The 109,579-nt window shown below is 37.4% G+C and overlaps 8 protein-coding genes across 8 annotated transcripts; 4 read left to right on the top strand and 4 right to left on the bottom strand.

The window, feature by feature from the left end:
- Nucleotides 1–6,158: 6,158 nt before the first annotated feature.
- Nucleotides 6,159–23,813, top strand: LOC146137962 (neuromedin-K receptor-like). The gene is made up of 9 exons (XM_083393668.1): nt 6,159–6,947; nt 8,271–8,387; nt 9,650–9,799; nt 10,886–11,093; nt 14,487–14,643; nt 16,762–16,918; nt 22,352–22,548; nt 22,895–22,948; nt 23,472–23,813. Exons 1-9 carry the CDS (start codon nt 6,885–6,887, stop codon nt 23,533–23,535), a joined length of 1,167 nt encoding a protein of 388 aa, XP_083249794.1. The 5' UTR covers nt 6,159–6,884; the 3' UTR covers nt 23,536–23,813.
- Nucleotides 23,814–26,913: 3,100 nt separating this feature from the next.
- On the bottom strand, nt 26,914–33,625 carry LOC146137961 (hemocyanin 2-c chain-like). The gene is made up of 8 exons (XM_083394175.1): nt 33,500–33,625; nt 32,856–33,014; nt 32,632–32,738; nt 31,703–31,844; nt 30,726–30,915; nt 30,084–30,213; nt 27,943–28,152; nt 26,914–27,313 (listed from the first exon to the last, which is right to left on the bottom strand). The coding sequence occupies exons 1-8, from the start codon at nt 33,576–33,578 to the stop codon at nt 26,921–26,923; spliced, it is 1,410 nt and encodes a 469-aa protein (XP_083250301.1). The 5' UTR covers nt 33,579–33,625; the 3' UTR covers nt 26,914–26,920.
- Nucleotides 33,626–45,389: 11,764 nt separating this feature from the next.
- Nucleotides 45,390–50,229, top strand: LOC146137960 (hemocyanin 2-c chain-like). Its single transcript, XM_083394491.1, has 9 exons — nt 45,390–45,438; nt 45,987–46,292; nt 46,814–46,972; nt 47,365–47,471; nt 47,851–47,992; nt 48,291–48,480; nt 49,151–49,280; nt 49,593–49,799; nt 49,888–50,229. The coding sequence occupies exons 1-9, from the start codon at nt 45,390–45,392 to the stop codon at nt 50,227–50,229; spliced, it is 1,632 nt and encodes a 543-aa protein (XP_083250617.1).
- Nucleotides 50,230–52,668: 2,439 nt separating this feature from the next.
- Nucleotides 52,669–61,287, top strand: LOC146137959 (hemocyanin type 2 unit a-like). Its single transcript, XM_083394490.1, has 9 exons — nt 52,669–52,753; nt 53,685–53,957; nt 54,475–54,633; nt 54,903–55,009; nt 55,600–55,741; nt 56,233–56,422; nt 56,714–56,843; nt 58,444–58,653; nt 59,773–61,287. Exons 1-9 carry the CDS (start codon nt 52,669–52,671, stop codon nt 60,121–60,123), a joined length of 1,647 nt encoding a protein of 548 aa, XP_083250616.1. The 3' UTR covers nt 60,124–61,287.
- LOC146137957 (polypeptide N-acetylgalactosaminyltransferase 3-like) lies at nt 61,066–79,111 on the bottom strand. Its single transcript, XM_083394489.1, has 13 exons — nt 78,657–79,111; nt 77,524–77,744; nt 76,785–76,951; nt 75,565–75,714; nt 74,478–74,604; nt 67,319–67,426; nt 65,101–65,218; nt 64,724–64,903; nt 63,955–64,110; nt 63,272–63,379; nt 62,790–62,936; nt 62,328–62,466; nt 61,066–61,208 (listed from the first exon to the last, which is right to left on the bottom strand). The coding sequence occupies exons 1-13, from the start codon at nt 78,987–78,989 to the stop codon at nt 61,066–61,068; spliced, it is 2,097 nt and encodes a 698-aa protein (XP_083250615.1). The 5' UTR covers nt 78,990–79,111.
- Nucleotides 70,595–74,363, bottom strand: LOC146137958 (polypeptide N-acetylgalactosaminyltransferase 4-like). The gene is made up of 6 exons (XM_083393717.1): nt 73,816–74,363; nt 73,062–73,250; nt 72,234–72,368; nt 71,823–71,933; nt 71,242–71,388; nt 70,595–70,729 (listed from the first exon to the last, which is right to left on the bottom strand). Exons 1-6 carry the CDS (start codon nt 73,921–73,923, stop codon nt 70,595–70,597), a joined length of 825 nt encoding a protein of 274 aa, XP_083249843.1. The 5' UTR covers nt 73,924–74,363.
- Nucleotides 79,112–94,737: 15,626 nt separating the features above from the next.
- Nucleotides 94,738–103,718, bottom strand: LOC146137956 (uncharacterized). Its single transcript, XM_083394488.1, has 12 exons — nt 103,515–103,718; nt 100,895–101,088; nt 100,327–100,785; nt 99,967–100,205; nt 99,721–99,900; nt 99,180–99,392; nt 98,350–98,441; nt 97,817–98,009; nt 97,114–97,254; nt 96,486–96,641; nt 96,060–96,192; nt 94,738–95,810 (listed from the first exon to the last, which is right to left on the bottom strand). The coding sequence occupies exons 1-12, from the start codon at nt 103,524–103,526 to the stop codon at nt 95,705–95,707; spliced, it is 2,118 nt and encodes a 705-aa protein (XP_083250614.1). The 5' UTR covers nt 103,527–103,718; the 3' UTR covers nt 94,738–95,704.
- Nucleotides 103,719–106,359: 2,641 nt separating this feature from the next.
- On the top strand, nt 106,360–107,622 carry LOC146137955 (transcription initiation factor TFIID subunit 10-like). The gene is made up of 4 exons (XM_083394106.1): nt 106,360–106,487; nt 106,660–106,724; nt 106,820–106,942; nt 107,113–107,622. The coding sequence occupies exons 1-4, from the start codon at nt 106,374–106,376 to the stop codon at nt 107,192–107,194; spliced, it is 384 nt and encodes a 127-aa protein (XP_083250232.1). The 5' UTR covers nt 106,360–106,373; the 3' UTR covers nt 107,195–107,622.
- The last annotated feature ends 1,957 nt before the right edge of the window (nt 107,623–109,579 follow it).

Here is a 109,579-nt window from a genome sequence, read left to right as displayed (position 1 = left end):
ATTTAAATTTAAGGAGACGTAACGCCTTGAAAAAACAAAACAAAGGCATATTGCTCGAGATAACAGCAGCATTTCTAGTCCAATTTAACAGAAATTGCGCTTTGCAGAGTTGTGTCACACGACACAACCTGTCATAGTACATGCACAACGACTTCGGGCTAAATTTATTCCTTAAAACTGACAAAAACATAGTAAATATAGACAACATTTTGCGCAAAGCCTCTACTATTTTGTCACATTGCCAGAACGTACGGTTAAAGGTGACGACTTTGAAATATACTGAACAAAAAGAGCAAAAAATATTTTAAAGGCTTTCGAAATGTTGATTCAATTTAAACTGGTCTAATATAGTAGTGTGCCTTTTATTTTTTCTATAGGACCTCAGTATGCCAATGCACCTTTGAAATTACAACCTACTCGCTATATCATTGATGTTCCCACGGGCCCATTAACCACTGGTGGTCTATTAGTCAAGTGTGCCTCGCCATTTTCGGTTCGGTTCATGTCCCTCACTGACTCTAGAATTTAATAATGAATTATGCCACAAAACTCATAAAACTTTAACAATTTTACGTTTTATAAGCTCTTCGCCAACCCACACAATACCTAATAAGTGCCCGGTTAAAGCAAATGCCAACTTAAAGCACCTTGCGTGATAGATCGCAGTGGTGCAAGCAAGAAGCGCATTGCAATATTAAAATGGAAATTAAATAATGGGTTTTTGGCCACTAATCAACGAATTTCCAGGTAGCTTAAACAATTGGAGGTTGTCGTCATTTACTTCAGACAGTTGCTCTAACGTAGGGCTACGGTACCATATTTTCCGCACCCAAAAAGAGGACATTTTTGCCGGCAAGTAAGACGAAAGTAGAATTGTTACGTTTGAGTTTGATGATGTTTTAGTTACAAAAAAACAGACACAAAAACAACAAATCGAATTTATTTTTCAGATTCAGCCCATGATTACTTTGCGGTTCCCTTAACTTTTGCCGATATGGAATAATAATTTTTTAACGAAATCAATTTTCAGTTTGTTGGAAAAACTTTTTTAAATCAGCAATTTAGCATGTGTCATGGCTACTGTAATTTTTGAAGTAAATACAACGTCTCGCCTAAAAGTCTTGTTAAAAGTATAAGCAACTAACTCGCAATGCGAAAAAAGAGGACATTTGGGCATTTTTGACCCTCGGAGGACGATTCACTTTTCTTGAGAAAAAAGGACGAATCCTCCTAAAAGAGGACATATGGTAAGCCTACTCTAACGGCCATAAGTATTTATCCCTCGGATTGTCGTATTGTTTACAGCTGGTGTAATATACCTTTGGAGCAGATGGAGCAGATGGAGCTCAGGTGTTCGTAACAAAACGGTTACCTATAGTAACGGGTTAAGCCCAATAGCTTATGTATGACGCGCCTGACGCAGTCATCGTTACTGATCTGTTTTTTTTTATCTGTGTATATAACTCCTAACTGCATATCTCTAAGCCGATATTGCTGGATAAACGCGCTAAACTTCTAAATTAAACTTGTGACAAATATATTACTGTTAAAAAACAGAACACATTTTTACAACTTTACAAAAAATTACCACTGGTTTAGCTACTAAATAGTAATTTTGTATTAATTAGGCGGTCCACTGCATGTAGTTTAGGTGAGCACTAACAAGTAGAATTGATCGAAACTGATTGAAATTAGTACCGTAGATGATAGAACTTTCAGATACTCGACGGTACGAGTAAAACTGTCGTACAATAATTTCTTAGCAGAGGCGACCAGGTCATGCTCCCCCAAAAAAACTATATTTTTTGCCAAAATATGTAAATGAAAACATTGTTTTCGCTTAGCGCGAAGTTCATTCATTTTCTAATATGATTTTAACGGTTTTAGGTTTTTGGCCCAAATGTACCATGATACTCTTAGACTTTACAATGTCAAATTTCTGCCAAATTATTTTATAAATGCCTTATCTAATTTATACCAATATCTTATATGTTCCAATTGTGTCACATTTCAACTTGCAATTAAAACAAATTAAAGTTAAAATGGTCGACTCAAGATGTACTTGCACATTTGTGCACGCGTACAGTCGAGAACAGCGGATGCTTTTAAGCTTGTTTTTTGTGATCACGTTATGACATATCTTTTGACTTCATTTAAAAAAATAAAGTCTGCCAATAAAAATCTAAAAGGATCCCCTGGTACTCGCTTAATTATATGTCGATTTTACTTAAAAGTAAACTTTACTCCTGGCAAACGATAAATCCTAAAAAAAACACCAAAAAGGTATTAGGCAATATGTTCTTTCGTATAGAAATTTTTGTTGGCGTTACGGCAAAAAGATGCTGTTTAATGCAATTGAAAATATTACATTTAAAATACATAAACGAAACAAATTAAAAATTGCCTGGATTATGACCTCGCCAAATATCCACGTGGTTGGATATTCGGGTAATAAAATCTGTTGGGCTTATTTCATAGCAAAAATAAAAGCAATTAGCCGATCAACTGCATTTCAATGAGAACATACCATAGAGCTTCCGGATTAGACTGCGGACTGACAAAAAAGCTCATACCAGAAAAAGTATAAGTGCCTTTTGTTGCTACCGGGTCACCTGTTCTGAATGATTATAACGCACATGGCCTTAACGCGATTACGCCAAGTGCACATAATACGATCGGGCTTTAAAATAATATCAGGTATCCAAGAAGGCAGGCAAAGTCAGATTCTGAGGCTACCGTTTTGGCAGAAGATAACTCCACCTATAATTATTACCGATTTAAAAATTTAATCAAAATAATTTATTCTGTAGCGTCATCCGATCCCGGGTCGCCAAACTGCCCTTGACATTTCGTAAAATTCTACCCACGTCACTAACCTAAATCGGCATAACGGCGGGACATTGCTTATACGCATTTCCGTCTATAATAAGCAACACTTAATTGTTTGGTAATAAGCCCGATCTCCACTGCGCATTTGCGGGCCGCCAAAATTAGGAGGAGCATTTCTAGCGTGGCAACATATAGACAACATCTTGCGATCGTTTTTGCCGGCGATCGATGGCGGGATTGCTTTGAGTTTAGTTCGCGCGAGCCCTTCGAAATTTCCGCCAGCCTGTTTTGGCGTAACTTGCGAAATCGATGTCATTAGTTGCGCGCTGCGTCGCGGTTATATATGACTGGCGGTCTACGCGCCGAATTGGCCAGTCGAGTGGGACTTACGGCAGCGCACTGCAATAAAGCCGACATTCGAGAAAGAAGCACGAACTGCAAGTATCGCTTCAGCTTTGTGCGTGATTTATTGCTAAAAGGAGCGCAATAAGACATTGTAAGGCCGCCGTCAGTTCAAGTTATACGTCTATTTGATAGATGAGAGTGCAGCTTAGTCTGTGATGCAAAGCCTGTTTTATGCCAATTATTAAGTGAACCATGATCGGAAAAGATAAAACTCGAAATTCTAACGCTTATCTAAAAACACTGTATGGTTCAAATAGCAAACAACAGTAGTTTACTGACTATAGGTTTTAATATATTAAATTGCATAGGCAGAGGTTTACAAAAATTTAATAAATAAAGCCTAAGTTAATTGGCGGCGCAAATTCTTCGCACGGTGTTCAATGAAGAGACTCCCATCCCAAGTTTAGTATGCTATTTCCCTTCTAAACTATCGAGCTCTAATTGCTAAATAGTTTAAGGCGACCGCGTCTATTCTGGGCTCTTGGGCAGAAAAAATACGAATAATGGATGAAACTCCTAGCTAATTGGCGTTTCATCGGATTTCGTGTTGACCCGCTCTATATCCGGATCGAAGTCCGCTTCGGCAATTCCGCAGGGAATAGAGCCTAACTCACTTCGAAATAGCTGCCTGCGAGCCTGTGTGACCAGGAAATGCCATGCTCATCATCGATGCAATGCTCCTTTGTTGCAAACATAGGTGATTAGACCAGCGCACCCGCATTACAAGGTTGGAGCTGTCTAAGCCACAAGACGTTTGCACTACCTTGTTCTCAGCAAAAGTAAAATTTCTCAGCAATTGTACATGCAGCGATTAAATCTTTTGTTGGCCTTTTTCCAAACCTCACAATCTATTAAAATAATGTCACCATCAAATGTAAAGTGTCGACTTTTAGTTTTGTATACTACGTTTCCATAATTACATTGTCTTAAAACATTTGTAGTAGTGAACTGCTGTCACTGCCTGAGAAAGCCTTTAATTTTTAAACAAAGCGTTTCTAATCAATAGCGGTTTGCAGCCACTCTTAATTGCTCTTGACACGACAAAGCAGCAAGAAGCATTGCGTTTAACGCTATAACGACTTTGTTAGACGCCTCTAGCTTTCACCGTCACGTGGTAAACGTTTATGACTTTTCAGTTTTTGTTCGCGCATTCGTTCGAGTCAAACCGTGAAACGCGAAACTAAAAGTATCTGCGACTTTAAACTTTTTCGTCAATGATTTGATGTGTTCACATTGGTTGATAATGTTAAATTGATGGTTGTTAAATCTTTATGGCTTGGTAATAAATTTCAAAGCCAAAAAGGTCGAGTAGATCGACAGCATCTTGATTAAGACTTGTATCATCTTCAGTTAGTGTGACTGAAAACCAAATCAAAGCTTCACTTATAAAAGGCAGGACGCAATTTATGGCTTGGATTTCTTAAGAATGGGTATTTCCATGTAGTTCTTAACTAATCTGTGATTTATATAATGTTAATATATACCCCCGCTTTGGCTAGCCCGTGGCTTTGAACTCTAACTTTTTATAGTTTATCAAAACCAGATATCTATGGTACAATTTTTTACCCCACCTTTGTTCAAATGATTATATTTTTAAGTCTTAAAATGTCTTACTTTTAGGTTTTTAAATCAGAAAACAAAATCACCTAATTAAAATCATTTAAGTCAAACGAAAAAGCCTGTTATGGGAAAACACAATTCTTGTGAAAACCGGAACATATGTATCGATTAATATTAAGAGTTATTACATTATTTTACCTTTCGATTTTAGTATATTACGCATAATATATAATGTTAGTTCTTAAAATGTTTTGTTAATATCTTTGACTGAGACGTGGGCTGCTCCAAACGAACTCCAGCCATAAGACCGGGATAAGAACGAACCAACGCCAGAATAAAACACAACTAAGGCCAAAATATGACTAATACTTAATGGTATTAGTACCGTCTAAATCGGAATAAGTCCTAAATCCGGCGAAATAAGACCTAGAACGTTAGAATCAGCCCTAAATAACAGTTTAACTAACCCCAAACCCCATCCCTAAGTACCTCATTAACTATCCCCTTATAATTTCAACACTAACCCATTTTATATCCGCACCACCAGTAACCCCAAACAGGACCAAAAATCCGGTGCCAAAACAGCGGCATCCTAATCAGACTAGGGCGTCCAAAAGCAGTTACCAAAACGTCCGATGCCAGACCGATGGCCCCCAATCTTCCCATAACCTCTACCCACAGGTTCGGGCGTTATTTTGGCGATTTAGACCTTATTCCGATGATTTTAGGACTTATTATGATGATCTTAGGCCTTATTCTGATGAATTTAGGCCTTATTCCGTCAAATTAAGGTCTTATTCAGACGATTTTGATATTATGCTGTACTGGACATTACTGCGTATTTGACAGTATAATGTCGCTGGTCTTACTAATGGTTTTATAGTTTTTTCTGCTTTAGGTTTTGTTGGTTTTTAGGTCTTATTGTGTGTTCCCGTTCCAAACGTACAATTCTTGTTTAAAAGCATCCAACACTAATTACAAAAACTAACGAAAGTTAGAAGTTAGAATAGGCTTTTCAAACCTAGAAGTTATTAAGCTGTTTTGTCTCGTTCTGGAGTGTTAATACAATACGTGCCTAAAATGTTTATGCACAAACGGTAAAACTAATGTCTGTCTTCAAATTTAATGGGTATCTTACGTTGCAAATCGCGTATTGCTTTATAAAGTGATTCGTACTTACAGTCTTTTTGTCCACAATGAAGTATGTAAAACACGCAAAGTGGGGATACGTTAGGCCGAACACTTTCCTTTGAGAGTATTTGAGAGAGAATTTAAGAAAAAACGATATGTTAAAAACTGCATGATATGCCTACCTAAGGACAAATGTATGAGTCTAGTTTTAAATCCGGTTTACAGTAAAAGGACCCATGTGTATTTGTGGAAGAATATTATATGAACTGATCAGCGGTTTGTTGCAGGCAACCGTTTTTTTTAAGTAATAGTTTGGAGAAGCGACACATTTCACATGGTTATAATCGACCTACGACAAAATACGTGCCTAGAGACAGCCTGTATTGTAATTAAATCGCATGGTTTATCTTACGACCATTTGAATGTGGCTATTCCCTCAAGGTTACGTAAACGTGAATTACGCGTCAATGAAGAATTGATGGTAAACGACCTTTTGGATTCGCCTCACCAAGAGAAATAAACCTTTAAAATGACCCATCCGGTACTTTCCACGCATTGCGCGTTAGGCGGGACAAAATAGCCAATTAAAAAAGCACTAAACGGTGCATTTTCGCGATATCCACATCTGGTAATTTACATGGGGAATTTGAATGCATGCCCCTTCATTTTTATCCGCACTGTTTCACAGTAGCAAAAAAAACTTAAAAAGAAGTGGAGCTAGATTTACTTTTACGGTGGTCAACGTAAGATGAATGTAGTTTAGGCAAGGCTAAAACACTTACAAAAATGGAGCTGTGTCCATTTGGAAGTGGTGCTTTTAACTGCCTTATTGATCGCCACGCATCGCCGCTTTGACACAAGTGCCTTCAAGTTGCGCGCGCATGCCTGATCCTAATGCATGCGACGTTAATCCGCAGGAAATGGATAGGGGAATAACCGTGCAGTAACGAATATCTGCTATGAATGCTGCCAATTCGACTCCCTGGCAATCGCCCGATCCCACCAGCGCCAATTCCAACGAGGTTTGTCACGCGCGCCTCTGATTGTTACTGGTCCCTGTGCTCGGTTAAAGCCCGAGATATTTCAATCAACAGCTATAGCGCTCTATCGCTTTCTAATTGAAATCGGTCGCGTTTATTGCTCAGGCCCACAGGGGATGTGAAGGACAATATAGGAAACATGGTCGAAAGAAGTGTGCGCAATTTGAAAAATCTTTATCAACAGTAATTGGCTGCGGCATCACCACTGGGTCATACCAACTGATTTTGTCCTACAAATATTATATTCCTTTTTTCATGAAGGAACGATCTTTTTAATAAAAGAATCGGTTCTGCTACGTTTATTGCGCAAAGTGGCGTTACTTTTCTTTAAAAGAATCAATTTTAAAACTCAATTAATTTCTGTTTGCTGTAACCGAAAAAAAAACGCATATTTTAAATGGCTATATCGGTATAACGTGTTTTATCTTTTTAATTCAGTGACTCCCAACCAGTGTGTCGCGAAACTATTTTAGGTGGGTCGCGAAGCATTTCTAAATGTTATTAATTTATATTAGATCGGGAAATTATTGCATTATCATTACGTAACATTTATGCACCAACATCACAAATACGTAATAATTAGATGTGTTGTGTTTCATTAACTATTTCAGTACGTACGCCAGTAGTAAAGATCCAGGTTTTATGTAACTTTATTTGTTCGGTCATATCTTATTGTGGGTCACACAATAAAACTAGAATTAAAAGTGGGTCGTTTACTGAAAAAAGGTTGGGAAGCAAAGCTTTAATTTGTGTTCCGTCGTTTGGCAAGTGAATTTTGAAGCACTATCTTGACGTAAGAGACCTTTGAAAGCTTTCACAAACAGAATGTCAAAACAGGTTAAGAAGTCTTGTTCCTATTGACAGTTAATAAACTGTCAATCACTCATGAAATAACAATAAAACTTCTATGTCTTCGTAGTTTTAATAGGCACTTAAAATTCAACAAAGTATCCAAAAATAGTATAATTTCGTGAAATTGCTAATCCCTATAAGGTCTTTTTTTCAAGACTTTTTACTGTTATGGCTTACAGTTATAATGTACTATATCCGCCTTGCATATACCAATAGTACAACAAATGGTGATTTTATTATGTTTTTGTTAACCTTTAGCTCTTAACTCCTCCGAACACGTAAAGTTGTACAAGTAAACAAACTACAGCTGTTTAGAAACACAATTTAATGAGGACAAAAATACAAGCTTGCACTTCTAAAAAAAACAGAATCTGTATATGTGTGCAGGAATATTACCACTTTAGTGAAATTTATAATATCATAATAACGTTTTAACTGTTTTTTCTTTGCCAGGCTTATGTGCCAAACGGGACGTTTCCTTACGACTCGCTCAACTTCAGTACAGCGTCATATCCCGGCGATGTGACGTCACAATTAAATGACGTGGAAGACGAAAATCCCTTTGAGCAGGTAATTGACATTAATCAAGATTAGAACGGTTGTTTTCATAACGATTTTCCGAGCTTAAATATACGAAACCATTTTGCGCCACATATAGACAAACCTTATATTTTTATATAATTTGTTCCCAGATAATAAATAACGTCGGTTTATAACAGGAGTTGGCAACCGTTCCGATTCGCGGCCAGGAACCAATCTTATAAAGGTCTCGGAGGGCCGAAATAACTTTCAATTCACAGTTAGTTTTTTTTAAAGCGTGTAGTTTTAAAGCCTTTTATTGCAACTTTAATTAAGAGAGGTCCTATAGGATGTTTTGCTATAGACAATTAGTCTAATTACATTGAAGAAGGCGGTAAAGCGTGGTATTTTTTTCAAAAGACGCATGAATTCGTGCGAAGCCTTGTTGCTGAAGTTTCACTGTTCAAAAGAAAATACGAGAAAGATACGATACGAGCGAAACTCTATTGTTTGCATTTACGTTGTTAAAATAGTCAGAAAATATTGGATATGACCTCGATCCCAGTTTGTTAAAGAGGAGCGGGCCGGATGATTCACATATCCGGGCTGTAGGTTGCCGACCTCTGATTTATAACTTCGTTTACAACATATAAGCGACTTCTATTTATTTAAGATAGTAAGTTGTATACTTATAAATCTCTATCAATATCGCATCAATCGACACTCTTTAAATACGGTGTGTTTTGGCGCAAATTTACTCTTTTAGTGTGCATTTCAGTCATAGTAACTCCCAGTCCATCAAACCAAGTGGTCTAACCTTTTTTTGCAAGTTTAAAATGAGCGCAAAACAACAATAAGACAAACAACAGTAACACAAGTTAAACGTTATACAGAAAAGATTACTAACCACTGTTGGAATTACTTCGGAAAAGTGATGTCGGACAGCTCAAGTTGAAAAAGACAACTTTTTTTCAGATTTCCGTTGAGCCAACTAAAAGTGTTTCAAAATTCCTGTTGTAGGCTTTTTCGTAGTTTTTCTTTTGTTAAATTCTATTGAGTTGATAAATTAAACAAAAAAAACATAAAAAATGTTAAAAAAAAATATTTTGCTTCTGTAAGTGACTTTTACATTAATATTTGGTTGGTACACACATTCCACAAGAATTTTCATTATATTAAACTATAAATAACAGAGTACAGGTTAATACTTAAGTAAAGACTTTGTGGCCCTTAGTTCGGGCTAACCGTACTAATTTAAGCCGTTCATTTCGATCTACCGCATCATTTTCGTGTCCCACGTTTAAAACTCGCAGAGCACACTGGCCGTTGCCGCTTGGTCGCTTCTTTATGGGACGATGGTGGTAGCAGCTCTGGTCGGCAACCTGGGCATCTGCTGGATCGTACTCTCTGTCAAGAAGATGCGAACTGTAACCAACTACTTCCTCGCCAGCACGGCATTCGCGGTAAGCAGCGTTGCGACCCATAATTATAATCAATCATATTATAATATATACACGCACGAAGAAATCGACGCGATTGTTAAAGCATGCTCCCCGCATTGGCTATGCAGGCTTTTGATAAGTTTGTCTTTGAGTGTGCATTTTTTTCCCTAGGAAGCCAGGTTTGAATATAAATATCAAACTTGAAATCAACTATAATGTAGCTTAATAATGAATTTCAAAGCCAAAACGTTCAAGTAAATCATTTTGATAAAATATCGAGTACATTATCTTGATAAAGACGTGTCGATACGCAATTGTATTATCATCAGTTAATGTGACCGAATATATCCAACCACCTCTTATAAAACGTGAAACGCAATTCTAATCATTCTAAGTTTCTTATCGTTCATATTAAGATACACTCAAAATAGTTGTGATAATGGCTTCAGTGCTCTTTTTGTCTTCAGTAACATTTTCTCATATGATGAGTTTTGTTGTCAAATCGACTTGGTTTTAAACAAGGCAATATTTTCAAGTCGTATAATCGGTCATGGCCATATTTTTCCATTGACTTAAAGGTCTAGGAAATCCCTCATTCTTATTCAGTGACGCCGGCAGTAATTAGTTTAGCGTTAAACTCACAATACCGCCAAGTACGAGACAGTACGGGAATCCCATATCAATTTTCATTTGGCGTAGATTTGAACATTGATTCATAACGGTAGGGTGATTACCACTTAAGGCAACATTTTCCAGATAAAAGGGGCTATTCAGCTTTTTGCATGTTTAAGGTTTGACTCTTAACTTAAATGAAAATGTTCTGTCTTCCGAGTGCTATCTATTAATTTAATGATTGCATATCAAAACTTTATTTTTTAAGGGGGTAATTCTATTACTTTTTTTCAGGAGTGCTTTTGTTTCAGTAACATCGCCAAAACGGTTACGAATCACTTGTTTAAAACATCAAAAAGTGTCAAGTTTTAGCATATTTGCGTCACCCAAAATTGGTCTCCAAAAAACGTTTACACCTCACTAACACAGTTGCGTCATTAAACAACAATGCCAACTATGTATCAAGTTGAAATAGTCTTCTGGTTTTCGGCACAGGACAGCAACGTGATCGTGTTCAACACAATTTTCAACTTCACGTTCGCGGTGCACGGCAACTGGCACTTCGGTCGCGCTTTCTGCCACTTCATCAACTTCCTGCCGGTCGGAGCCGTCTGCGCCAGCATCTCGTCCATCACCGTCATCAGCCTGGACCGCTTTATGGTCGTCATGTATCCCATGCGGCAGCGGACGTCGCGCAAGATCGGTGAGACGCCGCGTTCCGTTTGCGAAAAAACGCGTCTCGATTTACCGCAGAATTTTATGAAGTAAATGCTTTAGGTTGCAAGTGTGTTTAACTGTTTATGTTGAATGCCGAAGCGGCTCGGGTCGAAGCGTGTGTATTTGCGGGGAAAGACTGAGACCGTGTGTTTGTCTGCGTATACAGTATGCGTGTTTGTTTGTATATGTGTGCGTGCGTGTGTGTATGTGTGTATGTGTGTGTGTATGTGTGTATGTGTGAATGTGTGAATGTGTGTATGTGTGTATGTGTGTATGTGTGTGTGTTTGTGTGTGTGTGTGTGTGTGTGTGTGTGTGTGTGTGTGTGTGTGTGTGTGTGTGTGTGTGTGTATGTGTGTGTATGTTTTTGTGTGCGTGCGCGTGTATTTGTGTGTGTATGCATGTGTTTTTTTTGTGTGTATGCATGTGTTAGCTTTCTGCGTGTGAATTAGGTGTGTTTAAGTGTGTTCTAGAGATACGTCACAGGCCCAATATAATTAAATAAGTTCTCTTGTCACAAACACCAATAATATCTGGGGGCTGTGACAAATTTTCCCGGGAGTCTTCTAATATATTTTACACTTATTATTAATTTTTTTATTAACTTAAAAAACTCCTTGGATTTGACTTTTTTCTTATAAGAGGCTCACAATTGTACAACGAGACCACTTCTAAACAAATTAGAGGACCACTGGTTTAGCCATAACTACAAGGTAGTTTAAAGCAGCATCGGGGATTGACTATCGACAAACAGCAAACATTATCGGTGCGTGAATGTCTTAAAATCAACTCGACGAAACTGTTTATAGATCGCATCTATAAGCGGCTGTTATCCCTCGATCCGGATCGCGACCGTCGTAGAAAGGAAGTGTAAATAAAGACGTAGCCAAAACACGGCCATATATATCATTGGGCATTCTCTTCGATCGGCGCGTATCGATTACGTCGTTGCCGTGCAGCATCGAATAGTCGATATTGGGTCATTAAATCTGCACCCGTCAGAACTCCGCTTACAGCACGATGCCCGCTCCTTCTAAAGAGCGTTAACACCAAATAGAGCCGCTTGGTGTTTTTTATTATTATATGCACGTGGCCTGAGAATTATCTTTATACCAATCACCAACATTTAGACACGAATTATCGTAAAGTTGTTTGCAATCGTGACGTATAGTGGTGTAACGAGGCGAGCGCTAAAAATAAACTGAAAAAGTTACAGCTATACCACTTACAAACTATAACACTTGTCATAGTATGAAGGTTTATCATAGTTGTAACGACAAGTTAAACATGTCTAAGGTCATGAGTTCGAACCTAACCGGAGGCTGTTTTTCCTTGTGTATTTCTGCCGTTTAAAAACTTCTGTATCAGCCGTTTACACATTTTACGACATTTGTAAGAGTTGCTCAAAAAATATTTCATTGCCATATGCTAAAACCCCTTTCCTCTGTTATTTTCTTTTTGGTTAATTAAGTAGAGGGCAGTGCGTCGCAGTCATATTGCAAGATTGAATTTCCGTTCCCCGTATACCCAGACTGTCGATGGCTCCGTGTATGAGGATAAATACTTTTGTCGCTTAGGTCTAGCCCGGGATCGAGCGAAAACATCTGATGCACCCCGTGCCAGTCTTAGATCGATAGGCGAAGTCTAATTTGCTCATTTATCTGTCTGTCCGTTTACCGCGGAACGGTTTCCTGCAGAAATGACGGTGATTTGACCTCCAGTTGCCAAGATGTGGCAATGTGTCTCTTGCAGGGCTCTAGATTTGTTGTTGAACTCACGTTAAGCAGGTTTTACTTGAAGTAGTTATGAGGTTGGTGAATGGAAGTTAACATACACTTTCGAAAAGAGAATTTTGTTTACCGATATTATATAAAACTTGATGTAAATTTTGACTCCTTTTGGACCAGGCGAGTATACATGCGGGACTTCTCGATCTGCCGAATCGATAACTTTGACACGATTCTGCTTCAATTTGGATTATTACGCGATAATTGGCGGCGCTGTCGTATACTATGGTCCTAATTAACCTAAAATCGATCGGATTTCGGTCGATGATTGACAGCGGTAACATGTAAATTATAAAAGTTCTATTGTTAGGATAGAAACTCCTATTCGGAAATTTGTTGGCCGACTATATTCCTTTCGGGCGCTAACACAAAACTAAGGTATAGGCTATGACCATTTATAGCGGAAGTGGTCTGGTGAATAAGCCTCTTGTTTGCTTTTGTAAAAGTAAAGTTTATAAACTACTTTTTGTCAGCTCTCCTTGGGTTGGGATAAGCCATCAGTCATTTTGGGAAATGTGCACATGCGCGTCCAACGAGGTTTACGGCAAAAGTTTTCACAAAAAGCAACCTGCTAACTAAAATAAAAACTTTGGAATGTATCCTAGAGCATTAAGAAGCGGCAAATATTGATTGTATATAGGAGGCGAAAGTGTTCTAAATTTCCGGTGTCCACTTTTTAAGGGTAACATCCATCTGGTGTTTTTAATATCCATAAATTTAGGGATGGGTCTAGAGTTTTTTTTTTGGTGGCTATTAAACTTTTCAGGAATGACTTTACAAAGTTACGTCATAACGCGAAGCCAAGATACAAGTAACTGTAAGAACCATTGTGTGCCCAATTATACCACAGAAGAAAGAAGATGGAGAAGAAGATGGCGGCAGTACGTTCATGCACATAAAATTGCAATATAACTGAATTAATTTGACAGAAAGTGAAATTTGAACGGGTGTAGTACTCTAGATGTTTTCACTTCAAAAACAGTAAGCATTGCAAACATGCAGTTTGCTAAACAGATGGACCACAAATAAGTTAAATAATATTACAAAGCCTTTTTGCGTTTTTTAGGTAGAAAAAAAAATTAAATTTTTGGGCAAGGCATTATGTTCCCCTGAATCCGCCCCTCCTCACAGAGATCAGGGCTGTGAAGTCGGGCTCGGACTCGGAACTCGGTACTCGAGTAAGACTGCATCAGACTGAGTCCCGAGTCCGACGAACGAATGCGCAGTACAAATACCTGACATCGCCGCAAACTGTAAATTTTAAATGTGGAAGACATTTTCCAACCTTGTAATAAGGGTGGATGTATTATAAGACACTCCTGTGAGTGGCTGATTATCCACTTTATTTTGGTTACCTAAATGGAATACAGGCTGTAGAGTCGAACTCGCAACTCGGGAGTGAGACTCGCGTTGATTTTTTTATTGATGTCGGACTCAGGAGTTTGATTCGGATTATTTTTATATACGATTACGCATCCCTGCAAAAATACACACGTCAATATGTGAAGGAATCATTGAACATTTTACCTCCTCTTTTCCCTTAAACGTTCCCGCAACTCTTTTAAGTATTTTTAACCCAGATTTTGTTGCGCAGCGCGGATGATTATCACCGGCATTTGGGTGGTTTCCTTGCTGATCGCTTCACCCCAGGGGTTCTTCGCCACCGTGATCGACACCCAGCTGGGTGAGGGAAAGCGATTTGTTTGCTACGTCAATTTTCCCGATGGTGACTTGGGTCAGCTCAGGCTCATGTGAGTTTTTGTGTAAAAAGTGAAAAAAGGCAACGCAACGATAAAAGATGACAATCAACAACCGAGTAAAATATCGAAAACTACATAATAAACAACAAAAAACTTGAAATTACTTTGAACAAGAATTACTAATTAACCTTGAGTTTAGTTAAAAGCACAATTTATAGTTATAGGAGTGTGGATGGCAAGGCTTCCTGTTTGAAAATTGTTTTAACACAGTCTATGCTTTTTGTTTAAAATTCACCCATACATGATTGTAAAATCGTTCCGAACAAAGGGTATCAATTAAAAAATCTTTCTTCCGACTTGATTAGCACAAAAACGCATTAGGGCTCGAGCGCGCAAGCAATTCACAAATTGTAGTTTAAAATTTATCGCATTTTGCTTTCATATTTGAATTCGTTCATATTTTGAACTTATTTAGTTATTGGAGTCTGGACCAATGGTTCCCAAACTTTAACAAAAATTGTAAAACCAAATGACGATGGCAACTGTGCGCGTTTCACTGCAATAATAAAGCTCAAAAAGCAAAAGCTTTTTCTTAAAAGGGGGAATAGGCTAACTTAGTTTGCATTATTTAATCTTTACTTGTTTTGGGTTGTGTTTGAGACTACACACTGTTTTTTTGCGGGCAATCATGGATCCCAATTGGTCCGCACGCCCCACTTTGAGAACCATTTTACCAGACCGTGTATGGAACCTATCCATGTAAAATCGTATTTTGTTGGCAACGGCAGCATACAACAGCATTTTAAGTAGATGAAATAAACAACAGGATGAAGAAGAAAATTACAATCGTGAATCACGATTATTACAAAATTAACAATGGAACTTTAAGAAATCAAATCACAAAATGGGCAAGCTGAACTGGATGCGTATGAGTTAAAAAAAACCTAAGAGGCTCATTGTTCGAAAATACTTTGGGTATCAAAAAGCAGTCATCATTGCAAACAATTTTGTTTTTGTCGTTTAGGCTCAAGTTTGTGAGAATGTTAACGTTCCATTTATTACAATGAGTTTACCAAACCTGGCTGGTGATACGCAACCAAGATTTAAACTCATGTCAGTCAGTGAATATAGTTTTTTGAAGGTTGTAATTTTCCGCCTAATTGGTTAATCGATTTTAAATATTTGCCAATACACCAGGGGTTCATTTGTCCCCTACCCCAGCCATTCACTCATGAAATCTTTCCCTGATTAGTTTACACCAACGGTGTCCAACCTGCGGCCGTCGATGAATAATTGTGTGGCCGTCAACACGTATTTTAATAAACATGTGTTGGCGGCCGTGTCCGTGCTGGCATGCGCTAATGGTTGATAATTTATATATTAAATGCAGATTAGAAACGATTACGACTTTAGTGAGTGCAGTTAATTTGATCAATCTGTGCTAAAACAAGTTGATTTCATTGATTGATGTGTAACAATCGGAATTGTGATGTCACATAAAGATAAAATGGGAATTGATGATACATAACTTACGGCTGAGCAGACATGTGTTATGCAAGTTGTGAATGGAATTAGGGCAAAAACTGTGGGACAGGTTGAGCGTATTTATAGAAAACCTTGTTTAAACGAATAAGATTATGTCAGTGATTCTTAAAAAATGTTATTGAGGAAATGGAGAGAGAATACATTGAGGATAGCCAGACACAAAAAATCCCGTATTTCGTTAATAGCAAAGCCTAAAAAAGATTAAATCATAAACCACAGACAGAAGGCCCGGGGTCCCAGTCAACAAGCATGGTACACCAGCCTGGAACTGCATGCACGCCGTTTTGACGACCAGCCCTTAGCTGCGTCACGTGTCATATGAAAAAAAACACGAATTTTTTCGCGCTTCGCGCGATTAGACTGTTTTCCAGTTCTAGATTTTTGCACGAGATCGATAGCAACGACAAGTATGTTTAAGAATAATTGTTCTATGACGTCACGTTTTGACCCAATTTTCTGACGTCATCTCTAAATAAAAGTGTACCGGCGGCCGTGAGATAAATAAAGACTGTCAATGAGGCCGTCAACAGCTAAAAGGTTGGGCACCCCTGGTTTACACTCATACAAATGGACGTATATAGCTTTTCCACGAAGAGAAACCAAATGTTTTTTTTTGTTTTACAGATATCAAGTGTTTTTCATGGTGCTGACCTATTGGCTGCCTCTGATTATTCTCGCGGTGAGCTACGTTGCCATGGGACTGCGCTTACGTGGTAACAACGCCAATCAGATTGGGCACAATAATGAGTCACAGCTTCGAAGGATACAAGGAAACAAAAAGGTGACTTATAAGGATATTTTGTTAGTTTTCCGAACCATTGTTGTCTTCTCGAAAATCATATAGCGTTTTCGCTATACGTCGGACGTTCATGTGACGCTGTCGTAGGCCGTATAGGATTACGCTCACCATGAGACTGTTAAAACCCAGATCCTTATATCGGCTATCATGTCATTTTTACAAATAACTATATTTCAAAGGAAGTCGTACCGGTAAGAAGTTTTAAATTTTAGCTGTTTTACGGGTTCCTAAAATAACAAAATTTGAGACGTTTCAATGTCGATTAATATCTCTTTTTTTAAATCGCAGCCACAAGGTTTCGCCTTTTCACGTATTAGGGGCCAAACAGTTTTATTTGAACAATAAAAATAAGCCTTGAATATTAAAAAAAACATGTGATGGTTTCCCTTATGAAATACCTTGTGGTACTCTTTCTCGTTGTTGTTTGGGCTGCAAGATGTTATACGATAAAATAATGATTATTCATAACAAATTTTTAAACTGTATGAAACTGTTGCATTCATAATAATGTTAATCGTTGTTATTTGGTTTAAAAGTATTTGGCTAAAAAACACATTTAAAATGATAGTTTAATCCAATCATTTTGCCTTAGTACTTGCAAACATATGGTTCTTTATACTGCTTTTATCTTATTGGTGCAGGTGCCTCAAAAGGGCCGTTGGCCTTCTCAGGAAAACTCATGTATCAATTTTCGTGTCCAGTGACTATTGACGTCACATTAATTAGGAGCGCGCGTCATCGGTAACGTAAATCAATTTGCAATTTTTCGCTTTGATGACGACTACAGCCCATGTGTGTTGTTGTCCTAACGTCACAACGACACAAATAATTCAAAACTGATTTGAAAGATCAAAAATATTTGAAGACCAATGTTCTATATCCGTCCACCCGCGCGACCCAAACTCCCCTTTCTCCACCACGTTGAGCTTTCTGCGATCGTTAGATCGACATGTCGGCTTGCGTGCCGCCTGTCGGTTTTCCGGAAATTTATGTGAGCTCGTGGCCAATTGATCATACCAATCAGACAAATAAACGCCCACTGGACTGTACAGCAGTCGCCCTTGGCTGCGGGGTGGTTTGACGAGTGTTTGAATTAACAATTAACCTCTTGTTAGTCATGGAATTCCAGCATTTATCACATGTTTTGACAAAAACGTGACTTTAAATCATAAATTTAGCTGTTTCACAACCTAAATACGACGATGGAATCGTAAAACGACTATTTGATAAAATGAATGGGGCGGAGTTCTTCTTTTTCACAAACTTTTTTAAATTTCCTAAAGTTTCTGGTGACATCCTGCGTAATCCAAAAGACAAGTGCCTTTGTTAACTCCCTCGGAATCCTATATACCGGTTAAAACGTATGTGTTATGTTTTACTCTGACTTTGTTCGCCCTTGTTTTCGCACCTGTTGTGTAGTTAAACGTCAACATTTAATGATATATTTGGTCAGCCAAGAAGTTTGTCAATACCAGTAAGTACTTATTCAAATACCAGTAAATCTTTTTTTGTTTTGTTACCATATTAAAGGAAAATGTGAATGAAGGTGTTACAAAGGAAAAAAATGATTGTAAAGCCCCGTATTCCGTTAGTATTCGCGGTTGCCCTTTATATCAATACAGTTTAAAAAGCGAATAGTAAAACGAATTTACTAATACATATAGATCAGGTTAACTAGAGTTTAAAATTTAACATTGGATGACAAAAATATTATAGAGAATTTATTGGTGGATGTGTTTCTTACTTATGTACGGCGTTGCGAGTATTCATGGACGTTCAACGTTTTAAACTTGGTTTGTCCATTTTAACCGGGCAACTTTGTCGTTCCCGATACATGCGCAATTGTGCACTCTTAGAAACAGATTTAATCGATTTCCACGTCGGTGTACCATGCTTCCTACTTAGCCTGCTGCCAGGGTCGGATGCAAAGGTAACTAGGTCCCTTTGTTTGGTTATGTACGGTGGTCGGTGGTATTTGCGCTTTGTGAGGAAACATCGTTAGCTTATAGGCACCCTTAGCTGCTGTGCACAAATTCTATAAAAAAGCAACTCCGGCCTAATTAATCTGATTAATGCATCTTTTTGGAACTTCGTTTGAATCGAATAATGCTATGGTATCGTTATTAAAACATCTTCAACTGAATTTTTAACAAGATAAGCACAAACTGAATGCTTTTACGTTTTGGCATAAACTGATATGGATCGTTTACCTGCCGCCATACAGCTCTAAATGACTGGCCTTTAGCTGGTTTGCTAAAATTAACGTAGAAATGCCAGTTGTTTCGAGCGAATAACGTTGTGTGCTCAAAGCGTGTATATTAAATATTTAGATGATTTACTTCACACGCATATATATATCCTTTTTGCCCTAATTGTTTTTGCTTGTCTAAGTGTTACTAAATTTGGACGTTGGTTCGTTCTTCACCCAAGTACCAGATTTCACTTGTCTCCTTATGTGCTTTAAGATCTGCATTATATTTAGCCATTTTTGAACCATTTGTCCTGAAAATATTGGGGGGATGTAACACCTAGGAAATTTTTGCTTGTCAGTTTTTTAAAGTCATCAACTGATCATGGTGGAATGTATAGGAATGCAGTATGCGCAAAGTGCTTCATACAATTGTCATTCTGAAGTATGTTGGGTTATCCCTTGTTTTATTAGGCCTAAATAAGACCTAGAAGTAAATTTCAATTGAACTTCAAATCCCACTTTTTTGTTTCGCTATAGATGCGTTTCTCTATAGGCTATAGTGCGACTGTATAGTGCGACGCCGCGTGTTATGCGGTCGATTTTATTCTGGCTTGCGCTTCTATACCTATTTAATTCCACAATAGACGGTTGCTCGTGGGATTTGAACTAATTAAATACCTTTAAAGTGTATGGTGCAGTTCAGGGCCCAGCTTATTAGGCTGTAGGTCATTATTTAATTTTCACATGTCCTGATTAGGTCTTTAAGTTCGCATCTCTTAAAAGGGATTCGTCCTTCTAAAATGTCATTTTAGATAGCAGTTCCAATAAGAGACAAACGCATTTCTTAAAGCTTAATGTTAAAATGTGTAGGAAACACGTGATTTTTTAAGAGAAATATGTTTTTAATGATACTAATTTAAGCGTCTTTATTCTTTCATGACTCCAATTTAGGTGTGTATTGGGCTTAGGGTATTTTCTTGTTAATTATATTTTATAGTAAAGGTATCTCTAAAATATGATTACGCCAAGCCATTTATGGCTAAACGCCCGTTTTTGTTCTTTAATTAAAAAAAAACAAACAGAGTATCGTTTAAAGAAAAAGGATGCAAGTCACTGAAATCAAGACGCATCATACTAAAACGCAAAACAGATTTGGGGCAGATAGCGATGATTGTCATTCAGTTTTACTTTGCAATATTCATAACACAAGATTCTGCTAATTTAGCAGATTAAATTGGTATCCTGCAAGACCGATATGAATATTTCATTAACACAGCTTTCGAAAACAAGAAGCGAAACGCAAACTGAAGCGGAAATTATTTAAAGCGGTACGAACCATTTTCCCAAATCTGCTCCGCCGGGTTTCAGCCTCGTATCGCCATAGGAACGCCTTTTCACCAGGGTAATGCCGCGCACCGACATTAGGCTAATCTGCTTACCCAGGAGGCGATGCGCGCGCTTTTGGCCCGTCCCCGCTTCCGTGTTGCCCGTACTCGGCGCGCGCTAATTGGCAGGAATTTGTGCCGCAAATCGAATTGCGGTCGGGCCGGGCGCGCATTCGCGGCCCGAAATTGATACCCAAATGCGCGCGCAATATCGCTGTGACGCAATTACCTTTGTGGGTCGGGTCGTCGCAACTCGCGAAGCCGGACCGCGGCGCCCTCATCGATTTTCGCGGCTGTTTTGGTTTCGTTGTTTGTTTGTTTGCTGTTACTGGAACCTTTTCCGACTTGTTCAAGAGCGACCGGTAATTCGGTTTGTTCGCTGCTTGAACCTGCATTTAGTCACCTATTCGCCGCCGAATTCCCCCGCCTGTTCGCACAAATCCACTTTTTCCTTGGCCACAATTGACGTCGAACGGTAAATCGTTTAACAAGGCCAACAACGGACATTAGGTGTGCTTTGCTTTGTCGGATACGAGTTGTTGTTTTAAGTACCTTACCTTTACCTGCCACTTTACTCGTAGTAGTTTTTAAACGTTACAACCTGGTGGAGAATTTCGGGTAGAAAATAATTGTGCAGTGTAGAATAAATGATTTTAACTTCAAATAAGAATACTTATACAAACTCTTATAATACACAAGATGTTAAATAATATATAATAAAATGCAGCGAAGGTATTCCGGTATAATTTATCGGTTAAGGAATTAAAAAGATAATTCGCGGACCTTTTTAACGTTTTTCACAGACCCCCAGCTGTCCCCAGACCCTAATGATTCATTGCTATTCCGTCGTACGATCTATGCTCTTAAAATAATTGTTTTAAAGGTTATAGGACTACGGTAATATGGTATCACGCTACAAGGGCACACAACATATCTAATTAAAATTGTTACTGCTTTGATTGCCCTAAGTGCAAATATGCTGGCTCTGCCAACTGATAGCACAGCAGAAATTTCCGATCGATAATGCCAGTATATGCAAATGTCCACCGCTTATGAGCTAGAATCAATTCTGAAACGAAAACGAAACTTTACCCAACATGTTAAGTGCATCGGTCTTTTTTAAATCGCGAATTTATTTAAATTGTTGCCAATTTCTTACATTTTCCTTTTGACAGTCTTACATTTGACGTCCATATGTTTACTTTTATTCAGCATCGTTTGAGAAGTGAGTGTTTGTTCTTGCTTGTCGCAATTCATGGCACCCCCGCAGCATTCAAATCATAATTGCCTAACCCAATTTCGTAGCAGGACAACAACTTTTTTGTTGGTTACACCAGAACATCATCGTTTTGGTTTTGCTTATCGTTTTAAATCACCTTTTGAATAGTCTCATGTGACATAATAACGCACCTAACAATCGACTGGAAATTCAAACTGAGTGACACGTGAGACTGTTGTTTCGGTTACATCAGTAATTCTCAACGTTTTATGGTTTACGGCTACCCTAAAAAAAACAAGTAGATTTTCGTCACCCGAATTGGAATTTTCGTTGAGTTTTTTACTGAAATGTCACTATACATGGAACTGGAACAACACAATCAACTTAAAACATGTAGAAAGTGTCATTTGGTATAATGGTCTCTAATCGTACACAAATAGTTATCCCTTAGCTCACCAATAAGGCAAAAATCAGAATCTTAAAAATTCTCAAATACTTATCCGCACCCTTGAGCATTGGAAATGGCACACCAGGGCGCCGCGGCACCCCGGTTGAGAACCACTGGGTTACATAAACGCTTTCATTTCAACTTTTTTCACACTGCAATTTGAACGACACAGGCGGTGCGTATGATGATGCTGGTAGTGGTGGTGTTCGCTGTGTGTTGGTTTCCCTACCACACCTATTTCCTTGCTGGATTCTTCATGCCCGAGATCTACCAGTGGACGCAGATCCAGCAGGTCTACCTGGCAGTCTTCTGGTTGGCGATGAGCAGTGCAATGTACAATCCGATCATTTACTGTTGGGCAAGCAAGAGGTAAAAAGCTGTGCTGCCGTTTTATTGACGTTACATTTTTACTGATGTGTTGTGGTTGTAGCAGTCGTCCAATTCAAAAATTAGAGTAATGCGCCTAATTCTAATTCTAATCTAATTTGTGTACGAATTGAGTGATCCAACTTGGGTTTATTCTAATTTTTTGTACATTTTTGCTTCATTGGCACTTTCAAAACTGAAAAAAAGGTGTTTTGTCTCCCAATCATGGATTTCTTAAGTTTTTGTGCAGTTCCAAGCCTAAGTCGAAAAGGTTATCAGTATAATTGTTGTCTTTAAAATGCGATTTACTTTTAATACATTTTTTGATTTATTTTGACTTATTTTGTAGGTTTCGCGAAGAGTTTCTGCGCATTTGCGGTTCCCAGTTGAGCAGAGGCGACGTGTAAGTACGAAAATAAACGGTTTTAAAAGAAATTTTTGAAGAACTTTCGGTTTGACTTTTTACTATTATCACTTGATTATTTATTAGGACAAATTAACGTTAACTTACCTGTTATATGGAAATGTTACGGTTCCTAAAAAGTGGGATGATTTCAATTCGATAATATTCTTAAACTTACCATAACGTTTGCCCGAGCAAGAATTCTCACAAAACGTTTGTTAAATATTTAAAGTTGTTCGTTGAAATTAATAGCCGCTGTTGATATTAAATAAATGCTTTCTATGTTTTTTTACCAACATGTTCTAATGAAGATGTGACATGTTTTATGCTGAGCAACAAACTTCGATATATATAAGAAATAATAAAATCCAACAAATGGCATTTTAAAAACCATTGACTTCATTGAAGTTTAGTGGCTTCCAACGTTTGCTCAGTAATTTAATCCAAACATAATTCTTCACGGAATAACATGTTTTGTGTCCTGTCATTTACAGCGGCTTGTACTTTTGTTTTTCTTGGTCAGGACGGAAGGACCCCGCAGAGTCGACAGAGTAAAGATGTCTGAAGCGACGCGTCGACCCCGATGAACCTTCGGGAAGCAGAAAGAAGAGAACAATCGTCGTTTCCTGCCTTTTTCACAAATGTCAGGAAGGCACAGCGTGAACGTCCCTATTAGCGGTTCACGGGTCCGGGAATCCCAGAGACAATCCTGAGCCCTTGTTCCAATGTTCCAGAAGCACTGAGACGTCGCAAAAAAACAAGTCAACATGTTCCCAACGCAGAGCGACACTCTTTTTCATGTCTGTTTTTTTCTGTTTAACTTCATCGTTTGGATTGTTTCTTGCAAGATAATAAAGCTTTCACACATCGACTTTAAAGTTAGCGTTAAACTGAGAAAACTCTACTGCCCAAGCATTGATCCAACTTTATATCTTCAGCAGATTACAGCCTACAGGTTTATGGTATAATTTTGTCTAGTTAAACGCTAGTTTAATATTTTCTATCTTTGGTGCTGGAAAATAATTTATTGCATGGTTTGAAACGGGAAATTATTTTCCAATGAAAGAAAAGTTCACAAAAGGTTTCAAATAAATGAAAAGTCAACTAAACTAAACAGTATACGCAAGCAAATTGTCCGTTAACAGTTGAAAAACCTATTGGTCCTTTAAAAAGAAATAACGATCGAGGTCTCAAAGAACATGTTGATGTATGTAGAACATCGAAAAACACGACGCAGAAACGAACTAACAGGGAAATTACACAATCGCGTAGGTTACGACAGCGAAAGTACACAACCGAGGCGTTACCACAAAAGCTCAACCGCTTAAAAGCGTTTCGGTACATTGTCTTACTATTAGTCTGCACTCAAATATCCTCCTTTATCCACATCAGTTCCCCTACTTTCAAACTCCCTTTCGTTGGGTGGTGTCTCATGATTGGTTAAACGTGTTTCAGTCGTGTAATTTCGCTGTAATGTTGTTGGCCAACCTAACCTGATTCAATTTAAAAACACCGACCCGAAAATGCAATGGGTTTAAGGTTGCTGTAAAAGCGCGTGTTGCATGTACCAATCATTTACGCTTCCAAATCTAAAACACTTGTACATATATATGAGGCATGCGTGTTGATTACAAGTCTCATTAAACTAACTTGCCTCGACCAATCAACCTGGCTATTGCTTCAATAAGTATTGCTGTAGTCTGATTACAAATCCACACAGTTTTTGTTGGCTATTATGGACAAGCCGGCAAATGCCGGCAAGCACAACCACTCACTGTATTGACTAGACAAGACTGGTTATATTGATATAAGCTTTCGCATATATAAGTTGAAAGTTTGCATAAAAGAGGAAAGGCAACACCAAAAAGCGGAAATGATTTATAACCCGGAGCCTTTTTGGCAGCCGGGAACTTTAACAATAACGCGTTCACACAAGTGAAATACTTTTATCTGTTACGGAAGTATGTGTCACGATATAACATTTATCATGTGTGAAACAGCCGAATGCTTTGTTCTCAGAATGACAGCGAGTGTTTGGTAAAAGGCGTGAAAAAGTGACAAATCATAAATCGTAACATATTTGATAAATACACAATACAATAAATTCCAAATTATCCACTAATTATTACTTAAGACGCTAAATATATGTGTTTAACTTTAAATCAAAATGCACATGTGTAAATTATTTAACTAAAGGAGCCATAGCCATTCCGCAGGTAGTACTAGCTAACAATATGGGCTCCTTGGTCGAAGTCATGAGTTCCAAGCTGAACACAAGCTTGCCTTTCTAGCGGACAAGGCCTTCTTTGCAAATAAATTCCTATTGGAAAAAAACTTATTTGCAAACTGATTTTGGTACTAACGATTCTCCTCCGGTAAATGTTTGATCAACTGCGATCCAAGACGTTTTGACTATTTTAAAGTTCAGTGTACGTGCAAAATGCGTTAGCAGCGGTTACCAACCATGGAGTCCACGGACCCCCAAGGGACCTTTTAAAAGTTTGCAAATGGCCGTGAGTACATTTGAAATGAATGTTTGAAATAGACAACGTTTTTTTAATGTAACATTTTGTATTTATTTCAAAGCATTTTTTAATTTAATTCTACCAGAATTAGAGATTCAAAGTTCATTGGTATTTATTTATAAAATTCTGGATTTATATCAATTTTTTCATAGAGCGTCCGTAATCCTAATAATTCTTTAGAAGTGGTTCATGTCTAAAAACGTTTGTGAGCCTTGGTAGGCAACCTACTGCTCTAAGGGCGCACTTTGCTCTGTCATTTGTGTGCCTAGCTGACACTGCAAATTGATTTAGAAAAACATAATGTAAATAAATAATGGTGTTATTAGTGCCCTAATGTTATTGCATTGCATTCTTAGATAATTGTGCAGAATGGTTTAAACGCCGAAAAGTCTTATATACGATTTTTACAGTGATTATGAGAGACATAGCCTACTCCCCATGACGGCTTTTGTTTAGGGTTGCACATTTTTGCACAGTATATTAGGCTGGAAAGCATTCGTTTAAATTAAATCTGTAGGGTTATTTTGTTCTGTAGTTAGTTAAATATTCTGTAATTTAGAGTCAGTTTTAATTTTAATGGCAAACAGCCCTGTCAACGCTAAAGGTTGCCGACGCGTGATCTTTTCGCAACTAAGGTTGTGTCTTAATTAAAAAAAACTACTTGACCAATTAACCCGCTAATTTCGTACTATACGAAAATGAATAGTTTTCCTATTCATTAGTGTAAATGTATTCGTACTGTCAAGGCAAAAAAGCAATGACTGTCGTCGAATTTGTCTATGTGGTTCATTCAAGAGGTGTTTTTAGCGAACACGAGTTACGAAAGCCTACAAGATTTGTTGCAAAGTGAACGCACAAAATTAAACAAAACATATCTTTTTTGTTATTTGTTGGTTTTATTGCCAAATTTTTCTATAGTTTTTACAACTTTTTTCTATAGTCACTGGGTTTTGGTAAACGTCACAAACGATCATCGAAAATGTAAAAAAGCAGAACTTATAACCAAATATTTAATAAATATCACGCATCTATTTCATTTTAGTACCTTCAAGTTATCGCAGAAACTTAACAATCAGTTTCAGTGCACTTCCGGACTCTCTGGGACCTTCTCCCCTTGTTTGGAAACACTGACCTATAGCATGTACATTAAACAAATTACCAAAGTGTGCTACGTGTTTATTCATTTTACACATGAAATAATATCCTATAGCATTCAGGTATTTAACCAATTTTCAAAAGAAATACAAATTTTCAGCATCAAAATAAATAAACGTGAAACTTAAGTTTTACGCACTGCAACAAGATTCATCTGTAAGAATTTCGCGTTTCTTTAACAGTACAATCTCAATATAACCTTAATTTAAAATCATCGATTTTATGGACCTTAACATAAAGTTAGGCACGCCATTGTCTCGACTTTTCATAAAAATCGTGGTAACTATTAGGGCTACTTGCGCTCCATTTCCTTCCAACGACCTTCGGTCCTGGTAAAGCCTTTCGTTGTGATGGGCGGAACAACGCAGTCGCCACTAAAGTATGTGTTGAGGTGTGTTATCTTGCCGAGATGTGGCGCCATGTGAGACACAAAGGGCAGCTTGGCGCCGTAGTGAGGGCTGGCCTGGCGAAGTTTCCAGTCCTCTTTTAAGCCCTGCCACGCGTAGCTGTCGAAATCGAAAGTGTCGTACTCGTAGCCGAAGAGCTGCTTGTAGTAGAACGAGTTTCGCAAGGTCCATACTTTGTGATTGAGCGTCACAATGTTCGGGTTCATCGTCGCGTTGCAGAAGGGCGAAAGCGGGAAGTCGAATGCGTTTTTGTAGACCCAGGTCATGTTGACGCCGGCCTGTAGAATGCAATTTTTTTTAAATGTTTATCATGCCAATCTCTTGCCATCCTACATTTTCATCCTAAATTAAAAAATAGCGATAGTACTCGTTAAATCAAGCTGATATATATTCCCATTTCGAGGAGGCAACATACATTTATGCATTTAAAATAAACAAATGTGAAAAAAATAACAAAATCCCCTGTGCTTGTATTGCACAGTATAATTGTTTACCTATTTGAAAAAGAGTACACTTTTGCGTGTGAACGAGTTGTGTTTTAAAATCATAATTAAAGCCGCATTGGCGTGAAGCATTACCGGTACCCAATCGTCGGAATATACATGTGAAAACATAACAATTTACGAAAAGATCAATTGGTAACTGGTGAAACTATAGTCATTCTATTATAATTGAAAATCTGTCTTTTAGTAATTAAGACTCTAATTTATTCATCGCGGGCGATTGTTCGTCGAATCTATGACATTACCATTAAAACATTTATAGTTAAAGTGCCCAGCAAAAAAAGAGACGCAATATTATTGGAGGTAAAACGCAGATTTCGGCTATATCAGTGACTCCCTCACATCGGCTAGCCTGAAATTGCGCATATAAAATCGTGTACCCACTCCTCACTGTGCGAACTTACGTCTCTGTAGGAACCAAGGAGACTTGTCTTGGTCCAGTCCGGGTCGCCCACCGCCTCGTGCAAGCGCTTGTAGAGCGAGAAAATGCGATCGATCTGGGTGTGGTGCAAGGCGAACATCGGGTCGAAGGCCGAGAAGCTGACCGTCAACATGCTGAACTCACACAACTCTTTGACTTTTTGATCTTTAGTGACGCACAAACAGTTGTGGATCTACGGGAGATCAAAAATCATTTTTATATGCTTCATGTCTTCGGGTCGTGTACATCCGGATTTCGCTCAACAATTTGTTTTGAGCTTGCGTCTAATCCAGTACTCTTGGCTACAAGACCACCCTTGGTGTGACGCGTCGTTCTCGGAGGTTTTCATACTTGTGTTGTTTTAAAGGTGAACTTTAATATAGTTTCATAATGAATCTCGAAGCCAAAAAGGTCGGGTAAATCGGCTTAGTCTAGAATCTAGATCAGGGGTTCCCAACCTTTTTACGATCTCGTACCACTTGGACGCTCTGTACTGCCACGCGTACCACTTCTTTTAGAAGATTGGTTCTTAACCTTTTTACGATCTCGTACCACTTGGACGCTCTGTACTGCCACGCGTACCACTTCTTTTAGAAGATTGGTTCTTAACCTTTTTTTTACTGCGCCCCTTCGGTAATTGTCCTGTGCCTTGTGCCACACTTAGATATTAAACAACAGTATTAAAGAGATTCGGTATTTTTCAAATACAATACCATTCAGACAGCATAAAAATAGAAAAGTTAACTCCTCGTGGCGCGAAGCGCGATAAAAATTGCGTTTTTTGGTTTGTATTGGCTAAACTTTAATTTGGGAGACACACAAAAGTTGCTCGTGCTCGGTATACTGGTTTACATCGAGCTGATTTTGACAGACATGTTGTAAAACAATTAAAACATTGCGGTAATCGTGTTTTAACAAGTGTGGTGACATACAATAGGCTATTAACTGCAAATAACATTACAATTGTCGCAAAAAGTCTGATTTCCCCCCAATTAGTTATGAGTAAAAAAAGTATTTCCTAGTTTTGCGCGAAGCGCAAAATGTTTTTGTAGTTTTGTTGTTAAAATTGACAAAACACAGTTTATGAAGAGGGTGGCATGGTGCACAACTTAAATCTTCTACAACATATCATACTGTTGTGACTAAACACAGCCCCAATAGGTCGCAATAAGTAGCAAATATTGTCCCAAAATTCGAGAAATTATATTAAAACACAAGTAGCCTCAAGGTTCGAATTATGAATCATTTTTCTTCAGTTTATTTTCTAAACATGTGTAATTTTGATGTTATGCATAAGGTGGCATACGCAGATTTAATAACTAACGCAACATGAAACTGATAAAATCAATATAAAAATTTATGTATTTAAAGATAGAGCTTGCGCCCACTTAAGAATTGCTTGGCGCCCCCTATTGACAATCGACATGACCTGTATTTTGAAAATCGTAATGATACGAAAGAACAGGGATAGTTACGTAACTAGAATAGGCTTCGTAAAAAAAAAACAGATAAACAAAATATAAAAGTTGTGAATCCAGGTTTTTGTGAAAAACGGAAGCTACTGGCGTACCACCTGAAAGACCTTCGCGTACCACTATAGTGGTACGCGTACCACAGGTTGGGAACCCCTGATCTAGATAAAGAAGTTATGATACCTTCTTGTATCATCATCAGTTGTGCACACAATCAGGCGTTTGAAATATACAATTAGTAATGTTCTTTGATATTTAAAACTTTTTTAAATCTATGTTACGTTTAGGTCGAAAATTATATTTCGTCTACCAGACGATTTATACAACAAAAGTTTGGAATAATTAAATTAAGGTGGAAAGGGAGACTATCCATACGCTCTAAGCCTATACGAAATATCATTGTTCCATCATCGGCATTTTACTCCATAGTTGCTTTTTTGAACACTGTTTAAAAGTACTCACTGCTCTCTGAATCGCTATAACAAGAAATAAATTTTTCACAACTTTGAGCGGCTTAAGGTATTTTAGGATGACCGTATTACACTTGAATTGAATCAATATTAAGCTTAATGTTCCGAGCTGTCGTTGGATAAATAAGCACGAGTAAGTCACTAATAATTTAACAAAGTGTACCTTGAATATGATTGAATACCTGGTCATGAGGCCCTTCCAACATATCTTCCATAGTTTGGTAGTTTGGGAGGTTTAGTGCGCGAATCACACCACGAAGTAGAATCTTATTCCAAGATAAGGCATTCCAATTCGGCACGCGTATCGTCCGCCTAATGACAAAAATAGAAACTGAGGTTAATAAAATTAAACATAGTTTTCTCTCGGTCCCAGCATGTTAGCTCACTGGGAAACAGAATTGAAAATCCTTGTATGCATGACTGATTTAGGACTGAAGATCAAAGAAAAAAATCAAGGAAACTTGTTACAATCTAGTGAATTTTTTCAGCTTGTCTATTAAGGTCTCTTTTAATGTTATTTATACTTACTTTATTATTGATGAAAACATGAAATTTTAGTACAGATCGCCCGACAACGCAGCAACCGGTCTTAAAAAACCCAATAAAAATAAAATAACTTTTTAGAGGCATTTTCACCCCTTAAAAAGTTATTCAGCCCACGTTCAAGGCTAGGATCTGACTTACCGTTAAAAAGGAGATGGCGTATTTGCAAGAACGCGATTTTAATGCTCACTCGAGACCAAAAGCTTTGGTTCACTCGAGCATCGGTTGTATTTTCACCGATTGTTGCGTTGTCAGTCAACATATACTCTGATTGAACTTACACTGTTTCGTTGTAGACTTTTTTGTGTTGCGGTATTAGCGTCGAATAGAATGGGTTCTTCACGTATTTGTTGATAACGGGATCAAATATTTCAGGGTGACGAATCAAGTCCGGAAGATGCTTCCAACCTTTCTCAGTCCAGTCCCAGTAGGGCAATCCGAGTGTTTTGTTCTTCAGGTGTTTGTGTGCCCCTGAAGAACAACGTTTGTTTTCTAGCATTTTTTTTTCGTTTGTTTCTAGCATTAACTTAATTTTTTTATGTGTTTTTCAATCATGGCTACGATACAATATCAACAATATGACAATAACGAACATATATTTATTTTACTTTGATTTGTACGAGCCTAAAGGTATTACTACTACCTTATATACTTCTCAATAGAAATCAGCTAAGACATATTTAGCAGTAAGCCCTGTTAACAAATTAGTCACAAACTGACCTAAATACGTAGATTTAAATAGGCCGCCACGACCAGACCAATTATAGCTCATACCAGAGGAGCTATTTTTTAATAGAACAGGCCGCAATATTAACCGAAAAATTCCGATTAGGATCTATAATACGAATGGTGTGTTTTGGGCTTCTAATGTTTTTTAAATCTAGACGGTCCCTGTGAATCAAACCCTTTATAGAAATTAGTTTCTTAACAATCATTTTGTCTTTTTTTCCCAGGGCTAACTGGTTGGGATAAATAATTTTCTTTTAACTCGGTTTCTTTATATCTATTTTTGCACAAGCTTTTAGTCGATTCACGTTGTCTTTTGAAATATACCTATTTTCAAAATTATTTTTAATTTCCTGTTAGAAAACCGATCAAAACAATTAGGCAATTTGGATATTTTAGGTAGTTTGGTGAACACTTCAAGCACACAACCTACTGTAAACCACGGACTAACTCCCGAAGTTATTGTGCATAAACAGTTTTGTTGCAAAACGTTTGCGCAATCCACTCAGGTTCAAGAAATAGCGTATCGTACCCAACTCCAGTTGTAAAGTAAATAGCCGATGCCAAGCTGGGAACAACGGATGTCCGTGCCAGCTGCAATGCCCGTTGTGGTGTCCGCCTGGGCGCTTGTACCAAGGACATTCATACGGCCAGCCGTGCCACCCTGCTGTGTACTAAATTCACACAAAATATTATTCGTGCGTCAGTAATTTATACCACGGGTGTCCAAACACGCGTGCGCGACCTAATAGAAAATGGCACACAAGCCCCCCCCCCCAAAAAAAAAAAAATACTAAATTTGTTATTCAGCTAATTGTTAAAAAAATACTCAGCTTGTTATATAGCCAATTTCCATTGTATAAAATAAAGACTCGCACGTCGGCATTTAAGTTGGACACCCCTGGTTTGTACGCTTAGGTAGCCTATAGTTATGTTCATACAATACATTTATCGGGTATGGCCAAAATACTTTTGTGTTTAAGTTCTGCAAATATTACTTCTATGACTCTTTATATCAATCTCACAAAAAATAATTAAATCTATGAAACAAATGCCTTTGTTTACGTCTAGCATTAAAAAGAGCATTTAAGAATATAATCCATTGGTTCCTAAGGGGTTGCCGCGGCACACTGGGGTGTGGTTTAATGCTCAAGGCTGCCGAAAGTTTTTTTAGGGTTTTGGTTTTACTAGTAAACTTCGTGAAGAAATTGTTTGTGTATAGTTTTTATTATGAATCGAAAAAATCGACATGGTGCACAAGTGGTGTGTTGTGGTTTCAATTTCGTTTTTTGTTGCATTATAGTGTACCGCTGTTGCATAAATCCTGGTAAGAGGTCCGAAATATTATTTTGTATTTTCTGTATCGAACCACTAGTTGAAAAGAGTTAAAGCAGTGACGAAATATTTCTATTCATTATAATAAACAGATTAAACAACTTTGTGATGCAATAAGCCATTTACCATAAATCCGTCAGACGATTTGTCGTTTTTGAACTTGGTGTACGCCTGAATTAAGTCGTGCTTGTCGGCATCTGTCAGGTATCTCACGTTCTTGCGTATTCTGTAAGCTATAAGCGAACACAACTTGATCGAGCTTTGTCGGCGCCTTTAATTGTACATTTGGAAAAACAGATTAAGTTAAGGAAACACATTCTATAGCCTAAAATTATTTTGTCTCAACTCACGTTGAGTTACGCTGCTACAAGTCCGCGATTCACTCCCCGCACCGACGCATCGGCTGTTCTTGGTCACTCCCTCGTGCTTGCAGATCCTCTCCCTGGTCTGCAAACCTCCCCAATTCGAGGTGATGCAAGTGGACCAAGTGCCCCATGTCGTCCAGGAAACTACACAACAAAACCGTTTGTATTATTGACCACTAGTGGCAAAACGTATATCGAATGAGCAGTATCTTGGACTATCTATATTAATAACCTTTTCAGGATTGTAAAATAATGTTTTATGCGCTGCTATATATACCATTGATTTATAAGCATTAAATTTTGTTAAGGAATTAACTGTCTTTAGATTCTAAAAAACTTTGGTAAAGGGGCGAAACTATGGAAGGTTAGAAACCATAGAAAGAAATCTAAGGCATTCTTGTGATGTTTCGCTATATTAGGTAATCTAACAAAGCACACTATAAGTTATGTAAGATTGTATAAAGTAAATCTTTAAATATATTTTTAGCGTTGCAAGACTTGAACAATTCTTTTTTAATTCAGTCGGAATTTTCGGAGGAAAAACTATTTAACTAATACGTCGAAATGGTGCAACAGAAGCTAGCTGTGCGAGCTAGTAAAACCCGTCTGCAGCAAAATGCAATGCTTACCTGGATGACAGCTTTTCGCATTCGCACCCAAGACGTAACCTCTTCTGCAGGTGCACCGGCAGCAGCCACTATCCTTCATTAACAGATGGCCCTGGCCGCATTTAACGTTGCAGTAAGCGAACTGGTCACCCGGGCATTTCTTGCGTCGCGCTATCCGCATGATGGCGCGCGCAAGCGACGCTGATGAGCCTTCCTGCAAGGGAACTGCGTGGTCGTCCGGCTCATCGCGGAATGCATGCCGCCTGAAGTTGCCGTATACCAACAGTGGCTCCCCATCATCTGAACCCGAATTGTTTAACGGTTTAATTTTGCATTGTATTTTACCGGTTCGTACAGGCTTGCAAGACTAGATATAATTTTGACTTTGGTTGAGACTGGAAAGAGTATATTTTCTACAGGTTTTCAATGAAGTTTTACAAGCAGTTTTTGCATACCCTTTCTCTTTACCAAACTTGAATACAAAATTAAAACGTTTTTTTAAGTGATCTTCGGATCCCTTTGCGTTTGGTTCTAGATAAAAAAGGAGTAACTATTAAAAAGTGGCATCCTTAGGCAGCACCCTGTAAGCTTTGTCGAAAACGCCAAACATTACCAGGGCCACTTTGGTCCGGTAATACAAAATGACCAAACTACATGCTAAGTATATTCGCAAATATTTTTTAGCGGATTGATAATTTAGGTGCTTATACCCTAATTTAGATGGTTGCAAATTCACTAAATAAAGAAGCGCAATGTTTTTAATGGTGACAATATTCGCTTATTATCGCTTATAAGACACATCATGCCGTAACGCAATACGACAATATTTCGTTTGAGGTTGTAGTAAGTTTCTTTTAAGCCCTTAGCAATTTATTTAAAACGCTCATTTTCAAAAACACTTTTACTTGTTATTGCTTTATTTTCTAAATAAAACAGGCGTTTCTGACGTTTAGGGGAAATGTGTGTTTTTTCGAACAAAGTAAATAAAATCAATTTCTTGTGCTGGTGTTATTTAAGACCTTTAAAAATCCATTCGCATTTGTAGTAACCTTGTGCAACCGCCCAAGAATCGCAAGTTACAAGATTCCTGAGAAGCGCTGTTGTTTATAGTTTTACGAACTGTCACTCAGTACCATACATCACACTCTTCTAAAACACATCTTACCTTTTTCGCTTGCAGCGATGACAAATGTGAAGTTGAATATCAACCATAATGTGGCCTTATACATTGCTACATTTAAACCAAAGTTAAATAACAGAAAAACGAAAAAAACGCTATACCACACTTCGGAAAAAATGTATAAACTGCTGTTACTAAATAACGAGACTTCTTTTATTATACACAACTTCAAAACGAAATTTATCGGTCGATTAGTTTTTTGTATACTCGTAAAAGAGTAAACATGGTCCCGATCCAATACCTAGGTAATTTAAACTTTTAAGCTTTGAGATGAATGAAGATCAAAAGCAATATTTTCCAGCTTCAATGTTTTTAAACAAAAAATAGAAACAGGCAAGCGTAACTAATAGGGCGGGTAACGAAATCCCTTTGGTATTTTGTCAAAACTTGTAAATTTGGGTAAAAATGCGAAATTTTAGGTTATATTAAATCTATATGTTGGTAGTGAAATTCGGCGGTTTTACTTATTTTAAGGCAGTTATCGATGTAATAGTATATTAGTTGTCTATCTATTAAATGAGGCATATCAAAATCACAAAAAGAGTGATTTCCTAACCCACCTAACTAAGATAGCCTACCTGACAGAAAATTTTGGCACAACAACGAAAAAATCATTACATTGTATGTTTGGATTATGTGAGTTTGGTTTGTTGGACCATAGTAATGACGCCAATGTATCGCATGGTACGGCCGTACGCTTTACCCAGTTTTCGGAATAAAATACGACGTCGAACATACTGCCATTTAGACACCAGCACCAGCAATAACAACGTAAACCCGCTTAATAGTAAGGGGCATTGGAGCGAAGTCTTTTTTTAGCTTCGTATGTATCTTTTCAGACTTTGTACCATGTTTTACCCAATTCAAGGCAGTCTTTTTATCTTTTATATATTGTCTATGTTTCCACAGCTTAACTCTGTATATATATTTAACTCTCTATATCTATACCAAATACAACTAATGCTACCTTGTCTAGTTAGATTGCTTTGCGCAAAACAGGGCAACTTCGCAATATAACCGTTATATCTTCGTTTTAGAACAGCATTCTATTTTAGATTGCTGCACTATGACAACACAATATGCCGTAACGTGAGACGTATGAAGCGAAGTTTTTTCCGACCTTCTCCGCAAGAAAAAAACCAAATTCGCCCCTACCGAAAGTTTCGGCTACAATAAAAGCACTTAAAAATATTTTGTCTAAAGCACCAATTCGCGCACATCTATCAGCGCCATTTCCAGCAATTGACTGCTTAAAATGAATAGGCAAACTAATAGCGGCCCGCATTGCTATGGCACGCCTCGTTAAAGCCGTCGTGCAACCGGATTCTGCTTGTCAATGCAGCCAAAACACGCCTACTATTAACATTCAGTTCTACAACTTTGCCTTATTCCCAATCAAATGCACGGTTTACTGTTTAATTGCTCAGGCTAACACATACTATAAATACAGAGGCAAACCGCTAACTGGATGAATAAGCTTTAATGTAAGCACAAATTTCATACCGTGTCGTCATATCGTCCTATGATGATAAATTGTTTGGTCAAACTCAAAGCTAAAATCGTACTCCAACAAGCGTGTCGTGTTACATTTTGTAAAAATTTTACTTTTCAAATCGGCACGCATTGGTGCCTGCCAAGCAACGCTCTGAGCTAATTTCAATTTGTTAATGTAAATAATTGCGATTGATATTAACCTAACGTTCCAACATAATTATTGCCTTGTTGTGAGTTGACAGCAACTATACCACTTTTACTAAGGTTTAAAACTAAACTCACTAAAACTAACCTGTAATTCGAATTATGGCTTAAACATGAAATGATATTTTAAAACATACCACATGTGTTTTTCGTAACATATATACATCATTGTTTTAGACATTAAACCACAATTATAAACGACTTTACACTAAATAAATTTACAAACCATCACTCCTATTGCGATATTTTAATTTGAAAACTTGATTTTAAATAAAAAAAACTTCCAATAAGCTTGTTGATTGCAACAACGCTTTGTCTGCGCGTACACCACGGTTTTGAGTAGCACTGATTTGCTCGCTGGGTAATTCCGGTTATTGTGAAACCTAAAGGTTCCCACGAAATAATTAAATACCTGGAAACAACCTTTGAATCGCTGGTTTAAACTTCTATCATACCGAGTATAAAGGCTTGGCTGTGGGTAGATTGCTGTGATTGTCGATCATTTTTAGAGGAAGTTGTTGTAACTTATCTCACGGTTCAAAATAAAACAGTGCGGCTCGCCCGGTCAAAACAGATTACCTTTATATACCTAATATTATTCGAAAGGCGACGGTTAGTGCCATTCTTAGTTTATTCAGATGTCAATTGTACGCCTAACTTATCGATAAAACCTTGGGAAGCTAAAGGTGCTCTCGCTACCCTTACATAAGTTAGCAACAAAATCGATTACCATAGGATTTACACATGGGTCTTCAAATTCTCTTAAAAATCGCAAAACCCGCAGCTCTATGCCGCGATGTAAAGATACGTTTTCCAAATTTACATGTGACCAAAGCACACTTAACGCGTTTGCGTAACGAACAAAATCCCCATTTGCGCGCTAACATTGTTAACTGACAATCGCTTAACAAACGTGCGGTCACCTGTCCAAAACAAGTGATGGGAACAAAGGATAGGCCTAAGGATATTCGAGTACGTCATTGCGATTGTCAAAACGGTAAACGTTTGGGACTTACGACGCAGAAGGCTTTTACCAGGAATATTTAAGAACTTTTGTTAAAGCCCGAGGTTCCCAACCTTTTATAGTCACGGACCCCTTTTAAAAATATGTAAAGCTTACGGAGCCCCAACCTAAAACTAACCATACCAAGTCATGAATCCGTGTTCAGGGTTTCGATATAAAGCTACACGAATATCATGTTTAACGCCCAGACGATTTATGTCGTTGAACTTTTAAATTCAATTCAATGTGTAAAAGTTAAATCAATAAGGTAACCTTTAAGCGGACATTTTATCACGGTTAAAGTCAATTAGAAAGTAATTTTGAATCAATACTTCACGCTTAAAACTATCACAATTAAAATACTTAACCAACAAAAATAAATGAAAAGAGGACTGTGATATATCGCATATGAAGAAAGTTGTTTTTCAAGCAAATAAAAATACCACAACCTTTTTGATTCAACGGGAAATGCTTTTCGTTCTAGACCAGTGGTTCGATACCTTTTTCAGTCAAGGGCCCCCTTTAAAAGATAACAAGCTTACGGATCCCTAAGTTAAAACTAATCAGACCAAACCACGGGACTATTGTCGGGTTTTCTATAAGCTACACGAATATTTTTGTAAAGGTCTAGACCAGTGGTTCTCAAAGTTTTTTTTGTATTCCTCCCTTACAGACTTGAACAATGTTAATTCCTACCCAAAAAATCTAAAAAAGGAATATTGCCAAAACTGGATATGATGTGCAAGGAGCGTTTTTATGACTTATCTCAGGGATAACAGTGAACATTACAAAAGTAAAGTATAATTAAAAAAAAACAATACAAAAATGCAAAGAACAATTTTACCGAACCAAATATACAGAAGGTATTCACAAAGCATGTCAGTTTTGCACGAAGATCACCGCGTTTGTAAATGTCAAGTGTTCCTGTTTTTGGTTAAAATATCTGTAATGGCACTAAAACCACATTCAACTAAATATGTAGTCGGAAATGGAAGAAGTGTTTGCTCTGCAACCGCTAATTTGTCATACTTAGCCCAAAATTGTGGATCCAATCACATTTGATATTTTTTAAATGAATAAATTGGTAAAAGCCGCTTTTGAGCATTTGCTTCGGAATTTTGCAGAATTTAAAAGATATACCGGACCTGGATAACCTTATGTTTTTCAACCCTCTCTTTCCTTTTACGTATTTACAACAATGCTAAAACAAACAAACAGACAGGATAAAACAGACACCTGGTGCTAGTGAACTTACTTACTGTGATGAAACAATATATATTGTAAACCAAGCGTCTAATATGACGTAAGTTAACGCAGTTAAAGCAGCATAATTGTCTTCACGTATATAGGCTACTCTAAGTATAGTAAGTAACGTTCCCATTTAAACATTGTGTAGTTAGTTATATGCTTTAAATCTCAAATAAAAAAGTGAGCCATTTCCATCCACATTTCCTCTCCAATACCTCCCTGGAACAAATTTCCTTCCCAAAATTTAAAATTCCCCCCAAAGTGAGCCAAGTGGCCCCCTTTGAGAACCACTGGTCTAGACGATTTTTTGTCTTAACGTTAAAAGCTACCAAATTAATCCTAAAGAGGACTATTGGATATCTCATATAAATAAATTCGTTTGGAATGCAAATTAAAATGTCACAGTTTTTCTGGCCCTTATCAAAAGGAGATGGTTTCTGGGCAATTAGTGTCTCAGACTCTAGGACCTAGGTCTTCCTTTAGTTTTACCGAATTAATGGCATTATTAGTCAGTAAGTTTCCATAGAGGAAACGCGGGTTTTTCTTGCTACTATTGTGACTCAATGCAACAGCAAAATCCTTTAATATGTATCATTTATTATATTTTCGTTTTTATACCCTTGTAACGGCTTTTTAGTTATGTTTCGGTCACCTGTTTTAATAACATATTCGTTTAATAAGTAACATATAACTAAAGTCACTGTGAGTTCTATTTTATTAATAAATATTATTAATATCGGCATTATACAAATCTACCTAAAATATTTTATCAAACCATAATGTGTTACTGCAATATTCACGAATCAAAACTGGCGTTTTCAAAATCATATTATGCTCAATTTATAGCCGCCCTAAAATCAACATGTTTTCACCACGCACAAACCCGCGAAGCCAGCACGCGAACGATTACTTCTCTAAACTCTCCACTCCACCTAACTCTGTTTTGACATAATGCGCGGAAACACTGTCTTGACAGAAATCGCCATTGCTTAGCAGTACTAACAATAAAAAAAATACATCATGACAACAAACCCGATTAATGTACACATATGCAGAATATTAATATTGTTTGAAAGCAAATTCGAAATGCAAAAACATTTTTTTTAAATCGCTAACCTAAACCTATTTAACAATTCGTAATAAATTTCTAATGATAATAAGAACTTTGAGATTATAGGCTTATGGCAATTAACCCACTTAGGTGTTTGCTGTGTTGATAAACTAACAACCCTCCATTGGTTGATCTGTTGCGTATGCGTCGCATTCAAAGGGACGCATTGTGACTGCACAATAAAGACTACTACTACACGGGTGAACAAATTTAAATTTCGTTTAGTAACAGTGGCAATCAGCAAAAAAGTAAAAATTTACATTGTATATTCAATTAGTGCTTTTTAACAGAAACGTATATGTTTCAATTAGAACATGTTATTGTCACAGATTTAAAACCTTGTATTAATTTTCAGTGCACTCGCGACCCCCCTGGGAACTTCTCACGTACCCTGGTTGGGAACCACTGATTTTAGCTAAGTTAAAATGTAGGCTTCTGTATTTTTGGTTGTAGAAAAACGCTCTGCCGAGTCGAAAACCCTTGCTGATAAGGCATTATCCATTATACCTAGCATAACACGAATACAAAAATACCGATGGGCCTCTGTAATCGGATCTGACAAAAACAAAAACAAAAAAAATGTTTTATAGAATACCATGGCACGTCGCCGGCGCATTAGCATAGATAGATTAAAACAGCTTGGGTTTCCAATAAACGTAGCTTAACTATAAAATAGCGTACCAAATAGGAATAAAATAACATTCCTGCGGAACACATTGCCTACGCTAAGCAGCATAAATAGTTAAAATTGTTTACGTTACTTTTAACCTACACAGGCATAGTCCTACCTTCTACTTCCTTAAACTCTTGAAAGTCTGCTGTTCAAAGAAAGGTGTTTTTTCTTAACATATATCTAAAAATATAATTGTACATGCATTACTTTATGCGGGTACATTTGACTAGGTCATGTTTGAATTGCTACTGCATTGAAGTTTTGCTGTCGACCGGTTTTAACTTGTAGGGTTCACGATAAACACTCCATAATCGCTATTCGTAGAACAAGTTTAGATGCTCTGGAAAAACTTGATCACGTAAATGGGTGCCAGTGTGGCGGGGTTTTGATCGTTTATACCGCATATTCGGAAACAGCTTGATTTTTCTTGGAATCTTGCCCATTGATCCAGTGCGTATTCGTTATACTGAGGGGATACAAAGGAACTAACCATAGACGTTTTGATAGAAATTGGAATGGCAAACGTCAAGTTTGCTGCGATCGGTTCGCTCTGAGGGTTGGTGCTGTGTAGAAAGCAATAATAGTAAAATGAAATCAGCGCTTCCTTGTTGTACAAACCGTAGTGAAGTGGTTTCGACGAGTTTCCGCGGGACATATTTTCCTCTTACGTTTATTTTTCGTTTATACCCGGATGTGGTAGATCCGCTCGTTCGAAACTTCTGCACACGTAGGCCATTCAGTTTCCGAGTTTTAAGAAAGCCTTCTTAGTGTTAATTTTGATAAGGCACCTGGAAGCTTTATAAACAAATAAACTCAAAAGACCTGTGCTTTGCAAGCATAGGGCATCTTTCATTGATTTTCGAGAATATTCTTATATTAAAGTGACCAGACAACATAATTTAATTGCAAAAATCGATTGCACAATACGTAAACTGTGTTTTTATTAGTCTGCTTTCAAAAGATATCCCACGTTACAAAACAGGGTATATAGAGTAGACAATATTGGATTGAATAGGTTTTACTTTGTAGTCCCGCTGACGATTGTCGTTCGCATGAAATTTAGTGGTCGTGAGAAATGATTTAGCAGACACTATATAGTTGCTTGAAAAAAATTGTGACGTGATGTCAGTCGCGGAAACAGATTTTAAAGTTGTTTCCACCCAAAAACCGCGTTTTGTTTAATTGCCAGGAAAAACTTTTCCCTTTAACTAAACTGTTTTCACAGCGCTGTTGCGTTTTTTGTTAAACACGGTTTTGAGAACGACGCGGCTGCACAGCGGAGTTGCTTGGCATATACCTAAACAAAAACAACATTGTATACGCACCGCGTTGTGGTTTGACCCGGATCCCACCAACGCTGTTTCCTAACCAAACAGCAACCTACTGATTGCGCACGTGAAAGTAAACTTCCGCAAAGGTCCGTGCGAGTTCTGCTAAGAAAATAACGCTCTTCTCCACCTGGCGCGTCAACCTGTAACAGACTTTTCTACGCCCTTTTTGCATGTAACGGTGAACTACAGCGAACCCCTACAGAAATGCGATTTGTTGCAACATGGAAAGAAGGATGTTATTTTCTGATTTCACGGGCACCATACTTTCTAGTATTGTTTCAATCATTTAAAGCGACAGAATGTGGCAAATGCGAACACTCAAAGTCACGTGTAGAAGCCCATATAACTTCAAAATCAGGATAGACCACTATTGGGCAGCCATAAAATGCCGGTCCTGCGTGTTATTGTCGGTTTTGTATAAAAACAACAAATGTTATTACTGTTTAAACCTTTTGTGGTAGAGATAGTTTAATAAAATTAGCCCTTCTGAGTAGCTACGAGAAAATACACTTCTTGTAGCTAACCTTCGCCTGGTTGCTGCAAGACAATATCAATTAATACTGAATATATGTAGCCCTGGCCGTTTCCAGAAAATTGTTAATAGTAAAGCTTTAATAGGTGGTGAAAATGATCATGTTTTTATTTCAGATGGGCAATAAAAGTTTTATGAGATGGTTGCTCACTTCCTCCATTTTATCGGGACTCTCGCTCTACCAAATGACCTATAAAAGGAAGCAATCGAGAAACAACTTTAGCTCCATTGCCTGCTTCATCCACTTGTGTATGAATGTTTGAATTTTTGATAAAAAAAAAATTCTTCAAGATGGCTTACAAGTTGTTCAGATTTAGAGAGTAGAACCAACATCTCTCTTCCGGCAATTAAACCATGTAAAAAGTTTACACAATGCCTAAAAATAAAGCATTGTAGTTTGCATTTATCTAGTTAAACTTTCTGTTGGTGATACTTACAATATAATAGCTATATATTAAAAAGGTGTTATAGATTCGCACAAGCGCAACAAATTGCTTTAACTAAATAATTCAAATGCTAGAGTTACCGTTTAGGCGTCCATTCTTTTTTATTAGACATAGTTTGACTGAAACTATGCTTAAATTATTATTATCAATTAAAAAGTGTAACGGTGACGTTTTAAACACGACTGGTTTACTGCAGCAAAAGCCACATAAACATAAAAGTTAGACTGGCGGTTGACTTTTCTCGTTTTATACTGCTAAACGTTTAGTTCATATTGCTTATTTCTGATGAAGTTTGTCTTCGTCAAATAGTTTACGGCGAACCCCCAGACAACGCGATACATCGTTTATTGCCATAGCGCCTTTTTATATGCGAATCTGCCACAATTAATGTGTTTACGTTAATTTCTGCTTGCATTGAAACAACGGTAAAACCGATAGATTTCTCGGAAAATCGTTTTGGTGTACCAGTTTAACTTTAATAAAATATAATAGAGAAAACGCTCGGGATTGATCTAAAAATGAATGACAACCTCTGCAAATCATAATAACGCATATAATAAGTTTGTTTATGATAAACGGAAAATAATCCGACGGCAATCAGTAAAAACAACAAACTGCATTTATGGTAAGATTGTAACAGTTGAAATGGGTTGAAAATATGTGTAATAAGAAAAATATAATAGCCAATTAAAGCATAGAAAGTGGAAAGCAACATATGATAGGCACGGCGTTATTGGTCACACGGATCTAAGATTTATGGAAAAAGGTTTAAAAACGTTTCTAATACTATTTTTTTAATGTGTCTTTGGGTCCATATAACTAATTTTAGTGAAAAGAAAGGAAGGCCAGCTTTGACCTTTACGGAGAATGCGATATATTCACATCGTCTTTTGAGTAATTGGAGCAATATGCATTTCATTTCGGACAAATTCTGTTCATCAGGACCGCCCTGAAAAGCCAAAAATCTTTGTTATACATGCTCAACTTTAATGTGTGTAAGTCTGTAAGGGTAGAGCCCATAATGGCGCCAAGTAACAAATGTAATACGTTACTATAGTGTCGTGGATTCCCTATTGTTTTAAAATGATTGGATGGAAATCTATGATGTATGCCTAGAACAGTGGTTCTCAACCTTTTTTCTTTCGTGACCCATTTTCATTGCACATAAATTTTGTGGCCCAATAATTTTTTTATGAAAAAACAAACTATAAAAAAAGTTTAGAACAAAAAATAGCGGAACATATATCAAAACAGATTATTTTATTTATTCAACTGTGCATTAGTGAGGTACTTGCTTCTGAACAATAAATTTACGTTTCATTTACATTCCAAACCACAAATCCCTGTAAACACTAGGTATAGTTACACAAATGAAACTAAATTCTTCAATAAATCTAGCTTTTTTAAATTTGTCTGTGGCCCACCTAAAAAGCTTCCATGGCCCACCAGTGAGCCATGGCCCACAGGTTGAGCACCGCTCGCCTAGAACATTTAGGAACATTTTTAAAATAATTATCTAGGTTGTTATTGATCTCCCGCCATCAATGACAACTCCTGATACAGCAGCCTGATACTCAAGTGGTTTGCTGGTTTATTGAGTTTCTCCAGAGTTGGAGAAGCAGACTAACGTCCCTTGAGAAAGTCGTCACTCAAGAATCAGCTGTTAGCTTCCGTATAATGCAATATGTTTAATACTCAGTTAAACTGCCCGCATTGTCCAATAAAACGTTTTTTACGTCTAAGAACCGAAAATATTACATTCTTCTGTGATTTTGAATTAAATAGAAAGAACTCTGGCACGAAAAAACGCAGCTACGCAAACAAATATTAAGACTTAGTAAGCAACCGAGACTTATATATCAATAAAGGGAAAGAAAAGGTAAAATCTTTAGTCCACAACAATAAGACAAATCACACATGTAATGTGGAATGACATTCCATCACCAACCAACCGAATCCGCGTTTGCATTTACGGTGATACTAACCCACGCCAATTAAACTTTTGTATCGAGCATGTTAGTTTAACAATGCACATAGGGCATTAGTGGCCTGCGGGTCCCAATATTATGAGATAAAACGTTGGATAATAAATCAAAGGCTAAAATGGCTGGACAACTTGTGTCTTTCAATACACCAGAATTACTGGAGAAATGTGGCTCAAGCGAAACAACATAGTGTCGGAATTGTCCGTTTCACGTTTTACCTTTTTGATTTGGTTAGTTTAGTAAACGATGTGCATCCGCAACGAATGCCTAACGTTTAGGTGCAATCCTTGCTTTTTTTCAACGAAATTCTACGTTTACTTGGCAAATAGGAAGTAAACTTGTCGGTTCAATTACCATACGCGTATGTTTCGTAGGTTTAAGTATAGTAGCATAAATGAGTGCTTATGATTGCTCGCTGTGTCGCCAAAATGCTTTGCCAACCCAGAAACAGGGGTATGTTAATCTAAGCCTTAAGCAAAGTTTAGTTGTTCTGATAAAAAGTTATTTCGAGATGTATTAAGATATAGCCAAAATTCAAGTTATCCCATATTTCCTGGATTATGATTCCTGGCGAATTTCTAAAGTTGCTATTAGTGTATTTTTTATTTTTAAGTTTGTTTCGGCATCATATGCAGCTGTCAACTTTTTGCTAAACCGGCTTTGCCATAATGTTAAAACTGACTGGATGCCTATTTTTTACAATCATGTTCTTCGCAGCTTTTGGCGAATTGAATAAGGATATAGAAAGAGAAAGTAAGTATATTAACACTTGTTGGTTGTTCTATAGCAGGAGTAGCTGCAACGTTACTTCGAATGACTTACAAAGCATTTTAAACCGCTCATATCGCATTAAACCTACAGTATTCAAGTTAAAATAAAGTAGAAGATAAACCGGGTGCGATAAACGTAAACTTCAGCGTGCGATAAACATTGAACTTTACAAACATAAGCCTTCTCGTATTATGATTGGTGCAAAGGCTGCATTGTTGCGTAAATAAATCAATAACCACACAATGCTTTTAATCCTTGGGCATCGTTAATAAAGAATAAGGCGGCTAAATTGTTAGTAATTGGTTACCTTTATTTTGGATAAATTCGTACTCTGACTCCAATAATATGATAGTGTGAAATAGGAAAGTTGCTGCTTCAGAAAGTTCCTAATTTAACATGCTTATATACAGTAAGAACTTAAAAAAAATATTGAATTGTAGTATATAGCGAAATTCGATTGCTCACGTATGGAGGTTGTACCCTATAAAATAAATATTATCGATCACATAAACCTTCTTTAATTTATCAAGTTGCCGAGGTGAAGGCTCAGGACGTCCAGTATTACGGCACCTTTCAGAACGAAAATCAAAGCAGGCAGAGCGCTTATACGCAAGAATTATTCGATCGAGCAATTCCGCTCCGAGCAGGCGATTCGACGTCATTCTTTAGCGCCACCGGCCGGCCGACGATAAGCGACGTCACTTGCGAATCCGAGCGACTGAGCTGCACGAAAAAGTGCAATCAAGGCGTGTTGCTGTTGCCCGGTCCCGGTTGTTGCGTGTGCACTTGCAAGCGAGGATACGCTCTTGGTACAAACGGAGGGGACTGCTTACAAGGTCAGTGTGTGTGCGTGTGCGTGTTACGGAGTTGCAGCATGACAATAACTGTAAACTATTTTCCTGTTTTGACGTGTCTGCTGTCAAATTATTTTGATTGAAAATTGGGGCGATGTAAATGCGTATTACTGATGTCACACCGGGTTAATTTGATTAAGTACCAGAACAGGATTACTTTATTGAACTGCAAAACTAACAAAGAAAACGTTATAGTCCTATGGACATTTTTTACGCTAACGACCAATTGAACAGTTTGCTATAAATATAGATTTTCTTATACTAATAGAAGTAATGTTTTTTTGTAAATGGGTTCTGTCATGGGGTTAGACCTTTTTTGTTTCTGTGTACAACTTGACTTCGACGCCCATGAGAAATAGATCTAAGAATAGAACAGGTTCTTTTTAAGAATACATCAGGTTCACTTATAGACCATATAAAAATGTTTGTTAAATCAAACATAAGACCATATGGAATATGCAGTTTTCCCGGTGATAAAATGTGAAACAATTTTGTTCTTCCAGTTTCCTGGAGCGATTGGATCGGCTGGTCGACGTGCATACGTTCCGACTGGGGTGGTTTGCAACGAAGGGAAAGAATCTGCAAGCTTGGGGAGGTGACCAAGAACGGCCGGTGCGTCGGTGCAGGGAGTGAATCGAGAACTTGTGACAGCGTAATTAAACGTACGTGCGCTTGGTTTGTTTTAACAATTCTTTGTTTAAGAAAAGTAGATAATCGCAGTTGTTTGAAAATAAATTTAAAGTATCGCAACATACCTAAAAATGGAAGCAACTTTCGAAGTCCTATGTCTGAGAAACGAAGGTTGTTTACCGAAGATTATTCTAATGCTTATATATCACGATTCAATTTAAAATACAAACTATTGGCAAAAATAGTGATTGGAGTTTTATAGCATATCTCCTCAGCTATTTCAACAAGAAATCGACGCGAAATTGGGGATATGTATTTGGAAAAACCTCAACATTTGAGCATGTTGAAATCCTTTACTCCCAAAGCTTCTTATATTAGCGTTTTTTACAACGTCATTTTACGGAGCAGTCGTTTTTATGCACAGCGTACAGGTTACGAAAAAACATTCGCTCACTTACGTACGAAGAAGTTCATGACCTTATTCAAGCCTTCACAAAATATAAAGCCGACAACTCAACGGCCGGCTATATGGTAAGGCTTTTAAGTAGTTCACTTGTATTATGGTTACTATAGTGACGCTAAAATCAAAGATGTGTATAATCATGAAATAAAAACAATAAGTACGTCTGTACAAAGCTAGAGTAATCGTCCCATGGTAAAAAAACAGTGGATTAGTCGAAAAAATGCAACGTTGGTATTGTTAAAATATTTGAGGATTTTATGGTGCATTTTTTGTAAAGATGAAATAGTTTGGTGTCCCAAAGTGTAAGGGTTTGCAAATGTTGTACTTTACACAGTATGTTTCACTATCTGTGTAACAATACATCGAGTGGCATGCGGCAAATTTCTCAAGTCCAATTAAATACATAGACCTATGAAAAACTCTCCAATGATGCGTAATCTTTTTTAGAATGTTGTGAAATGGCATGGATGGCCATACCGCTGTCCCTGGTACAAACACATAGAAACACATTCGCACGGACACTGCAGTTGGCATGGTCATCCTTTATTTCCATTTTGGCATCGACTGATCATGGTCAACTTAGAAATGGGTCAGTCGCCTACACTTTTTTTCAACTGTATAATAGGGTTATACCATGTATCCATGCAATTTGTATTTTCCCGGTTAAAAACTATTAAGTATATTTTATGTTGCTTTAAAATTTGTCAGATTATAATGCAAAAATGCGAATTTTGTAGACTTTATATCGGGGTCTATAGGCTACTGCAGGTTTCATTGCTTTATTCAAAAATCTCAACATTAATAATTGCACAAACGGCACAAACACGACTTACGTTATATTTATGTCAATAAGATTTTGTTTTGATTTTGTTGTTTGTACGTTTCAGGCCTGAGCAAATATCTAAACAATAAAACCCTGGGATTCCCGTATTGGGACTGGACGGAAAGAGGTTGGATAAATATTCCGAGGCTATTTCGCGATCCGGAAGTGTTTGATCCCATCATAAACAAATACGTAAATAATCCATTTTACACCACGATCATGACAACGCACAAGCCAATCTTGAACCAGACAGCGTAAGTTTGTTGTGTCAAAACAACTAAGCAAGTACGTTTCACCTAGAGTTTGTCAAGCTCAACCAGCATCCAATTGGGGGTTCGATAAAACACTAAACTGTAGGTGCTGTATTTTAATGCATTATGCTCCCAAAAAACTGTTTGCTTCTGAGTCGGTTTAGAACAACTCACGTCAGACTCCCACCTGGAACATAATGTCGAGCCCGATTCTGTCGGAACAAAGTCCAACTTAAGCCCAATAAACCCACTAAGAACAGTACTGAGTCCGTCTTGGGCTCACAGCAATGTATTCGACACATCTATCTAACCAAAGCGATTTGAATAGATAGTATTACGCTCATAATAATGTCATAAAACTCGCTCACTATCAAAACGTGAGTGCAAAATATTACATCCTACGCTATTTTATCTATACGATTTACGGCCTTAGGTTTTACCTTGCTACTGGGCAACCGCACGTTAGACTCGGGACATGAAGTCTTACTTAAATCTCGGGTTCCGAGTCCGACGCCAGCCAAATCCTGAGTCCCGATCCCGGCATCCCTACTTTTCTACAGGTTATTACTTATCATATTGCTACTTTTTCAAAACACATCCGGAAAAAAAGTATAAAGCAACTAAACTCTCGGTTATTATTCCTGAGGCAATAAATATTATGCTGTTTATTTAGGCATTCCATGAGGTATCCTGATCTCAGGGGTCTACTGTGGAATGATCAGTTGCAACGAGGCATGATTCGAGCCTATAACCTTCCCACATACGCGGCCTGGGAATTTCGCATGGAATCTCCGCATAACCAGGTCACAGTACTTTATTTATGGTGCCTAATTGTACGGTTATAGTAAACAGCTTAAATTAAAACTGAAATTGACCTGAAGCTTTCGGCAAAAAGTCTTAAATTGATTTTATGTAGTCAATATGCCACGTGGTCGATTTACAACTTTAAACAATAAAAGAACAGTTTCTATCGTCAAACTCAGCAAGAGTTACTTTTGTTTACCTCAGGTCAAGTCAACAGTATAAATGCCTTAAGTCATGTCATATCCTGCATTTGAAAATAAGGAAAAACTTTGAGTCACAAGTCAAATCACCGTCCTTGTTCCACACCGCAGATCCACAATTGCATGTGCTCGCGGCACGACGAACTCGAATTTCTCTGCACGTACGGAATGCCCACGGTCACCTACGCCGCCTTCGATCCACTCTTCATGCTTCATCACAGCCAGATCGATCGCCTTCTGGTGCTGTACAAGAGTCTACACGAGGAGGTCGGTGATCAGGATTGGACTGCGAGCAGTTTCGTCGCCCCATATATAAAGGTATACGATTTTGTCGCTTGGCGACTTTTTACCCTTTCAAAATGTGTGGTTTGCTTTCGGGATTTAATTGTCTCGTTTCGCTATCCAGGCAGGCCAAACTTCGCCGGATCACTTGGAATCGTTCGACTGGCCGCTGTCTCCCTTCTGCAACAAAACGATGAACCCCAACTCGGTTACCCTCAACGACAAAGTGTGGACCGTGCGTAACTCGTTCTACGCCAAGCAGCTCTTTGGCTACGACTACGACTCGCTGGATCTGAGCGGCGACCCGTGGTATGGCTTGGTTGAAGACTGGAAGAATAGACAGAAGAGCAGCCACTACGGCTACACGACACCGTTTCGTTCTCTATCCGCCCCCTATCTTGGACCTCTAACTGTGGATAACACTTACTTTAAGAACTCCGGTTGTACTATTCCGGGTGAGAATTAGTTGAACGATTTAAAATGCTGCCGATTGTCGCTTGTTACGCAAAGAGCACTTTTCCGTTAGACAAGATTACATCGGCTTATTCGATACATATTAATGTTATTCTTGCGATGGACCATGCTTGCTATATGGCAGGACCTACTAAACTTTTTTATCTGTGAACTCTTAAATTTATTTAAACTTTTCGCGAACCAGTAGTAGTAAACATAACGCTTACCGTAAACATAACGTTTCCCGTTGTTTGATTCTATACGCATTAGTTGGAGAAATGTAGTGAGTTACTTTAAGCATTAGTTTTGAAACTTTTGTTGCGAAAGTCAAGATAATTAAAGTTTATGTGTGTATATATGTGTAACATGTGTGTAAAATTGAGCGTCAAACGCCGTGGCCGACCCCAGTTTGGCAATTAAAGCACTGCTCAATGGCATATTGCTTCAGTGTGTTAAATTACCGTGAAATGTACATAATAGGTAAAAGAGATGTAAGAGTTTGCAAAAAAGGCTGATGTTGGCATTTCTTCTCAGGCCGTTTAACTTTAACAACAAAAGAGGTTTTACCGGTGTGCGTGGTTGAACCTTGACACTGAGTCCATATATGTACGTGAGTTAGACTATACTAACTTTGTGTCTCGCAAATGGTAAACAAATGCGTGTTACGAAATGTAACTCTGGCCATAATAAGTTAACAGCCCTGGTAAGCTTGTCCAAATGTGTCATGTCGTTTACAAAGCATTTTATTAGGAAAAAACCTTGTACAGCCAACCAAGCGTTTGTAGTGTTTCGCAGGCTTAAACCAGAAAGTGAGGTGACTTTATTGATGGGCAAATTACGTTTCAAAGTGTTTAGCCCTTTGAGGAAAATGACTTGACTTAAACTTGAATCATTGAGTTAAGTGTTTTTATTTAGCATTGTTTTAAATGGGGTTATTTATATCGATTTATGCAAGGAAAACAATTACTTTGATATGTGTTTACCATATTTTAATAGTTTTTTCTTTTTCTGTAAAACTTATTTTACAAATGACTTAACTGGGTCCTAACTAAAAAACAACTAATAACGACAACAGTGTTATGTTTCATTGGTTGTCTAATTGGCATCTTACCGCCGTTTATCTCCTGAGCTCTACTGCTCTTTACACTGTTTGCGAAACTATTCTAAACCTACTTTAAAACACCTCAATATTCTAAAACATGTTATACGTTGGTTTTATTCTCAGGTTGTTTATCCCTGATTTAGTAGAGCCGAAATGCTTTGAAAAATATAAATTTAAAAATCTAAACAAACACCATTCAGGCCTGTTTAACAGCATCATAACGAATTCAGAGGTCTTCCATTTGCGCAGTTGTATTAAACCGTTGTTATTACGATACTGTATAACGGTTAACCTATTTTATCAACGTGTAAATTGCCAATTGTTTTACGAAAACAGGAATTTAATTTTTTCCCGCATGATGTAAACGACAATCCTAAACTATTAACAAGTCGTCAACAGCATTTCATTTTTTTCTGAGGGCAATTCCTCTTCCCCGGTCGCCGATCACTGTCGTTGGTGTTCAAGTGAGCCGCCATTGTATTGGGCCGGCAAACGCACCAATAGACCATTCTCGTTTTCCTCGAAATTGCAAGTCGGTCGGGCGAATGGGAAGGACGCGAGCATAGAGCGGCGTTTCTATTTGGCCCCAAACAGCAACAAACCATTAATTGGGAGCATTGCGAAACGTGAGCCATCTTTTTAAGTCCAGCGCTGAGATTAACGACCGAATTATTGAATAGGTAAAATTTCGAGCTGCCAAGACGCTAGCCTTTTGTTTTTTCTCAGCATTGACAAAAGTGTTGGAGCACAATTTGTAAAATAATGCTCAAATCCTGGTAAACAAGACATCAAGCATCCCACATCCGGATCGATTTTAGCGTAACATAAGGTGCTCAAAGAGTAAAAGCATAGGTCGTTATTTCAGGTCAGTGTAAAAAAACTACAGAATTATTGATTCCGTATGGCAAGTGTGCAAAACTATTGTGCAAGCACATTGCCAACACAGAAGCCTACAGCGCTGACGTATTGTCGAAGTAATGACAGTATTGTGCAAAGGTCATTTAAAAAAAAGCTCAAGACCCAGTCCAAGTTATTAGTGATCCAAGTCAATTAGAAGTCCGTCATCGCTTAGCAAGTCAACGCCAAGTCAAGTCGCAGACACAAACAAACGAAATGTTACACTATTAAAAATAATAAATTTTCGCAAAGTAAAAACCAAAACCTAAACATATAGCAAGTAAATTTTTCAAGTCTAAAAATTGTGAAAATAGCACATTTTAAATAAACATGCTTGTAATAAAAAATAATTAGGAATAATTAAGTCATTTGCATGACTTATATTCAAGTCAAGTCATTTTCTCAAATGACCTAACAACAATTCATTTAACAGGTTATTGGTGCAAATACAGCATGTTAAAATCACTGTCCTCCTTAATTTTTCTGTGCGTTTTTGCAGCAGTGCTTGGTGAAACAACTTCCGAAATCGAACACAAAGGTAACAAGAAGTTCTTTGTGGGTAAAGTTGGACCTTTTATTCCTATGTGACGTTAACGGTTAACCGTTTACATACAATATATTTTTAGGCTGTTTCACCCCAGCGTTTGTGTCAAAATAAAACCTGCGTGAAATTCCCGAGATACCAAAATATAACATTTGTCCATGCCAATTGCTAGCACACCAGACAATTTGTTCTCAGTTAAACAAATTCTAACCTAGAGAATTTTTTACAATAGATTTTTGTTGGACAACTTTTACGGGTGACGCAACAAAATTTCGTCATGACGTTTCATTATAGAACAATAATTCTTAAAAACATTTGTTGTTTTAGAAAGAAATGGTTTGCAAATTGCAGCTAAATCCAGTCTAATCGCGAATCCATGCTATCTAAATATTTTTTTATACAATATTTTTTTATTTGAGTACACTATGCACGGATCTGTTATGTATCTTGATAATAAATTGCAAAGCCAAAAAGGTCGAGTAGATCGACTGAAAGTTGATTAAGACCTTTCGATACGAACTTGTATTATTTTCAGTTAATGTGACTGAGAAGCTATTTTTTTATCTTTTTCTACTATTGATTCGAGATTTGTATATTGCTCGATATAGCAGCATTTATAGTTTAATTTAAAAATTGCAATCGACGAACCGCCAACCTGCCATAGTATGCATGGGTTATTTGGACTGAATAAATTTCCTTAAAACAGACTCCAGCGAAGTTAAATTGGATAACTGTTAACGCGAAGCTAAAGGGTTGACAAGTCTCGTGGTGGGAGATATGGCCTGATGTCCACCCCCGCATTTTTTCCACCAAATACATCCCGTTGAACAAACAACTTTCAACATTTGCAAAGCAGATACCCGAACCTGCCAGGCCAGTAAATATATATATAAAAGTAAATATATATATGAGCCGATTGTTTCAGATGGCCAGGAGGAAAATTTGCTATTCTATGACAAATTCCGGCAAGAGACAAGACAAAGAAGCAGCGATGAAATCCGTTTCGAGGACGCCTCTTCAGGGTCCCTGGCTCACGCGCTCGGACGCATTGTTAGCGGCAAGCCATGCCACGATAAGCAGGTCTACTGCAACGTCAGCTGCGCTCACGGCAAGCTGCTGAAGAAGAGTTCCGGCTGCTGCCTGTGTACATGCGCGCGCGGGCATGCCCTGGCCGCCAACAGGAAGGGCTGTCTATCCGGTAGGTGACTTTAAGCGTTTTAGCGTCGCTGCGGTTTGATTTAAAACTTAAAGTATCGCAAGAAGCTAGTTTTGCGTTTAACGTTTGAGCGCTCTAAGCAGTCTTAGTTATAGTACTGAAAACAGAACCAGCCTATCGCCATCAGGTACTATAGCCAACTAGCATTGATGTATGCTTCATGGTTCGCATTTTTTTTAATTAAGTTATTTACCTTATTGTTTTTACATTAAACAATTTTCTTGCTTAATATTGCGTTTTTGTTATTTTTAGTTGAGTTATTGCTTCTAATCGAGCGAGTTTAACAATTAAAAGTGTTTAACATTTTTTTTAAGAAGAGGACTTGACTTGGAATTGACTGGCTACAACTATGGCTTGGCTGGAACTTAACTTGTGAATTATACAGAAATACTTAACACGTACTTAAGTTATTTTACAAATTACTTGACTGGGACTTCCTTACAACACTTTCCAAGCTATTTACGATATGGTCAGTAATAGTAACCGCCTTGCTTACTAGTTTCCTGGACGACTTGGGGCACTTGGTCCACTTGCATCACTTCTGATTGGGGAGGTTTACAGACCAGGGAGAGAATCTGCAAGCACGAGGGAGTGACCAAGAACAGCCGATGCGTCGGAGCGGGGAGTGAATCGCGGACCTGTAGCAGCGTAACTAAACGTAAGTTTGTATTTGTAGTTAACTAGTTTATCTTTAAAATAAAAATGTCGTCCTTCAGTTTATTTAAAGTTTGCATGAAGAAAAAAATAAAGCAAACATGTCTCAAAAAGCAAATTAAAAGTTTTGTTTGGCAAGAAATTATTATTTATCCGTATGTATAACAAGTTGTATCTCTGATGGTAAAATCTTCATAGCAAAGCCATGCATATTGATAACGCTGACATGTTTTACTGCAAAAATGTTTTTGGTAAGCCTGACGTTGTTTTTAGCCTATAGGATACGAAAGAATATCAGAATTCTAACAGACGCTGAGAAACACGATCTCATACAAGCCTATACCAAGTTTAAAAACGACAACTCGTCTGATGGATTTCTGGTATGTGTTTCTGGATATATTTCTAGACTTTGAGTTTTTATTTTTAAAGATTGTTTCAACTTTCAACGGTACGTCCTCTTAGCACCAAAACGGTTAACATTCAGTACACGTGACAACAAGTCGGCGAATAATTCAGATGTTATATGCCAGTAACCGACGAAGATTACTCCTTAAACGCCTTACTCCCTTTATAGAGCTCGGGCCAGACATGTACGGTCGACAATTTTCAGCTTTACTATAGAAAGTTCGTTTACACATTTTAGCTTTAGGGTATGGGAGGCACAATCGTCTGTTTTACCCTAAGTGTTTCTGAGACCGCTGTTTGAGTTCGGCAGTATATTTATTTCTTATATTAACTTAAAGCAAATCAATAAACCTGACGCCGTTTGTAAGTTTAAATAGGGGTTCAAGTCTGTTAAAAATAAAAAAATATAGTATTTACACAAGGTGTATATGGCTCCAAACGTATCATTTTTGGGGTAAAACGATACAATTTATAACTGGCAGTAAGTATAGCCTGGTTTTTATTCAATTTAAATACGACCTTTAAAAAGCTTTTGAAAAGGGAATAATGTTACACTTCATTTCAGTACATTGTGAGATGGCACGGTTGGCCCTTCGAATGCCCATGGTACAAACACATCGCAGGCCACTCGAACGGGCACTGCAGCTGGCACGGTCACCCTATGTTTCTTGCCTGGCATCGAATTATAATCGTCCAATTGGAAATGGGTAAGATCTGGCGACGTGCACATAAGCAGGCGGTATATACGGTGGCAAAAATTGTTAGCTCAATATGCGGAAATGTTAGTAGGAAAGACTCATAATGGTTTCCACATATAGTTTAAATCGTGGTTCTCTAACTGCATGTAACAGCAAACCTGTACCTCAAACAATTCTTAAGTGTGACACGAAACGTAATTTTAGGAAATATTACAAATATGCATGAATGCAAGCATGCTAAAATTTAGATAATTGTATGCATTGCGAGACTTAAATGTACATAACAATTTGGGATAACTTTATTGTACTTAACCAATAAGTTGTAGCGGAAAAATCGTTAGTTATCTTTGTTTTGACTTTGTTAAAGAAATAATTTTTTAATTTGCTTTACCAACTACACAAAAAACAAAACGACATTAGCTATTCGAGACTTATACGGCGGCCGATCACGGGCCTGTGCTCAAAATTTGTCACAAATTTAAAGCTACTTCAAATTATAGGAATGAACAAATACTTGAAAGACAAAAGTCTTGGATTCCCCTATTGGGACTGGACTGAGAAAGGCTGGAAAAATCTGCCCGACCTTTTCCGCCTTGGGGAAGTATTCGATCCCATCATAAACCAATACGTGAAGAACCCGTTCTACTCCACAGTTATGACATCGCATAAGCCAATCATGAATGAAACCGCGTAAGTCGCACTAAGAGCGGGTGGATAAAAACGCTTGCTTTCCTATTTATGTTTATTTTTTAACTATTGCAATCGGATCTTGTATGATTTTCCAGCAAATCGTAGGAATAAACAACGAACACATGATGTTCAATTTGTATATTTCATTGTGCAATCGTTCGCGTTTCACATTTAGTTTAGTTGTGTTTTAGTCACTTTAAACAACAATTTATGCACAAAATCACAAGTGCATCAAGTGCACTTCAGTGTCTTTGTTTCTCAAGTCAATAAAGCAAAACTTTCCGTTCTTAGGCACACTTACCGTTGGATATCGCCGAAGGGCCTATCCTGGTATGACCTTCTGCTTCGAAGCGTCATTTATTCCCTAAACCATCCCACATATGAAACAATGGAAAACATCCTCGAGTCTCCGCATAACCAGGTGATTCTGGCGGTTGAAACTTTTATAACAAGTTTAGCAAACTCACACTCGGATTAAGAGTTCCTGACTCATTGATTATGGTTTGGTATACGATATTAGATTTAATGCATCAGTGTTGCAAACGGACAATTTAACAAACAATTAAGACCTAGTAAAGTTACAAGAAAAATAGAGACAAAAAATCATGTTTTCGTAGCAAAGACCTAGTCAGTAATTATCATAAATAGTAAGTCATTCACCACAAAAAAAGCTAAACTAATAAAACCGGTAAACTCGTCCGAAGCTGAGCAATATATTAGTAAGCAAATGATAAGCAACCATATTGAAAACAACTACGTAGGGAAATCCACATATTTAGCTAAATAACCCAACTTTACTCAAACATGATTTAATAGAAATACTCAGTTATAAGTAAAATATTGTGCTTTAGGTTTGTAAGTGCAAAAGACGTCAGTTAAGTCAAGTCATTTGTATAAAAATATTTAACGTCAAGTCGAGCCATTTAAAACCAGTGACTAAAGAAGCACTTGATCAAGTCAATAATTAGGTCATTACACCACTGTTTATAGTTATAAATTTTGTTTACTTCACCTATACCAGGGGTGGGCAACCTTTTTAACACAAGGGCCAGTAAGGAAAAGTAATGCTTACAGGAGGGCCGCACATCAAATAAACACTAATTCATATTTTCAGCTTTTACTAAAAAAAACTAATGAGCTACAAGGCTGCAACTACGGCAGTTTTGTTAATGCTGTCTACTTGTGAATTCGGAAATAACTTTTCTTACAATAGAAATGACGCCTTTCTTGTAGGGATCGGCTCAGTCTACAATTTAATTGAAAGCCTTAATTCAAAACCAGCTGTTAAACACACACAACATCTCAGTCAATATGCGTGGCAAAAGTCTGTTACACCTTGACCGTACTAGATAAGTGTAATTGTTGCAAAACAATTCTTTATCGTAGCAACGTGACACAAGTAGAACTTTATGAATGAAGATTGTTTTGTAATAGATGCTTCCCATTTGAGTTGAAATGCATTAGTGTTGCGGTGTAGCCTATGGGTTACATCGCACTTCAAACAGGAAACTGATAGAGCATAAGTCCCAACATGGTGCACACTCATAGCTTTATTTAGGGAAAGATAGCTATAAGAAGGTGAAGGGCCGCATGCGGCCCACTGGCAGCACGTTGCCCACTCCTGACCTATACCATCGCATTTTGTGCAGTTTTTTTGTTGTTGTTAATATACTTGTAAGTTGAAACACTTTAGAAAGTAAGGATCTCCCGAGGACAATAAATTGTAAAAGAAAGATTCTTGTCTTCGTATCCAAAGATCTTAAGACTGTTTATTTATTAAAACAGATAAAACATAAAATCATTTCTTAAAATCTTACAGAAATATATATATTACGCCTATAAGGCATCAGTTTCTTATTCAAATAGATTCTATTTTTTTTTATATGATTTTATGTTTTATCTGTTTTAATAAATAAACAGTCTTAAGATCTATACTTGTAAGTTTGTGATTTTAACACCTTAACACTTCAACCGAGCATTATAAGAAATTTGCAACAAGTCCTTTGAAATCCTAAACTCAGATCCACAACTGCTTGTGCACGAGGAAAGACACGATTGGAGACAAACTATGCTTGTACAGCATGCTGAGCGTCTCCTATTCGGCTTTTGATCCTGTTTTTGCCCTGCACCACAGTCAGATCGACAGGCTGTGGGCTTTGTACAAGACGTTGCACGATGCGGCGGCGGATCAGGATTGGACTAATAGTAGCTTCGTGGGTTCTTACGTAGACGTAAGTTGATTTTGCTTCACAATTGTGTTCCGTAACCCTTCGAGAATTGTAATTGTTCAAAATTCCAATGACTTGAGGTGACTTTAGACTGCTTTCGACTGACTTATTTTTAGCTGAATTTTTTGGAAAAATTAGTGATTCGTTCAAATGACTTAAAATACTTTCACCGGTTTATTAATTTGTCTCACTGACAATAGTTACTTGTGAAGACCAACTTAACAATGGGCTCAATACATAACGTAAGTGAAAAAATATCAATTATTTTTACAACAAAGTTTAAAATTGTTAAAAGATTAGTGTTTCGGGGTTTATATTTTCCTCTTTGAATATTTAACCCCCAACTTTTTTATAACGTGAAGTTTTTTTTGCGTTGCCTTATGAGGAACACGCAATAAGACGTAGCCCACAAAGCAACAATGTATAAAGCAAAATACTCCATCATACCATATAGCGTTAGGACCAACGACATTATAAAGCCAAATACGCAGTAATATCCACGATAGAATAAGATCTAAATCTTTTGAAAGACGTCCTAAATTTATCACGATATGCCCTAAATTCACCAGAATAAGGCTAAATGGACCAAATAACGCCTTAAAATGAAGGTAGTAGAAATAGGGCGATGGGGGCACCGGTCTGGCATCGGCCGTTTTGATGTCGAAGTTTGGCCGTCCTAGTTTGACCGGCGCCGTCAGGGTGCCGTTGTTTGGCACCGGATTGTTTCCCCTGTTTGGGATTAGTGGAGGGTGAGAGGTGGGGTTAGCATTTGGGTTGTAAAAATTATTAGGAAAGCTAGAGATGTACTTAGGGGTAGGGTTGGAGTTAGATAAACGTTTTAATTTGGTATCTAAACATTTAGGTCTTGGTGTTCCGAAACGGTCCCCCAAATTTCTCCAGCGGTTTCCCAAATTTTGGACTTGCAACTTTTTGGTATTTAAATGAAACACTTGCGGTCTCTTAAAACTACTTAGCGGTCACCCAAACCAAACCTTAAAAAAAAACCTGTAACGACCCAGCGTACACCAATGAGTTTAGGAATGTTCGGAATTAACTGAAAAGCGATGCGCGTCGTGTAGAGTTTTGTGCGTTTTTCGAGTTCTGCCCAATCTATCTGTTTAGAGTGGACAAAAAATGACGAGCACCTACTACCAGTCGTTCGACTTTCCCATGTCGCCTTTCTGCAACGCGACTATGAACCCGAACAAGGTGACACTCAACGACAAAGTGTGGACCGTGCGTAACTCGTTCTACTACAAGCAGCTTTTCGGTTACGAGTTCGACTCGTTGGATTTAAGCGGCGATTCTTGGATGGGACTGGTCGATGATCTGAAGGCGAAACAGCGCAGTCCGCACTACGGCACAGTACTGCCCTTCGTCTCAAAGATGGCACCCTACCTAGGACGTATAACGGCAAAGAACACCAAGTTCGCTGACGGATGTAGCATTCCAAAAGCTAAAAAATCTGGCTAAATTTACAAACAAATTTAATAATTTAATGTTGCATATTTCACAAAAATGATTTTGTTTTATGTGCAAGGTCAATTGGGTTATTTAAAAAATTTAGCGAACTAAACTACCTTTCACTAAATATTTTTTCTATCTTTATATTAACAACCCTTTATTCTCAAATATTTCCTTTGCTGTAACTTTTTTGTTAAATGTTGGCCTTGCTATTTTAGTCTCAAAAAGACAATGTTGTTTTAGTCTTGATAAGGTTTATGCTAGAATCTAGAATAATTTCTACATATTTTAGAATTAGGTCCGTGCATATAGCATTTTAAATTTGATTGATGAAAGATCATTTTGGCACAAACAGTTTGAATTAAAAATGTTTTAACACCCCAGTATTGTTCACCCACATGTTCATGTTAAAGTGAAAAAATGTGCTGCAACTGTTTTCTGTTTTACTTTAGGTTAACCACGATTAAATGGATAAACACAAGCTAAACCTGGTTAAAATCGCAGCTGTACATATTTTGCGTTTATATTTTATCCAAAGAACCCCAACACGCCTGTCTGGTGTGCGTAATGTTTGGCTTAAAAAAGCGTCCACAAATTACGCAGTAAAATATAAACGCTTTGGCAAATCCCTATACGAGGAAGTTTTGCCGCGACAGATAGCGCCCAATAACTACGATTAGGCAACGTATTGCACTATCGAGTCCACAGTACTTATTTTATTCTTGCTTGCCAAATCTGGCGATGTCTGACGTTTTAAATTAATGTGCGACAATAGCTTCATTAACTTTTTGGTTTATTAGGTTTGAAATGCTTTTTTTTCGCGGGCACCTTCGTATTCAAATCTGTCGTGACATACTACTACATCCACACGCCACAGAATAAAAGCTCACGTCGCGTTGAAATTATCGTAGAAAAGAGTTTTATGCTGGCTTCTCCTTAGATCCGCCAAACCTACTTTCCATTTTCAATGGCACCTTCCTCGTACATTATGACGTAATCTTTGTTGGTTGCAGTCTTATTCTGTCCAGACTGCTTGTTACCTTCGACTTGAGCTGTATCAGTACCGTTCTGCGTCGCATCATATTCAACAGGGCCTGTGCAAAAAGTTCCATTATGTTACAGCTCCCGAACGATAAATTTGAACGACTTAGGAAAGTGAAAGACTTGCATTCAATTTATTAGGCTGAATTTTGTGTTTCATGAATAGTATTTTATGTTTTTGACAATTTATTTCGACAATACAATGACGGATAGCTATGGGTCTAGTTTGGTAGTCCTTAACATTTGATTTGTATATTATCTCTCTGTTGAGCGCAACACTTTGTGCCTCGCATTGCTCACGGAATGGATAAATGCTTTACATAACATGACAATGTTGATCTCTAAAGTCATAATGAAAACGACAAACTTAACCGGCTAATATGCCTGTGACCCCCAAAAGACTACACTGTTATAGTTTAATAAGCAGTTAATAACTCCTACAACAATATATTAAATTAATGAAAACCAATTAATTTTGTTCTTCATTGCGTACTTTAAAAATTAAGTAACTTATTGCAGCTCTATAGATCAAGAATAATGCATTCGAGATAGTTGAAGCGCTATGCCGAGCAAGGCAATCGCGTATCAATTTCAGTAAGCAGTGACTAACAAATGCGTTCACCAAACGTATATTTACCAGACTTATCTTTGTTTAACTTATTGAGGCAAAAACTGAGGTGACCGAATTTTTTATTACACTTCCGCAGCAAAGTTCAAGTGATAGTTTAGTTTCTTAAATAAAGGCCATCTGTACAAAAACACAGGATTTTCAGTAGGTACTCTATAATGGGTGTGGCTTAATAACACAATACACATTATGTATTGTGCACGTTTTATTGACTGAAAATACGGGATGTTTATCTCCTTCCATAGAAGTTTGAAGGAGATAAACATCCCGTATTTTTCATGTTCGAACAAGATGCAGCAGGCGTTGGTGGTGCTATGGTTGTTTCTCGACGAGCGCCCCTCTGAACCTGTGTAGCTCAGTTATAGTCGCGAGTTCGAACTTTACTGCAAGCTATATAGTTGTGTTTTCTAGTCTGTCCTTGCTTGCACTTTAATCTCATTCTTTTAAAATACATCTTGTGTTGTATTCTCAATAGGGGCATACTTTTTCATTTGAATGTCTTACCATTTGAATACCTAGCGCCAAATTGGAAACGAAAACTTACTTTCTTCGTATCCATCCTTTTGTCCAATGATCCATACTTGGCTTGTGCTTTTCTTGACGCATTTTAGCAACGTTACCTGACGTTTCTGCAGATTGCTCGTTAAGCATAGGTTTGTATGCGGGTGGAGAATTTGGCCGTCCTGTAATAAATGACTGTGTGATTTACATTGAACAACTTGCAGCAACCAAATAGTAGAGTTGATTTTTTGGTAGTTGCGACGTCTCCTCTCGTAATTATCCGACTCCCGTGTAGTTACGAATATTTTAAATGCAATTTCGGTTGGTTTCACAATGCGCGACAGTTAAAATACTTCGTGGAAGATACAGCAAACGCCTTTTTACATGTGCAAATCCAATTTTTTTACATCCGGTCATTACGGAAAACCCAACAAAAAACTCAATATTTTAACACTGCTGATATCGCGTTAAGTTTCCAGCTGTTTATAATCGTGTGGTGACTTACCGGCATGACGAGCCACTTCTGCGAGTCGGGTACGTCGTGCCAGGGATACCTGCACTTCATCGTCCAAACCTCGCTGCCTTTGGCCGACAAGCACAGCTCCGAGATTGTGTTTTGCCGGATTTCGCCCTGTTCTGTCAGCTCGTAGTACTGAAACATAGGATACACCGTAAGAACATATTTTAAATCCATTTTAAAAACTGGAACGTTCTCTTTAAACTACAAGATAAGGCAGCCGAATTAGTGACAACGAGAACAAAATATCAAAATGTTAGGGCAACACAAATTACAAAAATAAAATCAAGTTATTTCAAAACGTTTATATATTTATAAGTATCCATCTTTCCGTGTTATTCATATTTTTTCTATATTATACATATTTGATTTACTTCTGGGCAAGCGTATACAGCGAAGCAAATTACCCACCAAGGCAATGCGTTGTTAATAAACAGCTATTAAAATTCTCCAGGTATACTGTACAGTACCTGTCCCTTGCCTAAACCATGGCATGGCGCCACGTCTACTACAGATCCTGGATTGCCGTGCACGTTGTTAGACTCCAAACACCATTCCTTGTTGCTAGAACACCTCGCCTGTTTCACAAGAAAGTGATTGGATTGCCAACGTGTTAAAATATTTAACAAAATATTCAAGAAATTAAGAAAGAAGTAGAACGCCAATTAAGAAGTAAATAAAACTGTGACAGGGGTGTCGAGTCACGGCACACTTACAAAGTACTGATTTAAAACGTTTCTTCAGTTCTCTATACACGATTATCTTTAACCCAATGGTCAGCGTTTGATGCAATTATGATATATCAGTACATTTTGTACTGTGGAAATGTAACCCAGAGTAAATTTAATTTTTAGAACCAAAAAGAGGTTTTGCGGCAAATAAAAAACTTTATATAATTAATTTAGGGTGAATGTCAACTTAAGAGGGAGTATAAAAGAGTCCAACACTTTTTTTCAAATAAACGTTGTTTTCCCACATTTTTGTATTTATTCAACATAATTTGTTTATTTCGCGTGGCTGCCTCGATTCACAATTTGCAAACTCTTTGCAAAGTTGAACGTTCGGGAGGCGTCTTGATCCCTTCCAGCATGAAGGTCGCTTACACTTTGCATGAGAGACTTTATCAGTATATAGGAACTACTTTCTCTTGTACCTCGCCGTGAAGCACGATATCCTCGTGGGGTACGATGTACAGGTCGGGGTAGACCTCCGTCATGTACCACTGAAAGTTACCGCACTCCAGGTCGTCGTGCAACTGGTAGCGCTTCTCCACGTCCGGTTCCCCATCTCTCTCCAGCATTTCTCGCGCCTGTGATTTAATAACAACAACCGCGGAAAAAGAATAGCTTTGATGTTTACCATGCTATATAGGAATAGCGACAAACGAGGCCTTCCATTGGCCATCCTTTTTTATTTTTTAAATTTTATGAGTAATTTTAAAATAACTTGTAGCATAAATTAAGTCCAAATTAAGTCATTTAGCTCGGAAGACCTAATCGATGCAACTTAAAACCAGAGATTGTACGACGACATTCTAAGTTTTAGCAATAAAAACGTAATTAGTACACTAGTCTAGCCAATATCTTAAGTCATTGCAGCACAGAATATTTGTGACCAGCAACGGTGTAAACGCATGTTAAACGCTAAACGTTTTATGTGGTAAAAAACAGATTCACAAACTTTTATATGTACTTATTTGACCGTATGCAGTTATTGATTTACGTTATACTGGCCACATTTATTTGCCTCTATAAGCCAACTAAATAACTAAATTCTAATAGATATAAGGGTTTAGTTGTTCTTCTAGTTCGGTTTGAATTACGAAGATCAGTGGCCACCACAGCTAACAATAATTATTGTTAAAAAATTTCTAAGTTTGTTTCAAACGTAAATGGCAATGATATACGCATATATTGTGAAACCTTCAGGGTTCTCCTAAAGAACATCCACTTGTAATCGTCCATCCAAAGGAAGGCTACCCTCATCTTGTTCCGGAGGACAGCCTCTGCCTCTTTTTCCTGCGTGTATTGCTTCCTGCGCCTCCCAATGTGTCCGACCCGTGAGCAAGGATTGATCTCTATTGTTCCACCACACATCCAGATCTGTCAGCGCATAATCAACTGCATTTTAGGAATATTAGATCTTGGCTGTTTTTAGTGGCCTTTTTTGGAATTAGTTTTAATTACTTTTGTAATGTCTAGTTATACGTTTTTATTATCGTGAATTTTTCAATATTCTAGTAAGATTTTTTATTGACCTAATCGGGCTCCATTATGTTTAGCTTGTATGTTAGTCTTACCCTAAAAGACAGCTCGAGATTTTCCGAACCTATTCCATCCATTTCAGTGTCGTAGGCTCCTATCTTGAAGAAGTACTCTTGGTCGATGGCAAACACTGGTCCAGCCATCACAGGGGTTCTATAAAAGGCCATAAGTTTTGTTACAAACCCACCGTTTAACTGGCTGTCTGACGTTTCCATTAGATCTAAAATAAGTGTTGTTACATCGATAAATATTCGGAATCGCTTACCTGGCGTCCTTAGTTCAACTCACGACTAGTCATTCTCTAACTAGAAGGTAAGTGGGGCAAACATAAGGTCTACTGCGGAGTTTGGGTCACTTTAAAACATTGTTTCTTATTTTTCCTCCCAGCGCACCTACAAACCTGGTGGCACACCTAGCGACCAATGCGAGCTCTAGTTATTTCAGTTTTTTTTTCTGCGGCACACAAATGGCCATGTTCCATTACGCACCTATTAAGAAGCGCTGCTTTATAACATCAAAATAACCGTTTTTCAAAGTTGTATTGCGCTATAGGCCATCATAAGTTGCTCTGTATTTACTGCAGTCTATAAAAGTTTTTTCGTTTTTTACCCATTACCAAATCAACTGTATTTATTCATTTTTCATTCAACAAAATGCATAGGACCTTCCACATTATAATTGTTGTTACCTATATTTTGTTCAATAACTCAGTGCTTTTCAACCGTATGCCGAAGAAATAGCTATCTGATAGTAGTTGCGTTACTTTGCCGCCTCTCACTGACCGTTGTGAGGTAATATTCCTATTATATTATAATATCGTGCGACCAGTTTGACCTGTAGTAACCTGTTGTTTTGACGTGACTTTGTGGCTATTCGACATAAACGACGTAAACGATGGTAAAGTAAGCATCTGCAGATTTTGCTGTACACGTTTATGGTTTGCCAGCACAAAATAGTAACTTAATGATATCCATATTAAACGTTTGTGACACTTAGTTAGAGCAAAATATAGTTACAACAAATCAACGATGCCCTGAAGCAATTTCAAAAGCCTGCAACTGAATGTTTGTGGTGCTGGCAAAAAAACAAAGCGCACCGCGGATCACATATTTTGATTCCGTGGCCCGCATGTTGAAGAGTAACTTGGGCTACTTAACCAGTGAACTTATTGAACTACGATCATATTTGGTTTAAAAGGCAGAGTTTAAACAGTTTAATAACTAATCCTGAATTTTCACCCGATCCGTTAGAAATTAGTGCAGTTTCAAGCAAAAAGGTCTACGACATTTAGGGCATCCAAAGTATCAAAAGTCTGACTTTTAGACTTTAAGGTCTTCAACAATGCAATAACTTTCAGGTCTTTCAACAATGCAATAATACTTGACCCACCCGAACCCAAACGATAACCAGCACCCTAACTCAAATAGTGTGCGTTGATTTAATCATTACATAAACGCTTTAGGTCCCAATGCATCAATGTGTGAAGTAACAATTCGATATACCCCGGACGAAAAATGATCTTATGCCCACCAGAGTTTGGGCTTTTTCTCTAGCGTTCAAATAATAACGCACATTATTTGGGTTAGGATTCGGGTTAGCGTTTAGGTTCAGGTAGGTCAAGTATTATTAATTTTCACATTTTTTTAACTTTTGTGAACTTTCAGCAAATATTTTCAATTTATATATGCCGGGAATTTACCTAAAGGTCCAATTAGTGCATTGCCATGATCTCAAGGTTTAAAAGTCAGACTATTCTGCCCTTGGATCCCCTAATTGTCCTAGACCTTTTTGCTACACAGATCGGGAGGAAATTTGGGTATCGCTTCTCAACATTCCTAAATACCGGATTCTGAATGAAAAAGCGATTTCCATCCTTGTTCGCATGCCCACGACATAACTTTGCGAGCAAAGAGTTTCTGCTCTTGTTGAAATTAAAACCAAAAAAGAAATTCTATTAAGGATGTTTATACGCTTATGAAAGGAGCAATGGAAACAATTAAGGCTAAAACTGCCTCGGTTCGCACCACTGACAGAAAAAGTTTAAAAGCACCGCTCGCATTAAGTGACTGATGATTTTGTATTTATATAAAGCTATGCTACAGATTTCCTATACTTGCAGCCCTGCTTATCCTTATTCCGATTAGGATTACTACAGATTCGGTGTATTGCATAGACTGGGGTGTATAAGTTTTGAGGAATAGTAAAACGGGTGTACCATACCGAAAAAGGTTGACAATCACTGCACTAACTTACGTGAATGGTTCGTCTTTCGTTTTGGTCTGTATAGCCATTCCTTTGTTGTCGGGTTGCGTGGCCCAGTGAAATTCCAATCCCCAGCCAAAGGCGCCTTGCGGAACGTGCCTGTATGCAAAATATAATTTCAGGACGCCATTCGCCCATATCCAGGCGTGGAGCAGGCAGAAGTATTTTTTGTTATATAAATTTTGTTTAAAGTCACAAAATTTAGTCCAATACACCTAGTCGCTTTATGCAAGCCTGCAAACCGAGTTGCATTCAAAGGCTGTTGGTTATTCAAAAGGCTCATGTTAGCTTCGGTCCCATTAAAATAGATTAGCGATATTGCCTCATAGGCAGGGGCGCCCGCAGAAAATTTTCCAGGAGGGGGAAATCAGGGGCGTAACCAGAAAATCAAAACGGGGTGGTCCTGAATTTTCAACTTAGGGAATTCCCTTATTTTTCGTCTGACGTTAATGAATAATCACGTCATAAAACAGTGACAGTATGACGTCGTAGAATGGTGATTGCAAGACGTGATAACAAAACTAATCAGAAACAGCCAAATACGTCCAGCAAAAGCGTCACCTGCGTCGTCGACATTCCTGGCAGGCGCCAGCTGCGAAATCACGGTGTGCAATCGTTAACATTAAGCAAAAAAAAAAAACTAAGACCGTAAAATATGTGTGATTAATTGTAGTAGAATCACACATAATTCGACTATCAGCAGCGCAGTTTTCAAGTTCCATGAAGGGAACGAGCGCTAAATTACAAGCACGTCTTTCACCACCTGCAATACAAAACTAAGATCGTATTTTCCGGGTGTTATTATGCCACGATTAGCGCAACATCTGCGCCGAGCTGTGTGCCAAGTCAGCTAAATTACAAGCTGCGTTTGCGGGAAAATAAGTTTTGTCCATTGCACACTTAGCACGTGGTCTTTAAGTATGCTTAAAGAGCGTAATTTTGCGTTAACTATCATTACTTAGAAATGGAGACTTTGAAACGCGCACGACAGTCACCATTATACCTCATTTTAAAAATCTGCTTCAGTTAAACAAATGTCGATGTAGTTAAACAAATGTCGACCAACATCGGATATTAGCACAGAGACCGAACAGCGAGGAACATACTGCGTATAACTCGACGTTTTTCAGAGAGAAAAAAAGAAAGAAGGTTTGACTTAGCGTTGACAATTGTCGAATATACACTTACTAATCATTCAACCTAAACAAATAACGAAAGAGAATAACTATCTAGCGTTTACGGTTGACCAAACAAAAGACAAAAAACGGCGTTTTGCGCTCGATTTTGGTTTCGCATTAGATTAGGACGTGTAACCTTAAAAAGCAGGCCGCTTCGAACAGTTTGTTAAACCATGAGAAACAACGAACAAAAAACGATAATATCACTTACAAAAAGGGGGTAAGAACTCCCGCCCCCCCTGGATACGCCACTGGGGCAATGGATAATGTATAATATTTTTAACCTTCATAAGTAATACATATTACCGTTATAAATAATACTAATAATCGCATTTTAAAATCCAGGGGGGGCAAGCCCTTGCCCCCCCGTGCGGGCGCCAATGCTCATAGGTAAACCAACCGTCCTACTTGACACATATAATTCTAATACCACTCAAAAGTAGTACCTAAATAATGTTAATTGCAAACTGAAACATCTTTGATATATTCAGATTAGTCAAATACCGCGACTAAACTGAGTTTTTCCACCTCCTTAACATATTTACATTGCTGTAAAATGTTACCTTCAAAAAGTGTAACTAAAGTAAACTACAATACGCACTTTCAAGAAAAACTTAAATTTCATGAAAATGTAAATGGTAAGGTCTAACTCAGCAAAACAATGATATATTTTTTCAAAGTTATTTTTGCTTCTAAATCTAGCAACGAGTAAAATAAAACGAGCGATCTAAAGAAAGAAAAACAATAAATAGCTTAAGAAATTGCCAAATATTGCACCCGAAACGTATGGTCACGAAAACATTATGAATGGATTTTTTTAAGTAAAACAATGTAGAAGGGGACGAACAGATGTTTGATGAATGAATGTAACTTGAGTTTTACTGCGTTTTGCTTTGTCTATTTTGTAACCGAAATAAATTTGTGGTTACGACCATGTTAATTTTCAGTGTCTGGTTTACATGTCTAAACATTTTAAAAGTAGTATGGAGTCTCTAAAATACTACTACTAATAGCAGGGCGCAGTACATAAAATGTGGTCATGTGAATAAAAAAAAATAAATATAGCTTCACTGCTTTCAGCACACTAAACGCTACATTACGCGTACAGTAACAGAGATCTGATAAAAAACAAAATCCAGCACAATAAAAAACACTCGTGGAGAAAACAACGATAAATCACAGAACATAACTTAAATAATAATTGAAGTGAAGCATTTTACACCACACGGTGCATTTCGCAAAGTGTTGCGAGACAAACATATGTAACGATCAATGTAGATATAATTTATGAATTTCAGATTAACATAATTGAATTATAAATTAACGAATGTATTACGATAAAACTATAGCTGCACATGGAATTGTGTATAGTTTTTCGCTTCGCTAAATGTATGTTGCGTGCAAAATAAAATGCAATACAAAGGCAATTTTCTACTGAAGTGTGAGAATAGTGCAAGACGGTCTAAAAATGTGATTAGAAATTAGTATGTCCGTCGGGCCTAATTACCTTTCTTCGAGATAATACCAAATGATGGGTAAACGTTTGTGTGGGCATACCTATTAACCTAGTCCAGTAGCCCTTATCGTTTTTAGAATTGTTACCCCCATGAAGCACTTCTTGGACATAAATACATCTCTTTGAAAATCATAAAGTTGAACCCTAAAATCAATTACGAATCAACAACACTTGAATGACCAGACTCACTGCGCAGCATTCACACAAATTATTTTATTTAATTACATAAAATTTACTGCTAAATTATATAGGTATAACAAATACTGCCAGCGAGATACTAGTAATCTTAGCGCCCAACTGAACTACTGTTTTACTAAAAGCGAGACTTGATATTGAAAAATCGCAGACGCTAATAAATAGTAAAGGAGTACGTGAAAGCGCAGGTACGAAAATCGTCTCAAGATTCGTTCATCGGGTTGTGCTGCGCCAGCAAGCCTGCGTTTCCGACGCTCTACCGCAAGCCTCTACGCTTTACGTTGCAGCGCAGGTAGGAGACTTGCGTTTTCCTCGGGACGAAGGCCCATCTAACTTTTTTCTAATTGTCACAGCTCCGCGCGATTCTGTTCCCGCCTCTCAGGCTTGTTGCTGTCCGTTGATCGGCTTTATGGTCCACTTATGCGAAGGCCGGTCAAGGCACGGCTGCATGGCCACCAAGGTGTCGATCGCCACCACGCACTTGTCAGCTAGCTTGTGTTTCACATGGCCGTCCTGTCAGAATGCATGCGTTTTTTAGAGTGCTCTAAACAAGCAAAACTTACAATTTTTGAAAATGTTAAAGTATTGTCAAGTTTAAAAACGGTTATTTACATTAAAATAAAGTGTTAAACCATTAAATTTGCGGTCTGATTTTTAGCGTTCGATAAGCAGAAAAGATATGTGAAGTCAAAAGTGACTTATCTAAAAATTGAGAGGGATTTTTCTTTACATTTAGGTCATTACAACACCGATTATGTACAATACGAACGCGACTGCTGAGATTGACATCACGATTTTATTTCCTGATGCTAAAGCTTAAGTAACAATCTAGTTTCTGTTAAAAATGTAATTTGCGCAAAATAAATATATATGGAAAACAGGTGCCAGCCACCAAGCAACTCGGAAACCGGTAAGTCTCTCCTTGGATGAAAAGCGCAATTCAGGAAATTCGTTGTCTCCTCAGAACATAAACAAAAGTGAGATACACTTGCATCAATCAGGTCTACTCTAGTCCGCATGTTTACCGGCAGTATTTCCCATTGCTGTTGTGCTGGAACCGGTCCTTTTGGATAGACGCAGTGGTTGGCAACCAGGTAGTCACCGTTGGGTTCCATGCAAAGCTCGTTGACGAAGTTGTGCCGAATCTCCTTTTGCCGCGTGTATATAAAGTCCTATTTCGGAAAAAGGTAAGTATAGCTTTGAGTACAACACGCGCTATAAAAATATCTCTAATATTGTCAAGGACCTAAGGTTTATAACCCAATTAATAACTCACTGCAAATTCTCAGTTCCTTGTGTTCTATGGATTATATTAAGGACATATATATACATTCGGCTGTACTTGTAACGCTGTTTAATCTTGTAAAGGTATTGTTGGCTAGGCAATTTTGATCTCGGACGATATTCTGTCAATAGTTTTAGGCCTTAGATACCATACTGCAAATCACGAGGCATTTTAAAAGATAATTGCAATTCGCAAAATTGACAAATATTCACACAACTGTGCTTGTTAAGCTTACAGTGTTAAACATAGGTACTGTGACAAATTATGATAACGACCTTCAGCTGCAGAAAAACAATACAATGGTTTTTAAATCACACTTACCTGGTTTACTCCCATGCCGTGACAAACGTACATGTTGGCCCTTACGCCAGTCTTTCCATCAGGATTAGCCGAGTCCAAGCAAAATTTGCCGTTTTTGTCGCCATTGTGCCACTGAAAAATATAATGAACAATTGTCGATGTTTGGATTTTTTTATTTCTTCTGCCTTATTAGCTTTCGATAAAATCGTTAATCGCCCACCGTGAGCCACCTTATTTTATTTTTTTATTAACATCGTGTGCCACATAAACCTTTGCGAACATTAAAGATTAAAAACACAAAAATTGGCTAATAAAATATATAACTTTTTTTTCGAATAAAATACCATGAAGTACAAAAGAATAAATTCTTCTGGAAACAGTAAAGATATCACATTTTACAAAGGATATTATAATGCTTAAACCAGTGCTTACCTCGCCAGACAAGATTATATCTTCTCTTGGAGTAGCGTACAGGTCCGGATAAATGTTCGTGAGGTACCAATTAAAACTGTGACATTTTAGGTCGACTCTAAGCTTTTTCCTTAGCGACGTGTCACCGGCGTCAATCTAAATAATTAACAACTCTTTTTGATTCGTGTTATAAAAGGTTTGGACAAATAATTGTTCTAATTCGAAAATGAAGACGGCTGAGAAAAGCTCTAGTCTAAACTATGATTCTCAAACTTGAGTTACGCTTGCGACATGGACTCAGTGCGGAAGTTTTAAGGGTCCGCACAACATCTTAATAATTCTTAACTACTTACCCACCAGAAAGGCATCATCATGTTACTAATGTTTAATATTCATAAATTATTTAAGGGCTTGTGTGTTGTATTGTAAGTAATTTGCACAAGTATCCTATACTTACTTTATTGCGAGAGCCTGTAAAGCAATTATTATAAACTACCTTTTCGTTTCGTGATTTTTAAAAAGGATCCTCAATTATTTGATTAAAACAAACGATGTTGGCCAGGCAGCAAACTGAAAATGTAACTGGAGTTGAAAATTTAGCACACCACTACCATTAACAACTATATATATTCCCTGAAACAGCAATATGATCATCTCAAGCCACTATCCGCTTTTGAATTTTACTCATGGTCTTACTTCATATAAGGAGTGTTTACCGGACATAGATGTAAACAGTAAACAACTTGTGCAAATAATCTACATCTAAGCGTGATAAATCTTTACAAAAGTTTATTTTCCTTATATTGTTAAAACCCCCTACTTCCTGCGACAACAAGTAAATTAACTTACCGTTCTAGCGGAGGGTACTCGCTTGTAAAACTGCTCCTTGTACTCGTCGAGCCAGACCTCCGCCACCCGCTTGTTGTTTCGGGTAATCACCGAGCTACCCCCGGGGTGACTGTATGGGGCCCTGCTTCGGAACACGTGACCCACGTGCGAGCAAGGTTGAATTTCCAAAGTACCTCCACACGTCCAAATCTGAAAAAAAATATACTTTTATCATTGCAAAATAATGCCCGATATGTTTTGCTCTGCAACACTATTCGTTTTGATCTACAAAAGTTTTTCTATTTGAATTGATTTAGGTCTTATGTCGTTCGAAGAAAAAAAAATACTTTCAATGAATTGCATAATTTCTAAATAATACTGAAATTTAGGTTATACATGTGATACTGCAAATCGGGACGCGTTGCTAAAAGATCAATTAAGTTTGTCAAATTTATTAAATAATAATTCACATAACTCTGCTTATTATGGTTACAGACAAGATTTATTTAGCATATGTCTAATCCTAATGTGATATATTAACAGAGATGTAAACATTACAGGCCAATTACACTTGCTATTTATTGTTACATTGGCTTGCTTTTATTATAGTATTATTCTTGTTTTTGTTTCTATATTTTTTTATTTTAATAGTTCGCCTTTTTGGTGGCACCTTGTTTTTCATTTACGTGCAACTGCCTCTATCCGCAGATGAATTTTATCTTTGTATTTCTGGCGACTAATAACCACATGTCAGACAAAAAATGGAAAAACTTACTCTCAGCGACATCTCGATGTTTTCTCCTCCCCATACCAACATGTCGGGGTCGTATGTTCCCAAATATTCGAAGTACTTCTTGTGCATGGCAAAGAGACCGCCGGCCATGGTGGGCGAGGGTATGGCCTGGTCGTTGCGGGGTCTTTCCCCGAGCGTGGGCACTTGGGGTCCCCAGTTGAAATGCAGATTCCACCCCAAGATGCCCCGCTGCACAGACCTTATTTCGGCAGAAAAGGGGTGTTAATCAGCGACAAACTACAACCGACATGTTTACATGTGCGGCTTGCTAGGTTGAAGATTAGATGTTGAAAACGGAAACATTGCTTACCTAGCCGAAAGCAATTGGTAAAAAGGCAAAAATACGAGAGCGATTGGAAAGGTATGATTGTCACTACAGTTTGGAAAAATATCCGGTAGGTTATTTTTGCAAATACTAACATTGGTATCTATAGAATTTTACTGACGCACTACACTGTTTTACGCACCAACACCGACCGCATCACTAAATAAAATTATCCATATGACCCCCTTACCAAACATCAACTGAAAACCTTATACTGTTTCATTTAATACCCAAACAATGTAATAATATAAACCAAATCAAATACATAGCATTTGAAATCGAGTTTGCTTTTTATGTAATTTCAAAATGAATGAAATACCTGGCAGTAGTGAGACTCATCGCAAATGTAGTCGAGTCAATAACCTCTATGACGGGACAAACAACTCTGGTCGGATCTTCAGCAATCCGTTCTAGCAGGGGCTCTAGCCAGTGAGGGGCGCATTCGCCTTCGCAAAGCCACAAGGTAAATTAATAAAAAACACGAGGAGGACAAGTTATCCACAATTTGTAATTAAAAACACGTTCAATTAGCCGAGGAGCCCTATCATTAAATATATCACAAGACTGGACTAATTCTGTTACTGAGTCGAACTCGCTTCAAGTTAAAAGAGGACTATTAAAAATTAAGAGACTATTAAAATTTTGCAGCCTATTGCGCGTTACTTTAATATCAAATCACTAAATCCTTTTGCTGACAGATACGAATTCGTCTTTTAGTGAAATTGTGCATAAATAAAAGGTGTCTAAAAGTGGAATACAGATCAATACAAAAGGGTCTCAATTCAATTATAGTCATAATCTAACACGATTATTATAAATGTATATCACTTTCTGTTGGCGGCGGATTATTCCTAACTTAACACGACAAGTCTAAAACGGGGTTGGTTGCTGATTGACGCGGATTCCTATATTTGTTCGAAATGTGTACAAAATAACAATTTAGATATTAAAGGGCTTTTCCTTGCCGATGGAAAATGATTCGTTTCAACGCAAAACGAGCACTACTTCAGCAATAAAAGGCAGTGTTATGACTTGACTTAAATCATTAAGTCAAAGGACTTTGGTTAAAAATAAATGTTTTCTTAAAATTTAGCTATTTATCTCAAGTTTTGCACTTGAAACAATTAGATGGCTACATTTTGCTTTTTAGATGTTTTTTGACGATTTATTGCTCATAATTGGACGAGTTTACCTATTTTTAATAGTTTATAGTTTTACATTGATATTAGTGATTTGACATGGAGTTTCTCTAAAATTGACTTGGACTGGGACTTTACTTGCTGTGTTTTAAAAGACCAGACATTGACTTGAGTATTTCACTAATCATTTGACTGGGACCATTTCAAAATGACTTGTTTACAACACTGATAAGAGGCTAAACTGGCGTTTGCTTTCGAGGGGCTTACAATGCGAGTCGAGGAAGGTGAGCACTTGGCCGGTTGCGGCCTCGGCGCCGGCCAATCGGGCCCGGATCAAACCAGATCTCTCCGGCAGTCGCACGATCTTGACAACTTTCAGCTTCTTGACGTATTCGTCCAGCTGCAGGCCGAGATCTTCTACTCAACAGTATGGAAAGATGTTAATTGTTGTACGTGAAACGTAACAGTCACAAGGAAAAAACAACAAGAATTAATTAGAGTGAAAATAATAGTATAGATCTTGCCAGTTTGAGGGTGATCTGTTTTACCTATTTACATCTCTACGAAACCCCATTTTTTAGGTAAAAAATAAACCGCTGAAAATTATATATACAAAGAAAAGAGGGTTTTCTGTCTTTGATTTGACCGCAAATGACATAATTACCTTAACGCAGCAGATAAAGGCCAACGGCTTCAAGATTATTAAATAAATTATTCATTGCTGTCTGGGCCACTATGATGTCGATATATATGCACTTAAAAGAAATTACTTTATTCGCGATCGATTATTGTCGATTATTTTTAGAACCAACGGGCCAAAGTATTTTCATAAATATTTAATTAGTTTGGGATAAACTCCACGTAACGCACATCACAACCTCGTTTAACCTTTACATTAAACAAATGTACATTAAAAAATACAAAGACTGAGTTTTTCACCAAGCTCGAAATGAGATTTTTGATTACTATTTCTATTTATCATCGGCTTCAAATTGTCGTTTAACGGCAGCTATTATTGGAAATATTAACATATTAAGCTATTAGGATACATATTGCGCCGTCTAAATCAGAGGTTCTTAAACTTTTTTTAACGCGGATACCTAAAAGTTTTTTTTGCCTTGCGTGGACCACGGTAGGCAATAAATTTTCGGAGATGACGTCACAAATTTACGTCACAACACAAAACGATTTCATAAATCTGCTGATTTCGGTCCAAAAATGTGAAAGTGAAATGGAGTCTTAATACATTCATTGCAAAACCGTTTTATTTTAGTTAACCTATTTGTTTTTATTTATTATTTCCTAAATATACACTCATATTTCACTTGGGCTTTAATGGACCCCCTAAAACTAGTTCACGGAGGAGTCGATAGACCCCAGTTTAACAACCCCTCGTCCAAATCCTTCTCTTCATTCTCAAACGGTTTAGTGAAAAATTACACATTTTACTCTTCTGCTGGCATATAATGTAAACTAAATCTCATTACCGAATGTGCTTGCGTCGTCAACGAGAATGATTTCCTTGAGTAAAACTTCGGGGGAGGTCTCCAACACGCTGTGCACGGTCCTCAAGAGGGCGCACCACGCCTCGTTGTGGAAGATAATAATCACCGAGGTGTCGGGGGCAGGCTTTCGCCATTTTCGCTCTTTGCATCTAAACGTTCGCGGCTTTAATTCAGGCCAAAGATCCGTTTGAGCGTGTGTTTGTTTAACATGGCGAACACAAAATAAAACAACAAAGTAGAGTAAACACTGCCTCTATAACGGTTAATTTTATACTTCGTTGAAATGCTATAGTTGACTGCTTAAGCCTTAAGGTAAAGCAAACAATAGTATTTATTCATTTGATTGTTTATACTTTTAATGTAATTTAAAGGTTATTCCACTGTGTAAGCCCGTGTCTCTTAACGTATGGGAAATACGAAGAAATGACTCAAAATAATTAAATTCGAATTTGTTTATGCTATTAACCTGTCTTCTATTTTGCGATTCGCCGCGATAAAGGTTGGAACCACTGCTTTCTACTGTTAATACCGTAATTTGAACGCACTTAATGTTTATTGTTTTAAACTGATCAAAATGCGTTGCAATGCTAACTTTCCACAGTTGGGTTACAGCAAACCACTTTGCTTTCTTATCGTACAGCGCTAAAAATCCTACTTTTCAACTCAGCTCAGTAATCCCGGAGTTGATTAAAAAAACAAAGTCTTCACTACTGAGCCTTACTCTCTGTCTCTTTTATCGCCGATGGTTCTGTGCACCGAGATCTTGTCGCAAACGTAATGGTTAAAGGCGTGCTTGTCCCAGCCGGCCTTGACCGCTTTCTTAACCTCGGGGTCGGTGTCGGTCACCCTCACCGCACGCCCGTACTCCCCTGGTCCGTTCGGTTCCGGTTCGGGCTTCTCGAACCAGGGCCTTAGCTCGTCCTCCGTGAAGTATTCGTAAACCTGGAGAACACGAAATGGATTTATACTTATTTGCGTGACAGTGATAAGAGCTGTACTCCTTAGAGCAGTGATTCTCAGAATTTTCGTAGAGTATTTTACTAAAATGTCACTATGAATGGAACTGAGATAACATAATCAACCTAAAACATGCAGGAAACTGTCATTTGATGTAATGGATTCTAATCGTACACAAATAGTTGTATCAAGAAGTTTACCAACTGAGCAAAAATCAGATTTTTAAAATTTCTCAAATACTTATCGACACCCTTGAGCATTAGAAATTGCACACCAGGGCGCCGCGGCACCCCGGTTGAGAACCACTGCCTTAGACTTAGAGTATAGTGTACCGCGGTAAAATCAGTTGCGCTAATCGACTTGGATCAAAAAATGAAGATTATTTCTTGACCAAACTGGAGAATGTGGGACTAACACGTCATTCTAAAAAAATATTTAGCAAACTAGTCTTACTCCAAGTAGCTTTTTATTATTACCCTGCTCAAATCTAACATATTGTTGGTGGAGTGTTTTATGTTATTCTACAGAAAATTTTCACTGTGTAATTCGTATGCATGACGTTGTGGCGACCACTGCTTTTACCAAATGTTTATATTTAATTTTTCGAGTGACAGCAAAATCGGACAATAAAGTTGTTCATTTCACGGCGCCGTTGTTTCCGTAGCATTCATTTGACAATTTATATAAAAAATAACTATAGTTATCACACGAATCTCACTAAAAAGACTATAGTTATTCGGCTGCGCTATTAGCAGTCTAAAATAACTTTACACTATAAGAAACCGATAGGCAACCTAAAACACAAGAATTGCTAATCGATTGAATTAATGTCCACTTAGATAAATAATTCAACAGTAAAAAGCAGTACTGGTAAAAGAAAATTAAACTCTATATTACCCCCTCTTTTAGCAGAGCTTCGGCCTTTGCCGAGAAGTTGCCGCCGACCTGTTCCCGCTCAAGCATCTCCTCGTCCGCCAGATGGCGTCCGGGCGCAAGCGCCTGCCGATCCAGAGCGTCGGGGTCATCATAGACCGCCTCTCTCGCCGCCTCGCCGCCGACGCGATGCTCCTGCTCGAACTGGAAGAGCATGTCGTCGCTGCGTCCGGCGCCAGTGGACGACTGTTCACCCGAGAGCATCGCGTAGAGTAGAATGAGAGCCAGGCAGCTGAGGGCGCAGCGAATGACCAGCGACCGGTAGCGCCTCGGGATGTACCGTGTGGCGCCTTGCATCTTGCTTACTTGTTTGTTTGGGGCTACCTCTGCGGCTGCTGGGTCGACGCAGTCGGTTTGTCCTTACAAAGTTTGTGCGAAATACAACGCGTGCTTTTAGAAGTGCACCTGTGTGATTTGATCCTATAGCGATCCTGAAACGCACAAGACGAACATTTTCTTAGCTAATTATTTTCTATCGCAAGGGTAAAAAATAAGGAAATCGACGGAATATCAATTTTCTTAAATAACATAATTTCTACTTATGGTCGACGGTATTTTTTTCTAGTAAAAACTACACCTGCAAAGTTTTAAAATTACTTTCCTGTTAAAACTCAGTATTTAATTTAAGAAGCGCCTGGTAGGCAGTTTACGAATGCTTGCAAGACCGAGTAGGAAGTTTTAGGTATAATTTCGTGAACTTCTGTTACAAAACGTTATATATAGTAAAGCACACAAAAGTTTACACCAGGCAGGCTTAAAAAAAACAACAATTTTAAACGAAAATACACGAAAGCAAACATAACACAGTGTGCAGAAAACTTGATTGCTTTTAAAATGTCCATATTTTCAGCTTACCTATATGCATTCGTCAAAAAGCAGACCAATGCCTTGACGTGGCCATGCAAACTGACCTAATTACATGACCCTTATTTTACTTCATTGTTTTTCTTTTCCAAGTATTTAAGTCAATCAAAACAAGCTCAGCAAAATTGAACTGAAACAGAGAGTCCTAAAAACTCTTAAACTAAACTGTATTGCGACCGGCTTTTCATAGCAAGCCACTTATCATGTGTCAACGATTTAAACCAAACTCTGTATCTGCTGTCGGTTTGAAGCATTTATACCGCACATTCAACTATGCACCCGGATGCAATACAAATGATACGCGACCCGTAATGACAGAGCCAAAATGCACAGTGGATTGTTCTTTTTGTATTGTGCTAGATAAATCAGAAAGAACATGTGTGGTCTAGTGTTAAGCCAGTTATGTATGGCAGTATACAACAAATTACAATAATTATACAAAAATAGGGCGTGTACCACTTAAAATGGTACAAGAGCCCTAACAAGTCAAACTAATTTTACTGAAGTTGCATGACAATTTGTATGAGTGACGCCACTGAGTTACGCCATAACGTTACGTCATACATTACTTAATCCTAAGAACACATGATGATCTAGACTAGAGATAACCCGTGCGTAAATATGCATGTGGAATCCAGTCTAGTCGCGTTATAAAAATTGCGTTAATTTGGTTTAAATTGGCAAAACTTTTAATTGAAAAAGGTAATAGGCGCGTAAAACAGATTTGTGTATTGCTTGGATTTGTAGTCTAATTTAACCAAAATATAACCGACAACGAAAATAGGAAAACCATAACAATGTATTTACCGAGTTTTGGGTACTTCAGCCTGGTAAACACTATGTTGTGGCCCCACAACAGACACTTAACATACTCCAGCGTGAAAAAAAATCACTCGGTAAACCACTCCACGCAAATATATATTAATTTACTGATTTAATATGCGACAAGCGAGCTGAAAAGTTTGCCCTCCCTTGGATTGGTCTATCACTCAATTATAGCCTATTATACGCCTGCAGTCCTTTCAACTAATGTAGGCTACGTATATTCGTATAACTATTGAACCAAGCGCATTGTTGTTTTCGCCAACCATTACAGCCTGATGTATGATGGCCTACACAAGCAAGTCTGCATTGATTTAAAATAGAAACAATAAACCGAAAAATGTTATTACATCGTGGGCCGAACGCGGGTCGCAGTGAAAGTGCATGTCAGAGATCCTTTCCGATTATGTAGGCTCTATTTCCACTGGCATTTATCCTGGTAACAGTTTCTGCAGAAAAATGTTCGTAATGACCTACTGAAAATGGAGATAATATGTAAACAGGCAACATAATGATTAACAACCCACCAAAGTTTCAGTTTTGTTTTGAATCTATGGCAGCTTGAGGAGCACTTCCGTTTTACCGTTTTTCTAAATGTTATTCGTTATTATTCGAGCAAACACCTTCGTAAAGCCGTTAAACCTTCAATTCCGAAAAACATATGCAGATGTTTACAAAATCTATAGTAAACCAAAGGTGTTGTTCAGTGCTTCTTGCCCTTTCATTACTAGTGGTCCCTTTCCATGACTTGACTTAAGTGCACTTGACTTAAGTGCAGGTTTAATTTTTATGACAAGGACTTGACTTGCTCGAAATATGGCTTGACTGGAACTTGACTTGTTATTTATTCAAAAATAGTTGTCCATGACTTGAGCTATTTTACAAATGACTTAAATTGGACTCATTTAAAAATTACTTGTTAACAATTGATCCTCCGAACGTTACATGGGTCCGAAATTCATATTGATTCTCCATCATTCGCGTTAAACTTGCAAATAATTAAAACAGTGTATGCTCGTGGTCCCCGATGACTGCTCCGTCCCCAAGGAGACTCTAGGGTCACGATTGAGAAACCCTATCCTATTTAATATGGTTAACTTAAATGCTGTAATGAACTGTGGGCAAATCGGTTGCTTTAATTAAATGTTACCATTGCCTCTGAGTTGCAACAATTTGGATACAATTTTAGATACTGTGGTTCTTCTAAAAAGGTAACTTTTTTAATGACTTAAAAAACGCATCAAAACTTTAAACAACATGTCTAATCATAATTTAGGAATCGTTATTAAAATAGCCGGTACAAAATGTTTTAATGTAACATGGTTTTAAATGCGTAACTTCAACTCTTGTTTATAAAATACATATTCAAAGCCTGATTATAGAAAAATTAATTAAAAACACAAGACGGTGTTTTTGTTCGCTGTCGGATAATTACGTGAACAAGAACCATTAGCAGAAATTCCTCTATTAGCAGAATACATTTAAATAGCTTATGTGAAACTCTTAGAAGTTTGCCACTTTAATCCAGTTCACCAATGCCGTTGTAAAGCTATTACTTGTTTCTAATAGTTTCTGCTTACTTTACTCTCAGTGTAGGGAATTGAAATCAGTGACATTTTTCCGCTCCAATTAGACAACGTGACACAAATGAAAGAAGGTTCGTTGATATGGCCAATCGTTTCTCTGAACCTACCGTGTGCACTTCGCCGTTGAACTAAAGACAGGTGCCTTCAAGTCTATAGACTGCATGATGGAACACCGAAAATGTAATAATGTTGTAGTCACGTATTTCCTAAATTCGTGCGCTTGTTAGGCGGCCCAGTAGTAGCACATGTGTAACCTCTCAGCTGAGTAGGCCTACAACAAGCTTAGAGGTTTAGTTAAATCAAGTCGCTTGGGTTTAATCAGTCAAATGCTTGAAACAAACTAAACCGGCGTGCTAGGTCACCTTGTAATTTTAGAGAATATAATATATTATTGTAAGAGGTCGCGCTTCGACTAAATGGTGCAACGCCTCTCTGGAATTTTAGGGCAGCCCATATCGACCGGGTGCCTTGACTAAACGAGCTAATGCCTGTCGGAGTGTCTCACAAATTATGACTGTCCAAGGTGACGAGCCAAGTTAAACCAGTCACATTTTACGTAACACACAACCATACCTAAACCATAACAATTATGTTTAGAATCTAATGCTACTCGCAATACATTGGTTGTGACAAACATTTTGTTACAATGACAGGAACGTAACGGATGCGTATATTTGCGATGATCGTTCTACAATGCAGTGTGCAACTGCCGACTACCAAGGACACTGTCGGCAATGACCAGTCTTTACTTTTTAACTATGCCCCGCTTGGGCCTTTTACGCCTGGACATGTGCGTGCGTATCAATAAACAGCAACGGTTTCATTAAGGAATGTTTGTTAACAAGCTTGCAAGGCATAACAGTCGATTACAGATGCTAAGTGGTAGTTGTTACTCGTGGTATACTTAGGTATCGCTGCCATTACATTACTAAATTAATTTGCGAATTTCAGCCGTCTATAGTTTGCGACTCAACTACCCTGAATTTCTATTGTTTTATTTAAATTGAGAATATGGGAGGAAGCTTGTTTAGTGTAGGCATTATAATAAGCCTTCCTATACGCGTTAAGAATTCTTCCAAGTGTGTGCTTGAGCATGGGCCTAAGCACGATAACCTTCAAGATTTATTCCATTGAGTTTTCGCCATTGGATGTACGTGTAGTGTACTTCGCGCAAACCACGAAATCCCTGAACAACGTCTACCCAAGTGCGATGGATGGTCTTGCGGTAGTTACCGAGTGTGTTTGAAAGTGATCCTCGGCTAAATGAGATTAACACGACAACCTAACAAAACGCCATCCGACAAACGAAAGCCCCCCCCCCCCAAGCCGCCAATCAATGCAAACTCGTTGATCAGCACGGTATAACCGGATTTACTTCGATCCGTACCTGCTGCCGAATCACAAGTAGGTAGATGGGGTAATGGCTGTTTCTAAGGTTTCTCAAGTTGCTGCCACCGCTGAGTAAATTTGCGGAGAAAGTTTTCCATTGGTATTCAAAGCCAGGAAATTAGTGCAAGCTATGTGCCAGTAAGCAGAACTTACCGTCTCCTAAGCTACATATAAATGTCTAAAGTGGTTTTTGCCTTGGGCTACTCGTTACAACAATGGGCACCTAGCGCAAGGAGTTTCAATAGTTTATGAAAAGCTTTCTTTACAACTTACAATAGGTAGCAAAGACATTGACTGCATAAACAACACAATTACAATTATATCAAACATAACTAGAAAAAATACATAAGAGAACACTTTAAAATCGCTGGATAGAAACATCCATCGTAAACTGACTGTTCTTGGCAATAATGAATGTATCACCTCACGAGCAACGTCTGTACAAACTAACAAGATTAAAAGTAATCATGCACAAGCACACATCGATCCTTAAATTTTCTACGGCAGTTAACTAAGTGGCCAATTTAGCAACATGTTTATTCCAAAGCCACAGGGGTTTGCTAGCGGCGCGCAGGGGGCTGTTAACGATTCACTAATTCCCCAAACGGACAGCATAGCAGAGCACAGTACAGCGACAGCGTGAGTGCGTGTGTATCTTAAGGCTCGGCGACAAAACGGTAACTCGCGCAAAATGCGATAACCCGATTCGTGGGATTCATAATAAAGTGTTTTTTTCAATGGCGGTTGTTCAAACATGGCGCGTATGACTTGAAGGGCCCTCTTGTCAGAGAAAGTGTTGAGTTTCAAGTTGGAAAAGCCGAAAAGGCTCCCGACATTTCCGATGACGGATTGGCTTGAAAGGTATTGTGAGTTAACTGTGAGGCTTGTGTAGCGCACAGTTTCGACAATGTCGGCGAATGCCTTTCAGCGAACACATACAGTTTGATGTGGCGCAAACGTTTACCACCAAAACTGGTAAACGGGTTATGGAAGTTCACTTTATTACTCAAAGATTTACACAGCACGTCCAAAACGTTTACTGTCGTAAAGTTGATAGCTACTAATTAGAAACACCGCTTTGTTTGTCTGAGTAATGCGAAACACCGTATAGAGTCAAACTTACGAAGGCGCTAATTTATGTTTCATGACTACCCGACCACCTTAACTTTACGCAGTCTACAGCCTACACAAGCATAACAAGCCAATTCCACAGCGCGTTGTAAGTACTGGAGTTACACGCATTTGCACGCATTTGTGCAGCATTTTGATTTTACCATGTCCTGACAAACCACACTGAAAACAATAAGAAACTCTTCTTGTGCAACTAGATTCGCCATGCAGTAGCTCTGGTGTCGATCATAATGTTCGCGATGCCATATAAGCTCGCCTTTAAAACACACATTATAATGTTGGAGTCACGACTGTTAGACATTCCATCAGTTCGGATTTTTTTTTTCAGCTAGCTGCGGTAAAACAACGCATGTTCAAACAGATACTCATAATGCAAAGTAAATAATGCCACACAAGACGACTGGTTTCTCAAGCAATTTTAGCTGGCCGCAAGGTTTTAAAACATTTATTGCAATGTTGACAGCATTCGAAATGCGTTCATTAAAACACCGAAAAATGTCGACTTTAACACATGACGAAAAACATACAATACTGCACTCTTGAAATAATATTTTGGCAATATATTAGCCTTGCCTTACTGAGCGATTTGTGCATAGCATTGTGTGAACTTTTCCCAGTAGCCTCAATTAAATTTTGGCCTATACAGTTACCTATAGATAATTAACTCTTTAGTCAATTTGGAACACTAAGAATATTAGTTCTATTTCGATAGCGTATATAAAGGGCAGATGCGACCCAACAATAACTTGTTGTCGGTGTGCATTACCGACTGGGCGAGAACGATAATGCCTGAGGCGAATTACACTACTCGCCATTTCAAATCACGATTCGTCACAATGGTTTTGAAGAACCTGCCTTTTTCGGTATCTTCTAATGAACAATCAAACCCGATTCGACTGTCGAATACTTTACGTACTAATAGCAAAGTCTTTATTACTTACAAACTGTTTGCCCTAGCAAATCCGAACCGAAAAGTGCGCCTGCATCGACTGTAATGCTTTTTGATGGCACTCTGAACACCTTGATCGCTAACACGTTTCAGCCAGCTGACTGGCAGTCACCCGTTGCCGACTTACGAGCCATTGCAAGTGGGCGGCAACATTTCGGCGTGATTACGCAGTTGTAACGGAGGCTACGACAATGTCGGGTTCTCCCGGGACAATGTTTACTTAGCTGAAAACGACGCCAGAGCAAAGAGTTGCTGTTTTAGGCCGCAACAGTGAAATCTGCCCAAACCTACCAGACGCCAAACTATTCTATATCTATGCAGCAGGCACGCAACGTTAGGATAGTTTTATGAAAAATATTTGCGATAGGAAAAGTTTCTGGCCTTGTTTTAAACGTTTTCCGGCGATGTAAATAGGCCCACAGATATTTATAACCAACCTAATCGGGATTCACTACGAATTAGCAATACTATGTTACTACTCGGCCACCAGCTGATTTCATTGTATTCTCCGACAATGGACTTAAATCGTCTTTTTCGATAACGCATCGACACAATTGACACAAAATAAATGAAGATTGGATTTCAAGTGGCCAAATGCTTCATTGCTTTTTAGATGCTCGTTTAACCTGACCACGAAATACATTGCAAAACATTAGGTATAAAACCTTGCCATGTAAAGCTAAATAATTCCTATGACCTCTTATGTAGACCATAATAAATCTGTCTGGAATTTTATGTGAAAGGCAGACATATTTTTACAACAATTGTGTACCTCGTAAACCGTTAATCTAGGTTCGTGCAGTAGAAACTATTTTTCGCCTTCAGCTTTTTCGACCACAGCAAGTGTAAAAAAGTTAACTATGAGGTGGTTGTACAGAACACACTAAGAATACGCATAAAAAGTTCACCTCAAACAGCCAACGCTTATGCGGGCATTACACTGAAGATGCTGCCCACTATAGTTTTCATGTTGATACAACAGTATTATAAGCCAGGCGAAAGCGTTGCTTGCGAATATTATCGTGTGTCTGACTCTCTCTTGACAATAAAAGTGCCCCGGCGATGCAATACGTGGCCTATTACGTACCGTACCCGGATCTGTCTGGATTTGTTTTCACTTTCCCCTTCTTTCCCTCTCGCATTGTGTGGCGCGCACTGCCACGGCGGCAGGCGATGCCTGGGCGGAAACAATACACCAACTGGGCATATTTGGAGCTGGCTTGCGAGCGACTGCTATTCCGGCTTCGTGGATGTCGCCTTTCGCGAGTTCGTTTCAGGTTAGCTGCCCGCAGTTTTCGCAGGCTGCCGCTGCGAGGTGCCAGCATTTCAATCTAATTACGCCCAATATACACTTAACCTCAAACGACGTCGTCTTTGTAGCTTCGTAGGCCGAAGCAAGCCGAACCGATGTCCTAGCACAGTGGTTCTTAACCTGGGTGTCTCGGCACTCTAGGGTTTCATTGTAACGTCCAAGGGTGCCGAGAGATATTTAAAATTATTCCAATTTTTGCTCTATGGGTAAGCTACTTAATAAAATTTTTTGGTATACGTTAAAAGTGCCAAAAATTAAGTTTTTCCAAACCTTGTTGCACAGTTCATGTGCTATTTCAATATCGTTTATTATAAAGTTACCTTTAACCACTTAGCAAAAATCCGAGCAAGGATGCCGCGAACTATTTATACTTTCTGTAGGGTGCCGCAAGCCAAAAAAGGTTGGGAACCATACCACTTCTTCCCTAGAAGCTGCTGTCCACTGCCAAGTCTCGAATCGACAAGAAACTTAGCGGAGCGTACACGGCGGCAAATATTTGCCTAATGGTTCGTTTTACCTTTCAGCAAACCCATCTGATGGCCGCTTAACTGCGCGGGTTGGCACCGGGTGAGTTATCGAGCAATGTATGCTCAGTTCCGAAGTAGCTACACTAAATTGCGCCAAAGGCATTGGAAATATGATCAAGTATTGCCAATTTTGCAAACCGTCCTTATTGCAAACGAATGACATTTTACTCGTAAAACAGTTTGACTTGTGGCAGATTCCACGAGCGGGACAAACCTGCAATTCCCATTTAGACTTTTATCACAACGTTTAACGTTACCTCCGATTGTGAGATTTTCATTTGCATACAGTGTCGTACTAAATCTTGTGTTAAATGCATCCCTATATCGTTTGAGTTTCATTGACATTCCTTTTCTTTTATCCGTTAAACAACTACAACTAGATTTGCACTACTCTAATAAGCATTTTGGTTGAAGAGGTAAATTCCTCGTATAAAGAAATAAATTCTGCAAAGGTATACTAGGTTATATAAGTATTTAAATCTTGATAGACACGTCACGGCGTGGATTCAGGATTTTTGTTTAAACGTGGATAAACAATTAACCTTAAATATAACACAAAGTTCGTTTACCTTTTTAAACATTTTAGGTTGGAAAGGTGTCTTTCAAAATAAAAGACATACATTACATATAGATGTTTGAATTCAAGCAAACAAAAAATTCACCATGCGTTTGGTATAACAAGATTTTATAAAATAGGCTTCAACACATTAAAAACCTGATTAAAATTCAGGCAAAGCGCATAAAGTTTTTTACATTTAGGTATTTAAAATAGGCAATAAATACAGTTTGAGGAGGAAGATGGCCACGTGCTCCCTTTGGATCCGCTTCTGGCTATGCACCATTAAATTAATATCAAGTGCATATAGCACATTAACGGTCAAATTGCATGCTTTTCTCCTCTTTTGGACCACTTCTTCAACCTTTAAAATTTACTGGTAAAATTGGTTTCGAAATATTTATGCATAATGTTCAATAAAGTTCGTCGTATTGCATGCCGTATTGCTAAGTTAGCTTATGTTGCAATTAAATCAAGTTACACGCAGTGGTGGGATTCACCCGGTTTGCAGACGTCCCGCAAACCGCTTCCTAAAAGGCAAAAAGTTCGCAGAACCGCTTCCTGGTAACTTCCTAGAGTGGACTTAGTGTTCCTAATATAACCACTTTACGTAGTGCTACCAACGCAAAAGGCGATAATCGGCATTAGTATTAAATCGTTTTAGCCCAATGGTGGCGTGTGTCTGAAGGTTTTGGCAACTTAAACCTTATAAAGATTTAGCAGTGTAGCTTTGCATTAAAAGTAAAATCTCTCCAACGGGGTCTTCGTGAGCTATGGGGCCATTGGAGCACATTTCATTATGAGGCCCCCTTTTTTTCCAATTAACTTACTTTTCCAACCACAAAAACAATGTTGCTGTTTTACCGATGTTTTAGAAAAATGCAAATATTAATTGTTTAGCCCCATAAGTAGTGTCCTTACAATCGATTTGAGTTAACATAAATTTCAATCTGCAGTGTTTATGGGTCGCAAGGTACAACATGCTATATACTACGCATAGCGCTTTATTTGCTTTGAATTCCCTAAAATGGACAAAAAACATTTTAAAACGGATTGTTCTAAAAAAATAGTAATTACACAGTAAAGGGTAATAAAAACATAGTTTGGGCGCACGGCCTAGTCGCCCCTTAAATCCGACCCTGTTTATCACCATGTTTTTACAAACGCATTGTGTTGTACCCTTAAAAACAGACTATGCTATGCCTTATCTGGCGTGGAAAAAATTCTCCAATTCTCCACACGGTAATTCACTCTATGCGACTATTTACAAAACTACTAAATTTGAAATGCGACTCGCGAACTGGCGTTTGATCACTATAAATTGGGCAATAACTAACTTATTATACGCTTACAGTCACTTCTATTATACACATGACTAAATTATGCGCTTTGTTGTTCGATAATCATTATAACAATTGTGGTTGATTTACAACAATTGTAGGTGATCGATCGCGAACACAAGAAAGCCGCTACTTAAATATAACTATACTGTAGAAAAATGTTATTACAATGCGGCCCGCGGGTACATCATGCTTTTAGTTACAACCTCGGGATAACAAATGCATGTGCTATACATTTCGTATAAGAAAATTAAATAATTACTATTATTGATATTATTAGCCACAAAAAAATCGTTGCTAGTTTTAATATGGTTATCATCAAAATGCCATTGAAAAAGCGGAAGATATACTTTGATGAGGTGATGGCTGCAGCCTGCAATCGCCAGACATTTGAGGTAATTATTCTGTACCAAAGTGAAGAATTTATTCGCCTTAAATGGGCGAGGGATAGGCACAGATTATTACCTTCGTTTGGCATTGTTTCGCGTAGCCAAATTTTTCCTATGTTGCCAGTTATTGTGTTTGATCAATTAAACGTGTAAAACCACAAAATAAATAGAAAAATCACAAAAGGCCTAACATATTTTAGTAAATAGTTTTACCCGCGAAAAAACGACAACCTATATCTATTAGATAAAAAGTCGTTTATTTCGGTGATTAGGCTTTGTAATGACATATATAATGACTTATGGCGAATATTTTTTGACCTAAAAAATGAGAAATTTTGACCTAAACAAATGAAATTTTGACTAATTTTGACCTAAAAATATATTTTTTTGACAAAATTTTGACCTATTACAAAATCATTGATTTAAACAGCATATTTTTGTTTGAAGTACTGCATTAGTGTCCTGGCGTCGTCAACCACACGTTTTTGATGTTTTAGTGACGTACGGACAAACACAAATCAGATATATTTTCGAGTTATTCGCAACTCATAACAATGCCTATTGTTATGTTTGTCATTTGAAAAAGAGTATTTTAAAAAATGTTGTGTAAACAGTTGAATTAAGCCCACAACTTAAAAATAATTTCAAAATTTTAGCAAAAATCTAGTTATGGAAAAGACAGCCAATACTGTTCTATACATTTGTTTTCAGAGATAAACAACTATAATGTAAAATCAAGGTTTTAGCTGAGCAATGTGATAAAGGCCTGGATATTTAATTCTGAAAGCTCGCGTATACCGTATTTATTTTGCTCTGTTGAAGGCATAATACAGTTAATATGTCGTTAAATACAACTCAAAACTAAATTTTCGTGATAAACGATAGTTAACTATAGTGTTTTTTGATTTTGTAAACGAATTCTGTGCATTTTTAATCGACTTGCAATAATTTTGACAAATTTTGACCTAACATGTAAATTTTGACAAAATTTTGACTTTTTTTGACAAGTCAAAAAATATTCGTCGTACTTATAACAATGAAACTATTGTGGATTAGGCGACCAATGCTTGAAGATCAAGTAATTCTGGTAACTAAAAAATAAGGTATTTATAACGCTATACGAGGTTCCTGGTCGTTACCATTTTATGTTAGTAGCCTATTTTACTATTTTCCTGAACAAATCGTTGGTTAGCAAACCGTGATTGAAATTCTTATAGGTTCAAATATTAAATCGACACGAAAACCACCCTCGTATCGGACCAACATAATTTACTAACATTTTGTTGTATGGGTTCTAATCGCGTGGTATTGGACATCTCCAGTATTAATGCTGACATGCTTGGCCCCTGTTGCACCTGTTGTTAATGCAGATAGTTAATAGGGTCGAATATGCTGGTACAGTAAATAGACTATTCTTTGGTTTGATCCCAACTTTTTACAATTCAAAGTTGCCCCACACAAAGTTCTTAGCGAGAAATGTTTTAAAAGTAATAATACAGATTTGCCTTCGTTATAATAAAGAGGATTACCTCTTACTTATCTAAATGATCTTTGTTATTACGTGCGTGAGGTAAATATATTTTACTACAAAAGGTGTGATAATCTTTTTTTTTTTGCCATGTATCGCAGCGTGTATTGGTGACTCTTTCCGGCGATGTAAAGCTTGTCAAAAAAAAGTTAAAGCTTGTCGCCGTAAGGTTAGCAGACGAGACACAGCTATTTTTTTAAATGGATCCTTGTTTTCTATCACGTTGTTTTAGTAATTAGAAATCCGCTAAATATCGCGCCATGATTAAGTTAATCATTTATACAGTTTTATTAAAAGAACTTAAAAGGTTTTTAGAAAATGTAACAAAAATTTCCGTGTTGTCTCCACATGATCTGCCATTATAGAATGGTATTCTGTGTTGCAATATGATCAGGATTAATTTGTAGACCCTATATTTTTATTTTGTTATTTTATGTTGTGTTTTACGTAGCCTACGATATAAAATATCTGGGTTTTTGATTGTCAGGGGAAATTTGTCATTCATTTTATAATACATTGTCATTTACACATCATGCAGCGATTTCCAAAAAAATCGTCCGTGAAAAAAGTTTTGGCGCTTGTGTAGAGTCCTACCACCTTTTTTAGGTACAGTACTAAAACCAGTCGTCAAAATTTAAAACGCAAACTGGGAGAATAATATAACAATATAAGCCCAAATTAGAGTGGGGACAAAAGGGATAGGATTCTAGACCAGTGTTTCCCAACCTTTTTACACTAGTGCCCCCTTAGGCTTAATATTATTTCATATCGCCCCCCTCATCTGGCTTTATAAAGTATTATATTAATCGTTGTCAAACATTATATTGTCTCCGCGATAAGCTGTCAGTCATATTTTAGGTTGTCTAACATTATATTTACTATAGAAATTTAAAAGAGCATGTGTAAGATTAACCTAAATTAATGACGTAGGTGCCTGTTAAAAAATAAGACATAGGTAACAGAACATATAATCTACAAACAACAATAATTGCGTTAAGGTTTAAACACACTGGTGCAAACTACTTTGGGCTTCTGAAAATATCTGACGAATAAACATATTTTTTCATAATGCAATCCAGTTTGGTCGTTAGCTCAACATAAAAGATTACTTCCTAATATACATATATTATTTCCCAAGGTTATGTCATTACCAGGAAAAGCTTAACTTTCTGCACCATGACTTTAAATCAGGGGTTGGAAACCTTTTTCTAGTCGCAGGCACCAACCAAACTGAGAAAGGTCTCTGCGCCGCCACAAAATGTCAACTAAGAATTGTGTTATTAAAATGTTAGAACAACTGTGAACCAGGCGGGCCCGGATTTTTTTGCACTTAAAATTACACTTAAGGAGGCAGTAACAAAGTGTTGGTAAGCGCAAAAAAAACTACGTTTTTCGCTAACTACGATTGGTCGTCAGCCTATCTTCTTTATTTATATATTTTTCCCCACTGTTCTAGTTTCTTTATTTTAGTATTATGTCAATTGTTCATTCAACTTTTATGCCAATGGTGTATCAACTTGTTTTCGTTCTTTCTTTCTTCAAACAACAACAATTTGACAAAGTACAGTATTTGAGTAGCATAAGTATTACAATAGTCAATAGCATGCTATTTGAGTTTCAGGCAAAATTTAGGTAGGGGTCCGCAGAATTAATAATCTGTCTAAAGGGGTCCGTGACAACAAAAAGGTTGGGAACCACTGCTCTAGGGCTACCATATTTTCAGCACCCAAAAAGAGGACATTTTTTTTCCAGTAAGTAAAACATACGTATAATTTTTACTTTGAGTTTGATGTTTTTCATTTCCTTGCTAGTTGCAGGCAAAAGTTACAAAAACAGACATAAAGCAATTTTTAACGAGATCGTAAGATGCTCGAAACGCATCCAACTAATAGGTTGTCTCATTCTTTGCACCATTGTGGCTGTCTCAGAGAAAAAATGCGTTCAATATTTGCATTATGGACCATAATGCTAAAGTAAAATTGCGCGATTTTTAACAGTTCACTAAACATTTTTTCGGTTCTGAAATGCTGGAAATATTGCTGGACATACAGTGACACTGATAGTAGGCTGGGCCTACAAAACTCACATCTTTGTTTTATGAATGGGCCTTTTTAGATGTGAGGTTCTGTTGAAATTTTTCTGGCGCAATGTTTGCAATAATAATCAAGGAGGTAGGGCTGGTAGGGCAATTTGTTGAAAAACCTATTTTCAAACCAGTAATTCAGCATGTTTCATGGCTACAGTACTTTTTTGGAAATAAATACAACGTCTCGCCTGATGCCCCCCCCCCCCAAAAAAAACACTAAAAATATGTATACTTTTTTTTACTTAATAGGCAGCTTATTTTCGCGGTTCCCTAGGTAGTATGGCCTATTTTCGCCAAAATAAGACATATTTTTAAGCTTTGTAGTAATGTACGAGCTTATGGTGCCATATAATGAATCTTTCAAAAACATTGTAAAATTCGTTTCCCGCACTCGCGCAAAGCGGCGCAGATTTACAGAGACGGCTTAAGTGACCGTACGCTGACCTCGACTATTTAATAACTAACTTAAAACCAAGTACAATTAAAAGCTTTTTTGTTGTTAATGCAAATCTGTATCAGAACCAGCCTGCCAATATACTTCATCCGGCCCGCCGCCTCTTTGACAAATTAGACACGAGTCCAAGTGCGTCGCGGACAAACGGAAAACGTATTCAAACATAATCGACAAATATTTTTAACCATTTTTTTTCAAATGTAACAAAAACAAGAAATTTAAAAGAAATACCGTTATACCAAAAAAATCGCGCTTGCTTCGCTCGCCAGGTCTGCTCCCAAATGGTTAACAAACGCTAAAATAGATTGACTAGAAAATTTATCGCGTTTTCTCAAAGTAGTTTTAGTACACTTTTTTAATAGTAGTAGGGGGATGACGACGTGAGGACTAGAATTTCAAACCAAGTATACGCTTTTTTAGCGAATTTGTGCCAAGACTTTACTGCCTCCTTAAAAGTAATTATAAACACGTTTTTAAAGTGCCAAAAAATCCGAGGCCCACCTGATTCACAGTTGTAATAACACAAAATCTCGTTTTTTGTAGGTATCCGACTCCAAGGAGCAAGGCAATAAAATACCTGTCCTTAACTTCTTGAACTCTAGACAAAGTCACTTCACTGTAATGATATTACTCGTTGAGTATTTACGCACAAATTTCAGCACACACGGTAAAATAAGATAGAGAAATAACTTCCGAACTCTTAAAGCGTTTGTAACTTTTAACGTTTTAAGTTGGCAAAACTGACATTAAGGCTACAAGAGTGCCACAGAACGCAAAGTCCATTCGGTTTGAAAAGATTTTCATAACTTGGTTGAAACATACAATAAAGTCAAACAAGAATTTTAATGCACTAACAGAGTTAATATTGGCACACAAATATGGTTGTAAGGGCTATACTTTATCCGTGAATTGCAATTAGTAGTTAGTATACCGGATTTTGATTGCTTTAACGGTTGATAAATGCTGTTAATCATGTATTTGACCTGAAATATCGTTGTTAGAAAGTTGTCACATTTTGAATCTACTAAAATATGAAAAGCCTATAAAATGTAAGTTAGTTTGGTATAACCAAAGCTTAATTGTTACCACAGTAAAGAAACCAAAGTTTTAGTCTAACTGCAACAAAACATTTATTAGGCGATGCCGGAAACAATAAACAACTTTTGCATATTTTGTTAGAGCGGAATTTTTTTACAGTGGAGATTTACAATTTAGCACACACTCACATTTGCAAAATTACAAAAATACGAGGCAATGTTAAACATGTAAAAAAATATGAATGTACTAATTATTTAAAAATCTTGCATCATAAAAGCAGGAAAAAACTATTTGAAGCTGATAGCAAAAATGATAATCCATGGAATAGTCGCTGTTCTGGCAAACGCATTTAAAACTCGTACATTTAGACTTGGGTTATGACATTGTTTAAAAGACGTAGCAAAGGTTGGGATGTTGGCACGTACAAGGTACGGGCGACGAAGGTTCGCCATTATATCTTCAAAAAGGTAACTACCAGACTATCTTACGTTTGTAACGCTACTGTATGTTTGTCCTAGTAATTATACCGTGTTTGTTACACAAGTAAAGGAAACCTGTTTAAAGTCGTTATCCCACATATTTTCTCCAGTAGGCGTTCTACTAGCGTAGTCGCTTTTGCGCCATAATATTTTAACGCCAGAGCGATAGAAAATATACACCTATTAACTTACCGATCGCTACACTTACATACGTGTTGTGGTGCTGCGAGCTTAATTCGTTGAAAGCGAAGTTATATTTTATTTTTTCTAATAAATAAATTAATACTGCATAATGACAATATGCACGTCCAATGTCGAGGCAGTTTGTCCAGTATCGAATTAATGAAGTGAGGCAGTGCGGTGGCCAGTGTCCCCTGTTGAAATATAACGATGATTTGTCCATAATTTGGCCCCAGATGCTTTATAATTCAATGACGCACCAAACCGTACACAATTAAATAAATCATATAGTAATGTGGCTTGGTTTCGTTCCGCGAATTAGTAGAAAAAAACAATGTTCGAATTCGTTCCCGATTGTTAATATTAAGTTGACTAGTTTAGTTTAAACGGCCACAACATTGCAGTAGTTGCGTTCAACTTGTGTGTCGAAGCAATGAGTCCATCTGTTTGCGCGTGGATCGTAAACTTCAACAGATTTCTCGTGCCACCTGTAATAGATACAACGTAGTTGTGTTGGGCTTGCATAGAAATACCCACAATAAAAACAACGAAACTGCAACAACGACCTGACCTAGTTGTTTTCATTTCCAACGCTTATGATTATGTCGGCATTTAATTTCCTTAAAAATAATATCTGGTTCGTTAAACGTAGTGTCTCCATGACATAATAATACTAAAAAGCTGTGACTCATGATCGTAAATCTATTTTGTATGATAATCTTGAAACAAGTTCTCACCCAGCCACGGCGTAAATCTTCCCTTGAAAAACGCAAGCTCCGTGGTTCATACGTCCAGTGTTCATTGATGCAACCTTGCTCCACTTGCTCGTTCTTGGGTCGTAACGTTCCACTGTGTCTTTGCAGTGAGAACCTAAACAAGCAAGAAAGGTACTGGATAAAGTTTACAACGTTAACAACAAATATAATTTTTAGTCAAGTTGAAACGTCAATAACCGAGTATACTAGTTATAATATTAATGTGAAACCTAGGAATAAAACAAATGCAGATAAATATTCCCTTTTGATTACTAAAGTAATAAAACCTCACCATGTAATATCCCCATGTTCATTTTATGTCGTTGTGTAGAATCGATTATTTATCCAACACTATCACTTTTCTTTTGTACAGATCTCATAATAACAAGTAGCAGACACGTTGCTTACCCCCGATTGCGTAAATGCATCCTTCGAATGCAACAGCTGCTAATTCATCTTTTGCATTGATCATTGATGGAACTTCGAACCAGCGATCGTCCTGGTATTTTTCACATGATCTGAAGAATGAGTAACCATCCCTTCCTCCAATAGAATAAGCCACATCTGGAAGTGAAACAAGCAACAATGTTGCTTTATGACATAACAAGAGGTGTAAACAGTTAAAAGACAAATAATGGCGTCACGTTGTGACAGAGTTTATGACACGGCCACAAATGGATATCTTATGTTGGTAGTATATTTGCATTTGCGAACAATAACCTTCGAAGTGTGTGAATCCCGCTTAACCTGATGTGTGCATTTTTTACCATTATCCAACTAAAAAGAAAAACAAACTTCCCAGGAAATCACGAAACCCACGTAAAGATATGAATAGCGTTAAATGGGAACATGGCTAATGCCAATGCTATGGGCCCTCTGGTGAAATACATTCAGTGGGAAAATATAGATAGATTTAACCGAACGCCTTAGTACCGTGGTTCCCAAACTTTTATGGCTTTGTGGCCCCTCCTATAGGCTCTCAGCACTTTGTGGCCTGCCTTTAATAGTTTAAATTATGACGCAACAGTCAAATCACCATCCAAAGCCGCCATTGCATGATTCGACCTTCTAGAATCCATGTTACGTGACTTGGACCACGAGTTTCGTGTTACGTCATACAGCAAGCACGTGGATCGATGATTGTACCCAACCAACCCACCAGTGACGAGGATAAAACCTAAAAAGCAAGTGGTGGTTTTGGTCACAACGAAACTCATTCTGCTCACTTTGAGTTCGGCATTAATCAAATCAGTAACTTAAATTAGAGTTTTAAAGGCAAGGTATTGTGCGCATATGGTAAATATAGGTAGGTCGGTCGACCTCCAATAACTAACATGTTTTTTGACACAGAATACCAACAAACACTTGACCTCGTACTCTGTACTGAATTTCAGTTAAATAATAAGTTTTCGTGTTTATTTACGCAATGCACTATAGTGTTTTGAATAACCAAGTTTCCCAACTTTTAATCATGCAATTGCTGCAAAAAGATTCTACATGAATTGACGATATTTAAAGAACCAACCGGAACGTACAATTAAATATATAAGTGTGACGTCATTATACTGTTGTGCTTAACCTTAAGTAAAGGGGTGGCGGTATATTGTTGTAAGTATCTTTATCGGACGTACATAATAAACATTGTCACACTTATGTTGTGGTGGGTTCACATAGTCTCAGTATGTTTGCATTAAACCTAGAAATTCACAAAACTTTTGTCAGTACAACTGATGTATTACCGTTGATAACAGTAGATGCTGCCCAACATCGATCTTCGGGCATTGGAGCCACAAACTCCCAACTACCTCCAGTGATGACGTTTAACACTTCACAACTTGTGATGCTTGAGAAATCACAATCCAATCCCCCGATTGTGAAAACGCAATCCCCAACCTTCACCGAAGTTGATCCAAACCTTCCCTCGTTCAGTTTCTGCTCAAAATCGAATCAACATTTACAAAGATGCTTGAATGTCGATAACTGAGGTATTTGTGAAGGCGATATTACAAAAGCTTCACATTTAACCAACATTAACCATCTTTCTATGAACTTTTAAAGTAAATCCCAACGATTTGTTTTCAGGGTGAAAATTAATATAGTTTAATATTGACTTCACGTTTGGTTTTAGTGATTAAACGTTTGGTATTTGTCTCAGCATCACTTGTTGGACGTGTTTACAAATGATCCTTACAATTCACCTTCACTAATGATGTCACTCGCGTTAAACTACAGATATAGGTTATCGTTTCGGCATATACATACAAAAATTTACCGGCATCATTTTGATGTAATTGTTGGTGACGTCACACTTCGTGCAGTCTTGTTCTGACCCGCTACCTCCAACCTGAAGAAAGTGCTTTGGATCTAAAAACAACATCGGGTTTGAAACTTGGTTTGGAGCTATCTGAGTTGGAACAAAGTTCCCTCACATAGGGTTTGAATTCGTTTTGTGGAAAGTTGCTTCAATATAAAAGAGCACAGCTAGAAATAACGTGGTTCATACGCAAATCATAAGAGCAGTGGTTCCAATCAATTTGGGGTTCAACTTGTATTTATAAAATTCTGGTGCCCCTTGTAATAATGAATTCTAACATGTTCGAAATTTTACTTACAATTGCGTGATGAAAGTTAAAAAAAAATAACTTTGTCCATAAACCGCGCTCCGAATGCGAGTGCATTTCGAACAACCAAGGTCGATCATTTGATAACTATGTTAACGACCCGAATAGAAAGGCAGGTTAAATCATTGGTGAAAAGCAATTTTTTTACGAAAATTCGCAGAACAACATTTTTGGCATGTGTTATTTTAAAACATTAATATACTGTTGCTGCCAGGCATTGTATCAAATGTAAATGGTTCTTCTGACAAGATTGTTATTAGGTAGAGGTTATACCTATATGGGTAAGTTATAAATATACTTTAGGTTAAAACTATTTTTTAGCTTGCAAAGCCAAAGCAACAAAAATAATGGAAACAAGGCGACAATATGAGACGCCTTGTTTCAACCCACAAGTAATTAAAACACGTGCGGTTTTAATAAAAATATCTAAAGAACTATTTAAGAGATGTGTGATGCAAAAACAATAAAACAAGGTATTTACCAGGTTTTTCTACTCCAATGTTCGAGTCGGGGACAGTACTTTCCTGTATGTTGGTACTTTTCCATAAGTTAGTACTTTCCTGTATGTTGGTACTTTCAGGTATGTTGGTACTTTCCTGTATGTTGGTACTTTCCTGTATGTCGGTACTTTCCTGTATGTCTGTTCTTTGATTTAAGTTCAAATTTGACACAGTTGGATGTGTAACTGTTTGAGCTGCAAATGTAAGTACATATTGTGCTAGAACATAGTGGAAAAAAAGATTGTGGCATAATATGTACCTATTGTTCTGGTGCCAATGTGATGAAACATTACAGACCAGCAAAGCCTAATCGATTTATTAGACATTTCAAAGACTTTTAGAGCATAGTCAAACAAAAAAAAATGTTTTTTGTGCAAGGTATTTTGTTTAAAACTTACATAGTTTACCAGATCGTATTGACATTAGTGATTTTTGGGGCCACTGTTTTTGGATTTTCTTTCAATGACTTTTACATTTTACAATTTGCCCGACCCTGACACAGATAAATAGCTCAAAACTTACATTTTCCTTCCATTGTTACTGTGGGGGAATTTAGGGCTTCCTTAAATGATGTAACAAAACTTGATAGGCTTGTCAGTTGTTCAGCTGTTTTGTGAGGTCGCATTAACTTCTTTATAATTGCCCTTTTTTCACTCTCCAATTGAGAATCCTTTTTATTTACGCTTTCCAAATATTTTCCAACTAAAATTTGTAATACAGAAAGCATTATATAGTTACAGACTTTTACTAGACAGATTACCAATTTACCTTCTATGGCAGTTGGTCTTTTTGTAGGGTTTCCATCCCAGCATTTCTTCATCAGTTCAATCATAAGAGAGACGATGTTTCGATCTCTGTTGTTTGTCAAAGAGGCTTCAGCCTCTTCTACTTTGTTTAGGCGAGGTCTCTCACCTTTGAAAATGAGGATTGAAAGCTGGAATTCGGAAACTTGTGCTCCTTCGTAGACCCGGGTTCTGAAGATCATCTCATACAACAACATGCCGTAACTGTGAACATGAAAATCAGGTTGCTATTAGTTGAACGACCATAAGTATCTATTTAAAAAATTACGCAATAACTTAATTATTGATAAAATAACATAAACATGTGTTTAAATAACTTGCAAACCTGTACATATCTGAAGGAGGACCAGTTCGATCAGCTTCTATTCCATCCATCAGCTCAGGAGCTGTATAACGTGCAGTGTTCTGTGTTGTTGCCTCTACATCTAAAGTCGTAGAGTCCCACCCAGTAGCTTTGACCACATTTACAGATCCAAAGTCCGCCAATTTTACATTTAAGTACTTGTCAAGAAGCACATTAACTGGCTTGATATCTCCATGGTAAAAACTTTTACCATCTGGATGGTTGTGAAGGTATTTAAGAGCTGAGTTAATTTGCCAGGCAATTAGGCGTCGTTGATCCCAACTTATCTCCTCACTTGATTGGAGTAAACCATCAAGATTTCCACACTCAATATACTCCAAGATAATGGCAACTATGTTGAAATTCCAGTTTGTGATGCCATATATTTTTACAATATGATGATGATCCATTCGAATCAACACATCTGCTTCTCTTTTAACACTAAGCAAAAAATGAAACAGGGTTTTGACAAAAATATATAAGCTTTGCATTTTTTTGGAAAAAATTACAACAAAGCATTAAATATTAAAAATAAACAACAGTCTCTTACTTATTGAGGCGTTTTTTTATAACGTCTTTTGTTCCTGTGATTGTGAAACACTTAGCCACAACTTTTCCGAGCTTTGGATGTTCACAAATTCGAACATGAGCAAAACCTCCGCAGCCAACGTAGTGAGTTTCATCTTTGCTGGTTAAAAACTCACTTGAGTCAAGTACAGTAAGTTTGGAAGAGAATGACATGTTCTGTAAATACAAATGTTTCTATATTAATTTCATAATCATTAAGGATACCAATCAAATACACGAAAGAGATAGAAGCACTATAAAGGTTGAGTTTGCCCACCAACCAAGGCTCTTTTAAATAGTAAGTTTATTTAGAAAGATCACGCTTTGGGGATACTATGGCTGAATAGTCTTATTTATGAAAATTGATATTTTATAAATATTTTTTATCAAAATCTGTGCATTGGATAAATTAAGCCAGTGTTGCCTAAACCTTTTTTTGCGACATTTTTGGAAAGAAAAAGTTTGTTGGACATGCAGCCACCAGTAATAGAAAGTTTGTACTTTTTATTTAGATAATTTTTGTTTATGCCAGACACAAAATACATCAAAAAGACCAAACCAAGGAAAAAGTAACTGCACAAACTATAGGCATAAACGAGAACCTTCCTAAAATTATGTTAGTTCCAACCTTTGCATAATTTTAAAGTTGACCAACAATAAGAAATTTCATAAAATGTGTGGTCTTGCACATACTGGTTTTAATTTAGTGTTATATTTCGATGAAATGCAAAATAGAAATCTCTGGGTTTATTTACAAGTTTTGATTATTATGGCATTAGGATGATTTCTAACTAATTTAGTAATTATACATTGTTTTCAGCTTAGTAGCTTCTAGATATAAAACTTGGAACATTTATGTGTGCTCACTTCATCTTAGGAGGTGGGCCAAAAAAAGTTTTGCACATCGCAAAAAAATAGCAATGTGTGAACTAGAGTGGAATATATTATCTTAAAACAACGAATAAATTTACAAAAAACACATTTGTGAAAAAGGGAAAGCCTATTAGATTTATTTTATGCAAACCGAGGCATCTTGCCACGGTGAGACACATGACAGACATTAAAGACCATTTTGTAAAATAGAGTTGCTGCTAGATGGCAGTTCAAATAATTCGGTTGGTTGCACCCTGGTGTACAACAAAGGTTGTGACTAAATAAAGCCCGAGTTGGTTATATCAGGAAGCAAATACTAATAAAATGAAAGGCTGCAATACACAGAAACTATCAAAGATTATAGTGTCCCAAAAACCTGCAAATTTGGTTATTAAGACATGTGTATGCACAGGACAACAAAAAAGCAGATCTAACCGCAAACAGACTGTATAGGACAATTAAAATAAATATACAATAATCAAATATTGGAGAGTTTTAAAAAAGTTTGTCAAACGGTAAAACTTGGATGTGTTTTCACTAACAATATGACCATTGGCACACAACATCTTTTTGAAGAAGAACTCAAGCACCGCATCCAATACAATTTCAATTTTCATCTACATTATTTGCTTATTTATTTTTATTACTATGGTCTTGCAGTTTAATTTATATTTCTAGCAACCGAAGTATGAAATTACTATGTTCCTAAGAAGCAATTTTGATGTCCTTACTATCGAGTTAATGATTGCATGGTGGTCTGTTAATATGTTTAAGGCTATCACCAACTTTAAAGTTTAGATATGCCGTAGAAGACGTTGATAAATTTGCTTATGTCTGTGATTTGTTTACTCGGTAGACAAACAATACTGCTGATTGATCTACTGGTCCCCATGGCAACCATTTGAACTTGGCAAGGCCCGAGTTGGAACTTAGACTAGCTTTTCGGGTGTACTATTTGCCATCACCTAACTAAAATGCAATGAGAATTTTTCTTATTAATACACATTCCATAAGCACTTTTCTCTACTACAAAATACAATTTCTATTAATTATAAATTTCAAAGCCAAAAAGGTCGAGTAGATCGACAGCATCTTGATTAAGACGTTTCGATACGAACTTGTATCATTTTCCGTTAGTGATCAAGATGCTGTCGATCTACTCAACCTTTTGGCTTTGAAATTTATTATTAAGCTACATTACAGATCCGTGCATAGTGTACCCAATTTCTATTAGATGTTAAAATTTTACTTTTTTGCCTTAAAAATCGTTTAATTGTCCCAAATTATACACAGTTTCAGTCTTGTTTGAAAACTCTTAGACAAAGATGGCGTTGCATCTAGAAGGTCTAGAATCCTACCACATTTTCGACCGGGGGTTTATATTGCTACTATTATTTGGGTTAAATGGTGGGGGTTTGGCTGGGTCGGAAGTATTATTAATATATTATATTCTTCCAGATTTATTTCTTTGTTTTAATCTCAATTTTTACAATTTGTTTCGTTATTGTAAAAAAAGTGGTAGGATTCTAGACCAGCACTGAAAAAAATGACTGTATGTGGCACAATGTGAACGTTTTTGTTCGGAGTCCTGTTGCATCTTAGTATCTAATGCTCAATTTAATGGCAAAAGTTGTGAAAGGAATAACAAAAATGTTCTAAACGCTCAACATTTGTTTATGATTGAAAAGTACACAGTATTAAAGATTGTAAACTGTTAAAACCAAACATACTTGGCCCGCCATCTTGAAAAATTGTTCAATTTCGCATCAATCAACCACAAGACTTCATGGTTATGCTTCGAAAAGGTTAAGCTTCGAAAGACTCATTTCGCTGGAAACTTCTGAATGGCCAGAGTGCTGGGAGACTAGTTTTATCTTGTAGAGCTTGTGTTGACAGTGATTTTTATGAACTCTTTTTATTCCACTTTTGTCTCATTTCGCTGGAAATTTCTGAATGACTGAGAGTCTAGTTTATCTTGTAGAGATTGCAGTGAAGTATATCTACAGCGATTTTTTATGAACATTTTTTGTGTTAGGAACTTTTGTTATTCCATTTTTCTCTATACGGTATTTTTTCGGCTCTCTTTCACTATTGTACGCAAAAATTAATAAAAAAAAAACTTTCTTCATATGCCGCATACCACAATGCATATTGTAAGGGTTAGGGTGCGGGTTAGCGTTTGGTTGTGGGTGGGTCAAGTTATTATTAATAAAAAACACCCACTCTTACCCAAACGCTAACCCGCACCCTAACCCAAACAATATGCTTTGTGGTATGCGGTATTATTTTGTTTTTTGCATAACTTTTCACGTACGTAAGTGAAAGAGCGCCATTTTTTCTTATATTTATCCTCTTTACAGTATTTTTCTTATGTTTGTTTGTTTAAGATATGTTGTTTACATGTTTTATTTATAACAGATTACTGCATATTTGTGGATAATAGTGTTAAAATAGTTTGTTAAACTGAAAATTGTGAAATTGTGGTATGCGGATCTAAAATTTTTAAAAATTGAAAAAAAAAATTATTTTGCCGAAATGACAATCGTCTTTTTTTTAAAGCCAAATTTAAAAAAAATTAGGATTTTTTTGAACCTCTTTGGATTTTTCTTTTTTCGACTTTTTTGCTTTATTCAACAAATTCATAAGTGTTATGTTAAGAAGAGATAAAACTAATACAAAAAGAGAAAAAATTGGAAAACAAATTTACGAAAAGAGAAAAAGTTGTCAAGAAAATTTTTCGAAAACCGAAAAGTTGAGAAAAATTGCCTCAAAAAGAGAAATTCAATGTACAAGCATGACTTTTTATTGCATTTTTTTATTAATTTAAGGAAAAACATAGGCTTGTTAGAGTTTGTAGTAGATTTGGCTTTTATTTTATTTTTGCTATCTGGCAACCCTGTACATAACTGGAGGATCGCCTTCAATACGCTTACCCGTACTCTAACCCAAATAATGTGCGTTGAGGATTCTAGACCAGTGCCCAATTGTTTTCCAAAGAAAAAACTCTCCTAAATCGAAAGTAACTTAGTAAATGCTGATAGAGAAAAGGTCCGCATTCGCACTGCGGTCCGGTCCACCAGTTGAGTTTAGCCCTGGGTTAGGGGTTAGCGTTGACTTGGGTGTTGGGGGGTCAATTACCCCACCCATGCAAACGTTAACCCGTACCCTAACTCAAATAGTGTTTTTTGTTTTAGGATTTTAAGGCCAGCAGTCCAGCACCTTGATTTTGTAATTTTTGGTGTTGATTTTTTATATTTAAAACACAAAATTAGCACTTAAAGCTGCTGTACACTGTTCCCTTCAGTGGCATGTTGGCTGCTAGTCTGCATTCTGTTGCAGGTGCATGCTTAGTAGGGTTCTTCTTTTGCCCGGATTTTTGCACTCCGGGAAACGGGATTGAAAAATGAAAATTCCATGGAATTATGACGAAAAAATTCTACCTAAAATTATGTCATTATTAAAATCATTTTATATTAGCTCCAAAGATTTAATTAAGCTCATTTATGCTCTGTCGCTCGTGGGTGCAGGCCGAAAAAATCTGTGACTGGAGACTGGGTGCAACAAGGGTCAAAAACACTTAATGATTTTCCGATGCACTCTGTATTGAATACATTGCATTGTAAACGTATGCCGATGTGATAAACCAGGTTGGGGAGTAAGGCCTGGGATAAATCTACCGCTCAGTTTCCGTGGTGGCCATGAAAAATCGCTCAAACGTGCAAAACTTTTGTCGCGTTAACTGTGTTCAGTATAGTCAACCATTTTCAGCCGTGCAAATTTCTCAAATAATGTTAGAACAGTCGCGCCTATTTGGCGGAAATGTTATTACACCCACATAATTTCAAGCTGCAAAATCCAAAGTTTCCAATCTGGGCGATAAATAAGGTACACAAGCCTTTTTTCATATTTGGTGTCCAAATTAGATTTTAGGGGTGCACTTTTAAAAAGTTGAAAGAACTATCGGTTGCATCTGCCATGCTTTTCACAGTGGCATCCAAGGCATATCCTGACTGTTCTTTAGTTGTTTTAATTAAGCATGATGTTACGTTTGTCTCCTCCCAATAGCGAGCAAACTTTGCCTTTATTTGTTGGAATAAAAGCTAAATTTATTCTAAAATTCTATTCGGATGCGCACTTTATTCTTGTGAAAAGTGCCTTAAAACTTTTCAATGGGCACCTCCTGACTAGGATTTTCTCTAGCACCGCTTGAGTTCACCAAAAGTGTTTAAAACTTGCCGGAAATACCATATAGGAACAAGGCCATAGAACCAAGTCCCAGTCAAATCATTCTAAAATAGCCTCAATTCTATAAAGCAAATAGCTTTTTTCAAATGTCTATAGTTAAGTATTTAAAAAAATGCAAGTCATACTATTAACCTCTTTCTTTATCTTGCAATAACCTCAGCCTCAACGATGTGAAACTGGCTTCAAATGTCGTGCGATTTTAATACTTTGGAATTATATATAAAAATGCATTAATTTTGCAATGGTTTATGTGTATGTGTGTAAGGCAAAAGCAAAATCAATTTTATATTAAATTACATAATGTGTAATATTGCTTTGTTTATTAAGCAACTGTAGGCCTAGATATGAATGGAGTTAAAACTGAAAGAGATGTATTGAGTGAGGAAGATGAAGATTTGCAGCTAAACGATTCACAGTTTCTTGACTTAATGCAACAGCTAGAAAATTATACCCCAACAGTGAGTTTCTGCTTTGTTTTAACAGCCTTTGAGTAAATCTTAGTGAATCGGATGTGGTTTACAGTATATTTACATTTGGAAATTTAATAAAAAATATGGTATACTTAAAAATAATTTGTTTGCACACACATGGTTCATTACTTTTTTCAACATATATAAATTATTTGTTTAGATTCCAGATGGTGTAGCAGAATTCTATTTGAACAGATCAGGAGTCAGCACTACAGACACCCGAATGTGAATGCTTTATATTTTTTTGTTATTTTTCTTACAATAAACTAATTGCACATTGGCAAGTATGTAAGTCTAACTGAAAATATTTTTGCATTTAGAGTGAGGATAATATCGTTGGCAGCCCAGAAGTTCATGTCTGACATTCTTAATGATGCTTTACAACTTAACAAGATGAAAGGATCTGCACAGAATGCACGCTCACTCAAGTCGAAGGACAAAAAGTAGGAAAATTTTATAATTAATTCAACTAATGTTTGCCTTAAACGTTGTATCTTAAACACTCTGAATGAAAAACTTATTATCACTGTATTGTAGTTAAAATGTTTTTGCTTTGTTAACAAACAATCAAATTAGGTTTTAAGCCTCTTCATGAATTCATTCTTTTTAAAAGGGTTGTTCTGACAATGGATGACTTAACCCCAGTTTTGGCTGAGCGAGGAATTAAGGTGAAGAAACCAGCTTACTACACATGAAGATCTATTGCTTTTAGCAAGTGACACTCACGACAAGCACTTACTGTCAATATCGAACTTGGCGTTCCGGCAGATTGGCTTTGACCAGCCTTTGAAGAATTTTAAGACAAACCCTTGAGCAGTGTTTTCTGTTGGTATTGCATCTAGGACATGATTTAATTTTGTTTAAAAAATCTTAAATTAAGCATTTTTGTCAAATTTTATTTGTGGGTTATCAAAAAAAGTTTTCTTGTTTTTATTGTGTTGATGGTACAGTAATTCAATACCACCTTCTCGCTTTTGAATGTAACTAGGTTGAATATATAGTTGACAAAATAAATCAGACTGCTAAATTTCCTAATAATAATTTTATTACAATTTGTGAATGTTTTGTCGTTCATTTATATCATCAACTTCGGATCATAAAAAATACATAATGTTTAAGAATCTCTTAAGTGCACGATAGTATTCACTGTCTGTTGAGATACATTCGAAGAAATGCAAATTCAAGTACAATCCCTTTATCAAAAAATCTACCCAAACAAAGAAATATCCATATAGTTATTTTTGCGATTTGCCGCTCTAATTGTAGTTCGTCTGACCCCAGTCGTTATCAAAAGTACGTGAAGACATATCTCTGCAAACAATCCACTGGACCATATCAAAGACAAGCCCTATCGTTGCTATTTGCTAGGGCTCTTTTCTTGTACCGGTTTCAAATTTCTATACGCACAGAGCGAGTCTATTTGTTCATCTGGGACACAGCTTTAATTCCCCTTCTCGGGTTCGTTGTGTGTCCGCAGTAAGCTTTGCTTTTTATACGTGAATGAGGCTATAGACTGAAATAAGTTAAGTTCTTCCAATACGAGTTGTGAGAGTAGCGTAAGCACTGATTTTCAATAGCCAACCTTGCACAATATGTAGTTTTAAGCGACAGTCTAAAATATTTGCTTCCGTATACAAAAAGTGTCTATATTTATGTACAATACGACAAGAACTAGGTTTGCTGCTTAGCCAAGAATTTATTATGTGTTAATTAGTTAGCCCAGTGGTCGGCAAACGCCGGTACCGGTCCGCGAGGAGTTGGCTAGCGGTCCGTAGCAGGGTTGTCAGATTTAAATTTTGTTTAAACACAAACAGTACGTAAAACCTAAAAAAAGTATTTGAAACACATTTAACTTCGTTCTAATAGCCTACTACTCCATGGTTGTTTGGTATGATCAAAAATGCAAATTAGTTTACAGCTCTCGTGAGGTTCAAAACAACTAGTGTTTCCTGGCCATATGCGTTACATAGATCGTTCACAACATCCATAATGCAAATTTTTATTACGAAATTTACTTCTAGTACTTACAATATATCGAAAAATGGGCTAAAATATCATGTGATTTAATTTTAAGCGTGCTCACCTTAAAGTACAATATAATTTCATGCAAAGAATGTTTATAAACTATGCCCCATATTGAAATAATTTATTATTCTGATATTTAGGCAGGAAAGTTTTCGAAAAAACGTATGTATAATAATTAGTTTTAGCCTCTATAGTTGTAATGTAGACTCTATAAAATGACAAAAAAGTCAAAAGCCTAATGATTTTTCTGACATCATTCTGGCAAGCCTTGTACGGATGTCCCATACATTCTATTCCATACTTCTCAGGTGTCGGTCTGTGGTTCCTACTTTTTTCATTATTTTTTTTGTTTTTACAATACATAGGCTAACTATCAAAAGTGTCTTGTAGGGCCTGGTCAAAAATGGGATCATACATTATTATATGTTATACAAAAGTGTGACTTCTTTTGAAAGAATGCTTTAAATATCCTTATTTTGACAAGCTGGTAAGAATATAGGAATTGGCAATAATGGTATACAAGTGTAATTTAAAAAAAACCGTGAAGGCCTAAAAGTTTTATTCAAAATGAGCTGCGGTCTGCGGGTTAAACTAAATTGTTTGGCTGGCCGGATGCCGCCCGCTCGTGTCAGTAAGTTCAATAATTCCTAGATGGGAGAACCTCTTTGCGGCAAAGCAAGCATAACGTTCGCATCGAAAGTTGCAATAAATTTTCTTTCCTGAACATTTGTTGTTTTTTAAGGCCGGTCCGCGACAAAATTTTAGTTTTAAACCGGTCCGCAGTGCAAAAAAGGTTGCCAACTGTTAGCCAATGACCACGATCACAGCATTGTCTTTTTGTGTTATTTTATCCTTTTACGTAAGCATGAAAAACAATGGTGTGGCCTAATTGTTAAACGTCGAAGGAGAAAAATAAAGAGAGCACTGACTAATTAAGTTAAGATAAGAGGTTATAGGTACGAGAAATAAGATTGGGAAGAGGAATGCTACTTAACAATGGAGTTTGCGTTGCTAGGATTATGAATAGTAACAACCATGGAAAACGTAATCGTTTG

Source organism: Ascidiella aspersa, chromosome 7, assembly GCF_963924565.1.
Source record: "Ascidiella aspersa chromosome 7, kaAscAspe10.2, whole genome shotgun sequence".
In the NCBI taxonomy this organism is placed as follows: Eukaryota; Metazoa; Chordata; class Ascidiacea; order Phlebobranchia; family Ascidiidae; genus Ascidiella; species Ascidiella aspersa.
The sequence above is the reverse complement of the archived record's forward strand: the minus strand, read 5'-3'. Positions and strand labels throughout refer to the sequence as shown.

Coding starts and splice junctions, on each gene's coding strand:
- LOC146137962 (XM_083393668.1), top strand. CDS start 6,885: ATGAATGCTGCCAATTCGACTCCCTGGCAATCGCCCGATCCCACCAGC. Junction 6,948..8,270: donor CCAGCGCCAATTCCAACGAG/GTTTGTCACGCG, acceptor TTTCTTTGCCAG/GCTTATGTGCCAAACGGGAC. Junction 9,800..10,885: donor TCGCCAGCACGGCATTCGCG/GTAAGCAGCGTT, acceptor TTTTCGGCACAG/GACAGCAACGTGATCGTGTT.
- LOC146137961 (XM_083394175.1), bottom strand. CDS start 33,578: ATGAAGGATAGTGGCTGCTGCCGGTGCACCTGCAGAAGAGGTTACGTC. Junction 30,916..31,702: donor TACTTTACAACTGGAGTTGG/GTACGATACGCT, acceptor GTTGTTCTTCAG/GGGCACACAAACACCTGAAG. Junction 28,153..30,083: donor TGGAAGGGCCTCATGACCAG/GTATTCAATCAT, acceptor GATCTCCCGTAG/ATCCACAACTGTTTGTGCGT.
- LOC146137960 (XM_083394491.1), top strand. CDS start 45,390: ATGTTCTTCGCAGCTTTTGGCGAATTGAATAAGGATATAGAAAGAGAA. Junction 47,993..48,290: donor CATGGTCAACTTAGAAATGG/GTCAGTCGCCTA, acceptor TGTACGTTTCAG/GCCTGAGCAAATATCTAAAC. Junction 49,281..49,592: donor TGGAATCTCCGCATAACCAG/GTCACAGTACTT, acceptor TCCACACCGCAG/ATCCACAATTGCATGTGCTC.
- LOC146137959 (XM_083394490.1), top strand. CDS start 52,669: ATGTTAAAATCACTGTCCTCCTTAATTTTTCTGTGCGTTTTTGCAGCA. Junction 55,742..56,232: donor AATCGTCCAATTGGAAATGG/GTAAGATCTGGC, acceptor TTCAAATTATAG/GAATGAACAAATACTTGAAA. Junction 56,423..56,713: donor CCAATCATGAATGAAACCGC/GTAAGTCGCACT, acceptor TTCCGTTCTTAG/GCACACTTACCGTTGGATAT.
- LOC146137958 (XM_083393717.1), bottom strand. CDS start 73,923: ATGGCCGGCGGTCTCTTTGCCATGCACAAGAAGTACTTCGAATATTTG. Junction 73,251..73,815: donor ACATCGAGATGTCGCTGAGA/GTAAGTTTTTCC, acceptor ATTTTTTTTCAG/ATTTGGACGTGTGGAGGTAC. Junction 71,934..72,233: donor ATATAATCTTGTCTGGCGAG/GTAAGCACTGGT, acceptor TATATTTTTCAG/TGGCACAATGGCGACAAAAA.
- LOC146137957 (XM_083394489.1), bottom strand. CDS start 78,989: ATGCAAGGCGCCACACGGTACATCCCGAGGCGCTACCGGTCGCTGGTC. Junction 65,219..67,318: donor ACGAAAGACGAACCATTCAC/GTAAGTTAGTGC, acceptor GGCCTTTTATAG/AACCCCTGTGATGGCTGGAC. Junction 63,380..63,954: donor ATATCGTGCTTCACGGCGAG/GTACAAGAGAAA, acceptor CTTGTGAAACAG/GCGAGGTGTTCTAGCAACAA.
- LOC146137956 (XM_083394488.1), bottom strand. Junction 98,442..99,179: donor CATTGGAGTAGAAAAACCTG/GTAAATACCTTG, acceptor TGTTGTTTTTAG/ATCCAAAGCACTTTCTTCAG. Junction 96,642..97,113: donor TGCAATGGCGGCTTTGGATG/GTGATTTGACTG, acceptor TTTCACTTCCAG/ATGTGGCTTATTCTATTGGA.
- LOC146137955 (XM_083394106.1), top strand. CDS start 106,374: ATGAATGGAGTTAAAACTGAAAGAGATGTATTGAGTGAGGAAGATGAA. Junction 106,488..106,659: donor TAGAAAATTATACCCCAACA/GTGAGTTTCTGC, acceptor TTATTTGTTTAG/ATTCCAGATGGTGTAGCAGA. Junction 106,725..106,819: donor AGCACTACAGACACCCGAAT/GTGAATGCTTTA, acceptor TTTTGCATTTAG/AGTGAGGATAATATCGTTGG.